The 144,179-nt window shown below is 43.0% G+C and overlaps 2 protein-coding genes across 7 annotated transcripts; one reads left to right on the top strand and one right to left on the bottom strand.

Moving 5' to 3' along the window:
* Positions 1-63,407: 63,407 nt before the first annotated feature.
* EPHX3 (epoxide hydrolase 3) lies at positions 63,408-92,792 on the bottom strand. Of its 2 annotated transcripts, none has more exons than XM_075206975.1 (8): positions 92,590-92,792; positions 73,834-74,090; positions 73,581-73,666; positions 71,120-71,277; positions 70,895-71,023; positions 70,680-70,783; positions 64,740-64,888; positions 63,408-63,731 (listed from the first exon to the last, which is right to left on the bottom strand). In XM_075206975.1, the coding sequence occupies exons 1-8, from the start codon at positions 92,594-92,596 to the stop codon at positions 63,497-63,499; spliced, it is 1,125 nt and encodes a 374-aa protein (XP_075063076.1). In that variant the 5' UTR covers positions 92,597-92,792; the 3' UTR covers positions 63,408-63,496. The 2 variants fall into 2 exon arrangements, with proteins under 2 accessions (XP_075063076.1, XP_075063077.1); XM_075206976.1 differs by lacking the exon at positions 92,590-92,792 and adding an exon at positions 77,999-78,061.
* A 636-nt stretch (positions 92,793-93,428) lies between these two features.
* On the top strand, positions 93,429-131,709 carry BRD4 (bromodomain containing 4). 5 transcript variants are annotated; one of them, XM_075206970.1, is made up of 21 exons: positions 93,429-93,608; positions 108,780-109,104; positions 112,288-112,425; positions 112,777-112,912; positions 113,010-113,090; positions 113,363-113,610; positions 116,394-116,792; positions 117,168-117,296; positions 117,527-117,739; positions 117,895-118,088; positions 118,178-118,500; positions 119,611-119,721; positions 119,985-120,037; positions 120,929-121,223; positions 121,318-121,980; positions 122,094-122,203; positions 122,322-122,481; positions 124,307-124,434; positions 127,811-128,010; positions 128,276-128,468; positions 128,551-131,709. In XM_075206970.1, the coding sequence occupies exons 2-21, from the start codon at positions 108,814-108,816 to the stop codon at positions 128,620-128,622; spliced, it is 4,137 nt and encodes a 1,378-aa protein (XP_075063071.1). In that variant the 5' UTR covers positions 93,429-93,608; positions 108,780-108,813; the 3' UTR covers positions 128,623-131,709. The 5 variants fall into 5 exon arrangements, with proteins under 5 accessions (XP_075063071.1, XP_075063074.1, XP_075063075.1 ...); XM_075206972.1 differs by lacking the exon at positions 93,429-93,608 and adding an exon at positions 93,654-93,952; XM_075206971.1 differs by lacking the exon at positions 93,429-93,608 and adding an exon at positions 106,978-107,073.
* Positions 131,710-144,179: the final 12,470 nt, after the last annotated feature.

Raw genomic sequence — 144,179 nt, 5'->3', positions numbered from 1 at the left:
TGGGAATGTCCCAAGTATATTGCTGTTCAAAATGTTCCAAAACTCAGAGCAAACCTGGTGCCCATTGCTGTCCCCATAGCTTGTAAGTATAATGTAGTGCCAAAAATGCTTAAACACCCAAAGTCAAGAAACCATACGAATCTTTCTACTCAATATTTTAATGAGGTTAAGTAAATGGGTAGTTTCTTTCAGGTGGGTTTTCATCGATGCAATATAGAGCTGCAAAAAGTGATCAATGTAAATAGAAAGAGTACAAAAAGTGTAATTCCCTGGACATTACCCCATCGGACCGGGCACTATCTAGTAATTTCTTTTTAAACCCTTTTAGTGCATTATGCAATGGATGTTTTTTTCAAAATGATTCAATTCAATAAATGATTGTGTTCTGGTTCTATTCTTTTCTATCAGATCTTTATCTAAACCTTCAACCTATTCATATTTTTCTTTTGGTAAAGGTGATTCTCTAGGTTCAGAGAGTATAACTTCAACTGCTCCAATCTCTTCAGTTATCATAACCACTTTTTGTTCTCTATAGTTCATTAGTAGTCTCATTAGCAAAAATCAGCAGGACTCTAGGGTATTGTTACATTCATTTAGAAGCTGTGGGTTGTCAATAATAGATAATGTCTGAAAGATATCTTTGTGCAACAGTCTAAAACTTGCAACTTAGTAATATTGATCAGCAATTAACACTGACTTCCTCATTCAGAACTCTTGGTCCCATAGATAAATAAGAAGTCTTTCATACAATGTAAACAGAAGACTTGGTTGCTCCTTAGACGTATATCCTGGACTTATGAGTTTATTTATTACTGTGTTTGTCCCCATTCCTAAAGCGCTATGGAATTTGCGCTCACGGATGTATCCCCTGGGTTATGGGCATGCGCGAGCTACACCACGCGTTTATCTAACACTCACATACTGTATGAAGTGATTTGTTAAACTGCGTTATTCCGAGTTATCTGGTAAAGGGAATATTTATGGATGTTTTTAATTATTATTAATATTATTATTATTATTATTATTATTATTATTATTTTTATCCTTTATTATATTTGTCCTTTAAAAGAATATTGAAATTATATGACATATATGTGGAGCTCTTCTTTAATATATATTAGGACTGTGGAAGAGAGACGCTACCATTGCAAGTGCGCAGAATTGTTATGTCTGTTTCAGTGTTTGGATAAAGCACCACTTGACCCTAAAATTGTTGACATGTGAAACACAGAGGTAAAATACTTTGCTCAGTTTTAACATGACATTCCACTGCGGCTCTGTTGAAAACTAAATAATGACTTCTATTCTGCTTTACACATCATTATAACAGTGTCCTAAAGGAATGTGAAGAGAATGCAGTCATTTGTGCAGCTGTGAGATTGCTGGCCCTACCCCTGTATAAGAATCCACCAATCCACAAAGTGCGTTTCTACAGAGCAAGTCTGGCTAGCTATCAGTCACTCTGTGCGTGCTCTGTAGGCACCTTCCACTAATATGGCACACGCTGTAGACAAATGAAAGGGACCATGGAAATACTGAATTAAGAATAATAATTGTAGTTATTTTATGTACATGATCAGCAGTGCCAACATGATACCATACTAGTAAAACCCATACATAATTATACCGGCAGTAACCAGACGATTCTTTCAGTGCCCATAAATGATAATACAATCATGTATCATTCTTAATTTACTGTCCTCACAGTGGCTGCCTAGCTAGTGCTTAGTAATGGGCAAATAAGAACTGTACAGGTTCTGTGGTGTCCCAGCTGCGACATTATTCCAGATATTGGTTCTATTATCCAAAATGCTTGGTTTGTCTACATAAGGGATTTATTGATCATTTAGTACCCCGTCATCTAATAGGATAGCAGTTGCTGAGTGCCTTATTACCCCTATGTGCTCCAACGTCATATTACCCAGTCTCTGTAGCTTACCATTATTTAATCAAATCAGATCTTTCTTCTACTCTGCCCCTGTTGATGTACCCACCCCCTGTGCATCTTGTTAATCCATACATGATTCAGATCCCCCGTCCTGTCTCTACACTCTTTCTCCTCTAGTCCTGACTCTGCCAGTCTCATTCTCTATGTCAGCGGTCTCTCCCTCCTTCCTGCTCTCTTGCTGGAGTCAATGTGAAGTGTTCCTAGAGGGGTGACATATGGCTCGTGGGATTTAAAACTTTCTCATCCTCTCAGGAGCTATATCTGTCCGTTCTCTCAGGAACCAAGGGAAAAACAAAAGTCAGTGTACACAACGTGCACGCATACAAACACATGGCGAGCCTATATTATATAAGATATAAAGTTTAAAAGAGAGCAATAAAATATTTTTCCACACACCCTTAAATGACTGGAAAGAACTGAGAGCACGTTCAGCCCTGTACTGTTGAATCTGGATGGGGTACTTTATATCACCCTGTTGGATAGAAATCAATAAACTCTAATTAGGACAAGTTCGAGATCAGGACCTGATTCAAGACTGAACGCAACTTGCATCTCAAAAAAGAGCACGGAACTTGAGCATAGTTCCGGACTTTTTCAAAACCAAGCGGATCTCAAGATACGTTTCAATTTTAATCTGTGTGTAGGTACACTCTGTTCTCTCCCCGTTTTTGTGTGGGTTTCCTCTGAGTGCTCCAGTTTCCTCCCACAAACATACTAGTAGGTTAATTGACTGCTATCAGATTGACCCTAGTCTCTCTCTGTCCGTCTGTGTGTGTGTGTTACAGAATTTAGACCGTAAGCTCCAAAGGGCCAGGGACTGATGTGAGTGAGTTCTCTGTACAGCGCTTCGGAATTAGTGGCGCTATATAAATGGTGGTGATGACAAAATAAATGAACAATTCTAAAGAGTGTACTCATTAATAAAAGTAAGGATTTTAAAAATTATTGTTTTTAATTTTTTTTAACATTAAATACATAAGCATGCTTTAATGCATGCTGTACTTACAAAGTTGTTTTGAATGCAAAGGGCGGTCACACCGAAAATTGATTTGATTTAGATTTCTCTTCTGTTCATTCACTTTACATTTTGTTAATTGATAAAAGCAAACTATTAACACTTCTATTTTTGAAAGCATTCTTACTTTGCAGAATTTTTTCCCACACCTGCCTAAAACTTTTGCACATTACTGTACATCCGAACATAGGTTAGGCCCCAATGTGCGATGGGGCCAAATTAGTTAATGCCAGTGTTTTCTAGGTGTCCTGGGCTAGTAAGTGATATTGAAAGGACCGCTTAATCTAACATTCCATTTGGTTAATAGCAAAACAATTGATTACAAAGCAATCAACAAATAACAATTCACATCTATATTATGTAAGGGCTAGCCCATATCAGCCACTTTCCAGGAACACAATACCATGAACCAAGAGTAAAATCAGCTAGGGATCTATCCCACGCCATGTAGCCTGTCCACACAGAAGTGAGAGAGAGAGTAATGTATAAAGTATGGTATTTGTATCAAGGTACCTTGTGCCATGGATTCACTGCAAGTATTGCCCAATTTGTACAGGTCGTACCTGCCTACTCTCCCAGAACATCCGTGAGACTCCCGATTTCAGAGACTCCTACCGGACTCCCGGGAGAGTAGGTCACCCTCATGGATCCCGCCTCTCCTCCTTGTAAAGAGAACGAGGCGGAACCTTGATGACGCGATTCACGTCATTGGGCCTCGCCGGGTGGTTCCGGATGACATGATTCGTCATCATGGGTAGGCAAGTTTGGCAAAGGTATGCAGGCACAAACAAATGTAAGCAATAGCAATAGTAAGTTAAAATATTTAAAATATTTTTAAATACAAACCCAACGACTCCTTACTGTCAGAAGTTAATGAACAAGGGTGCGACGAGGGGTATTCTAGGAGAAAAATATGGAAATGTTTAAAATAATGCTGGGAGTTAAATGCAGTGGTGGATTATAATTGGGGTAGGTGTTTAGGGAGGTAGTCTGTGAGGATTTCCTGACCTCCCTATTTATACTAAGTGGTGCAATTATGAGCTTGACAATAGAGAAAGGAATCTTGAGATAATTTGAGTATGAGACCTATGGAAATATACTATGGAGTATATGTACTAAACTGCGGGTTTGAAAAAGTGGAGATGTTGCCTATAGCAACCAATCAGATTCTAGGGCCTGATTCATTAAGGATCTTAATTTGAAAACTTCATATTTCAGTCTCCTGGACAAAAACCATGTTACAATGCAAAGGGTGCAAATTAGGATTTTGTTTTGCACATAAGTTAAATACTGACTGTTTTTCATGTATCATCAGTTATCATTTTGTAGAATGTACTAAATAAATGATAATAACTAGAATCTGATTGGTTGCTATAGGCAATATCTCCACTTTTTCAAACCCACAGTTTAGTAAATATACCCCTAGGACTAGATGATGTCTAAGTGTTATAAAACATATACAGGAATCCCACCTGCCAAACCATAATCATCATCATCGATTAATATAGCGCCCCTAATTCCGCAGCGCTGTACAAAGAAATCACTCACATCAGTCACGTCCCCATTGGAGCTTACAGTCTAAATTCCCTAACACACACACACACACACACGGGTTAATTTGATAGTAGTCAATTAATCTACTAGTATGTTTTTGGGTTGTCGGATGAAACCCACGCAAACACAGGGAGAACATACAAACTCCACACAGATAAGGCCATGGTCGGCAATCAAACCCAATGCCAACCACTTTGCCACCGTACTGGGGACAACTGGCCGAGAAGAAATGTGGTTCAAATATTAATATAGCACATTAGAGTAAAAGGAATTAGAAAACGCTCAAACCACGGGAGGGCAAGAAATAAAAAAAGAAGAAAAAAAAAAAAGTAATTCTGGAGCCACAACCTACTGTGTAGCAAATTGTGAAGTTTTCTGACTGAAGATCATTTTGGTGCACATCACATACTTTCATAAATGTACGCATGGTCTGTGTAAAACGTAGACTTTCCCTTGTTGACAGTAAGGGTACAATAATTAGGAAGTCTTACAACAAACCTCCTACTCTTTCCTCTCTTGGCACCAAGAACTTTCTGTTTCGCTGCTAAATGTACTATATTGCGATATATTTTACTGATTTATGACGAACCCAGCTTATAAATAAACCTGGTTTTTTTTATTATTTGCATCTGAAACAATAAGTACATACTTGCGTAATCCATTAGTAAATGTTCCTCATTTGCCCTTTAAAATGTCAAAGCATAAAAAAACTATGGTCCACTGAGAGCCCCTATCAAACAGAGGCAGCCATCTGAGGTGGCAGATTTGCTTGTAGTCTAAAAGGGGGACGGTATCTTTTTGCAGATGATAAAAACATTAGTAACAAGGTTAGTTCTGCAGAAAGGGTAAAACAAATGCCTAGAAAATTCGAGGAATGGGCTTAAGTGCAGAATGTAACATTTTATACCTCCCAATGTAAAATACTGCATGTGGTGCACACAAATCTGATAACAGAATATCAGGAATACTTCAAGGGCTAAACACATACAGGAGAGGAAAGGGCAGAGGGCAGCCTATGTGTAGATATTTCCTGCTGTCAAATACTAGGCTTCTTTATGTTTTGAAGGATAAGGAAATTTTAGGGTATTAGGTGTTAGTTTTCTTGCTGCAAAAACCTAAAATGTTGTGTTTTTTACATAACAATGATGAAGTTGCCACTTTGTGATTGAATCATAACAATACACTAAGTATGAATGAACATGTTTATTCTTTGGCCCTAAAAATAGCTTGTTGGGCATATACTATATATATATGTCATACTTTCCAACACTCCCGGGAGAGTATGGCAATCTTCCGGATCTGCCCACTTCCTAGTGAAGTGAGTAGAATTAGGGCCAAAATGCCGCGATTCTCCGGAATTCGCAGCATTTGTCGACGCCCCCCCCGCTGTAAAATGACGTCACGGTCCAAAATGACGCGATTTCGGAGCCCCGCCTCCCGCATGCCCACCTCTCCCAGGAAGGATATATAAATGCTGAGCCATGTCAATCTCTGCAACTGACCCTGATTATCAGTGATTATAAGCTTCATGATAACTAGACTGATGGAACTTCATTGCATATATTTAGCATAAGTTTCATTCTGGAGAACACAGCATGTTTTTTTCTTTTTTCTTAACATTTTTAACCCATACTGCAAATAAAATATTTGTTTGAAAAATACCTGCGCATTCCAGCACATTTTGTATGCAAGTTGCTTCTGCTTTGTTTGTAAAATAGAGAACTGCTTGTGGCTACAATTCCTTATGGAGAATCCACACAACTGTTTACCCCCTTACACCAGTCTACCCCCTGCTGCCAACCCCTGAGACTGCTGCTGTCAACTATAAGCGCTAAATTTGCCCCATTGCTGCTGTCACTAATTTACAGCCATTATGCCCCCAGTTACTTGACCCATCCTTTCCTGCCACCTTCCAGGTTTGGGGAGGTTAACAGGAGATTTTTGTGAGCAATTGCTTTGCTGGGCAATTCTCATTGCTGTAACCAGCTGTAATCAATTGAAGTTAAGCAATTGTCTCCGAAGCAGTAGATGGCCATCAGATGACTATATGTTTCCTGCTTAGTACATTAATAAATTATGCAATTATGAAATAAATAGGGCATCTTAAACTTGAAAGACTAATGACTAATATGTGAGTTAGTACAGTGACTAATATAAGAAAAATACTGTCTAATATATCATTCTCTATGTCAATAGAACATAGACTCTCTCTGCTACTTTCTGATAGAGTTAACAAAACAAACATCCGCTAAGTTAGTCTCTGTGCTACCAATGACCCCATGCTTATAGATAAGGAGACTTTATGAAATAATATGGTACAAAGAGTATAGTTGTACTGCAGCCCATAGCAACCAATCAAATATCAGCTCTCATTAGCATAATGTGCTATAGGCAAGCAGATTGAATATTTGATTGGCTATTGAGTTACAGTATCATGTTGTTAAATTAATCATTGTACAACCACCTCTTTGCATATATGGTTGTTGATACTTGGGACTGTGTCCTTCATAGCAAAATTTGGGTAGGAGCCCAGTGATGTCCTTCGCCTCTCCCGGGCCACATGCTCTGGTCTAGGGCCCCACAGCGGCCATAGCCCCTGCACCCCCTGTTGTTACACCCCTGCTTGGGATATGCTTACCAACATTTCCAACTGAAAATTTGGTCAAACCTCCCAACATTTGGCCTCCTCTGGATTCAGGACAAGGGGCGTTGGCAAACACGGCGTTCGGGGTTTGCCTAGCACTTCGTAAATGATAGGCTGTCCCCAAGCCCCTTCCTCGCCTCTAAAAACATCTCTGAAGTGCTATGTACACCAGAGGCAGATGCAAGTGGCACCCGATTATCATTGTGAGCGGGGACATACCTCCCAGCTTCCCAGGAGTCTGAACAAAAGAGAATGAAGAAATAAAATCACAGCCAATGTGCGGTTTGATGAAAAAGTGGCAGATATTAAAAACGAATCACTTCTGATTGGTTGTAAGCTGAAATAGAGATCAGGAGCTTGATGCGTGGTGTTATTGGAGTCAAAATATATTGCGGAGCGTACTCTTTTGTGTACCTGTTGTTTGGTTATATTTTGTCTGTTCTTATCTATATTGTTGGCTGTCTGTTTTGATTTTACTTGTCTCTGTGTCATTTGTGTGTGTGTTGTGGGTGTCTGCGTTTTTTGTGTGTTTTCCTGTGTTTATCTGTTTTGTGATATTTGTGATGGTGAGAGGAAGGAGCAGGGCCGGATTAACCAAAGGGCTTTATGGGCCACAGCCCAGGGGCCTTGGGCAGCTGGGGGCCCTAGAAATTTTAAAATGTTTTTTTTTTTAAATGTCGGCTTTTTCTTCATCAGGTTGGGGGCCAGGGGCGGATTAGCCATCCATACACTGCCTCATGTGTTTTCAGTACATTTTTTTTATTATTTGTTTTCCGGCAGCGCGGGGGATGGTGGTGGGTGATAGGCGAATCTCTTGTATTTGGTTTGACCTGAAGGGGCGGATCCGGCAGTGACGCTGTCGTGGCAGCGAATAAGGAGGCTGCCTGTCACATAGAGTGGACTGCAGAGGCTCTCGCGTGACTTCCTTAGCTTCAGCCCAGACGGATGCCTCCTGCATCATGAAGCTGAGCAGCGCCAGCACAGGTAAGTAGTTAACAAACTAATCAAAAAACCGCGTGATAGTGACAGTGACAGTGTGTGTTGATGTTCCCTGGCTTTTTAAAATGTTATGTTATGATATTTAATGGTCACTTTCTATATAGTGAAATAGGAAATCCATGCATAAAATAACACAAGCATAGAAGCTTGGTCGGATTAGATAGATTGCAGGGTATACTGATTTTATTGTTACCCATTAACTATTTTGGTTAAACAGCTCAGACATTTTTGGAACACTGATGGTAAAGAGTAAATAGACTGGTGTGACAGCCATTTGGAGAAGTGACAACCACCACAAGGAGAGAAAAGTCAGAGGAAAAGCACAAGGAGATATATATATATATATATATATATATATATATATATATATATATATATATTGATAGAAAAAACAAGTAGGGCGCCCAATGTGTGATATCAGATAGAAATGGGGACGATGTAATAAACTGCGTACCGTAAGGATTCCAGGATCATGTAGTATGGTAGGAGTTCCTCTTCAGAGGTAATAGCTCCCCCTCGCCCACAGGATGACGACAATGTGGATATATAAAAAGCACATATAGTGTAGTATGGTTGTATAATATAACACCAATTGTGATGAATCCTCCACCACTATCAATAGTGGAAGCCCAAAACCAAATGACTTAGTATTAGGTATACACCTCCAAATGGAAACAAAAAGTCTGTGTACCAGAAATCCTGTTATATAAGCGACATAAGTATGCTCAAAATCAACAGTCCATCATAGTGAAATCGATCAGACAGATGTCATAGGCATACAGACAAAAAACAGAATTGCCATGTCAGAGTAAAAAATAACGATTTAATAAAAAGAGTAGTATAAACTCACATGAAGTACAGAAATGATGCCAGTAGAATGCCAGTAGAATCAATAGCTCAACGCGTTTCGTCCCAACACCGTGGGACTTCCTCAGGAGCAAATGTATAATGACTAAATCAGTCAAAAGAACCGGCTTTTAACCGGACGGACGCGCCATATTGGCGCATGCGCAGAACCAGCGTGTATCGCGCAAGCGCGAGAATAACTTTATTAACAAACACACTAGTGGTCAAAAACGGAGTAAAGAGTTTACTCTATACTTTTAAAATACGAGCTCTATTGGAATCCCATATGGGAAATTAACTTAAAACACAATCATCAACCCACAATCTAGCCATATTAACTCCGAAAACACGGAGTAGTACAAAGAAATTAAAACAATAATATATAAAAATTACATAATGATATACTAACTTCATACATATAAATATAGCAGCATATCCAATTAATAAACAAATTCAATATCCATAGACTACATTACTATTAAAGGATATAGAACAACTGTAATCCCTTCCAATACACAGTAAACTCGAACAATAATATATATGCATTAGTATACAAAGTATACATAAAACAGCAAAAATACATGTAAATCTAATACAGATCATTATGCTGAAATTTGGTAAGGACTTAAAATGATAAAATAATAAAATTCAAGGGGATGATTATTAAAGAAAAGGGGCTATTTCGTACATCTCATTTAAACCAGTGGGTATTAGAGTCCCCAATTGGAAAATCCAAAACATTTCCCGTTGGGAAAGTTTTCGTTGTAAGTCACCTCCTCTTGACTTAAGTGATACTTTCTCCAGGGCCATAAATTTAAGATGTTTCGGATCACTATTATGTTTAGATACAAAATGCCTGGACACCGAATGACTCTGCACACCATTCTTAATATTTCGTATGTGTTCCTGGATCCTAAGTTTTAGTGGGCGTTTTGTTTTGCCCACATACTTTAGGTTACATGAACACTCTAACATATAGATGACTGATGTTGTTAAACAGTCAATTCTTTGTTTCACACTAAATTGTCTACTATTGTCAAAATTAGAAAAAACAGTTTTCGTTGTACTCATGTATCGACAAATATTGCAATGGGTACATTTCACAGAACCTATATTATTCATTAACAAGCCTGAAGGTTTTGATGGAGGGATATCCTTAAAAAGCAGACTGGGAGCAATTAAATCCTTTATATATATATATATATATATATATATATATATATATATATATATATATATACATACATACACAGTATATATATATATATTGCACTTGACCTGTTATCCAGAAATACAAGTGAGCTTTGTGAATATATTCTCTTCCGCAGGCCTTAGAGCCATGAAACACACTGGGATTGTACTTGGTTAGGGTTAGGCAGATTCATTTGAGGTTGAGGTTCATTCATTTGCAGTTTAGTGGTTCCATGGGGGAGCTTTGAGTAGGTAAGAGCATAGGGTTAGGCTAAAAGGAGGTAGGAATAGGTTAGAGTTAGGTTGTGATGAGGTAGGAGAAGGTTAGGTTTAAGATGTGGTGGAAAAATTAGGGTTAGATTGTGAGAAGGTAGACATGCCCAATACCATATTACTGAGGGGGGCCCCAATATCGGACTGGGCATAAAGTGCTTGACAAATGGGGGCCTCACAGTATCCCAAGCCCAGGGGCCTACAATGTCTTAATCCGGCCCTGGGAAGGAGAGGGGAGCAGGTTAGGTCGGAGCAGTCTTAACCCATGGGCAAGTTGGGCAGTTGCCCAGGGGCCCCACGACCATAGGGGCTCCATAGTCTTGCCAACTTTGCCAACTTTTCAGTATATTATTCCAGGAAATTTATTCAGAACCTTCAAGCCATTTTTATTAAAACGATTAAGTGTACTAATCACCTCATTGTCTTATCCGTACATGCCATCTTGCTGTTGCGAACACATATCTTGACCTTGACGAAAGCAACGTACACGTACTAATTGTACATAAGCAAAACAAAACCAACACGCCTAATTTTTTGAAGCTGTAAAGCTATAATAAAGTTCCTGTACTATTTTTAACAGTCCATGTCAGTTGCCCTCCCCTGCTACCTACTAAACAGAAATAATGAAAGTAATGGAACGGGGCACAATGAAGTTTGAAGGCTATGATGCGTTTTTTAACATTTAAACACTGATTTTGTTGGAGGTACCAATACATATAAGCTTAATTTTATTGATAATTGACATTTTTATTTCTGTGAGTGGTTGTGTAGGTAGAGGCCCCAGTGCACTGCCTTGTCCGGCGGCCTATAATGCTGTGTTAGGGCCAGTGGGGAGGAGGAGACATCTAAAGGCGCTGACAGGAGAGGAGAGTGATGAGGTTGTGGAAGAAGCAGGGTCAAGCCCAAAGCTGGGCAAACAGTATACTTCAGATGTGAGGAGAATTGTGTCCTTGTGACAAACATAGTGCCAGTGTATGACAGCGTTCTGGGCAGACAAGCAGCAGGAGTCTGTGGATTCATCTGAGGTGTCATTAACCAGACTTGACACCCATATCCTGAGTCACCTAGAATGACACATAAATGATATATTAAAATTATGAAACCATAAAAATGTACATGAGTTATATATAAAAACAAACATCTATAGCTGCCTAACGAAGAGGGCAAGCTGTGGGAAGTTCCCCTGCTCTCCCGTGAGTCCAGGAGAACTCCCAAAAATTTGTAAGTCTCCCGGACATTCCACGAGAGTAGACAACTATGCAATATATTCTGATTAAAAGTGTGTGAATAATTGTGAGAATACCCAGCAGCCATTCCTCATGGAGGGCTGACTGACACAGGCTATAGGCAGCATGTCAAGAGCCAGGGCCGCCTGCCACAAAAAGTCATTATTTTCCTGTTTGCGCCACAGACCACCTACAGTGGTAATGGTGACAATTAGTGTAGATCTCAGCTGTGTGCCTAGGTGGCCTCCGCCCAATGTGTGTGCAATCTATGGCCCCCAAGACGTTAGGTAATCCTGAGAGCCAACTAACTCATACTTCCCCACTTTCAAAACCTCCACTCCTGAAAATCCCGAAAGGGAGGTCATGTGACAAGTGCATGAGGGGCGTGGCTAGGTCGTCCCTGCCCGCTGCTGTGATTCACAGCCTTGCGTATTGGGGGGGGGGGGGGGGGGGGGGGTTGATGACACAAAATCCTCGTTAGACGACCCAGGAGGATGCACACTCTTCCGGGAACCTCCCGGAGGCAACTATGAACCTACTCATGCCATTCAGCATGCTGGCGGGAGAAGCAGATAGATACATGTGCACAGTGGTTTGGCAAGAGCGCTTCACACTACAGAAAAGTGCTTGGAGAACGATGCCTGTGTGATCACTAACACCTGTGAGCACACAGACTATCATCATCATCATCATCATCATTTATTTATATAGCGCCACTAATTCCGCAGCGCTGTACAGAGAACTCATTCACATCAATCCCTACCCCATTGGGGCTTACAGTCTAAATTCCCTACTATAGACACACTCACACACAGACAGACAGACAGGGAGAGACTAGGGTCAATTTTTGATTGCAGCCAATTAACCTACCAGTATGTTTTTGGAGTGTGGGAGGAAACCGGAGCACCCGGAGGAAACCCACGCAAGCACAGAGAGAACATACAAACTCCACACAGATAATGCCATGGTCGGGAATTGAACTCATGACCCCAGTGCTGTGAGGCAGACGTGCTAACCACTAGGCCACTGTGCTGCCCAGACTATGGGGTAAATGTATCAAGCTGAGAGTTTTCCGGCGGGTTTGAAAAACCAATCAGATTCTAGCTATCATTTATTTAGTACATTCTACAAAATGATAGCTAGAATCTGATTGGTTGCTATAGGCAACATCTCCACTTTTCAAACACGCCGGAAAACTCTTAGCTTGATACATTTACCCCATGTGTCATTATATGTCCCTGTATGCAATGTTCGGAGGTATGCCATGTGTCCAAAATTAAATATAAAATTTGTCACGTTAGACTTAAACTTGTCTTTTCTGGGTGACACAAACCTTAGCAAGAGCTACAAAAACTGGATCTGTCATCCAGTGACACCTCCGGACATGGAGTGATTAATGTTGGACATGTCACTCTTTATTTTGCATGGAGGGCTCTCAGCAGGACAGTAATTTTGGCCGGTGCCTGCATTGTGTGTCTGGCAGGGAAGGAGCAGTGCAGAACTGTGTAGGGGAGAGGTTAGCTGCCTCTGGGACACGGCCAATCCGTTTATCTGTCCATCTGAACTTGGCTTTTACCCTCATACGTTCCACTGTGAGAACATTCCAACCTTGGAGAAATGTTACTAAATGTGACTCTCCCAGTCCCTTGTTTTGTTACCCTCCCTCGCTCTCTGCTGGATTATTTTCCTCTCCCCTTATTTTTTGTCTCAGACCCTCCCAGATTTCTACAAAGCTTCCCTCATTTTCTATTTCGAGATTATCCCCTTTCTAGCCTATATATTTACTCCAACCCAGCCTCCCTCCATCCGCTGCCAAGCCATTAGCAAATTATATGTTACTTTACATCACAAAATAATTTTAGATCTGCCTTTAAGGTGGGAGTACAAATTAATATTTAAATACTGACACCCAGTGGTTATTGACCATACTAACTTCATCCCAGATAGTTAGTGTCAGACATGTTTACACTGACACCTGGTGGACATAAGGCTATTTACAGGGATCAGTGTATACAGAAATTGTAATAAGAAGAATTTACAGTTATTATAAGGGCTAACTTGCACTTTACACCACTATGGATGTAAGTTCAATATATGTGAACAAGCTATCTGGCATAGAAACACATTTGACAGCATGTTTGTATTAATACAAGTAATGCCTGTCATATTGATCTGCTATTATAGCCACAATTTATCATACACAAATGCAATATCTATATCATTATTGGCCAATTGATATCACAGTGTGTGTGATCCACAAACAAGGCAGATATTTAATAATAATCTAAATTACTTGTTGATAAATTGGTTTGCAAGATGATCACCCATTTGTGGGGCCAAATTGCTCACAAAAATCTCCTTGTGTTCTAGAATGGAAGTGGGGACATGTTTTTGCATGGTTTAATAATCGCCTACGATCTTTGAATGTCTGGGAGACTCCCAAATTCTGGTGACACCTCACAAACTCCCAAGACAGCAGGAGATTTTCTCCTGCAAGGGAGCATAGGTGCCTGCCAGATGGTTGTGGATGTGATGTAATGGTGCAAATCGCAAATCGTCTCTTCAAGCTCGGTCAACTTCAAACTTCAGGGGCGTGGTGATGAAGTCATCATAAGCCTGGCCACGCCCACTTAATGTTGCAGATGGCGCCATCAAGTTAAGTCCACCTCTTCTTTTCAAACCCCCTCTTCACATATAGCAGAATATGAAAAGTATGAACCATATTCAAGTATGTTACATATAACTACATTTTCACACCCCTAAAACCTAAATTATAAATAGGTGATAATGTGATAAGAGTACTGTGATTACGTCCCTATGCCTGCAAAAGGTGCTTGATCCACAGCAACCTATACTCAAGGTCAGAGGACCGTTACCCAACAATGTATCCCATATCTATTACATACTTGCCTACTTTCAGGCAGTGCAGTACAGGAGAGGGGTGTGACTAGGCGGTGGGAGGGGGCGGGACTCGGTCAATTGCATCATTTTGGCCCCACCCCCTGCAACGAAAATACCGGTTTGACGCGGGGATGGGTCTAAAATGATGCGATTCACCGCGAATCGTGTTATTTTGGCCAGGGAATTGCGGGATCCGGGAGACTTGCCTGCTCTCCCGGGAGTCCGGGAGACCGACCCGGATTTCGGGAGCCTCCCAGAATGTCCGGGAGACTCCCGAAATCCGGCAAGGCAAGTATGATCTATTATGGTATGTTGCCAGATCGTCTTTAACAAACTGAAATCCCTTCATTTTATGCTGTTGCTTTAAAGAGCACCTGTCACTGACTCACAGTGGAGGCAGCCATTTTTAAGACTGAACCAATATTCATAAGAATGCAGCCCATAAACTCAATAATCCCCAGTGAACTGGAAGGCTGAATGTGGATAGGTTCAGCTGACAAAATGGCCGCCTCTACAGTGTATATAGGTAACAGGTATATTTTGTTAGTTTTATACAGGTCACATTTCACATCACTTTCTGCAAATATTGAATTCCATAATAATTTAACAGCAGGGATATGCTTAGTTTTTATTATTTATTTTCATTAATATCTGACTATTCAAAGGGGTCCCTAAACTGAAAAGAGTTGAAAAGGGTGACATGAGAGGTTCATTTTAAAGCCATCTGCCCGCCCTGTGGGCCATTTAAGACCTAGCTAACTGCGAATCACATTGTGTACAGACCAAAAAACACCGATCCCGATAAGCATCAGATGTTGGCCAGAGAAATGCCGTCACATGACGAATGCTAATTTTCCTCTGTCCCATCCTTGGGCCACCCAATAGCTTGATTTCCTAGATTTATCATACACGCCTGGTGGAACGTCCAGATAACCCTGTGTATGGGCATCTTTAGCTTGTATTATATGACTATACCGAGAAGTTGTCTGAATACACAAATGTCTTCTTACAATCAGGTTATTCTGCCTCACCTAAATCCTGGACTGTCATTGCAACCTGCTCCACTGATCTGGTTATTGTTCCCTGATTGTATTCTGAATCTGCTTCCTATTATCTAATCTAATCCCTGAGCTAACTGACTAATCTCTTCCTGATGACATCTGGAACCTCCCAGGAACCTACTTGGTTTACCATTGTAACCTCATATCTGAAGCATCTCTGCGCCACTGTCTGGCTCAATCACCCTCATGTATAAGATTACTGCCAAGACATGTACTTCACTGACATATTCCAACCAGGCATTTCCTGGGATTACTTCTAATAATTTTGCTTCAGGAAAAACTCCTCCCCCAGACTTAGATTGTGATGTCATTTCCAACGCAGGACAACAGGTCTGTGAAATGTCCAGCAGGAGGCGTCATAATTAGGTGGTGCAAAATAAAGATGAACTGAAATGTCCCGCTCATAACTACATCAGTTGCTTTGGCAAACTCAGGACCCAGAGGGGCACATTTATCCACCACCGCATAAAATGAAAAATAGTTTTCAATCCTTATCGCATTGATAAGAATTGAACTATTTCTCATATTTATGAAAAAAGCAACACAGGAACAGCAGTTCCAAGTTCCTGTGAAGTGGAAAACATACTTACCACTGCCTCTTCACTTCCGTAGAAGTATGCGATCCACGGGGGTCCTCTCCTCACTCCAGTGCGCATGCGCCGACTGAAAACCTTGTGCATGCACACAAACATCTCTGCACTATATAGTTGCAGAGAGCGAGCGGTGAGTGACAGGGAGGGATTATGTGATCCCTCCACACATGCGCTGTCCAGCTCTGCTCATCGGAGCAGAGCTGACAGCACTGAAACTTTTCAATTATGATAATGTATGCCAGTTTTAGCTGGCGTACATTAACATGCTAAAAAATTATATATTTTTTTTTATCAAACTTTGGTAAATAGCGATACTGAGCAGTGCCCATACACTGTTATGGGGACTGCTCAGTAAAACGAAGAGATATGCAAAGCAGCAGATGTCTATGATATCTGCTGCGATGCAGTGATAGTAAATTAGAAATTTGAGGTTATGACGTTTTCGGGGATTGAACACACTTTTTAGTTTCATAAATAGGCCCCAGAGGGTCCAAAAAAATAAGAATTGCGTTATCCTTCTCCTTGTTAACACAGGAAGCATTTTACACAATGTACGGAGAGAGAGAGAAAGAGAAAATGATTTTCACACTATATTAACACAATTATCCCGCTCCATCATTTAATTTAAACTTTTCCATTCTCTCTCTCTCAATGTACTGCTGATTTGACCCTCATTTAAGTCTCAAATGTTTGGAAGGTAAGCGGATAATATTTTCCAGAATATTTGAAATGCAAAAAGCAAAGGCCACGCTCTAACTCTCCACTGCTCCGAGATAGCGCAAAAGGAATTGAAACACGAGTCAATCTAGGTAGTTGCCCATTTGCCTATTTCTTATTTCTTAATGAGTGAAATTGACAGATTAAAGCCATTTTGCCATGTACATCAGGTTTGCAATGTTGATAAATGCTCCTATTTGGACAGCTATGTAGGCTGTTTTAGACATAAGGGTGATGGCTCTGCAATGATCCCCACATACGTGTCAGTCCTGCTCCCTGGTTACTCTACCAGATTCATAAAGTCTCAGGGAAGCCTGAGGCTGAGGAGCCACCTCGGTGAGGCAGGGCCAGAGAAGCCTGAGGCTGAGAAGCCACCGCTGTGAGGCTGGGCCAGGGAAGCCTGAGGCTGAGGAGCCACTGCGGTGAGGCTGGGCCAGGGAAGCCTGAGGCTGAGGAGCCACCACCGTGAGGCTGGGCCCGGAAAGCCTGAGGCTGAGAAGTCACCGCTGTGAGGCTGGGCCAGGAAAGACTGAGGCTGAGGAGCCACCGTTGTGAGGCTGGGCCAGGGAAGCCTGAGTCTGAGGGGCCACCGCGGTGAGGCTGGGCCCGGAAAGCCTGAGGCTGAGAAGCCACCACTGTGAGGCTGGGCCAGGGAAGACTGAGGCTGAGGAGCCACCGTTGTGAGGCTGGGCCAGGGAAGCCTGAGGCTGAGGAGGCACCGCGGTGAGGCAGGGCCAGGGAAGCCTGAGGCTGAGGAGCCACAGTTGTGAGGCAGGGACAGGGAAGCCTGAGGCTGAGGAGGCACCGCGGTGAGGCAGGGCCAGGGAAGCCTGAGGCTGAGGAGCCACCGTTGTGAGGCAGGGACAGGGAAGCCTGAGGCTGAGGAGGCACCGCGGTGAGGCAGGGCCAGGGAAGCCTGAGGCTGAGGAGCCACCGTTGTGAGGCAGGGACAGGGAAGCCTGAGGCTGAGAAGGCACCGCGGTGAGGCAGGGCCAAGGACGGGCTGTGGCCCCTTGAGGGTCAGTGAGGTGGTCAGTTCACAGTCACAGGAAAGGTCTATACTATCAAAGCAGATTTGTTCCTGTGCAAATTGTGTTTGAATGCATGATGCGGTTTATACAGTCGCAGTGCTACTTAGTAGAACACATCAGGATTTGTTTTTACTTTTTGTTTTTAAATTAACTGAATGCTTTGGGTAAGGGAAGAAGATGAGTATAAAATATTTTTCATGTGGATTTAGTGTATTCATCAAAGCAAGTTGTTACGAACCCTTTTTCATCCACATCATTTAAACCAGGCCTTTATTTGGTATAAGAGACATATGTTATCGTCCAAGATCTTCTGTGGCCACCAGTTTTTTGCAAACCTTCATCTCCATTAATTGAGAACAATGAATTTATGCAGTGGAGTCCAACTGGTGTCCTACAACATGTTAGACTGGGTGCACACTACAGGTTTTTCAGCCCATTATCGGGCAAATCACACGATAAACCACCGTTCGGCCTAATATAGGATTAGGGATGTGCACCGGCGACTTTTGAGGTCTCGTGTTTTGTGTTTTGGATCCGGATTTTCGTTATTTTTGAGGTTCGGATTTGTCTCGCAAAACACTTGACGAAAGGTCTCGGTTCGGATTTAAGGTATTGGATTCGGATTTTTTTTGAAAAAAACATAAAAAGTTTAAAAATCAAGTTTTTGGGCTTATTTTCACTCCTAGGCTATTATTAACCTCAATAACATTCAATAACAAGCATTTCCACTAATTTACAGTGTATTCTGAACACCTCACAATATAGTTATTAGTCCAAAACGTTGCAACAAGGTATCTTTCTGGACTGCGTAGAGGAGTGGGTCACCACAATATATATTAAAAACCCTGAACTTTTATGATTCGCACCAATAAATGTACCTGGACTGCGTAGAGGAGTGGGTCACCACAATATATATTAAAAACCCTGAACTTTTATGATTCGCACCAATAAATGTACCTGGACTGCGTAGAGGAGTGGGTCACCACAATATCTTAAAAACCCCGAACTTTTATGAATCGCACCAATAAATGTACCTGGACTGCGTAGAGGAGTGGGTCACCACAATATATTAAAAACCCTGAACTTTTATGATTCGCACCAATAATTGTACCTGGACTGCGTAGAGGAGTGGGTCACCACAATATAAATTAAAAACCCTGAACTTTTATGAATCGCACCAATAATTGTACCTGGACTGCGTAGAGGAGTGGGTCACCACAATATATTAAAAACCCTGAACTTTTATGATTCGCACCAATAAATGTACCTGGACTGCGTAGAGGAGTGGGTCACCACAATATATATTAAAAACCCTGAACTTTTATGATTCGCACCAATAAATGTACCTGGACTGCGTAGAGGAGTGGGTCACCACAATATATTAAAAACCCTGAACTTTTATGATTCGCACCAATAATTGTACCTGGACTGCGTAGAGGAGTGGGCACTGGGCACCACAATAAAATATATAAAAAACCTTCAACAGATCTGCATTACACTACACATACGGCTGCTCCTCCATCCTCTCCATCATATACATGTTGGAGTTTTAGCGTGTGACAACCTCTTGTTTTTGATAATGTCAGTGCATTTTGAATATTTTTCAATTTGCCCCACACCACTGAATGTACTTTATCTATGATACGCAATACGCATCTATCTATCTTGACTGCGTAGTGTGGTGGCCCCGGTACACAATTTGGTACCGAGGCCACAATATAATTAAAAAACCCTCCACGTGTCTGAATTCCACCAAACAAGTATCTGGACTGCATAGTGGGGTGGCCCCGGTACCCAATTTGATACCGGGGCCACAATACCTCCTCCAAACATGGTACAGACAATTCGTCATTGAGATCCCAGACAGACAGGGTCAAAGTGTTATTGTTTGACTTTGTAAACCCAAAAAACTGTCCCTGTTGCACATAGTCGTGCAATGAAGACTGACTTTTTCATTTAAAGGCACGATCTTTCAAGTGTAGTGTTTGTAAGTCTAAGTCATATTATACTTTTGGTAAAATTGGTTTATTTTGTTCCTCTTTATGGTAATTAATTAGTAATAGAATTAAAGTATGAAATAGAATTAAAGTATGAAATAGAATTAAAGTATGAAATAGAATTAAAGTATGAAATAGAATTAAAGTATGAAATAGAGTGGTATAGAGTTGTAGTGTGGTATAGATAGAGTGGTCCACACAATATAATAATAATAAAACCCTCCACGTGTCAGAATTCCACCAAACAAGTATCTGGACTGCATAGTGGGGTGGCCCCGGTACCCAATTTGATACCGGGGCCACAATACCTCCTCCAAACATGGTACAGACAATTCGTCATTGAGATCCCAGACAGACAGGGTCAAAGTGTTATTGTTTGACTTTGTAAACCCAAAAAACTGTCCCTGTTGCACATAGTCGTGCAATGAAGACTGACTTTTTCATTTAAAGGCACGATCTTTCAAGTGTAGTGTTTGTAAGTCTAAGTCATATTATACTTTTGGTAAAATTGGTTTATTTTGTTCCTCTTTATGGTAATTAATTAGTAATAGAATTAAAGTATGAAATAGAATTAAAGTATGAAATAGAATTAAAGTATGAAATAGAATTAAAGTATGAAATAGAATTAAAGTATGAAATAGAGTGGTATAGAGTTGTAGTGTGGTATAGATAGAGTGGTCCACACAATATAATAATAAAACCCTCAACTGGTCTGAATTCCACCAAACAAGTATCTGGACTGCGTAGTGTGGTGGCCCCGGTACACAATTTGGTACCGAGGCCACAATATAATTAAAAAATTGGGCATCAACTGTCACCGTTGTTTAATATCTGATACACCTAAATATGGACTGCACAGTGGAGTGGCCCCGGTAGTAAATTTGGTGCCGGGGCCACAATACCTCCTCCAACTTCCAAGTGTAGTGTTTATAAAGACAGACAGCGTCGAAGTGTTATTAGTTGACTTTCTTAACCCTAAAATTGTCCCTGTTGCAAATATTCATGCAATGGACAGTTACTTTTCTATTGAAAGACTCAAGCTTTCAAGTGTAGTGTTTATAAAATATAAACAACAATACAGTAGTTTTAGAGCACGTCAATACCTCTTGTTTTAAATTATGACACGGCATTTTACTTTTGGTTTAATTTCTTGAATTTTTTTACATTTGGTTTTACTTTTTGAACATGGCAAACGACTGTTGATTGGTCATATAATGCAAAAAAAAAAGTTCCAAGATGGAATTGTCCTTGGGCCCTCACACCCACCCTTATGTTGTTGAAATAGGACATGCACACTTTAACAAACCAATCATTTCAGCGACAGGGCCTACCAAACAACTTTGGCTGAAATGATTGGTTTGTTTGGGCCCCCACACCAAAAAAGCTATTCATCTCTCCCTGTACAGACTAAACAGGCTCTACTGAGGCAAGATGTCGTCCTCATCCTCAACCTCTGATTCCTCTCCCCCTACAGTGTGTACTTCCTCCTCATCACACATTATCAATTCGTCCCCGCTGGACTCCACAACCACAGGTCCCTCTGTAGTATCTGGAGGGCAGTGCTGTACTTCATTGAGGAATTGATTATTCATTTTTATAAACATCATTTTTTCAACGTTATGAGGAAGCAACCTCCTTCGCCGCTCACTGACCAGGTTCCCCGCTGCACTAAAAACTCTTTCCGAGTACACACTGGAGGGGGGACAACTCAGGTAAAATAGAGCCAGTTTGTACAGGGGCTTCCAAACTGCCTTTTTTTCCTGCCAGTAACAATATGGACTGTCTGACATGTCTACTTGGATGGTGTCAGCAAAGTAATCATCCACAATTTTTTCTATTGTGACAGCATCCAATGCAGCGAGAGTAGACATGTCTGCAATGGTTGGCAGGTCCTTCAGTCCGGACCAGATGTTATCAGCATCCCCGCCAGTGCCTCTTTTGGGAAAACTGAGCTTTTTCCTCGCAGCCATAGATGTGGAAGAAAATGAGGGTGGAGCTGTTGGCATGTCACGGTCCTCTTCAGAGGACAATCTCCTGACCAGCAGGTCTTTGCACCGCTGTAGACTTGTGTCCGCCGGAAACAGAGACACAACATACGCTTTAAACCGAGGATCGAGCACGGTGGCCAGAATGTATTCCTCTGACTTTAAAAGAGTGACCACCCTCGGATCCTGGCAAAGCGTACGAAGGGCTACATCCACAAGAGCTACATGCTTGGTGTAATCGCAATGGCTTACCAGCTCCTCCCTCACTTTCTCCAGCTGCTTCTGCAACAGCCTGATCAGGGGAATGACCTGACTCAAGCTGGCAGTGTCGGAACTGACTTCTCGTGTGGCAAGTTCAAATGGCTGCAGAACCTTGCACAACACGGAAATCAGTCTCCACTGCGCTTGACTGAGGCGCATCCCCACTCCTTTGCCTATGTCGTAGGTGGCTGTGTAGGCCTGAATGGCCTTTTGCTGCTCCTCCATCCTCTGCAGCATATAGAGGGTGGAGTTCCAGCGCGTCACAACCTCTTGTTTGAGGTGATGGCAGGGCAGGTTCATGCTTTTTTGATGTGCCTCTAGTCTGCGGTAGGCACTGGCTGAATGCCGAAAGTGTCCAGCAATTTTGCGCGCCACCGCAAGCATCTCCTGCACACCCCTGTCACTCTTGAGGTAATGCTGCACCACCAAATTAATGGTGTGGGCAAAACATGGGACGTGCTGGAAATTGCCCATATTTAATGCCTGCACAATGTTACTGGCATTGTCTGACACCACAAATCCCCATGAGAGTCTAAGTGGGGTAAGCCACTGGGAGATAATTTCCCTCATTTTCTCTAATATGTTGTCAGCGTTGTGCCTCTTATTAAAGCCTGTAATGCACAATGTTGCCTGCCTTTGCATGAGCAGCCATTTTGTAGATGCTGCTACTGATGCAGCTGTTGCTGTTGCTGCGGAAGGGGATGCATCTACCCAGTGGGCTGTCACAGTCATATAGTCCTTCGTTTGCCCAGAACCACTTGTCCACATGTCCGTGGTTAAGTGGACAGTGGGTACAACCGCATTTTTAAGAGCACTGAGGACACTTGATTGTACTTCTCTGTACATTTTTGGTATCGCCTGCCTAGTGAAGTGGAATCTCGAGGGGATTTGGTACCGGGGACACAATACCTCCATCAACCCTCTAAATCCCACTCCACTGATGGCGGACACCGGGCGCACGTCTAACACCAACATTGCAGTTACAGCCGCAGTTATACGCTTTGCAATAGGGTGACTACTATCGTATTTTGTGGTCATGGCAAACGACTGTTGGACGGTCAATTGTTTTGTGAAAGACTTAGCGGTCTTACGACTTCCCCTCTGGGAAGATGACCGACTAACAGCAGCAACAGCAGCAGTGGCAGTAGTAGGCGTACCGCTGCAGGATTCCTCGGATGAATCCCGTATTGAGGAGGACTCAGTCTGGCTGCTGACTTGGGCTGCAGGACTGAATCTGATGGAGATTGTGGAGGAAGTTGACGAGGAGGGTGTTGCTGGTGTGTATCCAACTGGACCACGGGATTTAGGTGTCCCTGTACCGATGAGGGTCCTAGCCCCAGTTCCTGAACTAACCACTGAACTATGAAGGTTATTCAGGTGACGTATAAGGGAGGATGTTCCTAGGTGGGCAAGATCCTTACCCCTGCTTATTTGAGCTTTACATAAGCTACATATAGCCATACATTGGTTGTCTGGATTTGGATAAAAATAACTCCAGACCGAAGAGGTGCATTTTTTGGTCTTCTGACCAGGCATGACGATGGGCTTTTTCATCCCATGGACATCAGCTGTTTCCCCCCCTGGTGCCTCATTTACAATAACCACATCACCATCCTCATCATCAAGTTCCTCCACAGCGCCAGCTACATCATCAATAGCCTCCTCCCGAGCCACCTCTTCCCGTACAGTGATGGGAAGGTCAGGCTTGACAACCACCAACACCCTTGGACTCGCCTTGGGGATTTGTGATAATTTCTCTTTAGAAGGCAGAGTTGTTTGCTGTTTTGTTGCTGACAGCATAACTCTCTTCAATTTTTTGTAGGGGGGGGGAGGAGGAGGAGGGCTAAGATCCGTGGGTGAAGCTGAACCACTAGTCATGAACACGGGCCAGGGCCTAAGCCGTTCCTTGCCACTCCGTGTCGTAAATGGCATATTGGCAACTTTACGTTTCTCCTCAGATGATTTAAAGTTTCTCTTTTTGCTACTTTTTCTTAACTTGGGCTTTTTGGATTTTACATGCCCGGTACTACGAGATTGGGCATCGGGCTTGGAAGACGAAGTTGATGGCATTTCATCGTCTATGTCATGACTAGTGGCAGCAGCTTCAGCATTAGGAGGAAGTGGGTCTTGATCTTTCCCTACTTTATCCTCCAAATTTTTGGTCTCCATTATATGTAGCACAAGATACTGCAGAATGTGTGAACTTGGTAATATTGCAGTACCAATGGACTTATACTGCTGGATTGGTTTTGCAAATTTGGTTATAATTATTATATATTATTTTTTTTTTTTTAAATTTTTATTTTTTTTTACTTTTTTTTAATTTTTAAAAAACTTGGGAATAGTGGGGAAAAAACTATGCCCTTAGAAGCACAGAGCACAGGACACAGCACCACTGGACTGAACAGGACACGGCACAGGACCCAGCAGCACTACGGAACTCAGCAGGACAGAGCACAGGACACAGCACCACTGGACTGATACTGCAGAATGTGTGAACTTGGTAATATTGCAGTACCAATGGACTTATACTGCTGGATTGGTTTTGCACATTTGGTTATAATTATATATATTTTTTTTAATTTCTAATTTTTTATTTTTTTTTACTTTTTTTTTATTTTTTAAAAACTTGGGAATAATGGGGAAATAACTATGCCCTTAGAAGCACAGAGCACAGGACACAGCACCACTGGACTGAACAGGACACAGCACAGGACCCAGCAGCACCACTGACCTCAGAAGGACAGAGCACAGCACACAGCACCACTGGACTGATACTGCAGAACACAGCACAGCACAGCACAGCACAGCACAGCACAGCACAGCACAGCACAGCACAGAACTAAACAGCACAGAACTAAACAGCACAGAACTAAACAGCACAGAACTAAACAGCACAGAACTAAACAGCACAGAACTAAACAGCACAGAGGACCACCTAACACACCCTCCCTCTACCCTGATCAATGCCCGAGTGAAGATGGCGGCGACTAGCGGGGAATTTATAGGATCCGAGTATCGCGAGATCCGACAACGGGATTATGAGTCAGAGCCTCAGTTTCACTTTTGAATTTGGCGCCAATACCCGGATCTGTCTCGGATCCGACTCGGATCCGCAACGTTCGGGTGGGCTCGGATTTCATAAATCCGAGTGCGCTCATCCCTATATAGGATTAGTGTGTACACTGCAGCAATCAATGATTATTGTTCCAAAGCCCATCGTATCGTTTCATTTGATTTTTAAACAGGACTAATAATCTCGTTCAACGATGGAACGATTTCGGTCCAATTCTCAGTGTATGCGCACTCACGACCGGCAGTGTCCATAGATCTCTATGGAGTGTGCAGAGTCACAATAATTTCAGCAGATGGTTATGACAGATGAAGAGCACAGATCTGAATGTAAATCATGTAAAACGTATTTAGTGTGTACACATGAATCGGCTGCTGATTGGGACTTTTTTTTTTTTCAGTCGGTAAAATCGTTAAGGATATTGCATCAGGAAAAATTTTGCATAGTGTGTACCCAGCCTAAGATTCATCCTAAATTGCATATGTCTTTTTAAAACTTAACTTGCATTTTACATCCATCTCTGAATCAGGCCTAGTGAATAAAGGAATATAATGTATGTATAAATGTAATGAATACATAAATATGTACAGCACTACGGAACCTGCTGGCGCTATATAAATAAACGTTGATGATATGTATAACTGTATAAATATAATGAATATATAAATGTGAGATATGTATGCTTACAGTATGTGTGTATAAATGTAATGAATATATAAATGTGAGGTATGTATGCTTACAGTATGTGTGTATAAATGTAATGAATGTATAAATGTAATGTATGTATACAGAAAGTTAATAAATATAATAAATGTATAACTGTATGTATAAATATAATGAATATATAAATGTAATGTAAGGCATGCATAAATATAATGAATGTGTAAATGTAATATGTAAAATTATAATGAATGTATAAATAAATATATGCATAATAGAAATACATTTATTTTATCAGACAACACTTATTATAACAAAAATTGCAGTAACCGAGGGTCTGTCCCTGCAATTCTACAGCCCTAGGCCCGGTTGTATGTGGCCCCACAAATGCAGGTCTATGGGGACCCCTATATTTCTACCACTGAGGGTGAGGGGGATATTAAAACTCTTTATAATATAACTCCACTTTGAATTTGGTCCATAATCATGCGCCCAGGATTTAGGGGCAGTTCTTATTTCTGTGGCCATACAGGGAAATGATTCATTTTTAAATCAGTGTATGACAGTTTGGGCAGATTGGGGCATCGCCTAAAATCATACTTGCCTACTTTCAGTAGGCGACGTCCGAGAGAGGGGTGTGAATAATGGGCGGGAGGGGGCGGGGCGCATCGAATCGCGTCATTTTGGCCCCACCCCCATGAGTAAAATGACGTTTTGCCGCAGGGGGGGGGGCCAAAATGACGTGATTCTTAGGATGCGGGAGAAATGCCAGCTCTTGCGGGAGTCCGGGAGACTGACCCGGATTTCGGTAGTCTCCCGGACTTTCCGGGAGAGTTGGCAAGTATGCCTAAAATATCCGGATTTCCACATTGGGAATAGTGGGAATATTGTGAGGTATGTATAATTTGTGTTCAAACAATAGATTCAGGCACATCTGTAAATTTCCTGAGCATATCTAATATGTTAGCTTCCAGTATTGCCCTGAACCCCTAAAACTATTTTCTACCAATTTGATGTGATGTTCTTCCTTTACTATGGATCTCCTCTCCCACTATTTTGGTGTGTTTGGCAGGAACAACTTACTATTAATACATGTTTTTGCACTTTAGTCACTGGAGATGTACATGTTTAGCAGTCTGCTTAGAACACACATATTTAAAACCAGTAATTCAACCTTAACATTCCTGCAAGGTAATGAATGAGAGTAATGTATTGACTTGTCACTTTTCTGGATTAGTCTGGTATGACAACAAAATGCTTAACGTTCACACACTGATAACTAGCACAAGAGAAGTGTCCCTTTATGTGTCAAATGCGACCCTGCATTTTGTACCAAACTAGAGATGTTCACTGACCCACGTGTTTTGGTTTTGGCAAAACTGCCCTCACGTGTTTTGGATCTTTTTTTTTTCTTATTTCGAAAAATTGCTATAACATGCTAAAAATCAATACATTTTGCTGTTTTTTTGTCCCTACATTATTATTAACCACAATAACACTAATTTCCAGTAATTTCCAGCCATTTTAGAACACTTCACAGGTCACAATATTATTTTCATACACTTTCAGACAAAGACTGCAACGAGCTAGCTCTATGCTAAGCGGCAGAGCAACGACACAAACACGCAACAGTTCATAGCACATCTAGGAAACATTGCCACACAGCAGTGGCAGAAAAGAAAAGTGGTGCAAGATGGAATTGTCCTTGAGACCTCCCATCCACCCATATGTTAAAAAACTTTAACAAACTCACACAGAAACAGGGGCGGGGGAAGGGGGGGAAGGGGGTAGCAGGTACAGTTTAACAAAGCAAGCATTTCAGCGATAAGGAGTGAGACTCTTGTGTCTGAAGTGCTTGGTTTGTTTGGGCCCCCGCAAAACAGGCTAACATTGGGCTTATGGCAGCTAAGCTAACGGTGCTGTCAATAAACTAAGATTGCAGCAAGAGGCTGGTTAGAGCAATGGTACAGACACACAGCAATTTATATCACATGTAGGAAACATTGCCAGTGCCAAACAGCAGTGTTTAGGAAGGAAAAGTGGTGCAAGATGGAATTGTCCTTGGGAACTCCCACCCACCCTTATGTTGGATTGGCATAATATGATTGATGGGCAGCAGACTAGAGAAGGTTATAAAGTCAACAATATAATGACATCAACAGCATTATTAGGACAACAATAGAAATGTAGACATTATTTATTAGGTTGACAATATAAATGTAGACAGTATTATCCCTTACTCTAAACCTGTCCCTATTTCTATCCCTAGACATGTTCCTATCCCTATCCCTGGCCCTATCCCTATACCTATCCCTAACCATATCACTAGCTCTATAATAATTAATAACATTTAATTGTTTATCTAATCATACTGTCCACCATGTGAATTGGCAATCTAATAATACTGCTGACACCGTCTTTGCTGGTTAACTTTGATTATACTCTCTGCTAGCGGGTGCAGGCAAATAGCCTGAGAGTTCCCAGGTATCATGACATGGGGCACTGGGATGCACATACTGGTATCGTGACATGGGGCACTGGGATGCACATACTGGTATCGTGACATGGGGCACTATGATGCACATACGGGGATTGTGAAATAGGGCTTTGGGATACCTTCTGTTGTCCTGTGGGTAGACAAAACCACAGTGTGGCTGGATCACTTATAAATAACTTATGATATAAATTTATTTAAAGTAAATAGCGCAGTGTGCTTATTTTTTATAATTGCACATGCACTTATTTTTATATTGTGTGTATTTTGGTATAGGAAAGGTCTTGTTTGCGGTTTTGTAACTTTTAGGCATATGTGCGGAGGGAGTCTGTTTTGCTGATAGCAAGAAATGCTAACTAAGTCTTTTGATGTGAAGTGCTCTGGCCTGAAGGCCCGGCAGGGAACCACTACCTGTATCCTGGTTAAAGTGAAAGGAAATCTCCAATCAATGTGATTTAGGATATCACAGATTACTGCAAATTTTGTTAAGTATAAATTGCATTTAAATCCATGTTTGGGGAAACACATTGCATCCTGATACTAAAAATAACTCAGACTTCAGGGGGCTGGCATACCCCCTGCTAAGGTGTGTCCAAAACTGTATTGGCACTGATTTGTACTGAAATGTATCATTCTTGTTTCTTCTGACCTCTTGATCACTGGTACCTTAAACCGGTGTGATCTATCCTTATCAGGGCACTTGAGCAAATAAACATCACTTTTTTCAAAGACCTGCTTGACAAATTCTTCCATGATGAAATTCCTATGACCTACATATTAGACCCAACTCAAATCCGTTCCCGGCTGTTTCTGAGGTTGGGATCCAGCTTTCCGCTAGCACCGCTCTGCCCGCTACCCAGCAGCTCTGGCCAGTATAATAGGCCAGGGGGGATCCATCCACAGCAACCCTGATCTATAGGAAGAGGTCAGGGGTACCAGTCCAGGTACACCAGCAAGGGGGTACCCTATCAGCGACAGGTACCCAGAAGGAACGCGGTTCTGTATGCCGTAAAAGAGTCCAGTGGTGGCAGCATTAGAATTAGATCCACCAGGAATCGCGGCGTTTGGCCCCGCCCCTGCTGTAAAATAACGCGTTTGCGTTATTACGTCACAAAATGGGGCCAAAATGATGTGATTTTTGGAACCCGTCCCCATCACGCCCCACGTGTTTTCTTCTTTAAAAAGACAAAAGCTTTTTTTTTTAACATTTTTGTTTCCTTGACTTAAAACCACTATGCACTTGAACATAGGCTTTAGGAGATGACATAGAGGGATTAGTATCCTCATGACTGGTGCCAGCAGCTGCTTGGTGCTCCTGATCTTCTGTGGACTGATGTGAATCCATATCGATGGCACAGAGCAATGTCACTGGAGACTGGAGAGTGACATAAACAATGTGACTGGAGAGTGACAAGAACACTGCTACACCTCTTGTTTCTGTATGACCAATGGCACAGAGCAATGGGACTGGAGTCTTTTAAGAACACTGCCATTCCTGTTATTTCTGTTTCAGCACTGACAATGAGCAATGGCACGTACATTGTAAACTGGCAAGAACACTGCCACCTCTCCTGTTTCTGTGTGAGCTATGGCACAGTACAATGTCACTGAAGAATTTTAAGAACACTGCCACCCCTATTATTTCTGTTTCAGCACTGAACACTGCCACCTCTCCTGTTTCTGTGTGAACTATTTCACAGTACAATGTCACTGGAAACTTTTAAGAACACTGCCACCCCTCCTCTTTCTCTTTCATTAATGATGCTGTCCAACTGCACTGGAGACTGGCAAGAACCCTGCTACTCTTTCTGTGTCTCTCTGTGAAATGGCGCCGGATCTCTGTGGAGGGCAGTACTTATAGAATACAAAACTTGTGAGGTTCGACGACGCAACAATAACGCTTTGCCTGGTTTTCAGTTCAGAGGGCAATCAAAAGTACCGAGCGGCTTGGCTCAGTACTCGGATCACCGTTCGGGTAGGCTCGGTTTAAGGAAAACCAAGCCCGAGCATCTCTAGATACAATCAAGGTCAGCAACAAGTAGACACCAGAGGTACACCCATAACAGAGATATCTTATTTATTATCTCTAACTGGTACAGCCTCCTCCTGTCATCAGAAAATAAAAGGTCACACATTTTACAATTCTCTTACCTATCTTTCTCTCTCTGCTTCTATTAGCTGGTGATATATCACCTAATCCAGGTCCCCCACACTCCTCACACACACATATAACAGAACACTGCCGCAATACAGCAAACCTCAAACACATCACATGTCTCCCCTCTCTTCCAAAGTCCTTTAAATGTTCCCTTTGGAATGTACACTCCATACATGACCTCTTCCTCTCAAACAACCTCGCCCTTATGGTAATAACAGAAATGTGGCTCAAGCAATCAGACATTGCCTCACCTGCAGCCCTTTCACATGGTGGTCTCCATTTCACCCACACTCCAAGACCTGGAGGCAGACAATGAGGTGGGGTTGGACTACTTCTCTCCCCACAATGCACATTCACAGCACTACCAAACTTCCCATCACTTATGTTGACACTTTTTGAAGTGCACGCTATTCGGATTTTTAATCTTTTCTCTATGCATGTTGCAGTGATCTATCACCCCCATGGCTCCCTCACTTCTCATCTTCCCACATCCCCACCATCATCCTGGGTGATTTCAACATCCCCATTGATAATCCACTTTCCAAAGCTGCCTCCTTCCATGTTTTTAAGGCAGGGAGGGCCAGTTATAGCGTCCACTGCCTGTGTGTTCCTGACCTGCTTTGATTCCTGACACTTCCTAAATGATTTTCCGTTGTGACCTTGCCTAAACTTTTGGACTTTGCCTGATTGTCTGTTGCCCTGACCATTTGCATGGATATTGGATCTCGCTTCTCTGTTTGTGACCATGACCTTCACCTGAATATTGGACCTGCTTGTTTGCTGCCAGCCCCGACCTCTGACCTGTACCCTGACCATTCTTCTGGCTATGGACCCGCTTCCATGTCTGACTTCCACCTCCAGTCTTCCAGTTACTCTATCTAGTGCCGCAGCTATCCTGATAAGCCTTTACTACCATAGAGATAAGTCCTGGGGGCATCCGAGTACCGGCGATCGTATACTGTTCAACGGGAAAGGCGGCTGCTAATCTGGTTCTAAAGGCTTATCAATAGCTGTGATCCTAACACTTTTTACCAAATTGAGCCCCTCTAACTGCAGTAGGAGAGGCCTGGTGCCACCACTAAGCTCTTTCACCAGCGCCTTGAACCGCTTCCTTCTGGGTAACTTTCACTGCTAGTGTACCCCTCCCTGGGTACCTGGGCTGGTACTCCTGACCTCTTCCTTTAGATCAGGGTTGCTGTGGATGATTCCCCTTGGCCTATCACACTGGCCAACGTTGCAGGTAGCAGGCAGAGCGTTGGTACTGGATGCAGGGTTCCAACCTCAGAAAAACTGCTTGGTCTAATCTGTAGGTCACAGAAATTGTAGGTAAGTAAGGCATCAAAGCAGGATCTTGAAGCAGTGATGTTTATTAGCGTAAGTGTCCTTATAAGGACAGTTACATACACTTGTTTAAGGTACTAGTGATCTCCAGAAGTACAGATGGAATATTATACTACTTGGTCAAACAGAGCTCCTTTTTATACAGATTCTGATACAAATCCTGGCAGGTGGTAAACCAGCCCCTGATTCAACCAGGCTCTGAAGCATCTGATATCATATCAGATAATTTAACCTCAGGATGTGATATTTCTCTAGACGTGGAGTTAACGCAATTTAACTTACAAAATTCACAGCAATCTGTGATATCCTAAATTACTTGTATCTTGAGACTACATTGTTCAGACAGGTTCCTCTAACAATACGTAACAACAGGTAACGACCACCTGCTGGGTCTTCAGGCTAAAGCAGGTTTTTGTTATGTCTGTGATGAAAAGACTTACTTAGCATTTCTTGCATTCAGCAAACCTGACTTCCTCTAACCTAGCATAATATATTAGAAATCAATGCATTTTCTATACTCAACTGTTACAACTCACCTGTCCCCGTTCCTGAGCCGCGATCCTCACTCTCTTCCGGCAGCGCTGTCACATGATCACCCAGGGCGGGGAATTCAAAGCTGCAACTATAAGAAACCTGCTCTGACGCCTGGGCAGCGTCAGAGCAACTTCTTCCTGTTCTTGACTTGGCGTTTCCAGTGTGACTACTCATGTACCAGACCCAGGCTTGCTCACCACGTTAACTCTCTCTGATCCAGTGTACCAGACCCAGGCTTGCTGACCACGTTAACCTCTCTGCTCCAGTGTACCAGACCCAGGCTTGCTGACCATGTTAACCTCTCTGCTCCAGTGTACCAGACCCAGGCTTGTTGTACCACGCATTTATCTGTATCCAGTGTACCAGACCTCGGCTATCCTGACCACGGAGTGGTTCATATTCATCCTCCAGCTTCAGTGTGATCGTGAGCTATCTCCCGCATCCTTACCTCTAGAGGCAGACCAGTGGACCGCGACCTGAATTCCTCCATAGCGAAGCCCATCCAGCCTTGCGGCGGTTCTTTAGATTCCGCACCACCGGCCGGCCAGCGCTAATCTAGAGTAAGGCAAGTACTCCATATTTATTACCTTCATTACTGCATTGTGACACACGTTACATAACTGTTACAGTTTGCTCTGACCACAAATATGGATACCTCGGGAGACCCTTCTCCTAGGGATTTGCTCCAACACCTGTTAGGAAGAGTAGAAAAGCAGGAAGCTAATCAGGATCAGTTACTTAAATTTTTACAAAGACTGTCAGTCCGAATGGATACCTTGCAGACAACCCTAGCAGCATCAGGAACGGCGTCAGCCCCTATACAGGCTCCTACTGTCGCCCCCTTACCTGCAAGTGCAGCTTCATCTCTGCGTATTCCTAACCCACCTAAGTTTAATGGGTACCCTAAGTTGTGTAGGGGATTTTTAAATCAATGTGCCATACAGTTTGAGCTCCTTCCTGGAAATTTCCCATCTGAAAAAGCTAAAGTAGCTTATATAATATCCCTCTTGTCTGGTCAGGACCTAGTCTGGTGATCCCGCGCTCTCGGAGAGGGATGATACCTTACTACATAATTACCCCAATTTCCTTTTTACCTTCAAGAAGGTTTAAGATGAGCCCGGTCGGGTCGCCAACGCAGCTACTAGTATCCTTCGTCTCCAGCAAGGAAGCCTTTCTGTAGGTCAATATGCTGTACAGTTTAGGACAATGGCCTCAGAACTCCGGTGGAATAACAAAGCCTTAACAGCTGCTTTTTGGCAAGGTCTTACAGACCGAATTAAGGATGAATTGATCTCCCAAGAACTCCCTACTTCTTTGGAAGATTTTGTTTCCTTATGCATTAAAATTGATCTTCGCTTCAAGGAGTGATCTTTAGAGAAGGAACAATCCCGGCATGGTCCCTTTCCTCTTGCTCCTAGTTTCCAGACCCCCGTCCAACCACCGGAGGAACCCAGCTTGGGAGAACCCACCTTTCTGCTGAGGAGAGAGAGAGAAGATTCAGGAACAGATTGTGCTTTTACTGTGGTGAAGGGGGCCATCTTTTGGGTGCCTGTCCCAAACACCCGGGAAAAGACAGAACCTAACGTTTAGTAGGGAGGTTTCGTTAGGTCCCACTTTTCACATCCTCTCTTCTTCTAACAGCAAAGATTGTCTTATTATTCCCTGTGAAATCGTGGTAGGTTCTATGGTCCACCCTGTTTCTGCATTATTAGATTCTGGGGCAGCAAGCAATTTCATTTCTTCAGCCACTATCTCTCAATTAGGCATTCCTACCCAGTCATTAGAGAGGCCCATCTCCCTCACCGCCATTGCTGGAGGCACTATTTCTGGAGGACGCATTCTTTTCAGAACCATACCCTTAACCTTCAGGATTGGAGCATTACATGTTGAGAGCATCTCTTTTTTAGTGATTCCCAAGGCCATTAATTTCTTGATTCTGGGTCTGTCATGGCTTCGTCTTCACTCTCCTGGAATCGACTGGCATTCTGGTGAAATTCTTTCCTGGAGTTCTGCTTGCTACAGTAGTTGTTTGACGAAAGTAACCCCTATTTTTTCCAAAATTAATGCACATTTGGGCAACCCCCTATTACTACCAATTCAATACTGAAGTTTTGCAGATGTCTTCTGTGAACAAGAGGCCACTAAACTTCCACCTCACAGAAATTGGGACTGTGCTATTAATCTTCAACCTGGTAAACCAATTCCCCGCGGACGTATTTTTCCCTTATCTGTTCCAGAGACCAACGCAGTATCTGAATATGTCCAAGAAAATCTCAAGAGAGGATCATCCCCAGCAGGGGCAGGTCTCTTCTTCGTAAAAAAGAAGGATGGGGGCCTTTGCCCTTGTATTGATTACCGTGCCATCAATTCTATCACGGTGAAGAACAGATATCCCCTAACTTTGATCTCTGAGCTCTTTGACCAAATAAAGGGGGCCACCATTTTTTCCAAGCTGGACCTAAGAGTTGCATATAATTTAATTAGAATTAAAGAAGGGGATGAGTGGAAAACAGCTTTTAATACGAGGGATGAACACTTTGAGTACTTGATAATGCCCTTTGGGCTATGTAATGCTCCTGCAGTTTTTCAGAACTTTATAACCGAAATCTTCCAAGACTTTACTCTATCAATTTGTAGTTATCTACCTAGATGACATCCTTATCTTTTGCCCAGATCTTTCATCTCATTGCAGACATGTAAGAGAAGTACTGAGTAGGCTTCAAAGATATCAATTATATTGCAAACTCGAGAAATGTGTGTTTGAACAAAAGAGACTTCCCTTCCTAGAATATATAATATCCGAAACTGGCCTCCAAATGGACCCATCCAAGCTTAAAGCCATCCTGGACTGGCCACAACCATCAGGCCTTAAGATTACTCAGCGATTTCTAGGGTTCTCTAATTATTATCGACAGTTTATTAAGAGTTACTCTTCATTAATAGCTCCCATTACAGCCCTCACTTGTAAGTCCGCCAACCCTAAAATCTGGACTCCCGAAGCAGTCCAAGCATTTAAGGATCTCAAAAATTTATTCTCTACAGCTCCAATTCTTCTTCAACCAGACTGTCAATGGCCCTTTTTTTATAGAGGTGGACGCATCCTCCGTGGGGGTGGGAGCGATACTATCCCAGAAAGATTCAAGTGGTAAATATCATCCTTGTGGGTTCTTTTCTCGTCGGTTTCTCCCCGCAGAAAAGAATTATGGAATAGGCGATAGGGAACTCTTGGCGATCAAACTGGCCCTATCTGAGTGGAGACACTTACTTGAGGGTGCTCAGTCTCTGGTAACGGTATACACAGATCACAAGAATTTACTTTATCTACGGTCTGCACAGTTTAAACCCCCGTCAAGCCAGAAGGGTCATGTTCTTTTCACGCTTCAATATCAATATTACCTTTCGCCCAGGTTCAAAAAATGTCAAAGCAGATGCCCTGTCTCGTTCTTTTGATGCTACTGATACCGAAGCCTCAGAGAGAAACAAACCAATCTTGCATACCAACTGTATATTGGCTTTGTCTCCATTGACTGAGAGAAGTTGTCCTCCGGGGAGAACCTTTGTAACTCCACCCCTTCGTGTCAAATTATTGCATTAGGCTCATTCTTCCCTTTTTGCTGGACATGCTGGGAGGTGGAAGACTTGGGAATTAATCTCCCGAAAGTATTGGTGGCTTACCATAAGTAAGGATGTCAAGTCTTTTGTTTCAGCCTGCTCAAGATGTGCCCAGCATAAAATTCCCAGAGAAAAGTCGACTGGTCCACTTGTGCCATTACCTATTCCTGATATTCCATGGTCTCACATTTCAATGGCCTTTATCACAGATCTTCCAATTTCTAAGGAATGCACCGTCATCTGGGCCGTCACTGACCGGTTTTCTAAAGTACCACATTTTGTTCCTCTGAAGAAACTTCCTTCATCCCCCTACTTAGCGGACCTTTTTATTAAAGAAATATTTCGACTCCACGGATGTCCTACTCACATAGTATCTGATCGTGGGTCACAATTTGTATCTAAATTCTGGAGAACTTTTTGCCAGAAACTAGAAACCAAACTGAATCTTTCATCTGCATATCATCCCCAGACTAATGGGTTGACCGAGAGGACTAATCAGGAATTGGAGAAGTTTCGAAGGTTTTACATATCTTCCAATCAAGATAATTGGGTTGATCTTCTTCCCTGGGCAGAGTTCGCTCATAACTATCATTACCATAAAGCAGCCTCCAATTCCCCCTTCTTTATCTTGTATGGTTGTCATCCCAGGCTTTCAGCCTTCTCTTTTCTTCCTCACTCTGAGGTGCCAGCAGTGGACTCTCTCTTTCGCAGGTTTTCTACTATCTGGGATCTAGTGAAAACCAGCCTGAGGAGATCCGCTATCCATGCTAAGAAGGCGTATGACAAGAAGAAGAGGGTAGCACCTCAATTCACCCCAGGGGATAAGGTGTGGCTAGCCACCCTTAATATCCATTTGAAAGTTCCTAGCAAGAAATTGGCTCCCAGATTTATCGGTCCTTTATAAATATCCGAGGTTATCAATCCAGTGGCTTTTAAATTGAAGCTTCCTTCATCCTTACGTATTCCTAGTGTCTTCCATGTTTCTCTCCTTAAACCGGTAATTACCAATCAATTCTCTACTACAGAAAGACCGCCACCTCCTGTGGTAATTCAAGAACAGTCTGACTTTGAAGTCAAGCAAATTCTGGATTCCCATCATTGTAGAGGAATTCTGCAGTTTCTAATGGACTGGAAAGGGTACGGGCCCGAAGAACGTTCATGGGTTCCTGCTACCGATTTACATGTCCCACGACTCCTGCAAGCTTTCCATAGGAAATTCCCCACCAAGCCGGTATAGGTGTCCGGAATCCACCTTTTTTGGAGGGGGGTACTGTTACAACTCACCTGACCCCGCTCCTGCGCCGCGATCCTCACTCTCTTCCGGGTCTCGGCAGCACTGTCACATGATCCCGCAGGGCGGGGAATTCAAAGCTGCAACTATAAGAAATCTACTCTGACGCCTGGGCAGCGTCAGAGCAACTTCTTTCTGTTCCTGACTTGGCGTTTCCAGTGTGACTACTCGTGTACCAGACCCAGGCTTGCTCACCACGTTAACTCTCTCTGCTCCTGTGTACCAGACCCAGGCTTGCTGACCATGTTAACCTCTCTGCTCCATTGTACCAGACCCAGGCTTGCTGACCATGTTAACCTCTCTGCTCCAGTGTACCAGACCCAGGCTTGCTGACCACGTTAACCTCTCTGCTCCAGTGTACCAGACCCAGGCTTACTGACCACGTTAACCTCTCTGCTCCAGTGTACCAGACCCAGGCTTGCTGACCACGTATATCTCTCCACTCCAGTGTACCAGACCCAGGCTTGTTGTTGTACCACGCATTTATCTGTATCCAGTGTACCAGACCTCGGCTATCCTGACCACGGAGTGGTTCATATTCATCCTCCAGCTTCAGTGTGATCGTGAGCTATCTCCCGCATCCTTACCTCTAGAGGCAGACCAGTGGACCGCGATCTGCGTTCCTCCGCAGCGAAGCCCATCCCGTCTTGCGGCGGTTCTTGGTGAACACCAGGGGGTTCGTTGGACTCCGCACCACCGGCCGGCCAGCGCTAATCTAGAGTAAGGCAAGTACTCCATATTTATTACCCTCATTACTACATTGTGACAAACGTTACATAACTGTTACACCAACTACACACAATATAGAAAAATATCAGCATATTTGCAACAATAAATAGCGGTGCCATGCAACCTTAATTAAAATAAATATCTACAATAAGTTATTCCTATGTGATCCAGCCACACTCCTTCCCCCCTTGTTCATGCGGGAAACCAGTGGGTCATGTCCCCAGGATTTGGTCCCTGATCCCGCAGTCTCTTGGGGTTACAAGCTCTTCCTGCCGAGATAGTCCATGCGCATTACTGTGAGCCTTTCCTTGCTTGTGAATGATGTGAAATTCATAAATTAGAAGTGCCAGGCTCCATTACAAAAGTCTGCTATTTTCCCCTGAAGTGTGTTGTAGACACTTTAAAGGATTATGGTCAGCCACCACTGTAAAATGTCATCCATACTAATAAGGTTAAAGTTTCTTCACTTCAAAAACTGTTGCCAAACATTCATTTTCAATTGTGGCATACTCCACCTCCCGATTCACCAATTTCCTGCTCAAATAGGCCACAGGGTGCTCCTCCCTATCTGCTACTCTTACGGAATTCCCTATAGCGCCTGACCAGACTCTCCCCCCAATCATCAATTTTTCATGAGTTCTCTCAAAACCACCACTTCCCTGTAGCCTATCCAACCCCAGCTGATGAGAACTCCCTCTGTGCAGTACCAGCTACCATCCTATTCCTTTACCTCTTATCGTCTCTTCATTACTCTCTACCTTTTTGCTAGATTGTGAGCTCTCACAAGCAGGGTCTTCTCTACCCTCTGTCTCATGTTTGCACCTTCTCCGTCATTCTCAATTGTCCTTGTTCTGTGTGTGTTTGTTTTTTTTTGCGTAAGTTTTATATACCAGCTGTCCAGTGATGAAGAGTTTTGTGGTGCACTATAAATAAACAATGATGACACTAGTAACAGGTTTTTATAGCACTCAGTTTCTCTCTGGCTTCTGTTGCATCACTGGTTACATAATCATGATGCACATATAACCACAAGGCTTTGCAGGAGCATGCTGCAAATATGCATGTCACTGTTGTGGCAGGATCTCTGCCTCATCTCCCAGCTCATCTGACAAACACACACACATTGAAATATACTATTTACCTCCGTACACTCATTTTCATATATATCAAAAAGTGTATTTACTTGCTTGAATGTCTTGGCACTGGTTATGTATATGTGGATGTGAATATTCATGTTCATGTCTTGCCCAGAAATATTTTGATTCGTTTGTTCATCATGGATGTGGACACATTTTAGCTGCAATTTGGTGCAATTAAAGATATGTCAACAGTTGTATCCAAATCTCTTTATAACTTGACCCTGGAATATTAGACTGTAGGGATTATTTCCAAATTGCATGACTGATGATGGTCACACATTCTGCAACATTGACCTAATATTGTCCCATGTGTGGCCATAAAACATTTGCAGCACCTGATTATAATCCTATAGGAATCAATAGGATCATTATTATGTTTGTTGGTAAATGCATTTGGAAGATGACAGTTATAGTCACGTGTGCGCGGTTATCTTCCGGGATGCCGGAAGAGATCCAACTGGTTTGAATCTTGTCTAATTTTTGTCAACCACACCTGTATAATTATACAAAAAGGAAAAACGCACACACTGGTGCTGGCCCTTGCAAAAAATAATTAGTCAGTTATATACCATCTTACTTATACAAAAGAATTAGCTAGTCGTATACTGATAGCAAACATATGGTGTAAAATATAAGGCAATCAACTTTTTCATTTAGCGAAGACTTTTTAATTCTTAGTCCTAGAGGTATTATTTGATCTGCCATATACCTCTCTAGGGTTACAGTTTCCCACCATATCTTATTTTCCTTCAGTAATAATCTTTCCAATTTTCCCATTGCTCCTTCTAAATCTTCATCTACAAGATTCTTTGAATTAAACTCACTATCAAAAATCTCTTCTAGATATTGTTGTCTTTTTTCTCTAAACGTAAACATGATAGCAGGTTTTAAAATCACAATAGTGGTAAAAAATTATCTAAATAAAATAAAAATAAATACAGTGACCTTTTAAAGCGCTAATACAAACTGCTGGCTTAATATAACACTAAGGGGCATATTCAATTGTCCGTGTTACTTGCAATAGTAACACGGCGTTAAAACTATTACCGTTATTACGGTAATTCTAATCCGGATTTCAGCTCGCAGCTCCCTGAGCTGGCGTTAAAGGTACCGTAATAAAGATAATTACGCGCACTATTACCGGAATGGCGGTAATAGTGCGCACGCTGCGTTACTTTTCCGTGTAACGCGGACAATTGAATATGCCCCTAGGGGAACCACTTTCCCTCTATAGATATGATAGAAATAGAAATAATGTGCGTATTTCAGGCGGAAACAAAAAAGTAGATTTTCACCTTTTTACATAGCTGCTAGTGACACCACAATGTCTGAAATATTACATCAGATCTACACTTGGAGTTAGCGCAATTTTATACTTTTAACAAAATGTATACCAATCTGTGATTTCCTAAAACTTCCTGGTTACATTGTTCAGAGTTTTCCCCTTTAACAAGGCAGGATAACAGGTAATGACTCCATTCTGTGTATTCAAGTGTTGGTCACTCACAGATGAAAAAGATCTAATTAGCCTAATTGAGGTGTCCTCTAGCAAAGTTACAAAAGCTAATCATGACATACTGTCTCAGAAGTTAAAAATCAATTCCTCTAAAATTAATGCATTTCCTATACAAAAATACGACACAACATAATAAAATCAATACATTTGCAACAATATACAGAGGCGCATTGCACCCCTAGTTAAAATAAATATCTACGATAAGTTATTCCTATGTTATTTCTATATGATCCAGTCACAAATCAGTTATTTATAAGTGATCCAGTAACAGGTATTAATTTATATTTATCCTTTACATGTATGTTTTTCTTACCGCTACCCAAGCTCCCTAGTGCTCGAGATTTGGCTATCCTGTTCATCCAGCATATATTCCGTCTCCATGGACTTCCTACTGACATCGTTTCTGATCGTGGTTCCCAATTCATAGCACAATTCTGGAAATCCTTTTGTACCCTTCTTGGAATCAAGATTAGCTTTTCGTCTGCATACCACTCTCAGTCGAATGGGCAAACTGAAAGGGTTAACCAGTCCTTAGAGCAGTTCTTACGATGTTACACTTCAGAATTTCACGACAACTGGTCCTCCTTTTTACCCTGGGTAGAATTTGCCTATAATAATTCATGTCATTCATCTACTCAAACGTCTCCATTCTACTGTAAATTTGGTTTTCATACCAGGTCCAATTCCTTGTATTCCCTCAAATCCGCTGGTATTCCGGAGATTCATTCCACAGCCATTGATCTTAAAGCCATTTGCAAGTACAGTCCTCTTTAAGTCGAGCCTCATGTTTTGCAAAAAAAATTTCGGATCGCCACCGTACCACCTGCTCCCTCAAAGTGGGCCAAAAAGTGTGGCTTTCAACACGCAATATTAGGCTCAGACAGCCTTGCAGGAAACTGGGGCCTAAATTCATCTGTCCTTTCCTCATTATCAAGTAGATTAATTCTGTAGCTTTCAGATGGAAAATTCCTGGTTCAATGAGGATCCCCAACACATTCCATTGCTCTCTACTTAAGCCTGTGCTATACTCTGTCCAATCCCAGCCTTCAAGTTTGCATGTGCAGAATCGGAACAAACCGCAAAAATACATCATTCAGAAGATTCTCGACTCTAAGAGAGTGCAGGGTCAGGTGCACTTCCTAGTACAGTGGAGGAATCGCAGTTTGGAAGAGCGGTCCTGGGTCACGCGAAGACCACTTCATGTTACAAAACATCTGAAAGAGTTCATCAAGAAATTCCCTAGGAAACCTGGGTGTCGGGGTTCCTTAACCCCTCCTCAAGGTGGGGGTACTGTTACGACCCGTGGCGGTACTCACAGCCGCCGCGGCTCGCTTCCTGTGCCTCTTCCTGGCGTCCTGGTGGTCACTTCTGCAAATTCGGGCAGACTGTTGCCAGGGCAAAGGCCAGACGCCAAAAATTATCTTTAGGCGCTCCGGCAGGCTCAATAGCCGGGCGCATGTGCACGAGAAGTCCCAGCCTGTGGGCTAATTAAACAGTGTGGCATTAATTAAGCAGGGGGGTTTGGATGATTTCAGAGCTAGGCTCTGATTGGCTGCCAGTAGTATTTAAGGCAGTGAGGTCTGAAGCCTCACTGCCGGTTATAGCGTTCAGACCCTGTCTTGCTGACCTGCTCCTGTTTGCTTACCCTGTCCTGTGGATACTTGTTGGATTTCCCGTGTATGACCCCTGCTTGGATTTTGGACTCTGCCTGTTTTCTCGTGACCCTGACCCTTTTGGCCTGTACCTTGGACCTTGCTACCTTGCCTGTGACCCCTACCTCTGGCATGTTAATTGACTACCATGCTTGCCTGTGGCCAGGGCCGAACTGGCCATCTGGCACTTCTGGCAAATGCCAGGATGGGCCGGCCCGACTCCTTCCGTCTTCTTGGTGGCTGGTTCCTCCCCAGGAACCAGCCACCTCTGCTGCGAGCTCCTCAGGTCCCTCCCCCGTTATGCTGTGCAGTTACACTGGTGAGTTTCCTGTTTTTTTTTTTTTACTTCTTTACTGAAGGGGGGGGGTGTGTCCCGCGATTTTCGCGGGGGGGGGGGGGGGGGGGAAGGGGGGGGGTAGCGGGGCGCCGCGATTTTCGCAGGGGGGGGTCAAGAGTGTGGAAGAGCCATGGGTGCTGGGAAAGGGGGTGAGAGAGCCAAAGGGGGAAGAGGTGCTGTGTGAGAGCCAGGGGGTGCTGGGAGAAGGGGTGAGAGAGCCAGGGGGTGCTGGGAGAAGAGGTGAGAGAGCCAGGGGGTGCTGAGAGAAGGGGTGAGAGCCAGGGGGTGCTGGGAGAGGGGGTGAGAGAGCCGAAGGGGGTGCTGGGAAAGGGGGTGAGAGAGCCAAAGGGAAGGGGGTGCTGGGAGATGCCAGGGGGTGCTGGGAAAGGGGGTGAGAGAGCCAAAGGGGAAGGGGGTGCTGGGAAAGGGGGTGAGAGAGCCAAAGGGGAAGAGGATGCTGGGAAAGGGGGTGAGAGAGCCAAAGGGGAAGAGGTGCTGTGAGAGGGGTGAGAGAGCCAGGGGGTGCTGGGAGAAGGGGTGAGAGAGCCAGGGGGTGCTGGGAGAGGGGGGTGAGAGCCAGGGGGTGCTGGGAGAGGGGGTGAGAGAGCCAAAGGGGGTGCTAGGAAAGGGGGTGAGAGAGCCAAAGGGGAAGGGGGGTGCTGGGAAAGGGGGTGAGAGAGCCAAAGGTGAAGGGGGTGCTGGGAAAGGGGGTGAGAGAGCCAAAGGGGAAGAGGTGCTGTGAGAGGGGTGAGAGAGCCAGGGGGTGCTGGGAGAGGGGGTGAGAGAGCCAAAGGGAGTGCTGGGAAAGGGGGTGAGAGAGCCAAAGGGGAAGGGGTGCTGGGAAAGGGGGTGAGAGAGCCAGGGGGAAGGGGGTGCTGTGAGAGGGGTGAGAGAGCCAGGGGGTGCTGGGAAAGGGGGTGAGAGCCAGGGGGTGCTGGGAGAGAGGGTGAGAGAGCCGAAGGGGGGTGCTGGGAAAGGGGGGTGAGAGAGCCAAAGGGGAAGGGGGATCTGGGAGAGGGGGTGAGAGAGCTGAATGGGGTGCTGGGAAAGGGGATGAGAGCCGAAGGGGGTGCTGGGAAAGGGGGTGAGAGAGCCAAAGGAGAAGGGGGTGCTGGGAAAGGGGGTGAGAGAACCAATGGGGAAGAGGTGCTGTGAGAGGGGTGAGAGAGCCAGGGGGTGCTGGGAGAAGGGGTGAGAGAGCCAGGGGGTGCTGGTAGAGGGGGTGAGAGCCAGGGGGTGCTGGGAGAGGGGGTGAGAGAGCCGAAGGGGGTGCTGGGAAAGGGGGCGGAGCCAAAAGGGAAGGGGGTGCTGGGAGAGGGGGTGAGAGAGCCATGGGATGCTGGGAGAGGGGGTGAGAGAGCCAAAGGGGAAGGGGGTTCTGGGAGAGGGGGTGAGAGAGCCAAAGGAGAAGGGGGTGCTGGGAAAGGGGGTGAGAGAACCAATGGGGAAGAGGTGCTGTGAGAGGGGTGAGAGAGCCAGGGGGTGCTGGGAGAAGGGGGTGAGAGAGCCAGGGGGTGCTGGTAGAGGGGGTGAGAGCCAGGGGGTGCTGGGAGAGGGGGTGAGAGAGCCGAAGGGGGTGCTGGGAAGGGGGCAGAGCCAAAAGGGAAGGGGGTGCTGGGAGAGGGGGTGAGAGAGCCATGGGATGCTGGGAGAGGGGGTGAGAGAGCCAAAGGGGAAGGGGGTTCTGGGAGAGGGGGTGAGAGAGCCAAAGGGGAAGGGGGCGCTGGGAGAGGGGGTGAGAGAGCCAAAGGGGAATGGGGCGCTGGGAGAGGGGGTGAGAGAGCCAAAGGGGAAGGGGGCGCTGGGAGAGGGGGTGAGAGAGCCAGGGGGAAGGGGGCGCTGGGAGAGAGGGGGAGAGAGCCAGGGTGGTAGGGGGTGCAGGAAGAGGAGTGAAAGAGCCGGGGGGTAGAGGGTGCAGGAAGACGTGTGAGAGAGCCAGGGGAGTAGGTGGTACAGGAAGATGTGTGAGAGCCAGCGGAGAAGGTGGTGCAGGGGGTTAAGTGAGAGGGACAAAGGAGATGGTGCAGGGGCATAGGTAAAAGAAAGTGTAAAGGGAGAGACATCTTAAGAATTCGAATGTCATGGATGCAGCTATCATAAAACACAAGCAGTAATGAAGAATGGAAATGCACAGAGGGGGACAAGTGTTAAAAAAAATAAAAAAAATCAAGCCTTCATACTCCATTCACTTATATTTTCTATACCACCACTCCTAAATTTCTGCTTCGACCACTGCCCTCTGTTCCTGCTCCCGACTGCCTGTGTGAGCTGACAGCTGCTGATCCCTCCTCGCCCAGCGCGCCCCAGTAGGAGAACAGAACACAGGATGCCATAATCAGGTAAGTTCATATATTTTCTCGTGTGCAATGTGTTTTTAACCATCCTTTCCTGAACTGGGGACACTACAGCGTATCCAATAATGTTTAACACTATGTATTGCTCATTATTGCGCTGTAATGTTTTTTGCATATTTATCTGTACAGAGATCTTTAATTAAGAGGAAAAAAACATTGCTTGTCATAAATTTTATCTGTAATTTTGTCAATATATCTATTTTTGTTTGCATTGTAAATGATGTATTAAGCTGCTCTTGGGACTCACACTCAGTATCTGATATGCTGTACCAATTTTTATTTGTGAATGAGTTTTTGTCTGGGCTTTACTAATGATTTGGGGGCACTACTATGGCATAATGTTATTTGGGGTCACTATTGTGGCATAATATGATTTGGAGGCACTGTTGTGACATAATATGATTTGTGGGCACTACTGTATGGTATATGTTTTGGGGGCACTACTATGCCATAATATGATTTGTGCGCACTTATATGATTTGAGGGTAATACTATGTGGCATAATATGACCTTGGGGCACTACGATGTGGCATAATATGAACTGGGCACACTACGGTGTGGCATCATATGAACTTCTGCCAAAGGCAAGTCTTTCATTGTTGAATATGATGGGAGCCCAAAGAAGTTGCTGTATCGGGGCCCAAAATTCCTCTTGTCATATTGCTATATTTAATGTATATTGCAATGCATTTCCTTTTACAAGTACCATTCACTAATAATATGGACTGTAGGACTTTGGGCACTAGCAGTTGGGTCCCAGTATCCTGGAGCACAGGACAGCTCTCCATTAGGTTTGTGGGAGAAAGTCCATTATCAGCCCAGGACTTGAGAACATTTACTGTGATTAGGCTGCTTTGTGTGACAAATGGTAGTTCTATTCTTCAGACTTTAGAGAGCCAAAAGAGTAGGGAGTTACAGACTACATGAAGGACAAGACTGATATCCCCAGAAAAATAGTGTCATCCAATCATGATACCAGATGAGGGTGTCTCTACATGTACCCCACTCCATGGGAATCTGAAGGGTATAAAAGGAGGGTGCTGAGGACAGGTTGGGGCTCTTCATCGGCAGGACCTGCTGGAGGTTACGGCTTCCACAACTGTAAGAGCAAAACAATCTGCAACGTTCCTCCCCAAAAGGGTCTGATCACTGATACACAATGCCAATAGGAACTGTTAGTGAGTCCAATAGGAGACACTTTAGCATCAGTCAACCCACTGACAGATAAAAGTTAGTTCCAGGTATAATCCTGGTGGGCTGGTATGGGGGGGGAAGTAACGGCTCAGGACATATTAGTGGCATGACTTAGTCCTGCGATCCAAGAAGAGATACAGGGAAGCATACTGGGGGTGCTCCTTGACTTTGCAAATATCTCAGGAAATCACTTTACATACATGGTGTGTTGCAATGTACTTTTGTCCACTGTTTGTCTGAGCATGTCACAGGAACTTAATACGGAGTTGAGGACAAGATTGAGCAAGCGTATAGGAGAGTTAAGAGGCAAAGGCTCCAAGCCTTATGTTAGTTGAGAAAAATAAACTACCGGTTAACCAAAATGCGAGAGATATTCCTACAGATGGTGGTGGAATGGGATCGAGAGCACCTCAATGAGGTAGGGGTTGAAGAATTGGAAGAAGAGGAAAAGACCCAGGACCGAATTATGCTGTCAACCACCAAAGGTCTCCCTGGAGTGCCCACTTCCCATGATTTAGTAACATTCCGTGATGGAGCAGCTAGTAGCACTGGGTCCAAACACGAATGAAAGTGAGGTGGCTTTGTTAGGATATTGAGACGGCCTCTTTAACTCTGGTGAGCATGAATCACTGCCAGTGTATATTTTCATTACTTCTTCAGCTGTGGTGAGCACCTGTCTGATTAATTTAGGGTGTGTTTCTCTCCTGACCTGATTTGACCTTTGGGGGAATATTAACTGCGGGTTTGAAAAAGTGGAGATGTTGCCTAGAGCAACCAATCAGATTCTAGCTGTCATTTTGTAGAATGTACTAAATTAATGATAGCTAGATTCTGATTGGTTGCTATAGGCAACATCTCCACTTTTTTAAACCTGCAGTTTAGTAAATCTAGCCCTTGGAGTTAATACAAACCCTCCTGTTCTATGCAATCTTCTGTCAGTGATATAAGTTACTCTGGACTCCTGAACAGCCTGCTCTATGAGATTCTTCAGTTATCACTTTCTGCTTCAACTCTGAATCTATACCTTAAAAACAGCACTACTACTTGGAATCCAGTTTATTTACAATTCTTCTATTAGTACAGCAGCTTGAATATAGAACTGCTTATATGAAAGAAATGTCTGCTGGCTGTTAGGAACCCCTCCAGCCGGCACAACACAACCCGGAATCTACTCTGCCAGTCAGGTGTTCACTGGAGCCCCTGATGGTGGGGACAGACTGGGCCGCAGACTGACAGAGGGTCGTGAAGTGCGTACCAGCTGGGAGAACCCAGGCAAGAGGAGTCAGGTCCACGCAGAGGTCAAGGGCCAGCAGCAGACAACGGTATCGATGAACAAGCTGAGGTCAGGGGTCACAGGCAAATAGCAGAACGGGTAAACAGGCCAAAGATCAGGGTCACAGGAAACACGAGCAAGGTCCAAATCAAAGCCAAGGGTCATACACGGGAGTCAAATAGAGATATCAGGATACAGGACAGGAACTAGCAGGTCAGCAGACTGGAACACAGAAGCTATAACCGGCAATGAGGCAGCAGACCTCATTGCCTTAAATACCAGTGGCCACCAATCAGAGCCTAGCTCTGAATTAGACACAGCCCCTAGCATAATTAATAGGCTGCATTAATTAGCCCACAGGCTAGAACATATGGTGAGCGCTGCGCCCGGCTTCCTCTCATTGCCGGGCAACGGCCGGGTCAGGGCCGGAAGTGACCTCCTGGTCGACATAGCGACGGCCGGGACGCAGGTGAGTGAGTCGCGGCGGCTGGGCACCGCCGCGGCTCGTAACAGTACCCCCCCCTTGAGGAGGGGTCGAGGGACCCCGACATCCAGGTTTTCTTGGGAACCTCCTGAAGAATTCCTTCAATTGTTTAGGGGCATGGATTTGTCTTTGCGGAACCCAAGATCGCTCTTCTAACCCGCGATTCCTCCACTGCACCAGGAAGTGCACCTGTCCTTGCACTTTTTTGGAATCTAAAATCCTTTGAACCACATATCTTAGTGGCTTCCTCGAACTTCCCCAGGCACAGTTGAGGATTGGCTAGGATACAATACCGGCTTCAACAATGAACAATGAAATGTGTTCGGAATTTTTAGTGAGCTAGGAATCTTCAATCTAAAAGCTACCGGATTGATCTGTTTGGTAATCATGAACGGCCCAATAAATTTAGGCCCTAGTTTTTTACAAGGCTGTCTGAGCCTGAGATTTCTAGTTGATAGCCATACTTTCTGGCCCACTTTGAATGGGCAGGTGGTACGGTGGCGATCCGAAATTTTTTTGGCCGACAATGAGGATTTTTTCAAGGAGGACTGAACTTTCCCCCAAATTACTTTCAGATCAGCAGCTGTGGAATGAATCTCCGGAATACCAGCAGATTTGAGAGAGTACAGAGAATTAGACCTGGGATGGAAACCGAAGTTACAGTAGAACGGGGAAGTTTGAGTAGATGAGTGAGATGAGTTATTGTAGGCAAACTCTGCCCAAGGCAGCAAAGATGACCAGTTGTCATGGAATTCTGAGGAATAACATCGGAGGAACTGTTCAAGTGCTTGGTTAACCCTTTCAGTTTGCCCGTTAGACTGAGGGTGGTATGCAGATGACAGACTGATCCGGATTCCGAGGAGGGTGCAGAAGGATTTCCAGAATTGTGCTATGAATTGTGAACCACGATCAGAAACAATATCGGAAGGAAGGCCATGGAGCCGGAAAACATGTTGTATGAAGAGAATGGCCAGATCTCGAGCTGTAGGAAGCCTGGTTAATGGGATGAAATGTGCCATTTTACTGAAACGGTCCACCACAACCCAAATAGTATTATGTCCTGCAGAAGGTGGCAAATCAACAATAAAATCCATGGACAAATGTGTCCAAGGTTTTGCAGGAATGGGCAATGGAAGCAATTGACCCACCGGGCGAGTCCTGGGGACTTTGTTCCTGGCACAAATTTCACACGAGAGGACATGACTTTTGACGTCAGCGGACAAGGATGGCCACCAGACCATACGGGAAAGGATCTCCAGCGTCTTATAAACTCCAGGGTGTCCAGCAGACCTACTATTATGCGCCTCTGCAAGAACCGCCTTCCTTAGATGGACTGGAACAAAAAGACGTTGTTCCGGAGTAGTATCAGGGGCTAATTTCTGGAATCTCTGAAGTGTGATACTCAGATCTTGGGTTAATCCAACATGGATTATGGAAGGAGGAATAATAGGCTCTGGGTTCGAAACTGGAACGTGGTGTGCCTAGAAACTTCTGGACAGAGCATCTGCCCGGACATTTTTGGAACCCGGTCGATAGGTGATCAGGAAATTGAACCGGGTAAAGAACAACGACCAACGGGCCTGTCTGGGATTTAGACGTTTGGCCGATTATATATATTGCAAGTTCTTGTGGTCGGTAATGACAGAGATCTGATGTGGAGCACCCTCCAGCCAATGTCGCCACTCCTCGAAGGCCCATTTGATTGCCAACAGTTCCCTATTCCCGACATCATAGTTGGCTTCTGCTGAAGAGAACTGACGGGAGAAATAGGCACACGGGTGTAGACGATTAGTATGAGGGTCCTTCTGTGATAGTATAGCCCCAGCACCGACGTCAGAGGCGTCGACCTCAAGAACAAATGGTTTAGCTGGATCCGGGTGTCTAAGGACCTGAGCGGAGACAAAGGCCTTTTTCAGGCTTTCGAATGAGGCTACTGCTTGAGGCAACCAATTAGTTGGATCCATCCCTTTACGGGTTAGGGCGACAATGGGAGCCACGATGTCCGCAAAACCTGGAATGAACCTTCTATAATAATTGGAGAAGCCCAGAAACCTCTGCACCGCCTTAAGGTTGTTTGGTTGCACCCAATCTAGAATAGCCTGAACCTTAGTTGGATCCATGGAGAATCCCTCAGAAGAGATTATGTAACCTAAAAAGGATACTTTCTGCACCTCGAACTCACACTTTTCTAGTTTGGCGTAAAGGTGGTTCTCTCGCAGTCTTCGTAGAACTTGTTTAACGTGATTCTGATGTACAGACAGCGATCTGGAATAGATGAGGATATCATCTAAATAGACGACCACGAAACTACCAAGAAAGTCCCGAAGAACCTCATTGATTAAGTCCTGGAATACTGCAGGTGCATTGCTAAGACCGAACGGCATAACCAAGTATTCATAATGGCCAGAGTGCGTATTGAATGCCGTCTTCCACTCGTCTCCCTCCTTGATACGGATGAGGTTATACGCTCCACGAAGATCGATTTTTGAGAAGACAGTAGCACCTCTCAGCTGATCAAATAATACGGAGATGAGCGGAAGGGGATAGGTATTCTTGATTGTAATAAGATTCAATCCCCGGTAATCAATACAGGGTCTTAGTCCTCCGTCCTTTTTGGATACAAAGAAGCATCCTGCTCCTACGGGAGATTTAGAGGGCCTGATGAAGCCCTTCTCCAGATTTTCTTCAATGTATTCCTGCATGGACTTGGTCTCCGGACCAGAGAGAGAGTACAGGCGACCCTTAGGCAACTTGGAACCAGGAATAAGCTCGATGGCACAGTCTAAGTCACGGTGTGGTGGTAAGGTGTCAGCAGCTTTCTTGGAGAACACATCCCAGAACTCATGAAATTGTGAGGGAAGCTGCTCCGGAATAGACTGAATCACCCGCAGGGGCAGTGACAAGCAGGACTGTGTACAGTAAGAGCTCCACTGGACAATTTCTCCTTTTACCCAGTCCATGACAGGGTTATGACGGGAAAGCCATGGGTGACCCAAGATCAAGGGAACTGATGAACAATCGATAAGAAGGAAGGTTATTGACTCTGAATGGAGAGCTCCGATTTTTAATTGTAGTGGCGAGGTCTCCCAGGAAATCTTGCCACCAGGCAACGGACCTCCATCTAAGCCACAGACAGTGGGGGTCACCCTGTAGAAGGGAAATGATAATCCCGACTCTTTGATGCTCTGACCCGGAGGAGCGGGGTCTCAATCGGAAATAGAGCTTGCAGCTCTCCCTGAAATTCCGAAACAGGGACCTATTTCCAGAGAAGCGATCCGGCAAGTTCATCTTAGGTTCACAGACGGAACTTGGAGTGGGTTGTGACACTTTTGCGGCTTCTTCTTGAACAGACAGACGCTCAGCCAATCCCTGGATCATCTGATATAAGGACTCAACATGAGCTGCTAGGGCTTGTGCCGGAGACGGTGAGGCTCCACTTGCATCCATTCCAACCTCGTCTCCGTGAGTGGGCCGGTTATAATGTTAGGAACCCCTCCAGCCGGCACAACACAACCCGGAATCTACTCTGCCAGTCAGGTATTCACTGGAGCCCCTGATGGTGGGGACAGACTGGGCCGCAGACTGACAGAGGGTCGTGAAGTGCGTACCAGCTGGGGAGAACCCAGGCAAGAGGAGTCAGGTCCACGCAGAGGTCAAGGGCCGGCAGCAGACAACGGTATCGATGAACAAGCTGAGGTCAGGGGTCACAGGCAAATAGCAGAACGGGTAAACAGGCCAAAGATCAGGGTCACAGGAAACACGAGCAAGGTCCAAATCAAAGCCAAGGGTCATACACGGGGAGTCAAATAGAGATATCAGGATACAGGACAGGAACTAGCAGGTCAGCAGACTGGAACACAGAAGCTATAACCGGCAATGAGGCAGCAGACCTCATTGCCTTAAATACCAGTGGCCACCAATCAGAGCCTAGCTCTGAATTAGACACAGCCCCCAGCATAATTAATAGGCTGCATTAATTAGCCCACAGGCTAGAACATATGGTGAGCGCTGCGCCCGGCTTCCTCTCATTGCCGGGACGCAGCGCCGAAGCGTCTTCTCGTTGCCTCGGCAACGGCCGGGTCAGGGCCGGAAGTGACCTCCCGGTCGCCATAGCGACGGCCGGGACGCAGGTGAGTGAGTCGCGGCGGCTGGGCACCGCCGCGGCTCGTAACACTGGCTAGGAAGAAAATTTTTCTTCATCACTTTGTCTGCTGATACGGCACTGAGGGGCTCATCTAAGTTGCACTTGGACTTTTGCTGCCTTCATGTGATTAGGAATATTGTATATACTCCATTTTCAATACTGCATCTGTGAGCACTATTTTTCTACTATCAGAACTGTTATTATACTGTTTTAAGTACTGCAGACTGCCAGTGTCTCTGAATATTTTAACCATTACAGCTGTTTGAGACTAACATTCTAGTGACTTTATTCTGTGTTTATTAATCAGTAGCAAGGTGTGTTTCTTCTGTATCTGATCATCGGTAACTCTGGATGTTTTCTACATATTAGAAAACCCCCTTAGATTGTACGCTCCTTCGAGCAGGGTCTTCTCTCCTCCTGTCTTCACCACTTTTAACTCTGCTCGCCAGCTACCTAGCCTTACTCCTTGAGGACCCTCTTCCCCCATCCCCTCTCGCTTCTTCCTCTTCCCCTGGGGGTCTCCCTCTCATCCGTGCCCTCCCACCTAGGTGCCGTTGTTGGCTGACCTTCCCCCGCCCCTCTAGCTGTGCCTTGAGCTCACTGAGTTACTGTGATTATTGTTTACTGTTCTGTGCCGTCTCTCCTCGTATTGTTATTTTGTTTGTCCCTGTACGGCGCCGCGGACATCTAGTGGTGCCTTATAAATAAAAATGAATAATAATAAAAATAATAATACATATTCAAAATAAATTCACAGTTGTTTGAACTTCTCTCCAGCCTTAATCATGCCTTGAATTACCCACCATTATCACTTACCTAAAATAAACAAATAGAGGCTTATGATGGAGAATCTACCTACTACTCCTGGGACTTCTCAAGTATAAGCAGGACAAATTCAGGAATTGCAACCCACTAGTCTAACCAAGTAAAACGCACTAACACCGCAGCAACTATGCAAACCGCTAAGCTTGAACCCAAGATGCACTTGCGAGACAGGTTTTATGGTGACAGAAATATCTTTAGCAACTTTATGAATAGTTGCAAACTATATTATCATACAGGACCTTTGTCTTTTGGCATTCAAATACGTGAGGCTCATAATATCCCTCAATCTTGGGCCTTTTTCTTAACTACTGAGGATCCCAAACTGTAGTTGGTTGATTTCTATTTCTCAGCTCTGGCCTTGCTTTATGATGATCCTGACAATTTGCCAAAATCTTACTTCATTTATTAAAACAAGGGAACCAACATGCTGCGACATATTGTTCAGAGATGGATCTGCTGGATGGAGGGAATGGGGATGGGAACTAATGATGTTGCTAGTCTCCAGGACCTGATCATCCTTGAACAGCTTCTACAGAGGCTAGCCATCAAGACCTGTTGGGTGGCAGAAAAGAGGTCAGATACCCAAGAGCAGGCGGCCAGTCAGGCAGATAGATTAATAAATAAGCAACATTGAAGACCAGTGAGGTACAGCAAATCAGTTGTCCTCCATATCTGTTGGCAGGTAAAGCGTTACGGAATATATTGGCGCTATATAAATAAATGATGATGATGATGATGATAGGTCTGTTCTGTCACAGATGAACTAGAGAAGGGACGAATGTAGTTCTGCTCTAAATTAACCCTGGCCAACCTCCCAATGATCTACCTAGATGTATCATTGAAAGGGTTACTCGTCAAGGGTTAATTATCAGAGGTCTCATGTTCAAAGGCTGGTTTCACCAGACTGGCTATGCTAGCAGCTCCTTGTGGTTGACTTTGTTATCGGGTTTGGCTGCAAGTCCCTGTGGTCACAAACTGACTGGCCAATCTGCGATCCAAATAATTTCTCAATATGACATGTTTAGTCCCTTCAACAATCCCATGTCCAGAAAGCCCTAATTGTGACCCCAATCTAGATGCAAGTGGTATATCTTTCATCTGGTTTCCTGCCATAGTAAGGCGAATCCTCCAGTTTTGAAGCACTTGGGACCTAGGGATCAAGTCAGGGTGTGGGAGTGTGATAGAAGCAGCTTAATCCTTAAGCCCCTGAACAACCTGCTGACCAACCTGTACTGCTTGCAAATTACCCCATATATTTTTTGTGGTAACCCTCCCCACTCCCGCAACAATCTCCACATGGTATACCAATCCTCGGACTATGGATCATCACAGGATAGTACCTCTCTTCTTCTTGGTGGCAATAAGTCACAGTGGATGTATTAGTTCAGACCTCTGAAAAAGGGCCTTTGCTTCGTGGACAATTCTGCTGGAGATGCTCACACTGTTAGCATCAGTAGTAGGTATGGTGGTCTGCAAGGTCAGGTCCTTGATTCCTCATCCTGGGTACAGGAGTCAGTGCTCTTCTTGGTCTTGACAGTGGTCTCGATGCTGTAGTATCGAAGAATGGTGCTTGGTTTGTTCTGCCAGGGAGGACGACTGATTTGCTGTACTTCACTGAAGGAACTCAGTTCCGTACCTACCACATAAATCAAAGAATATTTAGAGTGGGAGTTGGGAGCCATAGCGGTGTGCTGTAACCCTACAGAGTACCACAGACTGATCCTCTTTCCGATCTACTGGTCAACAACAATCAAGATGTAGGGCTAGAACAGGTACAGCTAGAGAGCCAACTGATGGGTCATCAAACTAAGGACATGGGGGAAGTTTTGGGTGTGCAAAGATGCCAATTTACCAACTCTCTTGATCACCCATAATAATGAAACAGGGGAGGCTAAGCCCATTAGGCAATCAGAATATTGGGGAGGCCTAGAAGTTATTAAGATGCTCTAGAAAGAGGTTGAGTAGGTGCTGGCCTTCAGAGTAATTGTACTCTCCAAAAGCCCCTGGGCAGCTAGAGTTGTGCTTGTCCTGAAAAAGAACCGGATTTTATATGGACTATAGGTGACTGAACAAGGTGACAGTGTCTGATGCCTAACCCATTCCATATATTGACAAACGCTTAGATCAGCTATGTGTCTGACCTGGATTTGAGCAAAGGATATTGACAAATTCACTTAACCAAGGAGTGGTCAAGATTTTCTACCCTGTTCGGGCTGTTAAAATTTTCAGTAGTGGCCTTTGGGATGAAAAATGCCCTAGGCTTACTTACTTGGAAGACATAGACATCTTATGTAACCCACCGGGAAAACGTTCACATCAAAGAGGCAGGTCTGACAATCAGACTGGACGCATGCCAGTTAGGCATTGTAGAGATACTATACCCGGGGCAGCTCCTACCAGCATCCCGGCTCTCATGACAACAGCTAGGACGTCACTTCCGGGACTTCCGTCTTGGCTGAAGCCAGGGCTCTTCTAGTCAGCGCTGCGTCCTCTCAACACCGGGCAGCCGGTGTTGAGGGGACGCAGCACATGCGCAATAAATGTTTTTAGCCTGTGGGCTAATTAATAAATTAATCAATTTAATTATGCATCTTCTAATTGCTCATTTAGAACCACGTCTCCTCTCTTCCTATTGATCACCTTGTGCATTTAAGGCTAGGAGGGCTTATAACGTTCAGTTTCCTGTTAGCTTACCTGCTCCTGTTTGTGTTGCTGAAACCTTGGATTGTTTCTCTGTGTATGACCCTATGCTTGTTTCATGGACTTTGATTGCTTGCTTATTGCCCTGACCGCTGCTTCGATAGCCGGACTTCCTTTGATTGCTGCCAGTCCTGACCACTTGCCTTATCTTGACCATGTTACCTGTTTCAGAACCTAGATCTCGGCCTGTCTCCTGACCTCGCTTTGTTTGTCATCACCCACTATTCTGTGCTGCGGCACATTCATAAGCTTGTACTATGCTGAGTGTAAGACCTGGGGGCATCTGAGTACCTGTGAGCATAATGAGCTCTACGGGAAAGGAGGCTGCTATAGGTGAAGACCTCTACATCCGGTTCTACAAGCTCATGATAGTAACAGTTAGCCGTAACACTGAGTTGAGGGGAGGCAAAGTGGAGACTTTCCTGACCTCAACTCACCACTCAATGCATGGATCTTCTTTGGCAAGCTGGGTTTTAGTGGAATTTTCTGTGCCACTATAGTACCATTGATAAGCCTGACAGATTTGACAGCCAAAAAATATGCCAAAACCGTGGTATGGACTCCATAAATCATGAGTTCAGCTGAGTTAATCGTCATTTATATTTCGCCACTAATTCCGCAGTGCTGTACAGAGAACTCACTCACATCAGTCCCTGCCCCATTGGAGCTTACAGTCTAAATTTCCTAACATACACACAGACAGACATCGAGAGAGACAAGGGTCAATTTGTTAGCAGCCAATTTAACCTACTAGTATGTTTTTGCAGTGTGGGAGGAAACCGGAGCACCCCGAGGAAACCCACGCAAACTCTACACAGATAAGGCCATGGTCGGGAATTGAACTCATGACCCCAGTGCTGTGAGGCAGAAGTGCTACCACTTAGCCACTGTTAATTAATAAACAATCAAAGTAATTTATGATTACAGGTAGATTAAACTTGTATATATAATAAGAACGATACTAAGCTTATATCTGTAACAAGACTTGTATTTATCACACTTTTCCTATAGTGAAGACACACACATATGCATATCTTGTTAAACATTGTTGGCCTGATTCATCTCTGCATGTATACATTGATATATCGTCACGCATATATGAGATTATTGTAGCTTTATGTGCGTTTCTTTGTTAAGGACCAGACGTAGACATTCTTTCACATTATCATCATCATTTATTTATATAGCGCCAACATATTCCGTAGCGCTTTACAATTGGGGACAAACATAGTAAACTAATAAACAAACTGGGTAAAACAGACAAAGAGGTGAGAAGGCCCTGCTCGCATTATATTATATAAGACCAATTAGAAATAGACAAATAGGCTGTGCATTGTCAGTTGCTCCATTATAAACGATTATAACAAAAAATTGCTGATTAAAAAGCAATTACAGTTCACATTTTATACTTAGAAAGAGTACTGCCATCTACTGACCAAAGTTACTACTGGTGTAGGAGATGTAAGAAAGAGAATTAAAATATTTCTGTTCAGATTGAAGAAGCTATTTAAGAAGTGAAAGTGTTGTTTGACTGTTCATTTCAGAATAAAAAAATAACAAAATAAAAATAAACATTTGACCCACATGCACTGTGATCACAGCTTTAAAAGATCATTGATACGTAAGAGGACTGCTTTGTCCTTACACACTGACATTTGGCTGGACCAAATATACTATGAGCAGCATTCAGGTCCAGCCAAAGCACGAAATAAATGTAATTGTGTAATGTATAATCAGCTCCCACAGAGGTCAATAATATCTATGACCGAATATGTTCAAGTTATGGTCACCGTGTGTTGAATATGGTTGAATACAAATGCCAAACGGAAACTAGTCAAATGTGCAGTGGAAATGTACCTTTAGGTTAACAAATCAACCATATTTATAAAGCACACACATTGTTAATGTTACGAGAAGCGGCGGTACTCACAGCCGCCGCGGCTTGCTCCAAGCGCCCTCTAGCGTCCCGGCCGTCACCTTGACGACCGGGACGTCATTTCCGGATCCAGCCCGGCCGTTTCCAAGGCAACGGTCGAACGCTAACTACTGTAGCGCCGCGTCCCGGCAACGGAGGACAGCCGGGCTCGTACGCAAGTCTATTAATAGCCTGTTGGCTAACTAAGTCTAATTTATTAATTAAGCAGGGGCTGTGGATGGTTTCAGAGCTAGGCTCTGGATCGGCTGCCAGTTGTCACTCACCGGACCGTGAGTGCTTCTTCCCGGACATTTAGGAACCGTGGCCGTCCTCCATCCTGAGGGTCTGCGCATGCGCAGCCCTTTCCCATCCTTCAGTGTATGTCCCTTTAACTTAATTGGCAGATCAGGCAACACTCCCTATATTAAGCACCTGTGGTCAACACCACGTTGCCTGATCTTGGAGTCTCATTCCCCATGAGTCTCTGAAGGTGTTCCTGTGTTTCCTCGTTTATTCAGCGCTGCTGATTCCTGTGGTTTCCAAACCACTTCTACCTCTGTGGTTTCCAAACCACTTCTACTACTGTGGTTCCCATACCACTTCTACCATCAAGTGTATCATCGTGACTGTTAGCTGATTCCTATCCGCTGCCTCCGTGCACTACAGTCTTCTAAGCCACTTCAACTCTACCTCATATCATCGTGACTGTTAGCTGATTCCTATCCGCTGCCTCCGTGCACTACAGTCTTCTAAGCCACTTCAACTCTATCTCATATCATTGTGACTGTTTGCTGATTCCTATCCGCTGCCTCCGTGCACTACAGCCTCTCTCCACATCCACTCACCTGTTCATCATCAAGACTGTGAGCTGATTCCTATCCGCTGCCTCCGTGCACTACAGTCTTCAACTTGCAACTCGTCTGTTTCCTCATCGTGACTGTTAGCTGATTCCTATCCGCTGCCTCTGTGCACTACAGTCTCCAGCGTACAACTCGTCTGTGTTTCATCATCGTGACTGTTAGCTGATTCCTATCCGCTGCCTCCGTGCACTACAGTCTCCAGCTTGCAACTCGTCTGTGTTTCATCATCGTGACTGTTAGCTGATTCCTATCCGCTGCCTCTGTGCACTGCAGTCTTCATCTCATCTCTCCCGTGTTTCCTCGAGACTGCTGCTATTATTGCCATCCGCTACTCTCCGTGATCAACAGCTCCTGGTCTACTCTGCTCTCCCGTGTTCCATCGCTATTGGCACCTGCTGGTTGCTACTGGTTACCTCCGTGTGTCCGCAGAGTCCTGCTGCTGCTGCCAGCGCTAATCGTCCATCTACTGCTGATCCGCTCTCCACGCCTTCCTGTGTTCCGCTGGTCTCTACCCGCCTGTCAGCATTGGATTCGTGTCTCATCAGCTATCCTTCTGCTAGACCTTCACCATTCTCCTGGGTCCTCCAAGAGTCCAGTTCCACGTTCTACTGATTCCTGTGGATTCGTGTCCCTGTTGGTCTACTTACCTGTGCGCTGCACCTACTAGACCTCTGCTTCATCCATCCAGGGACTTCTCATCCTGCCGGCCTCCTGCCGCTCAGGTATCGCTGCATTCCTGTCTGACTGCCTGCTTCTGAACCACGGTATGCATACTTCTCATTGACTGTGCTGGTGTATTGCATATCTTGCTGGACTGTGTTGGTTCTCCTCTGGAGTCTACTATCCGCTGAGTCTATTGCCATCATTGACTGTACTATCTTGTGCCGGATTACTCCAAGAGACTTTCCATATTTGCAGTGCTGTTCAGTCATTCATATATATATCTATATTGTGCATATTACTGTGGATCGTGTTTAAGGTGCCGTGTTTACCCTGTGTGCAGTCTCTCCCCGTGCACCTCCTCACATATATATTCAGTGGTACAACTTGCTAGCGGCAGACCACTGATCCCTGTATCACCTGTTCCAGTATCCTCTCACATAGCAGTGGTACAACTTGCTATCGCAGACCACTGACTCCCCGGATACCTCCACTTGGATTCCATTCCTTCACACAGACAGCGGTACAACTTGCTATCCGCAGACCGCTGACTCTCATCACCTCCTCGTTTCTGTTGGACATTCCTCCTCACTATAGCAGTGGTACAACTTGCTATCGCAGACCACTGACTACCTTCACGTGTCCTTGTCCATACAGTTCCTCGTGTACTATTACCTCCATATTACCAGTGCTGCTAGTCATAGACTTTCCTGAGCATCTCATCATCTGCTATTTCCTGTTCCGTGATCACCCTGCTACCAGAGTACCCTATTACCACCTACATTGCTCTGGTAAGCCTACCACCTGGTGATCCCTGGGTAAAGACTCCTAGTGCCCGTGACACCAGTAGTATTTAAGGCAGTGAGGTCTGAAGCCTCACTGCCCGTTATAGCTTAGCTGTCCCAGTCTTGCTGACCTGCTCCTGTTTCCTTGACCCTGTCCTGTGGATACTTTGTTGGATCTCCCGTGTATGACCCCCTGCTTGGATTTTGGACTCTGCCTGTTTTCTCGTGACCCTCACCGTTCTGTCCTGTACCTTGGACCCTGCTACCTTCCCGTGATCCCTAACTCTGGCGTGTTAACTGACTACCCTGTTTGCCTGTGACCATTGACCTTGGCTATCGTTTTGACTACACGCTGCTTTCTACCAGTCTCCTGGCCTACTGCTGTGGTCCTGCATTACCAACCCACACTACATCTGGAGCTAAGTCCTGGGGGCATCCGAGTACCGGTGAGCGCATCAAGCTCTAAGGGAAAGGCGGCTGCTAAAGGTGAAACCTCCGTCACCTTGTTCTGTAGGTTGGTGATCAGGCCAGCAGCCTAACAGTTAAACAGTTTTATGTGGCTACAGATTTATGTGGCATCTCACCAGGTCCAACCAGTCAGCTACAGCATGATTTATATACATACATATATGAGTTGCCACCCCTAAGGGACTAACCGCGCATGTTTCAGACCAGTCTCTTGCTTCCTATTCACCTCTAGACCACTTGATGAAGCTGTATGCTCTAATGCAGTCTTTTCTTCATTTAAAAGACCCTTTACTCAGGTCTCTCGGTCAACATTTTAATTTATTTGGTTTTAAAAATCTCCATTACTAAACTGAGTGTCAACACCTAACCTCTTCCCTTGTGTTCACCTCCAGTTATCTTACTTTTACCTAGAATGAGAATGCTATATGACAGACAGGTTGTGAATATAGGACCTTCCTTAGCAACATCAGTAACTATGGAAACGCTCAGTGCAGTCCAGTTTGTTTCCATGGTTATCATTTAATAGATTCATCACATACATGAGCTAAATCCCATTATTTCCTTTGCATAAAATGTCAAAAATACATAGTACAACTTGTAAAACGTATCTCCACTACCAGAGTGCTGTACTTTCCTGTATGTAGTACTGTAATCTCATTCTTACAGCCATCCCGGCTCTCGACCTCCCTCTGTAGCTGCAGCTCATTCCCTTGATTGCGATCTTTCAGCTGCCTTTCTATCAAATTTGTACACAATCCAAAATTCTTCTGTCACTCAACTATCTTCACTCCCTTACAGATTTGTGTTTGGCTTATTTAATACCATGGATTTATTCTGCATAGAAACTATTTCCAACACTGCTCCATCTCCGGAAGTCTCTGGTATCCAGTATGTACCCAATATCATAGTTTCATACAGACAACATGATTATTGTTTATTTGTAAAGCTCTGCAAAATTCCACAGAGTCAGACAGTTGGAGAACCAAATCATACAAAACACAAATCATAGATATGAACAGAATAAGTACATATAAAGTAGATAAAGAAGGAGTATATGTAGACATACAGTAGAGGTCCTTGTTCGTGAGAGCTTACAAACTACAGAGAGGGTAATAGTGAGACAATAGAAGCTAGTGGGACTCAGAGTGAAGATGGGACTCTAGCTGGTAGCACAGAGGGAGCAGTATCAGGTGTAGGTAGGATAAGCTATAATGAACAGGTGGGTTTTAAGAGAGCGCTTGAAAGACTGAAGGTTGGGAAGAGTCCAGCCAGGCAGAGAGCGGAACAACACGGAAGTACTAGAGGCAAGAATGAGAGGAGATAATCAGAGAGACCAGGGGGTAAATGTATCAAGCTGAGAGTTTACCAGCGGGTTTGAAAAGTGAAGATTTTGCCTATAGCAACCAATCAGATTAAAGCTATCATTTTGTAGAATGCACTAAATAAATGATACCTGGGGGGGATTCAATTGTTAGCAAAACGGGTGAAAATCTTGCGCTCGAAAAAATATTACCGTTAATACGGTAATTTGTGCGTAAATACCGTTAATACGGTAATTTACTCACTGGATTTCAGCTCGCAGCTCAGGGAGCTGCGAGCTGAAATTCAGCGAGTAATTACCATATTAACGGTAATATTTTTTGGGCGCGGGATTTTCACCCGTCTCGCTTACAATTGAATACCCCCCATGAATCTGATTGGTTTTTCAAACCCGCCGGAAAACTCTCAGCTTGATATATTTACCCCCAGGTGTAGTTCAGAGGCAGATCTAAAAGGCTGAGCATCGTGTGACAGTGTCAGATATGTATGAGGGGGCGGTGTTGGTGAGAAGGAGTAGCTTGAATTAGATTCTGGAAGTGATGGAGAAAATATAGATCTTTGCAGAGAGGTGCAACAGATGTGGAGCAGCTACAGAGGAAGATCAATCTCATCGTGGCATTGAGCATGGATTGCAGTAGGTAGAGGTGGGTGAGGAGAAGGCCAGATAGCAGGAGTCAAGGCAGAAGAGAATGGGTAAGGGTTTTGGTAACATCCAGACTTAGATAGGGGCATATTCTGGCAATGTTTCTTGGATATCCTCAAGCACCACTTGCTAAGTTTAGTAACCAAATGAGTTTATGGCCCCTGCTGTGCAATATCACCCTCATAATCCAGGTTGATACTTGAACTAAATTGTCAACTACTGTTTCAATATAATTTTCCAATTAACGTACTTAGACTGTAAGCTCTTTGGGGCAGGAACCTCTTCTGAATGTGTTAATCACTACCAGTCAATGCATCTAAATTTATTTCCCTTTATTATATATCACACCTCATAAGGTATTCTTGAAAATGTGATATTGTTTAAGGTAGTGAAAGATCGGACGGTGTGATTTGTTTCTTCTGGTCTGTGGCTTCCACTTGCATAATGGGAAACACTAGACACAATCCATTTAATCCTAGTACCTGCTTTCATCAACAACATTCCAGAGGCCCCCAGGTTTGGGGTGTGGGTTTAAATATTAATTTAAATATATTCTCTTTTTTTCTTGATTGTCCCTTTCCATGCGACTCAGACATAAAAGGGATACTTAATCGTGGCAGTTTAGACTAATGCTCACAGTCGCTTGTTAACAATGAGCATAGTCAAAGCATTGATCCTAGGGACCAGTGATCCCTATTATTAGTAGTGTTCAAGCTCTCATCAGGGCCTGCTGAACACACCATAAGGCAACCAACCATGGGCGGATACACGACCACTGCTGAGCATGAGCACATAGTAATAAATTAGAGAGCTGGAAGTTCATTCGATAGATATGTTATTTACGTATAGTGTTATTTATGAAAAGCAGGATCTCAAGAACTGGCTCCAAAAGATGCAGACAGAGTCCCTGATCTCCTAGTAGTTGTATGTACACATTATAGTCATATAACAAAATCTCTGTGTTCCAGTCCCTGGATTTCCAGTAGCTCTGTATATACATTAAAGAGGGATTCTGGGAGCTCTATGCACCAGTTATAGAGTCAGTAGTTGTTTATAAAGATGATAGCACAATCCCAGAGGACAGGTTTCAGAGTCAGTGCGTGGACCTTGGCAACTCTTGCTTCAAAAAGTCCCTCATGATCCTGTTCACCTCCTCCGGCTGGTCTTGTTGTAGCCAGTGACTGGCTTTATGTATAATTTCAGCTTGGAAGGGAGCATGGACATATTGCTGCATTTCCGGGACCATCGCAGCCTCCAGGAAAGTGTCATCTTCCCCCCATAGCAGCAATGTTGGGACAAGTACATCCTGGGCTTTCACTGGGAAGAACCTGCAGGGGGAAATCTCACTGTAAGACTGGACAGTAGATGCTACTGACTGAAGGTGACAGAAACCAAAAATGCAAATATGAAACTAACACGACATGCACGTGGTTCATATATCATGTGCATGCTTTCTTTTGCGTGCCAATCAGTTTCCATCTTACTTTTCTGAAAAGACCAGTTTCAGATGATATATATATACTGAGTACATAGGTAGCAGGGAACATTTACACACAAAAATTAGAACTTTTCTAAACTTCTTTTGAAGTAGTAATATTTCACATAAAGCTGTGATTGCAGTTAAGGACATTTTTACATGCACCAAACATATTTAATGAAGGACACTGCAGAGAGTCTTATATAGTCTAAAATGAATGATAACAGCTGACAAAACCTTGCACTTACAGAAAGGATACAGACTGCACCAAGTAGACCATTGTATCCTTCCAATACTATTTAGATGTTATAATGATATCTTCATTCGAGGTTGATACACAAATTGTTGAAGGGGTTTGATGTGTGAAAACATCTGTTATTTTATGGCATTTATCCATGACATATGAGATTATATTTACTATCATCTTAGAGCAGTGGCGCGGTTAGACAATCAATATTGTCTATTTTAACAGTATTTATTTCAGTTTCATGTGTATGATTAAAATTGCATCTTTTAATATTTCGCTACTAGAGTTTTTTATTAAAGTATATAATAAAGATTCATTGAACAGAATTTACCATATGATATTAAATATATCCATTTGTGAGTGCTCCATATGATCATTCTCTCCCTTTCTCTCGTATTTTTGATGTACAAAACCTAGCTACAAAACAAGGGCCTGTACAATCTGAAATATCAAGCACCATTAAATTATAGAAGAATTCTGCAAGACAATATATATAATATCTATATATATTCATTCAACATGCATTTATACATAGTGTTGCTTAAATGTAAGTCATGTTAATCTTTGCAGTAAGTAAGTCTATGTTTGTATTAAAATCCTCGCTCTCCTCACCCAAACAGGTTCCTGTAGTAATTGAGAGGGGGTGTTAAGGCTCCTCTCTGGGATGGGTGGTAGATAAAGGCTTCTATCTCTTCCTTGCTCAGCCTCCGCTCTTCATTCTGAATCCCCATAGTGGCATCTACCAGTGGCCTCCGTATGTACTGTAGAAGAGACCCAATTACAGCTTATCAGAAGAACCAGTGTTTGGCATGGGGCTGCTGGGATGGCCACTTAGCACCAGGGAAAAAACACAAGCAATCATTTCCTCATTAACTATACTGCACTGAATGCACAAAATATAAATATATATATAATGCACTAAACTTGCAGAACACAAAAGACAGAAGACATGCATGATTACATTCTAAAATAATTAAAGTCAAAATAAGCACGTTTGGAAATTAAACTTGAAAGTCTTTTCATGCCCATTAAATCAAATTAAATTAAATGTTAAATTTGTTTTCACTCTATTGAGTAGACTTAGCAAACTTTCTAAAAAGGAAATTGTGTTGCCCATAGCAACCAACCAGAAGCTAGCTAACATTTAGTACACTCTACAAAATGACAGCTATGTTCTGAATGGTTGCTATGGGCAACACCTCCACCTTTCCTTTTTCTTTTTTTAGAAGGTTTGATAAATCCACCCATTAAAGGTACTGTAACACATTTTTGTGTTTACATATTTTATCAGGCACAAGTCAGATAGAATTTTCAGCCAGGATATTGGCATGTTTTGTAGCCTGGTGTTTTCTTTTATTAAGTATCTGCCGAGATAATGTTTTCTTTGTTTGTTCTTAGTCACAGGTTGTGTATTAGTTGTTTTTTTTTGCAATTGCACTTCATTTTTGACCATCAATAGGTATGGTAAGTATTGCTGTACACGGAGGCAGGCTGGTGCAATTTTAAGCCCTTTTCTATTAGATACTTAATGGAAAAAAAATGGATCAAAAAAAGCACAGACCAGCATCCATGTTAGCAGGAGTTAGCGTAACTGATTGTTAATGGCGGGGAGTGACGCACATTCAGACCTGCTGGCTGGGAGAGAATAGACTCAGATAGGATCAGCCTTTTAATAAGAAGAAAAATAGATTTGTGGAAGAGGGTCACTGGAGGTTTGAAAGAAAGTAACAGACACAGAAACCTCTAGGGGGTAAATTTATCAAGCTGCGGGTTTGAAAAAGTAGAGATGTTGCCTAGATTCTAGCTGTCATTTTGTTGAACTTACTAAACAAATGATAACTAGAATCTGATTGGTTGCTATCATTTGTTTAGTAAGTTCAACAAAATGACAGCTAGAATCTAGGCAACATCTTCAATTTTTCAAACATGCAGCTTAATAAATTTACCCCCTAGACTCTATACACCAAGACCAAAACATTAAATATGAATATATGTATTTCCAGGTTTCCCACACAAACTGCAATATAATATTTTGGTGCTATATTATTTTTTTTGTAAAGATTGCACGACAATAAGGCTAAATCACCGTTGTTCTAATCTGTCCAGATTTACAGACATGGCTCGGGCCTGCTGTCCTCCGCTGCCTCCATTCACTCCGTGGCCATGTGTCTCTCCCTGCTGCCGCTGCCTGGCCCCATGGATGCCCAGGGATAGCGGATGACTAGTGATCCCCCTCTGCCTCCTCTCCTAGCCTATCTATTGTGGGCTCCATCTGCCCCATTCCTCTCCACCCCAGTATTTACCTGGTCGCTTTCACGGCTTCCTATCTGCCACCTCACCACCATCTGACCCACCTCCCCCACTGGCTAGAGTCCCTTATCTGCTGCTCCCCTCTGGATATTCTCACCCATCCTCCCTGCCACCCTCACTCCTCTGGACCATATTTTACCACTGTGCCTGCTACCCAGGACTCTCCCTCGACCCCTGGACTCGCTCCTGGACTCAAAATTTACCCCTCCCTGCACCCTCTGGAACTTTTCCCATGGACTCACCTGTGTTCCTGCTCTCCACCCTGAAGGCAGCGGCTCCTGTGGACTCTCCTGCTTTGGACTCATCTGCTCTGGACGACTAGTGATCAATCACCACCTGCACCTAGTGTGCCCCGTCCTCTCTGCCTGGTATTGTGTCTTTAGTATTGCCTTTTGTTTTCTCTGCGCTTCCTATTGTTTTTGCCTAGTATTTCACCATGTCCTTTTTCTTTAGCGATATCTAATTGTAATTGTTTTTGCCTGCAACTTTTTCTCCTTATTTTATTACTGTTATTCATTTTATTACTGTTACTTTTATTCATTGTATTACCAGCGTGCTGCACGACCGCTTGTCTATTGTTGTCCTCACCACTGCCTCTCCAACCCTCCTGCTTCTTCTACCTTTTTCTCTCCCCCTCCACCACCCACTGTCTCCAGTCTCTCACCATGCCTCCGCACTCCTGTCCTATTCCCATCCTCTCACCTAGCCTCCCTCCCCGTCCCTACCTGAATGCTCCCCCTCGCTCCATCAACCCTGCCAATCTCCTCCACATCACTCCTCTTCCCTCCCTCCCGTTCTCCTGTGCCCTCTGGAACTCTAGATCTATCCGCAACAAACTGCCGGCCATCCACAACCTCTTTATCTCCAACTCTTTTAACCTCCTTGCCATCACCGAAACCTGGCTCTCCTCAGCTGACACTGCTTCCCCCGCCGCTCTCTCCCATGGTGGCCTTTCATTCACCCACTCCACCAGACCGGATGACCGTCCAGGTGGGGGAGTGGGTATCCTCCTTTCCCCTAACTGCACCTTTCGGGTCATTCCCTCTGAACCTTCCCTCTCTTTCTCCTCCTTTGAAGTCCATTCCATCCGCCTCTTCTCCCCCATTCACCTCCGTGTCTCAGTCATATACCGCCCCCCTGGCCCCACTTCCCTCTTTCTCGACAACTTTGCTGCTTGGTTTCCCCACTACCTCTCTTCTGACCTCCCCTCCATCATACTTGGAGACTTTAACATCCCTATTGATCTCCCCTCTGACCCTGCCTCCATTAAACTTCTCGCCCTTTCTTCCTCCCTTGGCCTCATGCAGTGGACCTCTTCCCCCACCCACTGCCTTGGTCACTTCCTTGACCTTGTTTTCTCTCATCTATGTGATCTCTCTGACTTCTCCAACTCTCCCTTCCCACTCTCTGACCACCATCTACTCTCCTTCAATCTGTCCTCTTCCCCTGCTTCCCCCCTCCCTAAAATTACCCTCACTAGGCGTAATCTTTCTGCTGTTGACCCTTCTTCCTTTTCCTCCTCTCTTGAAACTCTGCTATCCCCTCTTCCCTCCCTGGTCTGCCCTGATAACGCCACCTCTCTTTACAACCACTCTCTCACCACTGCCTTGGACGCTGTTGCCCCTGCCACTTCTGTCCGCCGCCGCCGATTAATTCCCCAACCCTGGCACTCTAATTCCACCCGCTTCCTCCAGAAGTGCACTCGTGCTGCTGAACGCCTTTGGAGGAAATCTCGCTCCCTGGCTGACTTCCTCCACTTCAAGTTTATCCTCTCCTCCTACTGCTCCGCCCTCTCCCTCTCTAAACAATCTTTCTTTAAGTCCCTCATTTCTTCTCAGTCCTCTAATCCCCGCCGCCTCTTTGCCACATTCACCTCTCTCCTCACCCCTCCCCCTCCTCCTATCCCACTCTCCCTCTCTGCTACAGATTTTGCATCCTTTTTATCCTCAAAAATTGAGACTATCCGACTCGATATATCCTCATCCCCTTCCTCTCCGGCCCCTCTCTTTGCTCCTCCCTCTCCCCTTATCCCACCCTGGGACTCCTTCTGCCCTACTACGGGCGATGAAGTCCACTCCCTCATTCTTTCTTCTCCCCCGTCTACCTGTCACCTGGATCCCATCCCCTCTCACCTTCTTCGCTCCTTCTCCCCCACTGTCTGCGCTTACTTAGCTCACCTCTTCAACCTGTCTCTCTCCACTGGTACTGTCCCCTCCTCCTTCAAACATGCCCTCATCTCTCCTATTCTAAAAAAAACTAATCTCGATCCCACCACACTCGCGAACTACCGCCCCATTTCTCTTCTCCCCTACGCCTCTAAACTTCTCGAGCGTATTGTTTGCAACCGCCTCACCTGTCACCTCTCTGACAATTCCCTCCTTGACCCTCTCCAATCTGGCTTCCGCCCCATCCACTCTGCTGAAACTGCCCTGTCCAATGTAACAAATGATCTCCTCTCTGCTAAATCCAGGGGTCACTTCTCCCTGCTCATCCTCCTGGACCTATCCGCAGCCTTTGACACCGTGGACCACCCCCTCCTCTTGCAGACACTACACTCTCCCGGTCTCTCTGGCTCTGTCCTTACATGGTTCACCTCCTATCTCGCCAACCGCTCTTTCTCTGTATCTATGTCCGGTTCATCCCCCCCCCCTCTGCCCTCCCTGTAGGAGTCCCTCAGGGCTCTGTTCTTGGCCCTCTACTCTTCTCACTCTATACTTCCTCTCTTGGTGCTCTCATCACCTCATTCGGCCTTCAGTATCACCTATACGCCGATGATATTCAACTTTACATCTCTTCTCCTGATCTTTCCCCTCCCCTCCTCTCTCGTGTATCTGACTGCCTCTCTGCCATCTCCTCTTGGATGTCCTCTCGCTTTCTCAAAATTAACATTGAAAAAACAGAACTTATTGTTTTCCCTCCGTCTAAGTCCTTATCCCATCTGGATCTCTCCATCACTATTAACAACTCCACCATTTCCTCCGTTCCCCAAATACGCTGCCTGGGCATCACCCTCGACTCCTCCCTCTCTTTTACCCCCCACATTCAATCTCTTGCGCAATCCTGTCGCTTTCAACTTCGTAACATTGCCCGCATCCGGCCCTTTCTATCTAATGAAGCAACCAAAACTATTATCCACGCGCTCATCATTTCCCGGCTGGACTATTGCAATCTTCTCCTCATCGACCTCCTCCGCTCTCGCCTTGCCCCCCTTCGTTCTATACTTAATGCGGCGGCGAGGCTTATCTTCCTTTCTCGCCGCTCCTCTTCTGCCTCCACTCTCTGCCTTGCCCTTCACTGGCTCCCCTTCCCCTATCGAATTCTTTTCAAACTTCTTACCCTCACCTACAAGGCCCTCTCCCAGTCTACTGCCCCTTATATCTCCAATCTCCTCTCCATCCACACTCCCGCCCGTTCCCTGCGCTCGGCCAATGACCGTCGCCTCTCCTCCACTCTAATAACCTCATCCCACTCCAGAATTCAAGACTTCTCCCGAGCTGCCCCCTTGCACTGGAATGACCTCCCTCGCTCCATCCGTCTATCCCCTAACTTGTGCTCCTTCAAACGGGCACTCAAAACTCATCTCTTCCTCAAGGCTTACCAGCCCTCCACTTAACCCTCTTTCCATGCTCGCTCTCATCTCCTGGATCCTCCTTTGAAAAGGGTGCGCTTGCTCCCCTCCTCTGACTCCCTCTGTGCCGACTGTCTGTTGCCCTCCCTTTAGGATGTAAGCTCTAATGAGCAGGGCCCTTTTCCCTCCTGTCTCTCTACCTTCTCTTCTGCTCCAACCTCAATATTCTTGATTTTCCTGGAGCATCTGAAGTCTCGGTATTACTCGTTTATTGTTCTGTACGGTTATTCCCTGTACTGTCCATTGTTTGTACTGTGTTCGGCGCTGCGGAAACCTTGTGGCGCCTTATAAATAAATAATAATAATAATAACATCAGACTGGAAATGTTGTCGATTGAGACTGGTGGAAAATGTGGTCAGACAAGGGCCATTATCTCACCACGTGTGCACAGTCACAATGACTGCACTGTAATCTGGCCATTCATCCTAAGAGCTGAGTAGCCAAAACTGTCTGAATTAGCCACATACGTGTCAGGACAATCTGGACATAAATTTGTCTGTGAAGAAGAGCAGCCAGCTTGGTAAGTGTGTGCACCGGTACAGTATACCTGCAGCCATGTTCTAGCAGTCACTTACTGTGCCACCATATCTTCCACCTTACAGTCAGTGCTCACCTCAAAGTCACCCATAGACAAGAGGATCTCGGGTAGAATAGGCAACTGGAAGAGGAAGACATAGCGGGAGGAGAAGAGCTGAGACGGATGAGACAGCACGTAGTCTGTGAAAAGAGACATTACAGAAGAACATCGCTACCAGATACTGAGAACAATTACATGAGCTTTTCTAAAGGTTTTTAAATGAAAAAGTACTATTTCCCATAATGTCTCACCATGGAAGGCTGATGGGTGAGGTGCATTCATAACAATAAGTCGGGAGACCATGTCACTGTGACGAACGGCAAATGTCCACGCCAAGGTGCCCCCCCAATCATGTCCGACTAGAACGCAGGTTGTGTAATCTGGGTGGAAGAGAAAATAAACCACTTACCATGAAACACAGAAGAACCAGCGCACATGTCTAAATCACATATGTGTACGATAAACAAAGCCCTCACCCAGTCCTGTAATCAGATCCTTTACATCCTGCAGCAACGTCTCCATTCTGTAATCACACAGTTTAGAAGGGGCATCAGAGCTTCCGAATCCTCTTAGATCAACGGCGACAGTCCTGTACCCCTGGGAGAATTCGTCCAGCTGGTACCTCCAGGAGTACCTGTCAATAACAAGAGGGGATATTTGCAACACTAAACGAAAAATAATACGAAGGGGGGGGCCAAATCCAAGGCGAAAGAGCCGGCCGGTATGGACTGTAAAGGAGGAGCGGACTAATAGTGTTTGTGGATGTCACCAGGTCTGGGGCTTCAGACATAATGCCCACATCCACGAGGACCTGCTGGACCCAGGCCACTAGCTAAGATGAAAGTGGGGGGGGGAGGGGGAAATAATGGTACCATAGGAAGCACAGGAGCTGTTTAAGTAATGCAATACAGTACAGTTAGGCATTTATAGCATCTCGCTACCAGATGGATTAATCAGCAGTCATGTGACTGGAGGTGTCTTGGGCTGTGGCAACATGGAGCCGCTGTTTTCTTCTGCTGTTCTCTTCCTACACTCTACCTTAAGTGGCAGCATGGTGGCTCAGTGGTTAGTACTTCTGCCTTACAGCACTGGGGTCATGAGTTCGATTCCCGACCATGCCCTTATCTGTGAGGAGTTTGCATGTTCTCCCCGTGTTTGCGTGGGTTTCCTCTGGGTGCTCCGGTTTCCTCCAACACTCCAAAAACATACTGTTAGGTTAATTGGCTGCTATTAAATTGCCCTTGGTCTATCTCAGTATGTGTGTGTATGTTAGGGGATTAGACTGTAAGCTCCAACGGGGCAGGGACTAATGTGAATGAGTTCTCTGTACAGCGCTGAAGAATTAGTGGCGCTAAATAAATAGATGATGATTATGAAGAAGTGATACACTCCCTATATGTCTTAGTACAATGCCATCTATGCACAGTATCACTACCCAGTGGAGACAGACAGTGAGATTTGCCTGTTCCCACTGAGTAGTGTCACTAGGCGTGTAGAAAGATTGTTATATTAATATGCATAAATGCCACAGCTTTGTCCTAGATGCAGGTAGTGGACAAAAAAAGTCAAACACAGGATAAACGAGGAACACCAAGCACATTAATAGCAGGCTTCCACACAGGCTCATGTGTTAACTAAGAAAAGAACATCCCAGCTGGAGACTTCAGTAAGGGATGATGGTTGGGATGTGTTTGGCAAAAGTTCAATTACCAAGACAATTCAACGTAATAATATTTTATGAGCAGCTGACATCAGCATGGAAATCCAATTGAAAAACATCATTAGCAAATGACAAAAGTGCATATTTCAAGACCGTGGTTTCATTGTGTTAGTTGAAAGTACAAGGTAAAACAGGGAAACAACTGAGATCAATTGTCTGCACATCTCAAACTGTGGTACAAGCGGTCAGCTTCATAAAAAAAGGTTCAGAGAACTCCACAGAGTCAGAAGTCTTGTTGGATATTGCATTACTAGCAAGACTACTACTGCTGCAGACTAGCAAATGCGACTGCAAAATGTTTTCCATTCTAAGTATTAGGACAAGACCTGATTTCTTGAACCGCTGAAAATTCAAGCCCTTCTGCAGAGGAAAAAAGGCTCAGCCTATTCCTGCTTCTGTAAATTGCCCTCGCCATCCCTTTATGCCATTATAGGAATCCTGTCCTGCAAAATAAACCTTTGTTTCTGAACTACAGGCACGAGTGCGCCTAAACTGCACTTAGCAAGAAACAACCTCCAACCTCTCCCCATCAGCCAGTGCAAACGTTATCACCCCAGTAATCACCTCCATCCTGGCACTCAAGTCAACACGCTTCCCTGTAAAAGTGGTGGCAACTGAGAGGAATAATGCATTGGTTTTGTCATTTTAAAGTTATAAAATGACCCACTATTTTTCCCCAGATAATATGATGGTGGGGCAGGGAGGCGAAAAGATTATGATTTGTGCAACAGAATAAAACCACATTGAGAAGCTATTAAAAAAGTCATGCATTGCAAAGGTGAAGGCTTAAATGTTTCCCTTCACCACTCTCCAAATTCCTCAGGCTTTACTGACTGTTGTATCAGGTTTTATTCTATTGTTACTTTCAGGTGAAAAGGTGTCCAGGGGCCACCAAATTAGTTCCCCATGAGACCTCTCCGTGCATCTGGCTCAGTAGTATAAAAAATATGTAAGCTATATGTGTAGGGAAGGGAGGGTTTATAAAACAAACTATATTTTTGGATGAGTTAATATGTTTCATTAAACCATGAATAGCCAAATTATCTCACTAACAATGGTGACAAAATATCATGAGAGCAGGGTGGGGGGGGTAATGAAATACCTGACATACTGACAGCAGTCAATAAAGCATTTATCTGAGGTCCGCTATCTGTACTTTATCTCAGCTGTGATTCATGATGCAGTCACTGAACGCAACGCCACTGGGGTCACATTACCAGTTCTCTGGGAAGCCGTGCAGGAGAAGCATTAATGGATCCCCTTTCTCTCCAGAAGCCACGTAATGGAAGCGTATTCCAGAATTCTGTTCAACCAAAGAGTAGATTATCACTGAGTGGCACTAACTCTCACCCCTTGCGCCTCCCATCTTCGCCGCAAAGCTTTGCGTCACCCACCTATAGTGAAAAATATTGCATGTTATATTGTCCATGCAGAAAGTCCCCTCTATCGACATGACAGGATGGGTCTCACCTTGATCCTGATGTATCCATGCTGGCCATGTTTGCTGCTCATTAAACAAGAGGGGGCAGTCTTGCGTGGCTTCCAATGAAACGCCCTTAGTGGACCCCTGGCTATGAGCCTCAGAGCATCAGGCAGGTAGGACACTGCTGCCAAAAGAGATGCAATATAAACTAGGATCCAGAAAAGGACACCGGACACCCGCAGAGCGGCCCGGGTCACCATCAAGAGGAGGCGGGACACATAAAACTGCATGGTTCCTCCGCGGCCTGTAGAGAAAGGAGTCAAACATAAAATACATCTATTGTTATTGTAATGAAACTACACTCATGGAATAGTGATGGATTATAATTTTAAGATGGCAACATACTATGACACCATACTGCCGCCCCAGCAATATCCCAGGTATATGAACCCGGGATATTGCCGGGGACAGAGGCTCCCACAGAGAGAAATTCCCGGCTAGACCCTGTTCATACTGAACACGGGTCTGCCCGGGTCTCCATGGCAACGTCACAAGAGGAGCTCTGATTGGCTCCTCTTGTGATGTGTTTTCTTTTTTGTTTTCAACTTTATAATTGTGTATGGTGAGACCCAGGTTGAAAAACCCGGGTCTCACCATTCATAGTGCAGGCGACCCAGATCTGATGACGGGTTTGGGGTCTGGGCTTGCCCCAGCAAAAACCCAGGTTTTTGCCGCAGTATGAAGGCCAATGTGTTCAGTAAAGACTAAATAGTGAGGGTGCTGATCAGTGGGAAAGATTAAAATCATGTTAATGTTGCTCATGTTACGCATCAAACACCAAAGAGACATCATCATCCACATTCCTGATAGGCAGTTATTCACCACTAAACATGTGGGGCCTGAGTCATTAAGGAGAGCAAAGCATAAAAAAAGGAGTAAATTTGCACCTGGGCAAAACCATGTTACATTGGAGGGGGAGGTAAATTTAAAATGTGGGGGCAGATTTATAGTTTATGTAGGGCCTGTCCTAGATCAACTTTAAATTTCAGTGTACTAATAAAGCTATCAAGTATTTGTGTGCTAGATGAAAAAACAACCAGTATTTAACTTATGTGCAAAATAATAAACTAATTTGCACCCCTTGCATTGTAACATGGTTTGTCCCAGAGAACATTTACTTTTTTTGCCTTAATGGGTCAAGCCCGTGATGTATATTTTACAACAAGCACAGAGAGGTTGGTAACTGAATCCAAAGAAATTGATGACAGAACCAGGAGATAAGGTTTAGGAGACAATGAAGGAAAAGGCAAAAAGCTCTAACACCAATCCTTAAGGTTCACCAACAGCCAGATCTCTAACAAAACCAAAAAAACTGACACTAGGGCCTCATATGGAACTAAACCACTTACGCTGTATGAATGGGGGGCATAATTTAAAATGTGCAGACAGATTTAGAGTTGGGAGGGGACGTGTTCTAGGTCAGCTCCAAACTGTAGTGTAAAAATAAGGCTGCCCAGTAGTTGTGTGCTACATACTAAACCAGGCAGGATTTTCACTGCATGCAAAGAAATAAAGTCAAATGAATTTGCAACACAACAAGATTTGTCCAGGTGCAAATTTTGCTACTTTTAGCTGGAGTTGCTCCTACCTCTAAAGGAGACCCTTGGGGCTCATATAATACCATAGCGCAGGTCTGGCCAACTTGTGGCTCTCCAGGTGTGGTGAAGCTACAAGTCCCAACAATCCTTGCCAGCTATCGGCTGGCTATCTACTGGCAAAGCATGCTGGGGCTTGTAGTTTCACCACACTTGAAGAGCCACATATTGGCCAGGCCTTCCATAGTGCTATGTGCACACATACGTTGTAACCCACAGCAACCAGAGGTTTGCTTTTATTTCTCCAAACAGCACAAGAAAGAAGACAGCTGCATCCTGTCTGGTTGCTGGCACAGAACTCGGTTCTCAAATAAATGAGAGTATGTCAAACGCCATCAAAATGTCCATTAGAATTAATATGGAATAATATACTTAGGTCAAAATTTCTGACAGCAATTGCTGTTTAGACTCGTGTGGAAAAACCATACGGAAAAGAATGAATCAGCTCTCTTGTGGTTAGGCACTCAAGTAGTCTACAGTTAATCAAGAAACAGTTCGATAAACTGGTCATAAGGACCGGTTGTGCCACTCAGAGCACACTGGGGGCTTGTTAGTGCATTCAAAGATACGATGATAGCGGTCATCTTCTGACTGCAATTACAGGGTTACAGATTATTCGATTGGCTAATTAATGAGCCCCTTTTGGGGGCCACACAAGTAATATCACAGTGTGTGTAACGCCTTTATACTTTAGAATCAATGGGATAGTGGTGTCCTTCAAGAATGAAGAAAGATTCCAGAAGAAAGAGATACCCTAAAAATATTATTAAACATGGGTGACAATAGTCGGAGACAAATTTCAGTGAGGGAACGGGGATCAGGTTTTGTGTTGTAGATCCAGGTAATTATAATAGAATCCTCTTCTATAACGAGATCAAATGATAAGAATGAGGAGAGCTGTAAAGTAATAAAATTTATCTGTGATTGTTGATCAGTTAGTACAACTATAGTGACGTTTTAATAATCTAGTAAAAAACTTAGAAGTCACATAGGACGTGCCATCTTCCTGACAGTACTATACTACATATAAATACATATATATATACATATAAAAGAACCAAACTAAAGTCTATGTAACATCATATGCACTACGATTGTGTGTGCTACATCTATCTCCAAATAGATCAAATATCTCTGTGAGGGAATGGGGTGGGTGGGGGAGTGGAGAGCAAGGAATCACCGCCTATGTGCACATAGCATACCAGTTCCTGTCCTTGTCCCTACCCATACCAACATTACAAATTTTAATACTCGACATGTTTCTTAAATTTGGTTACAAAAGGAATACACACCCTTTTACGAGGAGTCTTCTCACTCCTTAATCTGTATCTGCGCACACATTATTATTTAAATTAACCAACATTTCTTAAATACCTATAACGGAGGCCGTGTCTAACGTCATTACTTAGGCCCCATATCACCTCTTGTCATCAGTGAGCTAATATCCAAATACTCTAAGAGAGGCTCCATATGGCAACAAACCCTGAATGAATATCCCTCTCCTCCAAAAACTGACTTTATCCGGTCGTGGGAACTAGACTTGAATTGTAATTTTAGCCCAGAGGTTTGGTCTAACCTATGTGGACATTTTCACAATGTTCCTCTATAAATTACTGACCAGGAGCTATCTCACGGCAGTCCGACTGCATAAGATCTATCCCAACACTTTCCCTAATCGCTGTAGAGAATGTGGCTCTCGGGGAAGATCTTCTGTCCCTTAGAAATTCCACTTTGGGCAGCTGTCCTCAAAATATTGTCCAAATTGACTCATTAGTGCTCGAAAGCAGAGTCGAACCTACCTTTACTACATGTATACTGTCCAAGGTTGGAACAAGGTACATAGTAGGCCATCTAATACTATTGCTTAAATGATTGATTGCACAGACATGGAATTCCACAATATTGCAAGATAAAAAGAAACAATATGTCAACCTTCCCTCATCACAAACTTACAGAAGAAAAGCCTAGTAGCATGTTAAATGTGACTGTACACCTGTACCATGCTTTGTATGCGTATATTTGTATCCTAACCTAACCTCAGACTTCCTCATCCCTATTCTCATGTTTTACTATGTCAAATATTATTATTAATAATAATAATGGCATTTACCCTGCGGATCCACGCTTGTGTCAATAAAATGTTATACGTCAGTGAATATTTATAAAATGCCCTGTTTTTAGAGGTTGGTGGCCTTTGAACATTGTAAAGCATTAGAACATATGTGGAATGCAAATTATTTCCTGCTACATGTTACCATAGAAAAAGCTATAGAGCTTATATAACATCACTAAATCCGTTGAGCAATGTATTAACATAGGTTGATAAAGTGACTGTGTATGCCACAGCAGGAATAGGAACATATGATATCATACAGGCAACGATTGCAATCTAATATATAACAAGAGCCTTCCATCAGGAATAATAATATCATTTTTTGATATGATTTATACTGAAGTGTGGGTACATAATGCTTTACTACTGACACACAGTTCATACATAAGTAACATTACACATTCTACAAGCGCAATGCGGAATCTAAGAACAGGACAAGTTCACCTGCTGATATCGTCTCCTTCAGCCGACCACTGCACAGAGGACATTTCTAAACCCCGCCCTTCACTGTTTTTCCTGCAGCCCATTGGTTACTCGCATAATCAATCTAGCGCCCAAGACATTTTATTGGTTTAACTCCTGTCCCCCAGCGAGGTAGGTTAAACCTTTGTGGTTTGGCTGAGAAACAAAAGTTCACTCTAAGTGGGCGTGTTTAAGAGACTCGCCCTTCACTGATTGGCTGGACTGTTAAACACGCCAGGACTCAGTACAGTGGTAGATAACGCTTCTCAGTTTGATTGACAACTTAGCAGTCCTATAAAAATCAAACTCTAAAGGCGTTTCTGCAAGATTCTAAGGAAGCATCCGAGCTTGCTGTACTGGTCGTCTCCAAGGCCCTTGTTACCATGGCGACAAACCATGTCTACGTGAGTTGAGGGGGTTTAAAAGGAGATTCCTTTGTGTAATTTCAGATACATTGTATTGTGCAGATATTCAACATACTAAAACCCATTTTGCAGGTAATCATTTCTGACCTCCTATAATAAATGTAAAAGGGATAACTTGTCAGAGTTGAAAATTATATACTATTCTTTTAGATTATTATTAATATTTATATAGTGCCAGAGTACTCTGCTGTGCTTTTCATCTGAGAGCAATATACCCTGGAAATTGCCAGATGTGTGCCGCACCCATTATCCGCTTCTATGTTATGCGCCTGCCTCCCAACTTTCCGCATACCTACCAACTGTCCCTATTGTGATGGCAGTACAGAGACCTCAAATCGGGACTGTACTGCTTAATTCTGGACAATTGGGAGGTATGGAACACATACAGTAATAAACAAGATATTGTATTGGTTGACAAAAGATTAAGTCATACTTGCCCACTCTTCCAGAATGTCTGGGAGTGTCCCGAATTACGGGTAGGTCTCCTGGACTCCCAGAAGAGCAGGCCATTTTCCCACATCCTGCCCACTTCCTAATGAAGTGGGCAGCATGGGGGCCTCCATGACGCGATTTATCTAGAATCGTGTCCTTTTGCCCCACACACACATGGCAGAATGACATGATTGCAGCATTGCTTAACAGGGGAGCGGGCAAAATTATGCCATTAGCGGCATCTTGCTCCCGTCGTCAATTGTACTTCACATCCCCTCCTGGACCTCCAGGAGGGGAAGCACAAAAGGTAGGTAAGTATGAGTTTAGTGTCACATAATTTATATTGGTCCAGCCAGCTCACAACGGGTAAAAGGTGATTAGTGGGACTATATCAGTGTTGGCTAACCTGTCACACTCCAGGTGTTGTGAAACTACAAGTCCCAGCATACCCTTTCAGCAATAAGCTGCTATATATTAGCAAAGCATGCTGAGACTTGTAGTTTCACAACACCTGGCGTGTAACAGGTTAGCCAACACTGGACTATATACTTTGAAACAAGGGAAGTAATGTATTTTGGTGCAGTCAAATTAGTGTCCTTAGGAACAAAAGTATTTTATATTGGAATCCATAAAAGATAGATAGTCAATGTGAGGAGTGACAGAGTGGAACATTAGTCTAGCTGCTGCGCACACAATAGATTGTAGGGGTGAAAGTCTGGTTAGGAGAAGACCAGTAGGAAGGTATGGAAGACGGTGATTACATGAATTACAGTTTTTGCAGTGTCTTCTGTGAGATATGTACATTGTCTGGAATTGTTACTTAGATGTATGTAACAGGATTTGCATACAGATTGTATACAAGAAACAATGCCTTCTCAGTTTTTTGGGCCCAAATAAATTATGATCACTTCTCAGTGATTGAAGTAGCAATTTGAGAAAGCTTTTAATTAACATACCTATAGAAATTGTCAAATCCTATAATCCTCTGAACCTCTTCAGTATTTCTATGAGCTATAATCTACTATAGCCTAAACCTCGCTAGGATCCATTTGTCGACCTTGAGGTGGGATGATATAGCCGAGGAACTGAAACTGAGTTTGTGGCCAAAAAGAGTGGAAACTGTGTTGAAATAGCTATTTGGGAAAACCTAGATTATTGTATATTGTGGTTGAATCCTAATCTAATATATGCATTACCAATATCTCTAGAAACCTGTAAACTCTACAGTTGATATGAACATAACTATGTGCTCCTAGAAAAGAACAGGAAGAAATTAGGTGGGCACGCTCATAAAGACTTTGCCCGGTCAAATCTAGACCTGATTGGTTGACACTTTACAGTCTACACACTCTGCCTGCTTGGCTACCCTGCTAACATCCACCAGGATTGGTGTAAATTTCTGGTTTCATATGTATATAAGGAGCACACGTGGCTCCATTGCGCTCTCTCTCCTCTCTCAACCTGTTGGGTTGATCAGAGAGCCGTTTCTGCTGCTTTGCTTGTGGAAGTCTAAGTGGACCTTCTTATTTTGTGTACCTGCAAAAGGCAAGAGGACATTGGGCCTGGTCCCTACTTGGCTGGCAGAGGAGTGAATACCATGGCTCAGTGATTGGGTTAGCCCCTTTAGGATAGGGTTGTAGAGTAGGCTCTATGTGCAGTGCACCCCTTGACTTTTGTTAGTGATATTTCTTATTATTCCTTTGTGTTTGTAGATATATCTATTTTCGATATTTCTAATTTTTTTGCCTGTGATTCCGAACTTGTAGCGGTACTGGGTACCCTCAATCAGGTCATAAGGCTGACTTCAGGCTGTCCAGCTAGCGATAAGTGGGCAAAAGAGCTAAACATAAGTCTAATCTTCTAAATTAATGTATAATTGATAATTACAAAGACATTCCAGGACAGTTCAGGCCTAGAATACAGTTTCCTGTTGAACTACACCCTTATTTCAAGTAGAGCCATTCTCAGCAGGTAACCCAGGAAAGACCTGGGCAGAAAATTCATCCCCTAGACAGCCTGTTCAGTTAGAATAATTGTCTGGGTGGGTATGGATGTCATATGGCCTCAACCCAAAGCTAGCACCCTTCTGTACCCAGAAAATGCTCTAGCATGAGAAGGAGGTGAGGGCTATAATGACCACTGCTGAGGAGACTGGCTGGTACTCGGAGATGGTACTGGCTGGGGATCCCGGGTTACCGTCGGACTGTGGTTGGGAAGAAATCGGTCAGCTGCTGTTGGCTCTCTGGATTGTTGGAGAAGCCTGTAGATTTTTGCACTAGGTTTGTGTCTATTCAAAGCGTACTGTGACGGAGGACCTTGACAGCCTCCCTAAAAGGCCTGCCCGAGAGGGGGGAGAATCCATTGGTTGGAAAACAATTTTTTTTTTTCAGTTTAAGGTGGAATTAGGTTTGAAAGATTTCTGGTGCAAATTAGGTGACTACCTGGACACATGACTGTAAAAGCACTGACCATAACCATTTGTTATATTAAATAACTTGCATCCTTCTACTAATTTATTAGGTAGCTAGGTATCTCACTACTCAAATCTCTATACAGCTAGATCTTAGTTGCCAAGTAATTTGCAGGGACACTTTGCTGGTAAGTAGCTGTATGCCATGTGCAGCACTGTCTAGGTAGTCTGTGTTAGTGAACATTTGTACACTAGGTCTAACTCAGTTCTCTTCATCTCGGTGTCTGGTGAATAGATGACACATGCAGGTTTAGCAACAAGTTAGTTGGTGAGTATGCAGTCACAAGTGTACTAGCGCTGTACAGACACATCTCTCTTGATGATCTGGCACAGCTTTATTACATTGCCTGTATCTCTCAGCATAGTTCTTTGAAGTACACATAAAGACAGTGGCTCACATAGATGGTCACAAATGCTTACCCTCTATGCATCAGGACTGTCACTAGCTCCTTCTCTCACCTTTACACTGACGGAATCTATAACTATCCCTTACTGTCACTCAGCATTGGGTCTCCATCTTTGTTAGCTGTCACACGTGTGGGCAGACTTGACCCATGCTCCTGTCCAGCTTTGGCATCCCAGCCTCTGGCCAATTCCAAGACAGGTCAGGTTTATTACACCTGGTACCGGACGCGTTTCATTCAGCAACATTACGCTGTGGTGCCCAAATGATAGACTCTATCACTAGTTATCACAGCTTAAGGTAGTGAAATGTGATGTTGCCACTTGCCACACTTACACTGCATTTTATTAATGGGGCAAATTCATCTACCTAGAGCTGGGAGCTCTAGGGAGCTGCCTGGTTCACCTCATACCTTGCTAATCGCTCCTTCTCCGTATCCACGTCTGGTTCTTCCTCCACCCCGTCCCCTCTCCCTGTTGGAGTCCCTCAGGGCTCTGTTCTTGGCCCTTTACTCTTTTCGCTCTATACTTCCTCCCTTGGGGCTCTCATCTCCTCTTTCGGTCTTCAGTATCACCTATATGCTGATGATATTTAACTCTACATCTCTTCTCCTGATCTTTCCTCCTCCCTCTTCTCTTGTGTAACTGACTGCCTCTCAGCCATCTCATCCTGGATGTCCTCTCGCTTTCTTAAAATTAACATCTCCAAAACCGAACTCATTCTTTCCCCCACCCAGGCTCCCTTCCCACCATGACCTCTCTATCGTTGTTAACAACTCCACTATCTCCTCTGTCACCCAACTCCGCTGCCTAGGTGTCACTCTCGACTTCTCTCTCTCTTTTGCCCCCCACATTCAATCCCTTGCCCAAGCCTGTCGCTTCCAACTCCGTAACATTGCCCGCATCCGTCCCTTCCTCTCTCAAGATGCCACCAAAACTATCATCCATGCGCTCATCATCTCCCGTCTCGACTACTGCAACCTCCTCCTTACTGGCCTGCTCCCGCCTTGCCCCCCTCCGCTCTATACTCAATGCGGCTGCGAGACTCATCTTCCTCTCACGCCGCTCCTCCTCTGCCTCCCCTCTCTGTCTTTCCTTACACTGGCTCCCCTTCCCCTACAGAATCCTTTTCAAACTCCTCACCACCACTTACAAGGCTCTCTATCAGTCTACTGCCCCTTACATCTCTAACCTCCTCTCCATTCACACTCCCGCTCTTTCCCTGCACTCAGCCAATGATCACCTCTTCCCACTCTAGAATCCAAGACTTCTCCCGTGCTGCCCCCCTTCACTGGAATGACCTCCCTCGCTCCATTCGTCTCTCACCCAATTTGTGCTCCTTCAAGCAGGCTCTTAAAACTCACCTGTTCCTTAAGGCCTACCAACCATCCACTTAACCTCTCACCTCTTCTGGTTCTCCCCTGCCCCCTTTCTCTCTCCCCGTTGCTTCACTGGCTCCCTTATGTACTTGATTCTGTTTACCCTCCCTCAGGATGTAAGCTCGTATGAGCAGGGCCCATCTTCCCTCCTGTCTCCACACCTGTTCTTCTACTCCGTCTCTACTGTATCTGCCTGCCTGGAGTTTCTGGAGTACTGGTACTTTGTGTTTATTGTTCTGTACTGTCTTACCCTGTATAGTCTACTGTTTGTACCATGTACGGCGCTGCGTAAACCTTGTGGCGCCTTACAAATAAACGATAATAATAATAATAATTCCTAAGCAGCTCCATATATTGAAGGATATGTTAGGCATATGCAAAGAGGATCCAGTATAATAAAGAAACTTGTATATGATTGGTAAGGTCACTAAAACCCTTGAACTTTGGGAGTGTCTTGACAGATCTCTACTATATAGTGAACATTTGAGTGTTGATATACAGGATTTTTAAACTAGAGGAATAGTATTGATTGTTATTGCTATATTGATTGCAATTATTTGGGACATTTAAATAAATTTGTTTTTATCTATTAATAAGCCAATCCTTTCTTACATTTGTCCAGCAATATTTTACCTTTAGAGAATGCCACGTTGTGTGTATCATTTATTGTTGATCTCGTATTTTCCTCTGGTGTGTGTGTGTGTGTGTGTGTGTGTTCAATGCCATTAGGATTGGCATAGATCCATTAAGAGAACAACTACTTGAATTGGACACATTGAGTCTGAATCATGAATGGACACAACTTACGTTTTAAAAAAGATCACGGAAGTTGTGCGTAGTTCCGACTGTATGGAGATCCAAGCGTATCTCATGATACATTTCGATTTGAATCTGGGTGTAAGTACTCTCTACATAAACATTACTAGCCGTATGTAGATTTATGCAACAGACTGCAGTATACGTTCGTACATGTGTATGTACAATAAAAGTCACATCAGAAAGCATAAAAAAACTATTATAACTTGTAAAATAAATGAACAACAGTATAATCATTAATAATAATAAAACTATGGAATTTAAAATCCATGTGCAAAAATTCCAGCTAGTGTTTGTAATCTATATGTAATTACCACCACAGCCTGAAAGTAAATCATACTAATCTTTTGATGCTGGAGAGGTAATATTGGCTATCACTGCTAATCCAATAAACCCAGCCAAAAAAAGTACATGAGGTGAAAAGGAATATTTAATTTTCTACTTTTAAATAAAAAGTGGAACATTCAAGGTCGAGAGAGCCTTATTAAAGTGCTAAATGTTGGTACATCTGACACTAAAATAGTATCACATTTAAATAAAGTCAGTCACTGTGACTGCAGGGTCACATAAAATACAGAACATTGAGCTAAAAACTTTTTCTTTTGAAATGAGGTTTCACTTGGATTTGATTTGTGTTTTTAAATTATTATTATTATTAATAATTTTTATTTATAAGGCGCCACAAGGTGTCCGTAGCGCCGTACAGGGACAAACGAATTACAATACAATGGGAGACAGAATAGTACAGTAAACAGTAAGCACAGTAACTCAGTAAGCTCAATGCACAGCTAGAGAGGGCGGGGAAGGGGGAGGGAGGATCCGCAAACGGCGGGGCCCAATAAGGAGGGCGCGGAAGACAGGAAGACCCCCAGAGGGGGGAGGAGGGAGCGAGAGGGGACGGGGGTGGAGGACCCTCGAGGAGGAGGGCTAAGTAGCTGAAGAGCAGAGTTAGAAGTGGTGGAAACAGGAGGAGAGATGGCCCTGCTCAGGGGAGCGTACAATCTAAGGGGAAGTGTGGACAGACAGGGAGACGCAGGGGAGAGAGGGAGAGTAGTGAGACAGAGGCAGAAGATAAGGTAGGAAGTTAAGCGGGAGACTGAAAGGCTTTAAGAAAAAGGTGGGTTTTTAGGGCCCGTTTGAAACTGACAGATTAGGGCAAGTTCTGATGAAGGGAGGGAGTGAGCTTGTTCCAGTGGAGGGGGGCAGCGCGGATTAAATGCAAATTAACGCCAGTAGGTGCCTGGGCTTAAGGGATATGTGCGTACATATAAAAAGGCATATTTTCTATGATTTGTGTATGATATCTATGTATTGCCCAGTTGGCTAGATAAGGGTGTTCAATGACCTAAAAAAACAACCCAAAAACAGTGCTTTGTTTTTATTACAATATTTACTTTTAATGATTCTTTAAAATGTTTTCATCCTTTTTTTAATGTGGGTTTTTTCCAGGTAAACTGGATGTGAAACGGAATTGAAAATGCACATTATGGGCCTGAGTCATTAAGGCAAAAAAGGAGTAAATGTTCTCTAGGACAAACCATGTTACAATGCAAGGGGTGCAAATTAGTTTATTATTTTGCACATAAGTTAAATACTGGCTGTTTTTTCATCTAGCAAACAAATACTTAATAGCTATATTACTACACTGAAATATAAAGTTGATCTAGGACATGCCCTATCCCGACTATAAATCTGTCCCCACATTTTAAATTTACCTCCCCCTCCAATGCAACATGGTTTTGCCCAGGTGCAAATGTTACTCCTTTTTTATGCTTTGCTCTCCTTAATGACTCGGGCCCTATGTGTTTTAGATCAGTTCCCAAAGACTCAATGGGGTCAAAAGAACTGGACAAAACCGCCATAAACAGTTCTTGTGCACTGTTACTGCTTTAATCATAGGGTAATATTATCTGTGTTTTGTGTGTGCAAGAACCTTAAGTGTGTAAAGTAAAACTGACATAAACCCAGTAAGTAACTAGATAGATATTATTATTATTACTACTGTTCTTGATTTGTAATGCTCCATTGTGCCAGGCAGTGGGGAAAACAGGGACATACAAGGTATATAAAATAACTGCAAAAATGAAAACAAAAGTTAAGGAGGGCACTGCTCATGAGAGTTTGCAATCTAATGGGAATAGGGCACAGCTGAGACAAGAGGAGCGAGTGTGGCCTTAGAAAGTTGTGGGGGTGTACCAATGTGGGTAGTATAGGTGCAGTAGGGTAAACTCTAATAAATACATGGTTTTTCAGAGGGTGTCCAAAGATTTGAAGGCTGTGGTAGAGTCTGGGCAGACGTGGTAGGGAATTCCATAAGTGGGGAGCAGTACTGGAGAAATTTTGTAGGCGGAAGTGAGAGGTGTTTCCCAGAGATGAGGTGCAGGTCAATAACAGATCTAACAGGATGTGAGGAAGAGTATTTTGAGACAAGAATTAAGCTGTATGAAGGGGTGGTGTTGAGGGATTTGTTAGGAGCTGGATGTGGAGGACATGTGGAACCAGTGTAGTGACCTACAGAGTGGTGCGGCGGATGTGGAGTTGCAAAAGAGGAAGATCAATCTGGGCATGGCATTTACAACAAATTGAAGCATGGATAGATGGGTGATGAGAATGCCAGATAGGAGGAGGTTGTAGTAGTCAAGGCAGGAGATGATGAGACTGGATAAGAGTTTTGGTTGCAACGTTGGCATATTCAAGCAATATTTTAAAGGTGGAAGAAGGAATGGAAGAGAGACTAAATGTGAGGAATAAAACAGGGAAGGAATCAAATGTGATGCCGACTCAGTGGGTCCGGGAGACTGAGGAAATTGACAGTGGGGCAAATTTAAGTTGATGTGTCTGTGGGAGTAGGGAAAATGGTCAGTTCTGTTTTGGACATGTTGAGCTTTAGGTAGTATTGAGTAGAGATGAGCGGGCTCAGATTCCGCTAATCCGAGCCCACCTGAACAGTGCGGATCCGAACGGGATCCAAGCACTGTTCGGATATTTCCGGCGGGCAAAAAATTGAAAACGAGGCTCTGTCGTCCAAGTCTCTCGTCGAATCTCGCGAGGGGTGGGAGGGAGGGCCCAGAACAATTCCATCTTGTACCTCTTTTTTTGGCATTATGTGCTCAAGCTACCTCGGTGCAACCTTTTGGCCTAAAAACAATATTGTGAGGTGTTCAGAATAGACTGGAAATTAGTGGAAATGATTGTTATTGAATGTTATTGAGGTTAATAATAGAGTAGGAGTGAAAAAAAACCCACAAAACTGGTTTTTAGCACTTTTTATGTTTTTTTCAAAATAAATCCGAATCCAAAACCTTAAATCTGAACCAAAACCTTTCGTCAGATGTTTTGCAAAACCATTCCGAACCCAAAACCTCAAGCAAATCCGAATCCAAAACACGAGACACCAAAAGTGGCCGGTGCACATCCCTAGTATTGAGACATCCATGTGGCTAAAGCAGAGAGATAGTTGAGTATTATCCAAGCTCTATGGGGTAAGCCATACAACTTGTTAACACCTCTATATGAAAAAAAAAAAAATCACATTGCTGTTATTTTGTATAGGGTTACCTCTGCAGACCCTAGCCTCAATATCTTTCACACACATGTTTACTAGTTGGGTGTGCGTGTATGGAGGGGAGGTGTATTCCAAAAACTGAGTGTCACATGGAGTCACAATGGGGCTTTTGCTTATCTTCCCAAACTTGTGCTTTTCAACTTCCCTATGTTAATGTCTTGTGGCATGATTATTCATTCATTATGCATGCATAGTGCGTTAACTAGTGCTATGTTTTACTGGCCATGTCTAAATTGACACAATGCAAAGTTCGCTTAAATTATTTTTTGTTTCTGTGGTGTCGGAGAGCATTTACTAGGCTTTGACACATTAAATGCATTTGGATCATTATAGTTTCTAACACCCCTGCACGAGCCCTTAGCTTTATTTCAATGAACAGATATCATTAACTACCACAAGGTGTCAGCTGTTACTTGAATTTTATCTGGCGGTTATTTCCCTATTTATACCTTTAAAATCTATTTACTAATAATGCAGGCTTTAAAGGCTAATTCCACCTTGATAAAACACAATACCCTGCTCTCTTCCCCTAAAAATTGGGTAACGTCCTTACTCTGGTGAAATTAGGCTCCCACAAATGAAGGCATGATGCTCAGAATAGAGTGCTGCATTGACTCCTTCTCTTTCCACATCATTACGCTGCTTAATTAAGTTTCACAGTTCTAGAACCAGTAGCTAGCGCACTGGTATTTTAACAGTGTCATCATGTCGGCAGTCTCAAGTGGCGTCATGATGTGGCAGGAGGTCATGGGGGAGTCAACCCACCTCTCCAATGCCCCCATCTCTGCAGATTGAGCCCTCTGCTTTCACCCAGAAGCACTGCGTAAGAGAGGTGGGCCATTACAGCTTAAAAATATTTATCAAATGGTGGAATTAGTCGTTATATATCATACCCAAAACTAAAACTAAAATCTGATTATTTTTTTTAATTCAGAATTTTGCTTTGTCAACAATCAATTATGTTTTCAGCAGCAGAGGCTTCTTAAACATGTACACAATTGAAAACACCTTTTATTGTTATTAAACAAATTCTAGGATAGAACTGAAAATTACAGATATTTCTGTAACAGTATGGAGTGATCTCTGGCGATAAAGTAGTGCAGTTTATATAGTTACAAAATAGAAAACCACACGTTTAGATACAAGGAGGGTCAAGAGACCTATGTTATTTCCTGATAACTAAGTTCTAAACTAAAGTAAAATTATAAACTGAAACACAAAAGATTCTAGAACAGAACAAAAGTACAAGTGTCCTTATTAATAGTAACAATTACACATGGAAACTTTTCTAAACTGTCACAGATTTTGAAATATTTTACATTTTTATTATATATATATATATATATATATATATATATATATATATATATATATATATATATATATATATATATATTATTGACCTTTATAAGACACACAAATATTTTATAGCACTGTACATTGACAAAATCATGATACAAATAAATAGCATATAATAACATGAACCAGAAGGTAACGATGGCCCTGTCCAAGTGAGCTTACAGTCTAAGAGGTGTGGGAAACAACTGATGCATTAGATAGAGGAATAACAATTGTAACTGGTGGAGAAAGCGTGTGTGTGACTACTGTAACCAGTGGATGGAGGAGACATGAAAGATGAACCAGTCACTGTAGAAATGTCAAACCAGTCAGCTGACAACCATGACTGCCCTTCACCGTTTTTTCAACTGAAATACCTTCCTGTTTAGTTCTGGAAAAGGATTTTGGCCTTGTGCTGCATGAGAACTACTGTATGTCATTGCTCCCCTTCCCTTACAGAATCCTTTTTAAACTTCTTACCCTCACCTACAAGGCTCTCTCCCACTCTACTGCCCCTTATATCTCCAATCTCCTTTCCATCAACACTCCCGCCTGGTCCCTGCGATCGGCCAATGACTGTCGCCTGTCCTCCACTCTGATGACCTCATCCCACTCCAGAATTCAAGACTTCTCCCGAGCTGCCCCCTGCACTGGAATGACCTCCCACGCTCCATCCGTTTGTCCCCTAACTTGTGCTCCTTCAAACGGGCACTCAAAACTCATCTCTTCTTCAAAGTCTACCAGCCTTCCACTTAACCCTCTCTCCATGCTCGCTCTCTTGACCTCGCTCCTCCTCAGAAGAGGGGGGCGCTTGCTCCCCTCCCCTGACTTCCTTTGTGCCAGCCGTCTGTTTGCCCTCCATTTAGGATGTATGCTCGTATGAGCAGGGCCCTCCTGTCTCTCTACCTTCTCTTCTGCTCCAAATTCAATATATTTTCCTTGTCTGGAGCCTCTGCAGTCTTGGTACTACTCGTTTATTGTTCTGTACTGTTATTCCCTGTACTGTCCATTGTTTGTACTGTGTACGGCGCTACGGAAACCTTGTGGCACCTTATAAATAAATGATAATACTTTAGTTGTCCGCCAGTTCGGATTAGTTGTCAACCTGGTATTTATGTATTTTACATCTTATATTTTTATGAATTAACTGCATTCTTTTAAATGCCATATACATGCATTTTAATAATAAATGCAGCTGGCAGATTAGTGTAAGGGTGTTCAGCAATACCCAGTGACGGTGACTTTCACAACTTTTCACAATAGAAAGTTACCGACCCTGGATTTGTAAATGGAAGACTTGAGATAGTGGAAGTACCAGATTTCCTCTTAAGACATACTCTATTGATTGTGTCCTATATAAACAGGTATATAACAGGAACATGATTATAAGCCTTTTAAATTATGGTGTTCCCAATGTGCTTATGTCTTTACAGATTGTGTCCACTCATTGACAAACAGTTTGTAATAGCTTTTATGTATTTATTTTAAGGATACTTCACAATTAATGTTTGTTACAGAATAAATTTGACTTGTAAATAACAAGCCAGGCATTGGAGAACACATTTGTCACTGCTTTCTGAAGCATTCCCTCACTCACCCATTGGGTAAGTAAATTATCATATACTGCTGCCCATGTAATAATATAGAATTGCGCCATGTGAATGCTGGCACTTATAGTTCCACAAGTGTGCAGTATAAATGGTGCACCCGTCATGAAATAAAAGCGGCCAGGACCATCTCTCCTAAAGACAGCCCACATCATGTTTCCCCCTTCTGTATATATATCCCCCTTCTATATGATGTTAGGTATATTGTGATATTGTGTATGGACATTGTAAAATGTTTGTAAAAGAGCTGTAGCCAACCTGGGGAGTCCAATTTCACGAAGACTGGACCAAGTGCAGCCTTCTCCACAGATGTGCTAAACATTGTCTTTTGCAGCCACAGGTACCAGTGTTATGAATTTGGAGGGCTGGCCAGACTGCACCAGAAGTGCTAGTCAGCCCAGAGTGTGGAATCCTGCAGAAAGCATGTGACGAAATAATCCCAGGAGGATGCCATCACTAGCTACATCCACAGTGATGTAGTTTGTTGAGATCCATTGTAGGAAACAGTTATACATTTCTTCATGGAGACGTTGCTTGTCTGAGAGTCCAAGAGTGAGATAGGGAGTGCCTAGGTCCCAATCTGGCACCTGGGAGATATGAGCCGCCAATTGGTGAGCATCCACCCCCTGGGACCAGAGATTGGGTGGACGTAGAATCAGTAGTGATGGGTGGCTCCCCAATATTTTCTCTTCTTTGGTTGACCCATCCCAGAAACCCATATCTTCATGCATGCATACTGTTATCTGCCTTGCCTTGGCCATTTGATTCCACTGTAACAGAATGGCAAACTTATTTCCTTCTCACTACCCTAGTATTTCCCAACCCAGCTCTCCCATCCGGCCTTTTGCGTCACATGTCCTCTGTGTGGTCTAGGGCGGGAGTGCTACTTCTAAACAATATTGTTAGGACAGGCATTTTCCCCAATTCTCTGACCTGAGGGGGTAGTTCTAGCAGTATCTGCAGGTTAGACACTGCTTACACTCTATTAAGGCCCGCCTACTGCGCAGACTGGCCTCCGTAGTTGAAAACCTCTGCCTCTCTGGCCACTTCGCCATGGTCCCTCCTCTTCACACTATATAATGCTTTCCTCCCTACCTCGAATGGTGAAAAGAACCCTTGCAAATTGAAGTGGGAGGATGATTTTGGTGAATCCCCTGATCCGCAGGAGTGGACTAACATATAGGAGAGAGTTGCAAAGTCTTCTATTACCATCAGCATCAAAGAGAATGCCTATAAATTGCTCTATAAGTGGTATTATGTTCCACCTAAGCTTCATGGCATTCCGCCCTCAGACGTCTGCAGGAGAAATTGTGGGCAATCAGGGTTTTTATTGCATGTTGGGTGAAGCTGCCCTAAAATTCCGCTATTCTTTAAGAAAGTTATTTCACTAGCCACCACTATAAGTTTGAAGACCCTAAACATATTTTGCTTCCCTTACCTATCCCAGATTTCCCTGAGCACGCCTATAGGTTGCTCAGGCACCTAGTGAGTGCAGAAACATGCCAGATAGCAGCCTCGTGGAAGACTCCTCCTACTGTCGTCTCGGTCTGTAGACATGTAAGGTACATGTATCAAATGGAGCATATAACAAGCATCCTGAGAAGCTCCTCTGCCCTCCCTCTCCCTATATGATTGGTAAAACTTGTACTGCCAGCTTTTGTTTGTATTTGTGTTTTGTATTTCAGTTACGGACTGATGTCTGTCTGGTCGCATGTTTGTTTCTTTTACCATTATATTATTTTTTAGAGGTGACCTTATCCCCAATAACACTATCCACACTAATGCACCCCTACAACTGTCCCAATCTTCATTCTGAGCCACTCCTCTTGTTTTAGCTGTGCCCTCTTCCACTTAGAATGTAAGCTCTCTAATGAGCAGGGTCCTCCATACCCTTTGTTTTCATCTCTGTGTTTATTTTGTCTACCTTGTGTGTCCGTTTTATGTATGTACTGTTTTCCCTATTGTATGGTGCTGCAGAGAACTGTGGCGCCTTACAAATCGACGATAATAATATTACCAGACTGTAACTTTCACTTGTAATGTTTTCAATGCCTTAAGTAAATGGTATTAAAATAAGAATAAAACAAGATAATCATACTGTGCAATCTTTTACAAACACAGAGAAGGAATAATACATACCACACATACAAAGCTATCCCCGGAAGTGGGTGAAACAACATAGGTGCCTGGTCTTCAGAGACACAAATGGATGACAGGGCAGTCAGAGGCAAGTATTATTATTTTAATATGTAATGCCTGTGTCCAGTAAATTATATTTTGGTGAAGAAACTCATTAAGTGGTCTCTCATCTCTTCAAACGATTCTACATACAAACTAGACCACTACTAATTTTTCGTTAGCCCTGACCCTGATACTTGTTCATATATATATATATATATATGTTTATGAATATCTTTCTATGTATCCCAAGCCATACAGTGTTCGTAATTTATAAATAAAATATAGCAATACTGCATAAACTCAACTTAATTACAGGACAGTCAATGTGGATGTGTAATTTGTGCTTGTCCAGATTACCATGGCTTGATCTGATAACAGTTTGCCCGAGGTAGTTCTTTTTCCCCCTGTTGAAGGTGTGTAATAATGACATTTTACTTTTCCTATAATTAACTAATGCACCTAGATAGGCAGGATAAGTGGTTATATCCTAGGCTATAGCCTATAGTCTCTTCACTTGTATCTGCTAGACAAAACAATGCATGCATGGGGATTGCAATGAGTTGATTTCACATGGGCGTCCTGCTTTCATGTTGCAGTGATGTGGGAGCTCTAGCTACATGCACTCTGTGGGAAAATGTAACCTATAGAACCAGCACAGGCCAAGGGGCAGGAGGGGCGTGGCTTTCTCACCCTCTCACAGCAGAGGAGATAACAGGGAGGGGCGTGGAAGCAGGACCTCCTGAGCATGCGCTGAAGGACCGAAGTAAGATTGGGCGGGTCCAGATTGGCGTGAGACTATGCGTGTTACGTCACGGTGCGTAGCGGCGGCGCTGTGTGAGGAAGGAGCCGAGGGAGTGCGCTCTCGGTGCGACTCCATTAATCCCTGCCCGTTATCCCGGTTCTGTGGTTGTCCGTGTTATCGACCGGATATTTCGTACTGTCCATACGTATCTCCGCCTCCCGGGGAGGCCTCGAAGGTGAGCGCAGGGCCGAAAACCTGAGCTATCCACGGATGCGGGATACGCCGGGCCCGCATTGCGTAACCAAGGGAGTTTGGTGGGAGGGAGGAGTTACGTAATTTTTGTGGAGGCTCCTACGGTGTTTGCGTACATTCAGCTGGGTCATTCTTCGAGTGAAATCTGCGAAATTGGGGTCCAGGTAGAACTGTCGTAGTGCTGGGAAAGCCCCGCATGTACGCAGTTTACGTAGCTCTCGTGAATGTTAATGGTACGACCTCGGTTACGTGTTGGGAGAGGGCCCGGGTGCCCCGTACAGCCGTTGGGAGGCACGTTTAGGCACTGCAGGGATCTGTGGAGTAGAGGTAGGTTGTATGTTGGCGGGAGCTGCACTGTTTACGTGAGTATAAATTGGATTACCTGTTTACGCTGTTTGCGTGGTGGGGTGGGCGGGGCCTGTGAGGTGTTCACACGGAATGGGCGGAGATGCTTACGAGATTTACGTAAACTTGTGCAGGAAACAGCTGGGGACTGGCTGCGCTGGAAGCGTAACATACCCCGGAAATTCTTTGTTTACGCAGAATGCGTAAATATGAGCTATTGGTGAATACATAGCAAAGGATACTACCATTATCTTATTGCCTTTACTGTTGTACAGCTCATAACTGTAATATATGTATAATTTACTTGTAATGTTTATTTGTTCAAAGCCTTGACTATTATCTCTCTGTATGTATTGCCCAATAATGTTTTATTAAAGTTTGTTCCCAATTGTAAAGTGTTAAGGAATTTGCTGCGCTATATAAATGTTGATGATGACTATACCCTTTTTGTTGGTCTGCTATGTTTTGAAGTTACATTACTGATTGTTATGTATATTAAAACTGTTCATATTTAATTAAACATCATCTGGTTATTTGTAAACATTGGAGTGTAGTTCTGTGTTGTTTTTCAGCCGTGTGGTTGGAATTGCTGTGTGTGTGTGTGTGTGTGTGTATATATATATATATATATATATATATATATATATATGTGTGTGTGTATATATATTTTCGCTTTCAAATCACTGTTGGTATAGAGTTTCTGGCAGTTTTATATCACTTTTTAATTAACATTAATGTAAACTGTTATGTTTGTGGCACTGCAAATGTTAAAAGCCATTTATCTATTGTATATTTGCTTGTATCTGCTCTGTAGGTTTGTGTGTTAATGATAAGGAAATGTACATGTTCATAAAATACACAAGGGTTGTCAACAAAATAAACATTCCTGTACCACATAGTTTGTGTTTATATGTTTCCTGTTGGTCTAAAGCAATTTTTCCATTGTTTTGTTCGTTAACGTGGTGATTTTGGTGGAATGTGGAAAAGCGCTACGGAATTTGGTGGTGCTCTATAAATAAATATTGATGATATTAAGTGTACCTATAGCCTATACCTATGGAGGCAGCCATTTTATCGGCTAAACCAATGTTCATTAGAATGCAGCCTATCTACTTTCACTAGGAGCTTGTTACATCACTAAGGCTGAATAATGGTTCAGCCCACAAAATGGCTGCATCCATTACTGTTTGAGCAACATGTACACTACTTAGTGCCAACCATGTTGTACAGCGCTGTACAACGAATATGCAGTCATTCACGTCAGTTCTCTGAAGATTTGTCTTCTATTGGTTTAAACAAAATCTCATCAGACGCTCAATTAGCAGCATATAGGTCTATTGAGTAGTTATTAAAATCTCTGCAATAAATGACTTCTGTCATAACAGTGTTTTAGGTGCATCCTTTTCCTGTAACCTTTGTCCAGGTGATTAGTACAGATTTGTCTGATAACTGTGTGGACTTTTTCACCTTTAGCAACTGGTTTATCATTGTCTATCCACTTGGACTGAATATTTTGGCCTTAGTTCATATTGCTGTTCTCTTAAAAAGATTATTTTTTGTAAGGAAATAAAGCTAAGAGCAGTGCATTACCTATCAGTGATTAATTTAAATCGAAGCAAATGTAATGTTTACACAGGTAAAATGACCTAGTCATTGTCCAGAATTATTAAATAATTTAAAGGATTGTACAATTGCAATGAGTATTGTAGTTTTTCTTATGTTGGAAGATATATCAATATGAAATAGGACAGCACATGTATATACTCTTCAAATGTCTGTGTTGTATCCTGCCTTTTTCCTTAACTAACACATCTAATCTTTATTTCTCCACTGGGATATTTCCATCATTTATTAAAGTATGTGGTATTTACTCTTATTCAGAGGGGGAAATAAAACATTCTGACTCTAATTGTGTCTCTGCACTATCCCATCTCTCAGCTCCCATGCTCCTACAAGCTTCTTGTGAGGCTTGACTACAATACTCTAACACAGTGGGGCATATTCAATTACGATTCCGGTTCGCCGGAACGGGCCGCAAACTTAATCCACTGTACCGCAATAACGTGGATTTTCATTCGCAGCCCCATAGGATTGCGTACGAAAATCTGCTTTATTGCGGTACCGTAATACTGGCAATAGTGCGCGTTACCGCGGACCGGAATCCTAATTAAATATGCCCCAGTGTTTCTCAAATCCAGTCCTCAGGACCCTCTAGCAGTACATGTTTTCCATATCTCCTTGCTGGAGCACAGGTGTATTCATTACTGATTGACACAGTGTAGCAGGTGGTATAATTATTTCACTGGTCACCTGGCAATCTTGCACTGTCAGTGGGTCCTGAGGACTGTATTTGAGAAACACTGCTCGAACACAACCCATTGGACTGGCTTGTTCCCAACAGTCCATAGAGAATGCACTGACTAAGGTGGTCTGCAAAGTAACCACTGCTATATCAAAATGCCATTGCTTCCAATTCTTCTGTGTGGCCTGCGGTATGTCTTCCTGCAATTTCATCTTGGCTGTCCTCTCACCATTTCTAAACCTGAGCTATAAATCTTCCCATCAGTCAACAGAAGCTACTTCCCTGATATCTTTCCTTTGAAAACAGGATAGGGGTTATTCTCATATCACCCAGTCATGTATAGTTGTCATTCTTGAAGCAGAACTGGTTTTTGTTCTCCAAATCTTGTAACATTTATCTCAATTCACACATCACATCACAAATCACTGCAAAAACTTTCATGCAGTTATAATCTTTCTCTTTGATAATTGCAACTCCATTCTTACTTGTCTACCCCTATTCAGAATCTCACCACTTTCCATATTCAGTGGCTACACTAATTCTTCTCTCAAAATGCGATGTTGCTGTGCTCTGACAGTCTCTACATTGGTTACCTCTACTTTACTTATCAAATATGAAATAATTATTTTAACATAAAGCCTTCTCAAGTCTACTGCTCTGCCAAAGATATGAGCCTCTCCTCCTCACTCCTTACACGCTCCCATTCCCAGAGGCTGCTCTCGTTCTGTGGATTCCCTCCCTCGTATAACAGGATTTTCTCGTAGCCTCCAAACCTTCCAGTGTTCTTTGTAAACTCTTCAGTAGGCAAGTTTTTCATGTTCCAGAACCATCTACATAACCTTGTGTTCTCTATGAATAACACTCTTAAATCTTACATTTATTCTCTTTCTATAATTATTCGATTGATAACCAAAGCAGTCTTGCTGTGTGACTAGAGCATTTTACTAAGCACCTTTCCCATTGCATTCTGGTTGGACCAATATGCAGACTCTGGCATTTAACATCATATCAAATTCCTGTTTCCCTATGGATTGTATATCTTATCTTTGTCTGTTAATACCCAGTCTTGTTATATTAATGGGCAGCACAGTGGCTAAGTGGTTAGCATTTCTGCCTCACAGCGCTGGGGTCATGAGGTCAATTCCCGACCATGGCCTTATCTGTGTGGAGTTTGTATGTTCTCCCCGTGTTTGTGTGGGTTTCCTCCGGGTGCTCCGGTTTCCTCCCACACTCCAAAAACGTACAAGTAAGTTAATTGGCTGCTATCAAAAATTTACCCTAGTCTCTCTCCCTCTCTCTGTGTGTATGTATGTTAGGGAATTTAGACTGTAAGCCCCAATGGGGCAGGTACTGATGTGAGTGAGTTCTCTGTACAGCGCTGTGGAATCAGTGGTGCTATATAAATGATGATGATGATGATTAATGTATTTACTCCCAGCTGTAAAGCACTGTGGAGTGTATACACATTCCATAGCGCTTTATATGTATCGCCTGTATTGGTACTGGTTGTTCCAAATTGTAGAAGGGTAAGTGGGCCCTGCTTACAATCTATCAGATATAAATAAATATTCATAGTGATATCCCCTTTTGTATCAGATTTATGGAATATCTCCCCAGATCTTCTCTTTAGAGTCTGCATTTTCATCCATCCTACATGTCTTTTTGTGGTGTTTGTAGCGGTACTTTAGTAGCTTGTATCTAATAGACTTTGGGGAGTTCAGTTGGCCGTGAGTTGCCACCAGACATAGCCTTGATTCTTGGCCAATATGGTAACTAATCTCTGCTCATTTTCTCCTCGTGCCTCCATAGGATGCAAGGGAAAATGAGCATAGATTTTAGTGTAAACTCTGATGCGAGGTGTCTCCACCGACTGTTCTAGAGACACATCGCGGCACCTTTTGCATTCCCCCCTTTTGAGTGTCACTCTTTCCCCATTTTTAAATGTTGGAAGGTCTGTATACATTGTTAATGTACAGTATTTGTTGTGTTTCCTTCTTTCGTCCTAATAAGTGTCATTGTTTCAATCTGCTAGGCACTTCACTTATGCTCAGGGTAGTAAGCTTGCAAGCAGGGTTCTCTTACCTCTCTGTCTGTATGTATTACCCAGTATTGTCTTATCAATGTTTGTTCCCAATTGTAAAGCGCTACGGAATTTGCTGGCGCTATATAAATAAATGATGATGAAGATAGCCCCACACTCTTCTCACTGCCTGCTGTGTATCTCTGGATGCTTTGTTTTCTCCTCCTCCTTGCTGTGCTCTTATATAGTAGAAATACTATGGTTTCATGTCAGGATAGAATTATACAAATACTGTACATTAACAATGTATACAGACCTTCCAACAGAATCATTACATTTTTGTTTTGTATTAATCAAGCTATTTAAGATCTAACTGATGGAAAGGGATTGCAGTGCTGAAAAAATATTTAACATACCACCATTGTGGACAACAATTATTAATACAATATTGTCCCTCCCTCTGTCATAAATGCCTTGGGCTTGTTATTATTATTGACTTATTTAAGTTGGCTATTGGTGTAAGCAGAAGTTTCTATGACATAAATCCCGTATGATTCTTCAGAGCCAATATACTGAAAGCTTACAGCTTGATGATGTCAGTCTGTTTCATAGGAGCACAGTAAATGTACACCTATTTAGTTATGTGATGTGCTTTCAGCCTACACTTAGTGTGTGTGTGTGTGTATATGTGTGTATATGTGTGTTTTGGGGGGGGGGGGGGGGGCATTACTAGATCAGATCAATATCTGTTCTTTAGAAACTAGTGACTGACACATGACTCAGCCCCATGCCTCAATGTAGTCATTGGCTGCAGTCTCCTGAATCATTTTTGGTTACAAAATTACTATCTATACTCTGCAAGTGATGATGTGTAAATACAAATAACACCGACACAATGCTAGGTTAGCATATTTAAAATGAAAGCTAACATTTACTTACAAATCCCAATTCATGGCAGTAGACACCACAAAGCCAATTTAACGTGGTTTACATTTTTTTACTATGTTTCACTATGAAGTGGAAGTAAACCTAAATAGAGCATTTTGGTACGTTGCAGAGGAGCATGAACAGCATGGTCTTTTCCTGTACAGCTCACGCACGTGTTGAGAAACGATTGTAGTTAAAACCATAGACAGAATCTTGTATGTTGTCACTTTAGCAGTGCACATCTCCCTGTACTGTGTTCTCAATGAGCCTCCCCATAGGACTTCCTTGTAGTTTACTGAGTACACTTGTGAATGCTTCAGGCAACATTGAAAATGACCTGTAGAGAATGCTTGTCAGGAAAGGAAATAAAATTTGTTGACATTATTATACTGTTGTTAACATAACATGCTCAATGTTTATAATGAACTTCTGTAAATATGAGGCCTTGGTGTCACTAAGTTACACTCAGCACACTGCTATGTCTTAGGTCTGCCTCCTAAGTCTGTATACTATGTGTAACTTTACATCATAATTATAAAAAAAGGAAACATTTGTGCGCTCATTGCTTGCAGCACAGCACTGCGTCCATTCAGTAAGAATTGTGGCCATAGCATTGATGTAAGTCTGTGTAGTATACCCATTTTTCCCATTTATGTATGAATAGATCATAAAGCTTTAAAGGGGTTTTCCGCTTCCACTTCCTTCCCAATAATAGTAATTTGTTGGAGGTCCTTCCATTTCACTGAATTTAGCTGGGTCTGGACACTTCTGTGGCCAGCCTCTCTGTCAATCACCTGCTCTGCTCTCCCAATAACAGGTGCCTCTAATTACAGTCCCTTACAATGAGAGAGCCGAGCATTGCCCAAGTGAGCGATAGATTGTCTGTCATGGTAGGAACTATAGTTGACATATGACTGATATTGGCCTGTATCTGTGGTGGTCATCCACGCAAACTGGCTCTGATATGTTTTCCTCATTGGGCTCATATGCTGGATCTCATCCAGTTTTTGCATCCCTGTAGCTATACACAGCATACCTCGTATTCTTTGGATAGAACATTGGAATTAGCCTGTGTGTGGCTACATTAATGTTTCTGTAGACTGACAACTCAAACCCTATACTGTAAATGGCTGTGTACTATGCTGTAATATTCTCATAAAAAGGTCATCCTCAAGTTTATTTTTTACAGAGCCTTTGTTCCTATAAATAAGTTAATAAACCAGATACTTAAAATATTAACTGATACCTAACTGTAGTTCTATTTGATCATTGAATGGTTGTCTGCACTAGCTTTGTGTATTGTGTAATCCTTCATGCTTATGAATTTCTGCCACATTGAGCAGCATTATTTTAAAACTGCAGTTTCTATATAGATTTGTTTTCTAATTTGTAAGAAAGGCACCCACCAAGAGCGCTAGATCAGCACTATAAAGCAGAGGCTTTTAACCTGTGTATCACATCTCATTGATAGTCTTTGAAGAGTTAGGTTTATTAGTTGGCAATAATCATTATTTATTATATTTTAAAGAATTGCAGCCTGGAGGGTAGTTTGATATACCTGCACCCCTGTCTCTTGGCAATGTGAAGAATTCCAGAATGTTTAAGGATCGTTGATCCTTATTTAAAGACAATGAATGACTTCCAATATATAGCAATCTGACAGTGTCCCCATGAAGTATAGATCGCACCACCACAGCATTAATAAAATGCTTTATAAAATAAAAATATTGCTTTAAAAGCCTTGCTGTTATACACAATTGTATATCCCTAAAACTAATGAGCATTGGCAGAACACCAAGGGTAGTAGATTGTAGATTTACTAAAACCTCTTAGTGGAGGTTTTGCCCATAAGAACCTGTCTGATTCTAGCTATCATTTGATAAAATCTGATTGCTATGGGCAACACCTCCATTTTTTTTTTAAAGAAGTTTTAGTAAATCTACCCCCAACTGTCTCTCTTTGAGAGCCAATGTCAACACTACAGCTTATCTTTAATTAGGGACATTTTTCTTCACATAAGTCTACCTTTCTGATATTGCCAGGGAGTGTATTTGCTACTGTTCACACCCTGCCTCAGTGCTGCTTATTTTCTTCAAGCTCTGATGTGAGAGATTGTCATCGGGGTGTAAATGTATTTGGGTAGAGATCTCTGCAGTGCTACAGATTAGATGGCATGGAGTATGTCCGAAATATCCCCTCCCTTTATCCACCTGTTAGAGTTCTTCTCTTACATTATTTTACGAAAGAACCATATGAAAATTAGTCAACTGTTTGTCTTCGCTGGATGTGGTCAAACTGGGCACAGACTGTCATTTGGCGATCGTATTGAATGACTGATTTACGTGAGTATTGTATGCATTAGACTGTGTTCAGGGATCCCTTGACTACATTAGTGATCAGTCTGTTTTTATTTGGCATACATAACAAGTAGGTGCTTCTTGCACACATTATATATTATTTCTGGGTTCTGTCTCCCCTGACATCTATGGCTGATAGTGCTATACATTGCTGTGGTAGCACACCACTGTGTGGCCTATACAATATATAGCACATTACAATTTGCTCTAGGTGGCAGGGGTGCACATGATGGTATTAGGCCAGACCTTGGTTTTCAAAATGAGCTAGTAGACAAGTACTTTATTCTGGTCCAGAGGTTTTTTGTTTGTGTTTTTAATGACTAAATGATTGTTATTAGCAGATTTGTGTGTAAGAGATCTTAATATACCGAAGTCAATTTTATGATGTCTTTGAGGTGGTGGGGGGTGTTTAAGGCTGTATTTTCATTAAATAATTTTTTGTTTTGTTTTTTAAATTGTTGTTATATAGGTAAACTGTTTGACATTTATGGGTAGATTCAGTTGGCGGCAATGTGCCGTGGGACATCACCATGATGCCTGGCTGGACACATTGCTGCCCATTACGGTAAGATATCTATGCTCCTCTAACGAGGGAAAAATGAGCGTAGATTCCAGCCTGTGCACTGTTTCGGAGACACATCACGCTGCATTGAATCTCCCTCTTGCTGTGTGTTAAGCACTACAGAATTTTCTGACCAATATTTTATCTACAACGATTGTACTAGTGACCTGGGGGTGGGGGGGGGGGGGGATCCAGATCAGCCTGCAGGTTCATGCTTGCACACTATATGTGTATTAAAAGATTCTAATTATTTATTTAGTACATTCTATAGAATGACAGCTAGAATCTGATTGGTTGCTATAGGCAACATCTATACTTTTTCAAACTCGCAGTTTAGTAAATATACTCCTAGGACTCTGTAAACTCAGTGTAGATCCTGATCGTGAGTGCATGGACACTGCAGAATTGGAAGGTTATCGTACCATAGCTGAATGAGCTTTATAGTTCTGCTAAACAATCAAATGATGATCGGTGCTTTGGAACAACTGTCGTTCATCATCTAAGTATGCACACTGCGATATTGGGCTGCACGGTCGTTTATCGGGTTATTGGCCCCAATAACTGGCTGAAAACAATGTAGTGTGTACACATCCTTACAATGTTTGTCTTCTTATTGGCTTACATTTTCCATGCAATGGTCATCCAATCAAAAGCAATGTGTTGTCTGGTATGGTTTATTCTGCATATGTCATGCAAGCAGGGTAGTCCTATGAAATGTCTTGTTCTTTATTTTGTGGGTGTAAGTAAAGTTGTTCTAAAGCCTGTAGACTTCCCCTAACCTATGCATGCAGTGACTTTCATTGTGAAGCCTGTATATATGTTTAAAGTGCATGATTGTAGACTGAATGTTGTAAAATCAATTATTGAGCTTCTTATAGAACTAACAGACCACAGAAAAGTGTTGAAGGGTGAACTTCCTGTATTGGTGTTCTGGATTCTGCAAGTTTCTGTCTGTGGTACTGACTGTGTGTGGTTGGTTTTGAACCCTTCTGTTGATTACTCTTTCAGAATAGACCACGAATATTTCTCAGACTCGGATAACATAGTTTTTGTCAGAGATTAATTAAATAGCTTGTGTGCATTGCCATCCTGAAATTGAAATATGTTGTACTAATGGATTCATGGGTTCCCTACTAGATGTGATGCCTGGTAGTGTGCTAGTTGACGTGTTTTGACGAATTTATTTTGCATATTACAGATTATACATAATTGGCACACTGTTTCTCATTTATGTTTTGAAATTTGTACTGGCCTTTGTTTGTGGTCACCTCATGTACTTGTTCCTATGGTGTGTTGGTTTTGTATTATTTGTGCACTTTATGAATGTTATGTATAATGTGCTGATCAGTTGATTTCTGTTTAGGATGTAACAATGTCATATTCAAGAGTGAAATATTCTTCCGGTCATGTGCATTTAAACACTTTCAATTTTAAGTTACCATTTCAAATTGAAACCAAGCTTAAAACTGGTTTATCACCTAGTAGCACTCCTAAATATGCTCTGTTATAAGCTGTCCTTATAATGTAAATTGTTTTCTCTAGTAGGCTTACAGGAGGTGAACCTCAGTACAGTGATAAGCTTATATACATAGAACTAACATTGTAGATTTAGGGGGGGAATTGAATTCCTCCCCTAAATCTAAAAACTGGGTTTTTTGCGTTTTGTTTTTTTTTTGCGTTTGGTTTTTGTCGAGTTAAAAAAAAAAAAAAAAATCCCTTGCTGGTTTTGACCAACTGGTGTGACTGTTTTCAGGTTAAAAAAAAAAATTGCCATTCAATTTGAAATCTTGTAATGCTGCCCCCGCGTGCTAACTATTGGTCAAAGCGAGTTTTTTATGGGAGTGGAGGGGAGTGTTTAACGCGGCCATCTTCAATATAAAAAAATAACGCTGCCACCAGTAAACTGTCGTTTGGTGACTGCATAGCATCTGGCTTTGTGAGTTTTCTGCATTGCATTGAATTGTCATACATTAGCATTACACTACACAATATTATTTTAATAAATGCATACTGCATTTTTGTTTAAAACTAATTTAATACAAAACACTAGATAATACACATTAATACATGCATACCCACTTTTACAAACACATAACACCCCACTTCCATACGTACCTATAGATAGCTATTCCTATTTTATCTCCATCTTTAATTTTTAGGTGTATTTTGTGCTGGAGTCTGTGTATATTGTTTTTTTAAAACTGTTGTATTTATAAAAAAAAAACATTAGTACATACATACCCACAAAATCAGTGTATTTGTTGTTTTTATTGTATGTTTCTTAACTTAGTGCAAAATCATTTTTTAGGTTTGTAGTGGCACGAGGTTCCAGGTCCTCTATTACAATCTCATACAGATTGTAAATTGCTGAGTAGGATAGGCAATAGTTTTCTCACCTCCTCCTCGGGCAAGCGCCTGTTGCAGTACAGACGTGGCCTTGGGGGTTCTAGTCTTGCCTCAATTGATAATGCTGCCATTACCTGTGCACCATTCTCTTCCAGAAGATCTCTCTCTTCTACACTCACATTCACACCACATTCATCAACATTCTATCCAGCCACTCCCACATTTGCATTGCATCCAAAGCAGTCTCCTCCATACATGCAGCATACATGTACATCCACACTGTGTCCACGAATGGCTCCATTGAAAAAGACACTAAACCACTAAAGAGAGAATAATTAAACTAAACAATTAACGATTGCTTTACACAAGAAAATGTAGGAGTCAGTCCTGTTTGTGCAGGGAAAGAATGGACCTGTGAGAAAGATTAGTTTACTAGGATATTACTTTGGTTGAAGTGACTAATTTATATGTATTTTTAGCTTATTAAATGGCAAACACAAAATCAAACGATACGATATGTGATCTTGGAAATACTCGATAAACCAGCAGAAATCGCTTCAAGTAAAATGCAGAATAATGTTTGTCCAAAAAAAATTCTCAGCCAACAGCTCTTTCTCCAAAATGCTCTCCTTCACCACTGCCAACATCGGTGATTAGAAAATGAAAACAAGTGTCTGTTCTATTTAAAATAAAGGACTGCACCATTAAGCTACTTTTCAAAGGGGGAATAAGTAACTTTTTTTTTTTTGTTTACATTTTTTTTAAACTATATTCCTACTTTTCCTTTTTAAAAAAAAAAAAATAAGAAACTACTTATTTGTGTTTTATACCTTTTTTTTAGTACATTTTTTTATATTTTAAAACACTTTTTTTTTTTTTTTTTTTTTTTTAATTTTTAGCACACCCCAAAGAGGTGCAAGATAAAACTGCAGATTGGACAGTTTACCGTGCCACGTTAAATAACAATTGAATAGCTTTTAACATGGCTGCCTCCCGCCCACCCTATACTTTCAATAGATCGTCTACTTGTCCGCAATAGGACCGTTTGAGAAAAAAGGCGCGTTAAAAATTAAATTGACTATCGTGTAAAGTTAACACGTTCCAAAATGATTGAAAACTGCATTAAAATCAATTGTCGCAGTGTTAAAAAAAAAAACTGCAGTCAATTGAATATCCCCATTTAGTGGTCAATGTAAGTTCCCAGAGCTAGTCTGAAATGAAGAATGCTGTAAATTCACGAAGTCAAGAAATATGCTGAAGTTCCCTGAGAACAAGTGATTGTATAAGTGGACTAAAGAGCACAGCTGGAAGCCAGACAAATGTAATACACAGTGATGTAACTGGCCACTTTGCTGGTTGTAAACAGAATTGGAGACAAAAGGAAAATTATTCCCTGTCAACTTGTGATCAGGGGCCTGGGAAAATCTGATCATGTGACCAGATATACATGTTTATTGGTCAGGTCAGTAGATAACTGTACACAGACAACAGGTGACATGTGTATCTGATTTATGGGCACATGCTAAAATTATTTGGTCTATTTTGTTTGCCAGTCTATTTGGGGTGAGGCTTGTGGCTGTTTCTAGCAAATTTGTTGAATCGTTTTTTTGTGGCCAAAATATTACTTGCACTCCCTGGTAGAATAGCTTTCAAGCATCTTTTCACACAAAATTTCTGTCACAAATACATATTTTGATGGAACTATAGAGGAAAAAAGGGCCCTCCCTCCTCTTGTCAACTTGTCTGTTCCCACCTCATCCACCCTGTACCTCTTTGTATCTTTTTTTGTTCTTTAACACATTTTGTACCTCGACTATTATCTATCTGTACAGTTTTATGGTTTATGCTTTTTTGAATGTCCAGTATGTTGCCTGTTGATCCAGTGTCTTTCTAGTGTGTGCCACTGCGGATTTTCATAACTTAAGTATTTGTAGTGGGTTTGAAAGCTTAGAAACAAGTTATAAATACGAAGAGGCTCTGCTTTGTATGTCTCAAATTATATGCATTTTTAAATAACACTTGTATGTGTATTACAAACAAAATACGTTGGAATGCATTCATTGATTTGATTTCATTGATTCATTTGATCAGTGGTATAAGAGCTATGTAACACTGTAGCAATTATAGCTGTTTACCTGGGTTTGTGAAACAATGTTACAAGATGTAACTGTATTCATGTGCTATTCGGTGTTGCGCCATTTGCGTAGCTACTCTCTTTGCGTATATGCGGCTCCCACAGTTACATGTGATTGCATCACCACGCTCCTGCTGCGCATGACGTCACATCCGCGACTAGGCGTACGTGTTCGAGAATTGAACATTTTACGCCGCCAGCGTGACGCAGCTTCTATCCCGTTCGTCTAGCTGAATGGCATTTTCTTGTTCCGTCACGTCGTTTTCGTAGGTACGCAATTGTCGCAGCAGTTGCAGCGGAAGTCTTGCGTTATTTCCGTAGCGTACGCGTCGTGAATATAGCACTTACGCCTGCTGTTAAATCGGTGGTTGGCGGCTTTGCGCAGTTTCCGTAACGCCGGTTCTCCTTGGCGGGCCCTGGGTCGGACGGTGAGACGGCCGCTTGTGACGCTCCGGGTGTGTATATGGCTTTTATCACGATAGTGTGTCGCGCTGTGTGTGTGATAGCCCTCCACTGGCTGTGTGCAGCGGGAGACACCGGGGAGGTGGAGTCCGGGGCCTGCAGAGCTGCCCCGAGCCGGCGCCATTTTCTGGGAGAGGAGGCCCGGGGGTGGCTCTGTGTGTATACTGATATCTGTAGCGATATATGGGGCCTATCAGTGTTTGTACTGGGAGTGTTGTGTTGTCCCCTCCTTCATTGTTTGATAGTCATGTACACACATCATAGTGTATACATAATACAGTACATGTGGAGGAATGATATTATCATTACATGGCACTCATTATTCATTCCATGATTGGTGTAGCAGGATCCTCTTTGCTATTGGATGCTTTAATGTATTCATAAGCCTTGTATGATATGGGAGAGTCTCCTATGCTTGATATGCTTTGTCTGTCTGCTTTACTAGTGAAGGTTATGTGTCTGGTAACAGTGTAATGTGTTCACCTTCTGATAAGGGTGTGCAAGCATGTGTGTGCTCCTGAAATTCTCCCATTACACAGCTTTTGTTTGGTCTCTCCCAAGGTACTTTGTCATCCGCTAGTAAAACCTATAGATCTGTCTTGCAGGGAGGGTTGCAGCGGAGCCCTGGGCCATCTGTTTACTGGAATTGCTGTATCACTAATGATGTCAGAAAAAGTGCATGGGAGAGAGCCTGCAGATCGTGTTTTGTTTTTTAAAAAAAATGTGTCTGATTTTTGCGAAAAATAGCATATTGGCATATTGTAGGTTAACCGTAACACATATACAGAGGTAGAACTATTATAATGTTGACAAAAACTGCCCGATAATATCAGAATGCTGTGGTCGGAAACTAAAACAAATGTGAAATCCCATTTGTATATGTAACAGATATCGGTAGATATCCTTATATTGTGCCTGTCTTATACAGCACCTCGAAGAGCAAACAAATGTTATAAGTTACTGCGCTAGCTGAAATTTTTTATTTTCCAACTCAATCTATAATATATAGAAGTTGGACTGTCTATTGGATTGCATTGTAGAGATGATTGGTAGTTTGTGAGTGCTGCCTGAAGTATTTCATTTGAGCAGCTGGGACTGTTTTTTTTTTTTTTTTGGATAGGGCAAATGTTTTTTTTTTTTTTTTTAAATGATTGAATAAAATGTACCCTTTAGTAGCCACCATGCATTGATTGCACTAATTATACTAGACTGCATATTTTCCTTTGTTTTATGCTGTAATTTGTAGTATATACTTTTATCACTTTTGTGCATATTAAGGACCGTTGCATTGTGAGTTCTACTTTTGAAAGGAGTCACAATTTGTGCATAAGTCATTGTAATAGAATGGTCTCTGGGGAGATCTGCTATCTGGAAGGGCTAGCAAAATATGTAGTGCCCAAGGTCTTTGAAATCCTCATGATATTTATTATACAAAAGTCTATTGATGGCATTGGCTGGTGAGCCCTGTTAGTAAGAACTTTAACAACACAGACGTTGAAATTTAGGATTGTTTTTGATCCATTTTCGGACTGCGTCCTAAAGCTGTGTCACTTATTCTGTAGCATTACAGGAATTTAGGTAAATTTTGAAGCTCTTGATGCTGGGAACTTTGGGGGATGTGTACACAATGGCCTATTAGATTTAGTTAGCAATGTTTTGGGGTTTTTCTCTCAATCCATTGTTTTGCTGTTCTCCACAGGTGGACTGGCCCTGCATGCGATGGGAGCTCTATCATGTCAGCCGAGACTGGGCTTGGTACACGTCTGAGGGCCACATCTGGAATGGGCGACGGAGTTGAAGGGGCTCCGATGTCTGGAGCCCCGCAGCCTGCACCTCCTCAACATCAGCTGCCGGTTCCCCAGTTGGCTAACCCCCCTCCTCCAGATACTATTAGGCCAACACAATCCAAGCGGCAGACCAACCAATTACAGTACCTTCTGAAATCCGTGCTGAAGACACTATGGAAGCACCACTTTGCGTGGCCGTTTCAGCAGCCTGTGGACGTAATCAAACTTAACCTGCCCGTGAGTACAAGCACTTGTTTATATGGAGTCTTCCATGGGGATTGCCAATGTGTACATTTGTTTGTTGAAAAGTGGCATCTTTACAAAATCATTAAAGATCTTGATCATGTTATCTGTATTATCAACAGTGTTGCTGTAAGTACATACGTTTTACATTTTTGCAGTATTGTGTACTTGCATAACATCATCTTCTATACATTTAGCAGGGTTTTTGGCTACCATTCCATGTAATAGTGCATACATACAATGGGGTATTGGATGCAATGTGTTATAAAGATGGACATTTGACCCTTGGTCTCGGGCTTCACAAAACAGGTTGTGTATAAGGGTGCGATCACACAGGTTATTCCTGCTATGCTTGATCTGAGAGCAGAGGGAGTGTTTAGTTTAATTTTGGCCACACAAGGTTGCTTTGGGCTTCACGATGACTTGTTAGTGTGGGAGATAGAGGTTGTCTTCTGACTGATTTTTGCTATGATTGATAGTCATTATCTGGCATTTTGAGGCCACACATTGCTGTGATATTTGCTTTTGTGTATGGTTGGCTAAAGACCACTTGCAGCAAACTCGATTTATTTATTATTTTATGTTTTTATATTTTAAATAACCATTGTACTCAGGTTGTCCTTGCATGGTTTTTAAGTAGTTTGACATATATATCTGATAAGTCATATGTGCACCAAGGCTACTTGTGAGTTAGATGTTGAACAAACAAGTGGGATGATTCATGTCAGTTTAATACTATGAGTAACACTTTCTCATACATTCTTAAACTATGCTTATGCAGTGGACGCAGCTGCAGTGTTATATGAAGACATCTCCTGTGGCTATGGGCTGTTGCAGGGCAAGTTCTTCCCTCTTTATGCAATTTGTGCACTTAAAGGTGTTTTATCATTTTACCGGTTTAGATTGACAGACTGGAATTAAAAAATCTTTAAGACATACGCCTCCAAAATTCGGTTTAACCTCTCTCCTTTATTGAAAGGAAAGAGGCTTGTTATTGGGCTACTTAAAATAAAAAGGTGATTCAGTAAGGACACATTCTTGTAATGGTCCTAGAAGTTTTATTTATTAGGTTATTACTTTTTAATGAGAAGTACAGTTGTTTGTTTTTGGGCACTGGGGCCATGGGTTCGATTCCCAACCATGGCCTTATCTGTGTGGAGTTTGTATGATCTCCCAGAGTTTGTGTGGGTTTCCTCCTGGTACTTTGGTTTCCTACCACAGTCCAAAAGCTTACAGGTAGGTTAGACTGTTAATGTGGTAGGGAATGTAGGCTGTAAGCTCCACTGAGGCAGTGATCAATGTGAATGACTAAATATTTTCTGTTAAAGTCTGCGTAATGTGTAGGTGCTAAATTTATTTTGAATATTTTTTATTCTTTAGTTAACCTTTAGTTGTAATGTAGACATTTTAGTATCTTGACAGAATTTAAAGGGACATTCTGTCGAAATATTTTATGTTTTGAGAAGGGCTACTTTCTTTAGCTTTCCTCAGTCAGTAAAACAAGCTTGTACAAAAAAGCATGAGATATTATCAGCGCTATACTGATCTGCTTCCTAGTATGTGCACACTGAAAGGTGGTTCTCCCTCTCCTCATAAAACATAAATGGTGTACATACATTAGGCGCCAATCTTAAAGCACATCAGAGTAAGAGGCAGTTTCCTTCTCTATGGTAAACACCGATAGTACAATTCATTTCTCACTAAAACTCAAAAGAAATCAACATAGTGTAATATATTCTTTCCAATTTAGTATAGATAGATTAGGAGGAGTCCATATAAACACCATTCTCATCTATCAGCACATGGGGCCTGATTCATTAAGGATCTTAAATGAAGAGGATCCTTATTTCGGTCTCCTGGACAAAACCATGTTACAATGGAAGGGGTGCAAATGTGTGTTCTGTTTTGCACAAGGGTTAAACACGAACTGTTTTTTTTCATGTAACACACAAAAACTTGATAGCTTATTTGTACACTGAAATTTAAAGATATGTGTGTGTTACATGAAAAAACAGTCAGTACAGTGCCATCTTTTCCATTGGGCACGATGGGCAGGTGCCCGGGGGCCCCATAGGCAGGGCTCTTGATTAGAATAAATAATCCTGCAAAAGAAAAAAACCTGCAAAAAAAACCTTCAAGGGTCTCTGAGCAAATACATCTATCTATCTCTACCTCTATATATCTATATCGCTATACATCTATATCTATCTAATAAATAAAATATGTATGTGTATGTATGTGTGTGTGTATATGTGTGTATATGTGTGTGTGTATATATATATGTGTGTGTATATATATATATATATATATATATACATACATATATACACGCACGCCCGCCCTGGTGCACTGCTTTGCCCGGGGGCCCATAATGTTGTTAAGATGGCCCTGAGTCAGTACTTAACTTGTGTGCAAAACAGAACACACATTTGCACCCCTTCCATTGTAACATGGTTTTGTCCAGGAGACTGAAATAAGGATCCTCTTCATTTAAGATCCTTAATGAATCAGGCCCATGGTGTTTATATGGACTCCTAATCCATCTATACAAAATTGGAAAGAATATATTACTATGTTGATTTCTTTTGAGTTTTAGTGAGAAATGAATTGTACTATCGGTGTTTACCATAGAGAAGGAAACTGCCTCTTACTCTGATGTGCTTTAAGATTGGCGCCTAATGTATGTACACCATTTATGTTTTATATAAAACAAGCATGTACCTCCTTAAAAATTGTACAATGCTATGCAAACTTCTAATGCATTCAAAATCGGCAGCAATAAGACTATCTACATTTATATTGGATGGCGATTTGGTACAATACACAGGATTGTTCTGTCGCTTTGTAGATGCTTGTACATGAGCAGATGGCCTGCGTGACCAGCTATGTATCGTATATAACCTCACATGTTCTGCACACATCGAGCAACTGACCATTTCCTGGGTGTTGTGGGATGCAGTTGGAGCAGCCGGATGATAATTGGTCTAAAACTATGTAGTTAACCATTGCTGTATGGACTATTTCAAGAGGGGTTACACCTTCTCACGACTTTTTTTTATATGTATGCAGTCTCTTACAATATATCTTAACACCATACAAACCTCAAGTTGTCTTTGGTTAGATGTGTCTGGTACAAGGTACTGCATATACCTTATGTTTGTCTTTTGTCTTTTATAGGATTATTATAAAATAATTAAAATCCCAATGGACATGGGCACCATTAAGAAGCGTCTAGAGAACCATTATTACTGTAATGCCCAGGAATGTATCCAGGATTTCAACACGATGTTTACAAACTGCTACATCTATAACAAGGTGAGTGGCGGGGTCCCTGCGTCGTCCTTTGGCTGCTGGGCACATTCTGGTGGCCACATATGCTGCTTGTTCCAGACGAGCTGATGATGCCCTTAACTTTGCTGAAGACTGGGGAAGGCAGTTACAGGGAGGTTTTACCAGTTTTCACGAATTCATACCAAGCCCTGTAGTAAATGTAATAAGAACACCCAAGTGTGTACTTTATATGGAAAGATAGCAAAGATAAAGAATTTGCTTTGCGATCATAGCCATCACAATCACATAAAAATTTTGAAAAACAAAAGTTGAGAATATTAGACCTGTTTCTATATTGTCATTACACTGACTTGCTGTACGTAACTTTGCTCCTAGCGTGGGGATGATATAGTTCTAATGGCTGAAGCCCTGGAGAAGCTTTTCCTACAGAAGATTTCGGAGATGCCCCAGGAGGAGACTGAGCTGTCAATTGTTCAGAGCAAAGGACGAGGCCGAGGGAGACGGGAACCAGGTGACTAGGATAGAAAGGGAGATGATTAGATGGAAGGCATTGCACTGTCAGGAGTTTGAGAACGTACAGATGTGTAAGTGTCTCCTGTGTCTTCCAGATGTTGCAGTCATCCCTATGAGAACTCGGGTGCCATCCATAAACCAAGGAGACAAGACCCCCTCAAAGCCTCCAGTCACAGGTAACTTAATCTGGGTAGGAATCTGTCCCTTTTAAGCGAATATAGTAAAGTGTATTAAAACGTTGTCCTGTCTGCCACATGCTACTGCTGTACTCAACATTTTGTGTAAATACTCTGTATACCGTCAATCAACAGCTGTGATGTTACTTGCTGCAGTGGAATTGTTCAGCTATGAACATAGGTGCTATTGCTACACTTCATCAAATCATTTACTCTGTACAATTAAATATAGATTGCATCTGCACTTCCTTAACCACTTGGTTTTTCCTCAGCTGTCTCCAAGCCTGCAACCTCTACTGCTCCTGTTGTGACCCGGGCACCTACCCCTCCACAGACCCGTACCCCACCTGCCCGTCCCCCTACCATCACACAAGCTCCTCTTAAGTTTTCACCTACTGTCACTCAGGACCTGGTAGTGCCCACAACAATACCCGCTGCTGCTGCTGCTCCTCCTCCGCCTGTACACAGTCATACATCTATCATCCCGTCTACCAACCAGGCCGGGAAGGTGGGAAGAACGGTGAGTTCAATTACGTCAATTGTCAAGATGACTCGTTAGAATTTCGGTGTTTAGTAGTGTGAAATGAATTTCCTTAGGTCTATGATTTCATGATTTTGCTTAATTAATAGAATACAATATTGATGAAAACGAACATAAATATGATTTGGAGTCTGCTAATTTGCTGGTGTAAGATGTCCTATAATGCTAGATGTGTGTGTGTTTTTTTCTTTCTTTTTGCACCTTTTTTCTGTTAAATTATTGCTTAGTTGGTAGTTTGAGTTCTGAAAAGCTGCTGTGCTATCATTTTGTGACTGTAAATATATGCAGTCATGTGAATAAGAATGTACACCCTCTCTTGAAGTCTATTTTTACATATTGGGACACAACAATCAATTTGGTAAATAACCCACAACAGATTTTATTTTGTCATTATTTATTCTACAACTTGAAGAAGCCATGTGTGAAAAAGTAAGTAGACTGGCTGGGTCCCCCTCTTATTCCCTCCCTGCACTGTAAATGTGTATGTGTGTGAGTGTGTATCAGAGGGGATCTTAAGGGTGAGGGCACAAGTCCTCTGGTCCCAAGTAAGGTGGGGGGGGGGGGGGTTTGATGGGACTATGGGGCTACCAGCCGCTTTGGCAGGTTTCTAGTGGAAGCAGTGTCAGGCAATTGAGAGAGCCAGCTGCAGGGCCAGACATGTTCTAAATGAACCTAGAAGGCATGTTTGCATTCTGGGACATCCAAGAGGCAAAGTGCCGCAATGGAGCTCAGATCTATGGTTGCCAGTGATTCTGCGCTATGCCCCTGGGATCTGACACTAAACCGCCTCAAGCTGAATCCGATTTGTAGTCTGAGCTAGATCCCAGGGACAGCCCCTAGCAGTTGGGATGGGTGGAAATTCTAAACATATGATCCTCCAGCCCAGACTCTGTGACCAATACAGACTGATCCCCATGCACTGATAAGAGAATCAGCCTAGATTGTTTAGAGAGGCATACTTTACCCTAGCCCTGGTGTTTAAATTGTATAAAACAATGGCTAGTAGCCCAGTTAAAACTGTTTAACATCACTATCTTCAAGTGGTGTAAATGGATAGCTCTTGTGAGTAAATAAATAGCATTAGTTCTGCTATGTTCCTGTAATGAACAGATTAAATCGCACACTTTAATCCATTCCCGACTGCTCTGCTCTGAAAGAGGTGCTGCAGGAGTTACAGAAGCAAGTGGTTCCAGGTGCATGTTATGGAGCAATATTCTCCTACCGTCGGTGCTCAGTTAACCCTCACAAAGAGCAAGTAGCTGATTACACAGCGGCACCAGACGTCTAGTTACTGGAAATTGGCAAAACCCCCATAAAGCATGGTATACAATGGAATGGCAGAGTAAGCCCATCCTATCATACACTTAGTGCTTTCTATTGAGGTAATTTGAGCCAGGTGCTGCTAATTAAGTGCACTTCATTATTTAATCATCGTGAAGCACCTCTATATAAAAGTAGAAGCCCTGGCAGTTATTACTGGAGCATTCAGTCTGTGCTGACACCATGTCAAGGGGCAAGGACGTCTGCAAGGATCTCAGAGATGCAATTGTTGCTACTTCTCAGTCTGGAAAGAATAAGGTCATTTCCAAACAATGTGAAGGCCATCTTTCTATAGTATATACAAATGGAGAGCATTGAAGACAGTTGTCATTCTTTCCAGGATTTGGGCATCCCAGTAAATTCACCTAAAGATCACACCATATAATGCTTTCAGTTTGATTATCATCCAAAAAAGAATGAACAAGGGAAATACCTCATACCAACGATCAGTCATGATGATGGTGGTGGAGGAGATGACTTTGGGGTTGCTTTGTAGCTACAGGACCTGGATGCCACTCAATCATTGAATCCACTAAGAGCCCCTCTTTATTGCTGTGCATTTTAGAAAATGCTATCTTTCTGACAACTGAAGGGTGACTGAAATTGGACCATGCAACAAGACCGTAATCCTACCTGCAAATCTACAACTGAAAGGCTGAGAGAAAATAATGAAGGTTTTAGAATGCACAAAGTCCTCAACCCCTTTGAGATGCTGTTGCAGGACTTCTTAAAAGAATGGTGCATAAACCAATTGCTTTTAAACATCAATGAACTGAAGGAGTTGAAAATAGTCTGCAAACATACCTCAAATATGTTAGACTAATTAAACTAACAGAAAACAATTTTGTCAAGTTATTTCTGCTGAATCACAGGATGTTATTTTTTTCACACATGGCTTCATGTTGGCTTATCTTTTTGTTGAATAAACAATGACAAACTAAAATCTGTTATGGGTTATTTGTCACGTGATTAGATCAAATTGTAGGACTTGGTGAGGACGCAATGATTCTGTCCTGATATGTAAAAGCACAGTTTAGAAAGGTGTACTCATTTCCCACATCACTGTATGTGTAGTATTATCATATATGGACTTGTAAGTTCCGTACTTATGACTTAGAAAAGATTGGTTCTGTATAGATTGCAACTTTCCTACCGGCATCGTGTTTTGATGTGACATGCTCTCTCTAATGGATCCATCTTGTTAAGAAATGAAATACATTTTCTTACCAACTGACACCTACAATTTCCCTGTTCTACAGCAGTAGGTTGTTGTGTGAGATGCATGGCTTTATATTGAATAGAAATCCGTTATCATTTATTGTATGTGCATAGCCCTTGTTTACTTAGGAAGACGGCATTTGTAGTCAAGCTGTTCTTTGTGACTGTGTAATGATTGGGCCTCATTCTGCTGCTGACACTGTTTCTCTACTTATCAACCACAGAAAGGGGTAAAAAGGAAAGCAGATACTACGACCCCCACTGCCCATGATCCGCTACATGAATCCTCCCCACTTCCTAGTGACTCTAAGCCTCCTAGGGCTGGACCACGAAGGGAGGGTGGTCGTCCGCCCCGACCAGCAAAGAAGACTGAGGTGCCTGACTCCCAGCTTCCTGCACCTCCTGTACTACACACCCCGACGCCACCTCCATCTGCCCCAGCAAGTAGCAGCAACAAGATCCCTGAGCAGCTGCGCTGTTGTGCTGGAATTGTCCGTGAAATGCTTTCAAAGAAACACACGGGCTACGCCTGGCCATTTTATAAACCCGTGGATGTCGAGGCGCTGGGATTGCACGACTACTGCGAGATTATCAAGCATCCCATGGATCTGAGCACCATCAAGGTGTGAAAAAATTCTGTGTAAATTAATCCATCATATCATTGCTAGGTGTTTATTCCTGTCCACACTTTTAGACTGGGGCTGTGTCTTGGTGTGAACGTTTAGTGGCCCTTTCCTTCGTTTTTTTGTTTTGTTTTGTTTTTGTTTGTTTTTTTTACTTCTATTTATGCAAACTGGAGATTCTCTAGTATTCATTTTTATATACCAAGCCACACATATAAGAGCAGCCCTCTACAGAATGATTGTATACATTATTAACCACTCTGTATAACATTTAAGAACACTGACCCTCCACCCCCCTCCCCGAGTCCACCTGTGTAGACCTGGCTGTGCTGCTGACCAGTTTTGATCGGCTGCCCTTTGTTCTATTGTCCCCAGACGAAGCTGGAGAATATAGAGTACCGGGACCCCCAGGACTTTGCCTCTGATGTGCGGCTCATGTTTTCTAACTGTTACAAGTACAACCCTCCAGACCACGAGGTGGTGGCCATGGCCCGCAAACTGCAGGTAACAAGCCGAGGGATCAGTGCACCTTTCACTTTGTGAAAAGCAGTATTTTAGGTTATGTATGAAAGAAGGAATGTGCGGGGGAAACAAATATCTTGCAGGGAACTTGGTGGGGTTAGGATAATAATTGGTAGGGCAGAAAATGTATGTCTGCATTCCTCAAAACACCTCCCTGTTAATGGCAAGAGGAATGGGGTGGATAAGTGATGAGTTTGTTATCTGCCTCACAGGATGTGTTTGAAATGCGGTTTGCCAAGATGCCAGATGAACCAGAGGAAGCCCCAGCCCCAGCACCCTCACCCACCCCTGGTCCTCCTGCCCCATCCATCAAAGGCCCCCCTCATACTTCCAGTGATAGTAGCAGCGACAGCTCTTCTGATAGCGAGAGCACTTCAGACAGTGAAGAGGAGAGAGCACAGAGATTAGCGGAGCTTCAGGAACAGGTGAGCAGGTGTCATGGTAATAAAGGAATCTACACCGTTTGATAATACAAACTCTGTCATGGAACAAAGAAATTAAAGGGTTAAATGTATGTGCAAGTTGCTAATGGATGCAAGTAATGGTCCTAGGTTTAACTGGCCATCTTTGTTTCCCGCAGTTAAAAGCTGTACATGAGCAGTTAGCGGCCCTGTCTCAGCCCCAGCCAAACAAACCAAAGAAAAAAGAACGTGAGAAGCGGAAAGAAAAGCACAAAAGAAAAGAGGAGGTAGAGGAGCCGCGAAAGAACAGAGTCCGAGAACCTCCAGCTAAGAAACCCAAGAAAAGTGTTCAAGGACCGGTGGGAACACCGAGGTGTGTTGGTATCCATAGCCATATAATTGTCTGCCTATTTATTTTATCTAGCTGTATTTATTCATCTGTGTCTGCTCTCATCTTGACAGCATAAAGAAAGAGTCTACCCCACCAGTAGCACGCCCACCGCGACCTGCACCTCCCCCTGCGCCCTGTGAGTCTTCAGAAGAAGAGCCACAGCGATGTCGTCCTATGTCTTACGAGGAAAAGCGTCAGCTAAGCTTGGACATAAATAAACTTCCGGGGGAGAAGCTAGGTCGAGTAGTACACATCATCCAGTCTCGGGAGCCGTCTCTAAAGAACTCAAATCCAGATGAGATTGAAATAGACTTTGAGACCCTCAAACCGTCCACACTTCGAGAGCTTGAGAGATATGTCACCTCTTGCCTGAGGAAGAAGCGAAAACCACAAGGTGGGGTGGCCTTCTAGTAAAAGGAAAGGCAGTAGAGAACGGGGAGTGATTGCTGTAGGCAAAGATTTAAATGTAATGTCGGAGGGTGTCTTCTCTTATGCTTAGTGCGGGCTTCATAGTATTTTTATCTAGGAGGTGTATTGAAAGAGTACAGACTTTGCCCCTCCCACATACTTATAGTTGGTGGCCATACTGTAGTGTTCAGAGTTTCTCAATCTATTGGTTGGTCTTCCAATTTTGTTTAGGGACTGCTACTGTGATCTACTTTTTACAAAGTAATTATGTACTGTTTTAGTTTGTTTCCTTAATTATGTGAATAGTGGAATCACTCACGCCGCTCCTTCTCCGCCTCCCCTCTCTGTCTTGCCTTACACTGGCTCCCCTTCCCCTACAGAATCCTTTTCAAACTCCTTTCCACCACTTACGAGGCTCTCTCCCAGTCTAATGCCCCTTATATCTCTAACCTCCTCTCTATTCACACTCCCGCCCGCTCCCTGCGCTCGGCCAATGATCGCCGCCTCCCCTCCACTCTAGAATCCAAGACTTCCCCCCGCACTGCCCCCCTTCACTGCAGCGACCTCCCTCGCTCCATCTGTGTCTCAACCAATCTGTGCTCCTTCAAACGGCTACTTAAAACTCACCTTTTCCTTAAGGCCTACCAACCATCCACTTAACCTCTCATCTCTTCTGCTTGTTCTCCCCTGGCCCCTCTTTTCTGTCCCCCTTGCTTCACTGGCTCCCTTCTGTGCCTGGTTTTGTTTACCCTCCCTTAGGATGTAAGCTTGTATGAGCAGGGCCCCTCTTCTCTCCTGTCTCCATACCTGTTCTTCCGCTCCGTCTCTACTGTATTTGCCTGCCCAGAGTTTCTGAAGTATTGGTACGGTTTTATCCTGTATAGTATACTGTTCGTACCGTGTACGGTGCTGCGGAAACTTTGTGGCGCCTTACAAATTGATGATGATGATAATAATTATGTTAACGTCTGAATTTTGAATTGAGAACATAACGGCAAACTAATTTCAGTATTCTATTGAAGGTTGACAACAAGGTCTGATTTTTATTATTTGTTGTCTCCACCTATTTTTCTTCACCCACTGTTTTTGTCTCCAGATAAAGTTGAAGCTCCCACGTCTGGCTCCGGCAAAGTAAAAGGCTTCTCGACTTCTGAATCTGAAAGTTCTAGCGAGTCCAGCACATCAGACAGTGAAGAGTCCGACCCAGGTTAGACAATATGTCATTGGTGGCTAAAACCTATTGAGCATGGAACAAAGCATTTTCATTTTGCAAATTAAAAATCATTAGGACTGGTGAGACTTGGATTATACTAGAACATGAACCTTCTCTTTGAGACAAACTGTAGCTGGAATGATTAAATCCTACCATGTCTGCAAGATGAGTGTCTGGCATTAGGAATCTGCGTATGTTTGAGTATTAAACACATCTCCGCTGAGACATGTAACTAACCTCCTTTTATATTTTTACAGAAACAGCCCCGAAACAGAAAAAAAAGAGTCACTCAGGGAGAGAGTCTAGAAAGGTAACTGTTATGTCATAGAAACAGATCTCCATACAACCCTATAGCTGTGCTGGGGTGGAGGAACGATTGCAGAACAGGGATTTCCTTGTGTGTGTTGAAAGTATACAAAGAATAGCCTTGTACACTTGCATTACACATAGTTATGAAAATTGGTGAAAAGGTAAGGTTCTGTAACCTATAGCAACCATTTCAACCATTTTTGTAAACTACTAGAAAAATGTCCATGTGGATTGGTTGCTGTGGGCTATAGCAGCGATTTCCTGTGCACCAGCTTGTCATTAATGTTCCCCTTTACTCTGGGAATCTCTACGTGTAAGACATTACCACTTGACTTTCATTTTGCTTCTGGCAGATTTATGTGGCTGCCAATGCAATAAAGTGTCCCCTGAAAACATTTGGTTTCTGAACTAGTCCCCTATCTCTGCAGTGGTCATGTGCTGCCAGAGAAATGGGGAGGGAGATTCCACTATTCTATAAAAATTTCAAAGCATCTTGTTATGTCGTGCCGTGTGTGACACTGTTTCCATGACACATTCCTGTGGCTGTCAGAGTAATCGTGACTATTTAGATGGATTACAACCCTGTAATTTGCCATTATCTAAGCAACACCTGAAATGATGTGTTACAGCTAATTTGTGACTTAAACTGCCATTGAAAGCAGATAGGCTGCAGGTTTTCAGGATATAGAGATTTTACAAGTGAACCAATCGTTCTCTTGGAGGAAAAGCTGTAAACAGTGATTTTACTGGTGAAATATGCCCTTTAGGCTTCTGTGTAATGTGGAAATCAGGGCGGTTTGATGGCAAGATTAATTTATTTTTTTTTCTTCAGTTTAATAAACACAAATATAACTTCAGTTCACTAACTGTTTTTCACTTTACCTTTCCACAGAATCACCATCAACCCCACCCTCCACAGCAGTCTCTTGTCCCACCTCCAAATATCCTCAAGCCGCCCTCTCCCACCCCTCCACACTCGTATCCTCCGACTCCCATCCTGGAGACGTCCCACCCATCTCTTCATCACCCTCTGCATCCCGCTAGTGTTTTTGAAGCAGTTACGGCTCACTATGGGCAGGCAGGTCTGCACCTACCGCCACCTGATCTTCCATCCCACCTCGCAGGTGGTCTGCCAGAACGTTGTTCTCCGCCTCATCTCAACCAACATGCCCTTGTTAGTCCTCCAGGTAAGAAGCATTTAATTTTGTGATATAAGATGTATAGGAATGAAGAAGTTAATAGCACTAATGTCTCTAATATAATTGTTTTTTTTTTTCACAGCTCTACACAACACCATGCCCCAGCAACCATCGCGCCCATCAAATCGTGCAGCCGCCCTTCCTCCTAAACCTGTTCGGCCACCATCTTCCTCACCACCTCCCCCACAAACACATCACCAACCTCCCCCTCATTCCCAGCATCACCATTCGCAGCCCCCTCATGCCCTGCTAGAAGATGATGGTCCACCTTCTCCTAGTAGTGGTCTCCCTCCATCCCCTATTCAGCTTGGCCCTGCACAGATGGCCCATTACCTGCAGCAGCTCCAGAAATCACAGCAGCCTCCTGCGCAGTCTCCTCTCCAGCCACTCCTCACATCTGTCAAAGTGCAGAACCAACCACCACTGACTGGTCCGTCGCAGGCCATACGGCACCTCCAGAACCTGCCTTACCCTTCTCCTTCCTCTGTTAGCACTGTTGCCCCTCCTCCTCCCCCACCTCCTCCATCATCCCATGTGCACCAGTTGCAGACACCCCCTCCAGCCTCCCATCAGCAGCCAGCAGTGCAGGTACCACCCCCGCCCCAGCAGCAACACCCAACTCTGCAAAGCACGTTGACTGCTCCACACCAACAACATGTGCAGCACCAGCAGGCTAAGCCACAGCAGGTGATCCAACACCACCATCCTTCTCCACGGCAACAGAAACCAGAGCCGTACCCTGGAGGTGAGGATAGTACCTGTTATTTTAAGGACAGGGTGAAATAAATGTTGGGATGATGAAGAATAAAGAAAAATAATTTGCATTTTTTTGATTTCTCCCTTTCGGTTGGTTTCCAGTTCATATGCGGGAGGCTCCATCTCCTCTCCTCCTCCACTCGCCTCAGGTTCCTCCATTTGCAGGCCTGGCACACCCACCCTCACCGCAGGCTGGGCTGTCCAAAAAGCAGGTACAGATTTTACTTTGTATTTCCCTTTTTTCAGTCGTCTTGTGCTTTCTAGCATTCTCATACCCTTTGTTCACCATTTGCATTTTAAACACAGCCTGTTTTTATCTCTGCCCGATAGGAGATGAGAGGGTCGTCGGTGTTGCAGCCTCAGCCGCTGATTGTGAAGGAAGAAAAGCGCCACTCGCCCTCTCTGCGCCCAGAACGCTTCTCCCCGGGCATGAGGAGTGAAGCCCACAAGCTTCCCGAGTCCCTAAAGAGTTCCAGCCATATACCGCCACGTGAGTTGTGTGATCTTCAGTTTCTGAGGAAATTTCTCTACATAGAAAATATAACTTGCCAATGCAAAGCTTATTCTGGAATTCATTTGTGTGATGCTGTCTGCAGGTGGATCTATGTACTACTAGCTACATACAGTCATGGCCAAAAGTTTTGAGAATGACACAAGTATTGGTTTTCACAAAGTTTGCTGCTTCCGTGTTTTTAGTGTCAGATGTTGCTATGGTATACTGAAGTAAAATTACAATCATTTCTAAGGTGTAAAAGGCTTTTATTGACCATTTTACATTAAGTTTATGCAAAGAGTCAATATTTGCAGTGTTGATTCTTCTTTTTGAAGACCTCTGTAATTTGCCCTGGCATTCTGTCAATCAACTTCTGGGCCAAATACTGACAGGTGACCCGCCCATTCTTGCCTAATCAATGCTTTGAGTTTGTCAAAAATTGTGGTTTTTGATTGTCCACCCACCTCTTGATAAAGGACCACACATTCTCAATGGGATTAAGGTCTGGGGAGGTTCCTGGCCATGGACCCAAATTTGGATGCTTTGATCCCAGAGCCACTTAGTTATCACTTTTGCCTTATGGCAAGGTGCTCCATCATGCTGGAAAAGGCATTTTGTCACCAAACTGTTCTTTGATGGTTAGGAGAAGTTGCTCTTGGAGGATGTTTTGGTACCATTCTTTATTCCTGGCTGTATTCATAGGCAAAATTGTAAGTGAGCCCACTCCCTTGGCTGAATGGTCTCAGGATTCTTTACTGTTGGAATGACACAGGACTGATGGTAGTGCTCACCTTTCCTTTTCCAAATGCCCCAAACAATCTGAAAGAGGATTCATCAGAGAAAATTACTCTACCCTAGTCATCAGCAGTACAATCCCTGTACCTTTTGCAGAATATCAGTCTGTCTCTGATGTTTTTCCTGGAGAGAAGTGGCTTCTTTGCTGGCCTTCATGACACCAGGCCATCCTCCAAAAGTCTTTGCCTCACTGTGCGTGCAGGTGCCCTCACACCTGCCTGCTGCCATTCCTGAGCAAGCTCTGCACTGGTGGTGCCCCAATCCCGACTCTGAATCAACTTCAGGAGGCGGTCCTGGCACTTGCTGGATGTTTTTGGGTGCCCTGAAGCCGCCTTCACAAGTATTGAACCTCTCTCTTTGCACCTAAATCAACCATTTATCCGATCATCAAGAACTTCAATCTTACTAGTAGCAATATCCTTGCCCTTTTTGGGCAAAGCACTGATGACTGCACGTGTTTCCTTACAGGTTACTATGGTTAACAGAGGAAGAGCAATGATTTCAAGCACCACCCTCCTTTTAAAGCTTCCAGTCTGTTCTAACTCAATGAGCATGACCGTGATCTACAGCCTTGTCCTAGTCAACACTCTCATCTGTGTTAACAAGAGAATCACTGACCTGATGTCAGCGGGTCCTTTTGTGGCAGGGCTAAAATGCAGTGGAAATGTTTTTTTTTTTGATAAAGTTCATTGTCATGGCAAAGAGGGACTTTGAAATTAATTGCAATTCATCTGATCACTCTTCATGACATTCTGGAATATATTCAAAATTCCATCATAAAGCCTGAGGCAGCAGACTTTGTGAAAAATAATATTTTTGTCAGTCTCACAACTTTTGGCCATGACTGAAGATAATTTGTAGTTAAATATTTTCCATAATTTGCAATAGCATTATCTACATGTTGTTAGAGAAGGTTCTCCAGAACATCATATTTCAAGGAGCAGCTTGTTTAAAGTCATGTTATCCACAAGTCTATTCTCCCGAGTAACTCCCTTTTAATCATTGATTTTGTATCCCTCATCCCCAGGGCCAGACATGAAACCCATTGACGGAGGTCGCCCCGTGAGGCCTCCTGACCAGAACATCGCATCTCATTTGGTACCTGAGAAAGAGAAGCAAAAGCAGGAGCCGAAGACTCCTGTGGCCCCCAAAAAGGTAGCGGTTGCATGTAATGTGTTTCTTGTTCTGATCTCTTAATTAAAGCAAAATATAAAGATTTTTGATCTAGTGAAGGAACATGACCACAGGCGGACCACTAATGATCCTCATTGAAATGACTGCCTAGTGGTAAGGGGGACATGTAAAAACTGCAGTGCAAACTGTAGGGTTAAGAAAATGACAGTTGAAAATACAGGAGCAGTGAAGTTAAAATGTATTGAAATATATATAGAGGTGCAGTATTACACTCGTAGTAAGGATAATAACATTGGGTTCCAATACTTAACAGATGAAGGTTCCTGGTTCTAGGCAGTGAGTTGGATATGCAGTTAAGTCATTTTGGCAACTTTCACAGTAAATTTCTGCTTTCTCAGGAGTATCAATCTCGCTCCTGTGTTTTCATCTGTTTTGAGACTACTTCTGTCCACCCCTGCTTGGACAGCAGGCATCCACAGTTGTAGAAGCAGTCAATACATTTCTCTGCATTGTCCTGGGCAGAGAGGTTTGAATGGCGGCTGTATTCTTCACAGCAGTCCTGTGACCTCTGCTGTAGGGAGATCATTTACTTTTTTACCTAAACGCAGTACAGTACGTTCCTAAATAGAGGGCAGCCAAATGCCCAGTTTGTGAAACCAAGATGGTGACTGCTAGGAACAGATGCTTCCACAAAGGCCTTCCTCTGAATCACAGCCCGACAATCCAGGGGGCACCCCATGTTAAATATTGCTTGGAGAGTGCAGGACCACCTTGGTACTGTACAGTTAACACGTATGGGTGAGAATAGCTGGAGTGCTGGGATAACAGCAGTTGCTGTCTGTTTGTCCTACATGCTTTCGCTAAACTTGATTCAACCTGTCCAGCTCTCCCAGGGGACAGTTTAATGCTCTTGATCTCAAACTAAAGTGCAAGTGAGCATACCTCTTTGAAGGGCAGCAGGGTAGTAGAGTTATATTTTTTTCCTTTTCCCCTTCCATGCTGCGATCATGTTTGATTCTCCATGCCTGAGACTAGGGCCACTAGACTCCCAACTTTCGAGGTTGTCGAAAGTTGCGAGTCTATTGTCTGTACAATCAGGAGTCTTCTATGCTTCATGTGCACTTCCAGGGGCCGAAACTCACCAGATTAAGTCAGTGTGAATGGGTACTTTCTCTTGTGCATTCTGTGCACATATTTCCAGGCTATCTTTCCTGGTGGGAGGACCTGAGCTTAGGTCCTGATTATGTCAGGCGCATCCATTCCTGGAACCTGTGTCTTTATCTGCCAATTAGGCTTCTGATTATTGTTTCAAACTATTTGGTGATACTTTTCTTTGATTGAAAGGGGAGACCAGACTAGAGAGGGAAACAAGTATGTACATGTTGGTAGTCCTTCTGGAGTGCGTCTCTGTGACTGATGTTTTTCTTTCAGGACAGTACTTTAAGCCCTGAACATGGTCATCCCCTAATCTCCCTTAGAAAGCTCCCGGTTTTCCACCAAAGCCAGATCTTCAATAAGTTTGTGTTGGGAGAATAAGGAATTTGAAGCCAAACACTTTCACGCCTCGCTCTATTCTTCCACCCCTGCCTCCAAATAGCTTTGAAGTCGGGGCAATCCTCTCCAGCTGTGAACACTTTCGTTTTATGTCAATCTAGGAAAACCACAATGTCTCTTCCAGGTGTTGCGTCCTTCGGGCAAGAGATTAGACTGTATTCAAAATTTTTCCAGCTAATTCAGTGCTTAGACTTTCCTTTACAGCCATTTGGGTAGCTGAAGTGACTTTGACTTGGCCAGAGCAACTTTGGATGGGTTTAAATATGCGAAACCCTGAGCTAATGCAGCTCACCTTTAATATATGGATTGCATCTTCCAATATGGAGGACGCAGCCCTTGGTTCTGCAGGTTAGCGACCCGATCCACCACCAATTTAATAGTGGAGTGCTGAGTCCTGTAGCTCAAATATTGCTTGGTGGACAGTACTTGAAAAAGTCCTCAGTCTATACGCTGCCTTTTTCAGGATACACACTTTAAACAGGAACTGGAGAAGATAATCAAGGATGCTGCATGTCAGTGGTTCTAACTAATTTCCTCCATAAGCTCCTTTCACTTCTCAGGTGCCAAATAGGTCATGTTACCAGTTGTTGAGGCAGACTTCTGACAGCAGAAAGCCCAAGTAACTAACTAGTAGGGCCAGAGGGGTGAAAGTGGTAGATGCTCGCTTCCTTTTTGGTGGCTCCTGGTCACAGTCCATATCTGACCCCTTGATACTTGACGTCACGATTTGAAATACTACTGTTGCAGAGTCTACTTGGCCCCGTAGTGAGGAGATGCCTGTAGCTGCTACACATGAACTGCATTAGTTCCACTGTTGTACCCATATTTATCTCTGAGTCTGCACAGTGAAGGCCAAAATGAAGCTTCACTGTGCATGCGAATGTCCCCATGCATGCTTAGAAGAGCAAAGTAAAGGTCGTAGGAGGATGGCCCTTAAAATGTTTTGCTTTGTGGCCCAGCAATGTAGTGTTTCATTTCTGCTTAGTCATTAATCTAAGATATTCTATTTCCTCTTCAGAGCTTCCTCAGAACAGTTTCTTGCACACACAATTTCTTTTTAACCTAGTGGACTGGAATGCTTTTAATTTGAACAATCCAGGGCTGCTGGATGCTGTATCTGTCCTATCACAGAACACCAAAGGAGTGGGGGTTTTTACTCAATATTTTTTATTTTGGTGCCCAAACCAGATGGTTCCTTCCAGGCCATTTTTGATCTGAAGGCCCTCCGCAAATTCCTTTTTAAAGGAGCAATTCAATATGTAGTTGTTTCAGTTGGTGTATCAGGCCTGTTTAGAAGGAGTACTTTATAGTACCTCTGGTTACCATGCTGTAGTATAATGAGAATCATGAAAGATTGCTTTACACCCACCCCCCCGCCCCCCATGATTGCCTGATGATTGTCAGGCAATCATCTGACATAAAGTAAAGTGTGAAATTGTCTACCTCCTGAAATGGTTTTGTCCGAGTTTTCCCTTTTGAGACTGAATGATTTGAAGATTACACTGTGCTAAGCAGAGGGTTGGTGATTTGGTAGTATATGTAAATAGTGTCAATTGTTTTTTTTATATGAGCTAAAAAGGTGCGCATGCGAAGATGCGTGCGGAATAGAAACAGGTGGCGTGACAAGCTTGTTTCCCAATATGTTTGTATGGGCATTTTAAATTCAACATCTGCTCCATTAATTAACTGATTGAATTCGGCAAGCTTTATATAGTTATCATTTATTAAAGGTCATGGTGAAGACCACATCATTTTACTGTAAAGTTGGTTTTGTTAATTAAACAATGCCAAGAATGTTTACTCCTCACCTTGTGTGACTGATGATTTTTTCCTCCCTAACCAGGACCTAAAAATTAAGAACATGGGCTCTTGGGCCAGTTTGGTGCAGAAGCCACCGGTCACCCCAACTGCGCCTGGCAAGTCATCCAGTGATAGCTTTGAGCTTTTCAGACGTGCGGCTCGAGAGAAAGAGGAGCGGGAGCGAGCGCTCAAGTTGCAGGCCGAGCAAGCAGAAAGGATGCGCAGAGAGCAGGAGAGAATGAGGTAAGCCTTTGTCATATGATCAAGTTGTGTGTACTGTGATGAATAGTAGAAATATATGTGAAGAAATAATGGATGGGACAACGGGAATACCTGTGTGATTCAACTGATTATAATGGGATCAGTTATACTTGGACCTTTTGTCAGCATTCAAGATGTTGAATGCACTAAGAGGAGGTGCAGAGTTATTTTGTACGCTTATGCCAGACACAGTTGAATATTACCCACTATATCCGTTGATATTCCTTGATTGCTTTGCACACATTAGATCTCGAGAAGATGACGATGCTCAGGAGCAGGCACGGAAAGCGCACGAAGAAGCTCGCAGAAGACAGGAGCAACAGCAGCATGTGCAGATTGCTCTTCCCACAGCTCCTCCCCCTGCACAGAGCTCTCAGCCTATCATGCATCAGAGAGAGATGGAAAGGAAGAGAGAAGAAGAGCGGAGGCGGCGACAGGCGGTAGGTTGCATTTTGTCTATGTGCAAGGAGTATAACAGACTACTTACTGTGTCGGTGCTAATAAGTGTTTATTTTTTCACAGATGACCCCCTCCATAGACATGAATTTTCAGAGTGACCTGATGGAGATATTTGAGCAGAACTTGTTCTCTTGAGACTTCAATCTTCTCACCGTCACCTTCTCCACCACTTTATTCTCCACAGCCCAATCCCATGATCTCCACGTGTTTTTCTTTTAAATGTCACTGAGGGGCAAAGGGACACCACCCCATAAGAGACACTGACGTTTATGCCCTTCGTGTATTTTTATTCTGGCCCTTGTACACTGAAACATGGAGCCCCCGGAAGTGATGATTGAGAGTGAGGAGATGTACGTCCTAAGTTTGGATTATTGTGCAGTAAATCCTCCTTTTTTCACCCCCCTCATGTAGAGCGACTTGGAAGAACACAGACTCTCTGGGGGCGTCAGGGGTTGACCCAAAGTCTCTGTAACCCTCTTTTCTGTGAGAAGTGGGGTGGAGCACTCTGCAATGAATGAGGTTCACACACAAGGCAGGCGTTTGGGTACAATGCAACGTGTGCTTGATTGTGTTAGGGCTAAGAGGGCTGCAGAACATTGCTCATTGTGTGCGCAAACAAATCGCTACTGCGAGTAGAGATTACCGGTGTATATAATCCAGTTGCTCTGCAGACAACTTGCAGCTCTCGGGGGCCCATATAGCCTTGTTTATGTATCACTTCATTCATACACCATTCTGCCATTGCACATTAAGTTTGATTGGTTCTGAGGATGAGATACAAAGCAATGTATGTCTGTAATGTAAAACATGCATGTTTCATGCTATAGAATGTATATGTAAGTGCAGAGCATTGTCTAAGTTACATTGTTGATGTATTATGGCTTAAATCCAAAATGCAAAAATAATATATTATCCAATACAAGACACTTGCTAGTCGCTAGTTTAGACATGAGTTGGATTTCATGTATAACTTGTGCCATCCTGTTGTTGAAATTCCCTTTAAACATCTAATGCTCTGCACATATCTATGCATTTTATATATACGCATTATGCATGCACCACGTTCTGTGCCTGATCTTACTCACATGTTGGCTGCATTTCATAGACATTGAAAACCGCTGTTTTAGTACCATCTATTTTTGTACACACATTTCTATGTGCCTGCAATGATTGTACGACCCTCTCTCCCCCAACACCTCTACCCCTTGTCCTTTTTATGTTGTGTTTGTGTGTATGTGTGTCCTTGTACACCCAAATTGCTCTTGAAACTCAGGTATTAACCCCTTCTATATGGATATAGAATCTGCTCAGTATACAAATAATCGTGCATACTCCAATAACCCTATACATGCAGACCACATTTACATACTGCACTTCTCCTCATTGCTTTGTATATTGCTTTATGTGTATACACGCTGATGAGCTGTATACGAAAACATACATGTAGGTGCATGGATGAATTGTATCTTTATGACTTTGTTATGCCCCTGTGTTCTACATAGTTTTGCAGTGCTCTGCCAGGCTGGCCATTTTGTTGCATGGCTCCCTTCAACTGCTGCCAGCACATTGTCTCTCACCTCCATAGTCTATGTTCAGTTGCCCAGCAGGTCTGCTGGCATCACTGTTTGCATCCTATACCTAGAGGGCAGTGCTCTGTATACACACTGGTCTGTATCCTATACCTAGAGGGCAGTGCTCTGTATACACACTGGTCTGTATCCTCGACCTATAGGGCAGTGCTCTATGTATACACACTGGTCTGTATCCTATACCTAGAGGGCAGTGCTCTGTGTATACACACTGGTCTGTATCCTCGACCTATAGGGCAGTGCTCTGTGTATACACACTGGTCTGTATCCTCGACCTATAGGGCAGTGCTCTGTGTATACACACTGGTCTGTATCCTCGACCTTTAGGGCAGTGCTCTGTATACACACTGGTCTGCATCCTATACCTAGAGGGCAGTGCTCTGTGTATACACACTGGTCTGTATCCTATACCTAGAGGGCAGTGCTCTGTGTATACACACTGGTCTGTATCCTATACCTAGAGGGCAGTGCTCTGTGTATACACACTGGTCTGTATCCTATACCTAGAGGGCAGTGCTCTGTGTATATACACACTGGTCTGCATCCTATACCTAGAGGGCAGTGCTCTGTATACACACTGGTCTGTATCCTCGACCTAGAGGGCAGTGCTCTGTGTATACACACTGGTCTGTATCCTCGACCTATAGGGCAGTGCTCTGTGTATACACACTGGTCTGTATCCTCGACCTTTAGGGCAGTGTTCTGTATACACACTGGTCTGCATCCTATACCTAGAGGGCAGTGCTCTGTGTATACACACTGGTCTGCATCCTATACCTAGAGGGCAGTGCTCTGTGTATACACACTGTTCTGCTCTGCTCAGCAGGCTTCATGTGGTGGCCTTGGTTCTGACAGGATAGATGTCCATGCTTTAACTCTGCGTGGTAAACCTGTAAATGGCTACACTTGTGTACACCTCAACCAGAGATGGAGATAAATCAGTGTTAGTGGCCTTTGAGGACTATAGATGACCAACACTGACTTGACATCATTCACACAAGCAGATGGATATACACTGTAGCATCATACTTGTACAGATAGTTCCCTGCAAATGTTCATATGACTCGTATGCCATGCTGTGAAAACGTGGGATTCCAGTGCTCTGCTGCTGCAGATAAATTTGTGCAATGAGCTGCTCGCACACAATACAATACTCTGCAGAATCCCTATGCCCTCACTCTGTAGGCACTGCAGTAATGCCGAGCAGCTGTACCAGCCGTGTGTGTAGTGCGGGCCCTGTGTGTGTGTGAGCGTGTGTGTATGTATTGGGGAGGGAGGGGGATCTATAATTGTTCTGATCTTGGGGTTAATACCCTGTTAATTTGATACAAACTCACCTTTCCTCCAACTATCCTTCCCTTCTCCTGTCTCTGTAATTTTACTGTTTTTCTTTTTTTTTTGTTTCTTTTTTTATTTTATATAAATATATATAATTTGAACTGTTAAAAAAAACAACAAAAAAAACCTAAAATCCTTTGTGCCATAAGCTCTGTTTCCTTTATCCTCCACCTCCCTCCCTTGTTTCCCTTTTTTAGATAGTGGCCTGTCCCCAGCCCCTCTCATTTCCCTGAGCAACAGGCACAGAAGTCTGTGTTGTAACTGATTTCATGCAATAAAGTCTTTTTTTATTATATTTTCATTTCATTTTACTTTTGCTGCATATACAAAAACAAATATATTTATGTTGGTTTTTTTGACCCCTTTGCCTTTGTTGCCCACTTTTAACTCCCACCCCATTGTTCCCCATAATATCCTGCAGGGGGTTGCTCTCCTCAGTTGTAGGGTGTTTGTGATGATGCTCTGCAGAATTGGTGAAGGGTGTGGGGATTGACACTTTGGCAATGTCAGGGGCTATGTAAGATGTGGGGGTTCTACTTGTTCAGTATTTGCAAAGTGAAGAAGGGGTTATGTGATGCTCTGCAGGGATGGATAAATCTGACTGATATTTATACGGTCAATACTGGAAGATGTTTAATACAACCTATGCTTAGAGCAATTCATGAATCTAGCAGAACACTACACTAGGTTGACGTTGATTTGTTATGCTATGAATACTTAGTACATTTCAGAAAACAAGAATCTCCATTCATCTGCCAATTACTCGATAATACCTGGGATATTTCTACTGCTAGAGTTGATGGGCTCTGTAGAATCACAGCCCAATTCCTCCATGATGATGTCTATTAAACAGTGTTCTGGCACAAGTTTCCAAACATCAGCTGGATACGTTTTCCTAATTGCCTTACTGCCCTCTTGTGGCTGCATCCTAATATTTCACCAGTCATGTGATACTTTTTGATTTTAGGTCTACTTAAAACTTCCTCTACCAAGTGTTTGATTCTTATTCATTTTTCTCTGAAACCAATTTTTTCTGACACAGTAAATGCAAAACCTTCAACAGTCCTCTATCCAATAACAAAGGATGTTAAGCATCATATGTATTAAAAGTAATTCATGTTCGGTAGAGCTCTTGCTGAATAAAAAAAGGGTAACCCCATGTCTGAAAGAGACTTCCTTCAAAATGTATTGCTAAAGAGACTATCGAGCAAGTATTCTGCTATTTTACATGGGACTCTGTTGGAATATGGATGATTAATTTGACCTCTCTCCTGGAAGCTGTTTAATGGCTCCCATTCCTGTTAATACATGTGTATATTCAGAAAACATAATGGTATTTGCAGAATAATGTGTGTCCTTATGTATTTTCTCCAGTTTTTTCAGTAAAAGTAATCTACTTTAAATGGTATATTTTCAATTGTTGCAAAAATACCAGTTATACCCTTATTAAATCTAAAACTGAGAGGTATGTAATAAGCTCAGTATTGTGATTCAGTGTGGCAGAATGTTATAATAGGCTCATAAGAGAATGATCTCACAAGTTATAATAGCGTTCCGCCATAGGCTTAGCCATAGGTCTACCATCATTTTAGAGATTTCTGTTGTATTGACGTTGGGTCCCCTGTTATCTAGGTAAGGACAGTGTTTGTTTTCAGTTATTAACCAATAGAAATGTGTGACCTTATTTGCTTTGTCCAGTTATTGGTCATTGCTCCGAGGCCCAAAAAACACGTAAAAGCTTTTACTGTAGCTACTGCCTTTGGTTAATTCATTGCTACTTTTTTTATTATTGACTTTAGTCATTTTTAAAGCATTTTTAATTTGCCTGGAACTTAGTTATTATTGTTACTTGAATATGCATTTGTTTTAAATTGCTAAACTTTTTTGTGAGAATAGAAATTCTACATATGACAAATCTTTTTTTAAGTATATAATTCCAGGTGAATTGTGTATTAAGTTATTTTTACATTTCTTTATGCAAAGCTGTAACAATGTAGATTTTTTTTTTTTTTTTTTTTGTCTTAACTGCTAATTCTTTGCAGGGATGCTCATTGGGTTGCTTATACATTTATTTAGCAAAATCTACATAAGATAAAATATATTTCAAACTAAGGATATGTTAATTTCATTAATGGAACTATTTTATCAAGCCATTTTTTGTGGGGGGTTGTTTTTTTTCCCCCTCCATTAGTTCATTGGGGAGGGGGCATTGTATCTGGATAGTTTAATACATATTTTAGAGCCTTCTTAAAGGGAGATTTATCTATTCATTTTTTTAAAATGATGAAACTTTTTAATTAACACATCACCTGACCTTATTTTGCTAGCCTTGATTTTACAATTGTTTTGGTTGATGGAACAGGGTTGAATCTTGGCAAGTGTCCGAATGCAGGTATTTTGTTCATAGCTTTGAGAATGTTAATCTAGGCTGTGCCCTACTTTATACATGCCCTCATTTATTTGTGAACATAGGGCAAAATGCTTCCTGCTTAAAAAATACCCATTAGTTTTCCTGTGATGCTGAAATCATTCCTGGAGTGTAAATGCATAAAAAAAATGTACATTTTGCAATTGCTAATTGGGCAATTCTGTACCATAACTGCATGTAACATTTATAGTCACAATCCTAATTTGCTAGACTCGTACCTCCCCTCTGACGTCGTTTTGACAAGACGCCATTTGCCAGGTTGGAGATAGGGTGGCATTTTTGTATTAGATTTTAGGATTTTTAAGTTACGAAAAACTTGACAGTGTTAAAATCGCCTCATCCTATGAATTATTGCACATCTGATGCATCAATGGTGACCTTATGTGCTTTTCCAACCTGTCTTGTGCAGTTTTAAGTGAACAAATTGAACGCAACTTCTGTGGATTAAAAGCTTTATGAAGCTGGCAAGATAACTAACCTGAGAGGTGCAGCGTACACTTCAGATCACCTGATCCATCACATTTATTCAACTTTTAGGGTGATGCCATATATCTGTATCCCTGGCTATGAAAATAGTCTTAAAATTTATCATGCGGTGCCTAGATATGTTTTTGTTTGTTTTTTTATTTTATTCTCGTGACAAAAATGACCCTGCAGAGCATCACAAATTGAACTAGATACAAAATACCAAATTTATATCAAACCACATGTATCACGGCTTGTATTACAATGTTCTTATAATTAAAGACTGTCTGTGAATTTAAGAAATAAATAGAATTTTTACTCTAAAAGCTGTGTAGATTTTGCTTGCAATAAACTATTTTTCTGGTATTCCATTTCAGATACAAAATAACTATTTACGAATTCCTGATACAAGGGTACAGGGTTATGGTTTTTTAGTTACAAGAATTTTGGTATTTTGCAACACGATATATGTAGTATTTGTTTGTCCATTGGCTTTTCAATGTGTGGGTTGGGGGTGCAGAGTAGCAAGTTGGTGGTTGAGAGCCTAAGGGAGAGTCCAGTAACTATCTCTGAGGGTTTCTATCTTGTTCCAGTAAAGAGCGATGCTGGGACAGGACCACCAAACATGCTCACAGCTACCTACTCGGCTAAATTCTCTTCAGAACAATTCAAAAGGGCTTGGCTACATTTTATGGAGATGTTCAGTGACCAGATACCATCTCTTGAGAACTTTTTAAGAGTTCAATTATTGTAGCCAGAAAAGAAAACGGAGGTTCTAGTGAGACTCCTGTCCCAGGTTTCCTCAAGGGACATCCCTAAGTCTACTTCCCTATCCGACACGAGTACCTGGTAATGATTGTTGTGGTGAGCGGACTGGGTGATAGAGGAGAGAGATGACGCCTTTGTATGTGCATGTGCTTTCGAACTGGGAGATCCGCTTTGAAGCGGCGGCTTTAAAAGGAATGAACGAAAAGTCGTATTTGAAGAATTTGGCAAAAATATATTGGATATATGGGAATACGGTGTATATTCACCGATGTGGGATCTCTGTATGCCCTATGAATAATAGGCCTCAAACACTTTACTCTGGAGAAAGAGTGTGTCCCCATATTTGGGCAAGAAGTGAAGGGTAGCTAGACAGGTGGCGACTGCTGTTCATACAGTTCCAGACATTGAGTGTAAGTTTCACGGGTGGGACCATTATAGCCGAGCTTGGTCTAAACCGGTTTAAAGTATCTTGACCCCAAGATATATATGAACAGTTGTATAAATCTGAGTCAAGACTCCAGTGAATGTTAAATTTAAGGGGTTTCTTGAGGTGATCGGTTAGGTACAAGTTGAATTTATAACCTGACACTGAAAAATGTCCTTGAAAAGGTAAGAGGGTAATGCTTATGGTTTAGTAAGGAATAGAAGGATGTAATCTACGGAAAGGTCTCCTATTCAGATTTATTGATAACCATAAATGTGGCACTTGTTTGATTCTGCAGGCCATGAGTTCAAAGACCAAGGCAAATACCAGGGAGAGAGAGCATCCCAGTCTAGTGTCATTAGCCAGGTTGAAAGGGCTAGAGGTCAGGCCATTGGTGAGAACTGTAATGGAGGGATTGCTCTGTTCAAAAAAACAAATTGAGAGCTCTTTGATGTTAGCTTGTGAAGATGAATGATTTTGTGGGATGTCCAGAAATGGGTCTAGTACAGTATTAGTCTCCACTGGCCAAGCACCTCCTCCTATGCACTTTGTGTAGGGTAGACAAGAAGGTATTGGAAAAAGTTAATTGTCCAGTGTTGAGTGCATATATATTAGCCCGAATGAACTCTACAGAACCTGTTTTGCATGATGATGTGTCTAGCGTCTTCGTCTTAAGAGCAAGTAGTTGCATATCAATATGGCAACACTGTTTATGCTTTAATGGGCTAGATTTGTAGAAGGCTATAGGGAGGGGCTTAGGTGCTAGTGAGGGGTGAAGGCGAAGTTTTGTTGTGAGTACTTGCATAGGTACGGGTATCGTGAAATGAATGGAGTGCTAAAGTGAAGTCCCCCCCCCTCCCCTCCCCAACTGGAGGTAGAGAGAAAAAGAAAAGGAGGGTACATTGGAGAGAACGTCAAGAGACGTGGAAGTGGGGTGCTTGGATGGGGGATTATGTAATAGGGTCAGTGCTCAATGAAGGTGTGAGCAGTGGTACTGTGAGGTTCGGGAAGGTGCTGAGGTTGGAGGTAAGTGCACCTCAGGTAAGTTTGGGGTGGATGGGGATTGGCTTAGGCGATGGAATGCTGGTGTGTGGTTTGTAAGACAAAGTCCTGCATTCCTGGGCCAGCTTTGGGAGTGGGTATTGATCTCTCGTTGCCTAGTGGGGTGGTTGTATTTTTGTATATGTGAAATGTGTGGTGCAAAACATAGAGTAGATTTGATGTAGTATGCCTATAGGTGATTTTGTGTGCTGCCCTATGTTTTCAGAGTATATACTATTTCTTACATGTTCAGAGAAGAAAAATCAACTGTACAAAATATAACACTAAATAACAAGTGTTCAACATCAATATAGGAGGTGGAGTGTGGCGGCCGCACGGTCAATGGTAGGCAGAGGCAGCGGCCGCTGGGTGGGCTTGCACAATATTATTCTACAACACACTTCTTTACACTTGTTATTTATTGAAGTCTTACAATCTGGAGGGTGAAAAACCCTGTCTGTTGTGCCAGAAATATTAAGGCAAGCTGGGGTCACGAGCAGCAGATGAAACCAACAGATGCAATCAATGTGTAGCATTGGTCTCCAGTGCATGTGTGAGGACCAGATTCCTATAGGTTTATGAGCAGGCATTTTCCTTTTCTAGGATTTTTGTTGAAAACGGAATTTCTTCCCAGGTCGACAATAAGCTTAAAGGGGAATCCCCACCTATAGTGAATCCATTTGACATAGAGCTTTTGTAAGATATCTCAGATTGTGTCTTTTGCCAATTGTTACCAGAGAATAGTCTAGTCTTGGTAAAATTTGTAATTTTGTTGTTTTTCTAGAAAGCCTATGACCAGCAAAATACCAGGGAGGCGCAGGGGTTGGTGACGTTTGGGTGGTCATTACGTGCAGAGATAAGTGTTAATAGCTAAGCCTTCAGGAGACTTGGCACCTCATCAATATGCTACTTCTGCAAAGTTAGAGCTACACCGATCAGCCGCAACATTAAAACCATGTGCCTAATATTGTGTAAGTCCCCCTGTGTTGCCAAAACAGCTCTGACCCATTGAGGAATTTCCTTCACAAGACCTCTGAAGGTGTCCTGTGCTATCTAGCACCAAGAGGCTAGCAGCTGGTCCTATAAGTTGTGAGGTGGGGTCACCGTGGCTCGGACTTGTTTTTACAACACATGTCCCAGATGCTCGATTGGCTTGAGATCAGGAGAATTTGGAGGCCATCTCAACACCATGACCTCTGTTCAGGAATCGTTTGAGGAACAGCAATTTTTGCTGTGTGGCAGGGCGCATTATCCTGCTGAAAGAGGCCACTACTATCAGGGAATACTGTTGCCATGAAGGGAGTGTACTTGGTCTGCGCCAATGTTTAGGTAGGTGGTAATTCTCAAAGTAACATCCCCATGAATGCCAGGACCCAAGGTTTCCCAGTAGAACATTGCCCAGAGCATCACACTGCCTCTGCCGGCTAGCCTTCTTTCCATAGTTCATCCTTGTGCAATCTGTTCCCCAGGTAAACGATGCACAGGCACCCAGACGTCCGCATGATGTAAACGAAAGCGTGATTCATCAGACTAGGTCACCTTCTGTTGCTCCATGGTCATCTCTTTCTGGCCGTTGCGTGACCATTGTATGTGGTGGACAAGGTTTAGCATGGGCACTCTGACTGGTCTGCAGCCCAGTTGTCTGTCCATCACAGTTTGGTGCTTTAAAGAGAGCGATTGATCTGCGCTCCAGTAATTACTCAGTTCTGATGTGAATACTTGAGCGCTCCCACTAAAAGCTGTAGAGATATCTAGGCTCTATAGGTAAGTAATGAAGGCGATATCTCAAGCACTGCATATACTTAGAGGAGGTAGGCCTCTGATGAAACTGGCCCCAAAGAGGTGGAGAAACTAATCTCCTTTGAATCCAGCCAAACTTGAGCAGGTTTCTGTCTAAAATGTTTGGCTCATTATCTCCACATTTGTTTGGAAAAAGTGTCCTTTTTGAAGTTCCAGCCTCTACTACATCTTGGGAAATATCATCTGGATCTTAAGGTGCAGTTAATACATACTGTATAACGTGAAAGACTTTCCTGATGGCTTCTATGGTTGCTTAAAAGAATTGATTTGGAGTTCTACTGTGAGCCCCTGCAGGGGGTTGTTGCCTATAAAGGATTGAATTGAGTATCATCTGCATGTTTGTTAAATATCTGTGGAAGTTAAAAAAACAAGCCACACAATATATTCTGATCTTGTTTTTGTTTTTTTAAGAGGCATAATTGGGACCTTAATAGTATTTATGTTTGGACTACACAAGGGGATTATGGTTTCCTATAAGGATCAATATTTATAAAAGACATTGGTCAGAAATTAACATTGTAAGATGATATTTAGGTATACAGGCTGATAACTGTCACCTTCCCCTATTGATCAGCAATAGGATCAATATCAGGAATCAGCTCTTTGGAGCAATACACATGTGTAACCAGACACCAGATTTTTTGGGAGAACTGAAGTCCCAAGAGCAGTGACCTAGAAGCCATAGACCAGAGGTGCTCAAACTCCAGAGCTACCAAAAATTCATGTTTTCAGGATCTTCTTAATCATGCTCTGGTGAGTTAATCTATTTTTCTGGGTTATTAATTATACCACTTTTTTTTTCTACAGACAAATGATGAAAACATGACCTAATAGATAAAAACTATGACAGCGTTGAAACTGATTGAGATCAAACTCAATCCCCTGTTCTCCAACTCCGCTGCCTAGGTGTCATCCTCGATTCCTCTCTCTCCTTTGCCCCTCACATTCACTCTCTCGCCAAATCCTGCCGTTTCCAGCTTCGCAACATTGCCCGCATTCGGCCCTTCCTCTCGTCCACTCTCTGATTATCTCCCGCTTGGACTACTGCAACCTTCTCCTTATCGGCCTCCCCCTCTCTCATCTCGCGCCACTTAGATCTGTACTTAAAGCCGCTGCTAGGTTTATTTTCCTCTCTCGCCGTTCCACCTCTGTCTCCCCACTCTACCAAGCCCTTCACTGGCTCCCCTTCCCCTACAGAATCCTTTTCAAGCTCCTCACTCTGACTTACAAGGCCCTCGCCAACTCCACTGCTCCCTACATCTCCAACTTTATCTCTATTCACACTCCCTCCCACTGCGATCGACGCCTCTCTTCCCCTCTGATTACCTCCTCTCACGCTCGTATCCAAGACTTCTCCCGTGCCGCTCCCCTCCATTGGAACAAGCTCCCCCCCTCCATCAGAACTTCCCCTAACTGTCCTCTTTCAAGCGAACATTAAAAACCCACCTTTTCCTAAAAGCCTTCCAGTCTCATGCCTAAACTCCCACCGGTCGGCTACCTCTCTCTCATCCCTTCTTCCCTTCTCCCCCTTCCTCGACTCTGTCTCTCCCGTCTCTCCATCTCATCCATGTGTCTGTCTGTCTTCCCCTCCCTTTAGATTGTATGCTCCTTTGAGCAGGGCTCTCCCACCTCCTGTTTCCATCACTTTTAACTGCGCTCTCCAGCTACTCAGCTCACCTCCTCTCGGACCCTCTGCCTCCTCTCGCGTCTCTCTGCTCCTCTCAGTGACTCTTAGCCTGTCATCCGTGCCCACCCTCTTGGGCCATAGTTACCTGCCTGTTCTCACTTTTCCCCTCCCTCCCCTCTCTTTCTTGCTATGCCTGAGCCCTCAGAATTATAGTGCTTAATGTTAATTGTATTGTGCTGTTTCACCTTGTACTGTGCCATTGTTTGTCCTTGTACGGCGCTACGCATACTTTTATGGCGCCCTATAAATAAAAATTAATAATAATAAAAAAAATAATAATCAAACCTGATGCAAAAAGGATAATAAATAATATTTAATTCACATACCAAACAAATACAATGAACATATAAATAATAAAATAAAAACTCTATTCCCTGGTGGGGGTTTGTGCCTCCAGCTGGAATGTCCAAAGGCAAATGCTGCAAAAAATGGACAATGAAATGAAACAAAGCCTATGGCTATGAATAAAATGGTCAATGGGTGGACCAGGTGATATATTTGGCAGACTTACAGTTCCATGATGAAAGTAAAATACTATTGGTATGTCTTCTCACATGACGAATACACAGCTGTGCCTGCTTGTTATCAAATTGAGGACTATATAAGGATCCTACAAGCAGGGCAGTTGCATTACTACCAGCGGTATCAGACACAAATTTATATATATTTTTGTCCTCTGAAGAAATTGCCTGGATGGCAAAGAAACACATCAGGAATTGTTGGTGTGCGTTATCTATTACACTGCAATTGATTTAGCCGAAGACTATGGTAACTACATGTCCTAAATCGGGAGTCTGGACGAGGCGGACCTAGGTCCGCAAGGTCTTTTAGGCTTACGCTACATGCTTAATGCTGGTTCCCATAACATCTTGGATTGTGGTGGTTTGTGTCATTGGATGGGCTGTTTATCTTCTATACGCTTCTCAGCTTGCAGCTGCTATTGACATATCGATTATGTGGAGTTAACCAGTACTGCTGGATATTTTAACACACTTCACCTCTGTTCTGATTCTGTTCAAAAAACAAATTCATTATAATTATAGCCACGGAGCCAGAAATGTGACAAAAACATTAAACTGTTTATTACAGCGAAAACAGAGAAAGTATAATCTCACAGTTGGCCATATACTTTCCAGTGGTAGTGAACTGGAGAAAAATCAAGATCACTCCCAACGTGTTTAAAAAGTGTAGCAGCAAATGCTCTTCTGGTAAGGAAGAGTGAAGACGTAGTATTGGGACATTATTCAACTGTCTATACACCACATGCGGTATCTGCTCTGTTAAATTCAGATCAAACCAGACATGTCTCTTCAGCAAAGTTCACAAAGTGGGAACTAGTACTGATGGCAGTTGCAAACATCACCATCAAACGGTGCAGTACTTTAAATCCAGCTACATATGTGCCTCGAGATGCACAAAGGGAGGAAGGAGAAGAGACTCTGGCTGAAGGTGAATTTTGCAGGTATACTTATACACATGATTGTATGGAATATCTGAACCAGACTTTTACTGTGAGACCTGACATACATGACACACCCTTAGAAAATGTAGATTTTATGTTTTACACAGATGGGAGTTGTCATAGACAGACACAGGAGAACTATGTACCGGCTATGCTGTTGATGATGAGAATGTTATAGTAGCTGAACCCTTTGGCCCTCCTCACTCAGCCCAAGTAGCCAAACTCATGGCACTAAGGAGAGCATGTGAGTTGGCAGAGGGTAAGTCGGCTAATATATACAATCACTCAAGGTACGCTTTCGGGGTAGTGTATTATTTCGGGGCCATTTGGTGGCTTAGAAACTTTGACAGCGGCAGGCACACCAGTAGCGCATTCGCATCCCATAAAAGGACTCTTGACAGCGATACAGTTGCTTAAGGCAATAGCCGTCATCAAATACAAAGCCCACATATACGAAGACCCAGTATCAGTGGGCGATAGCAAGGCAGATGAAGCTGCCAAGTGTGCAGCAGGGTTATCTGTAAATGTATCAACTGACAAAATGATGGTTTTCCAGACAAAAAACAAACAGAAATTAATTAAAATGCAAGATTTGTGTTCCCTACAGGAAAAGGCGGTCTAGAAGGCGAAGGGATGTGGTCAAGAGTTCTATAGACTCTGGAGAGATGAACTAGGTAGGCCCGTGGCTCCTAGAGCATATTACCCAGGCCTGGCTGAGGAAGCACATGGTCTGACTCATCTGGGTTAAGACGGTATGTGTAAGCTGGTTAGAGCATACTGGTGTGCACCAGGCTTTTCTTCTCAAGCCGGTAAGAAGGCAATGTCTTGTCTTACTTGTTTGAGGAAAAATGTCGGGAAGACAATACCAACGAAGCCATCCCATATTCCTCCGACAGATGGACATTTTCAGGTAATACAAATTGACTTCATCCAATTACCACCTTCCAGGAATCTCAAATATGTAGTAGTTTGTACTGATGTGTTTTCTAATTGGGTAGAGGCATTTCCAGCTGCCACTAATACTGCTGTTTTTACTGCTAAGGAAATTGTTCAGTAATTTGTATGGCGGTATGGTATCCCTAGAATTATAGAAAGTGATAGGGGGTACTCATTTTACTGGTATCTTTCAAAACATGTGTAAACATATGGGAATTGATAGCAGACTTCATACTCCTTACCGACCACAAGCCAGTGGTAAGGTGGAAAGGGTAAACGGTACCATTAAGAACAAACTGAGTAAGATAATGGCTGAAACTGGATTGGCGTGGCCAGAAGCTTTGCCACTAGTCCGCGATAGCATCAGAACCACTCCCAGACCTCCTCTTAATCTGTTCCCATTTGAGATACTTTTTAGCAGACAACCTCATTTGATCATAGGTCCACAGGACGATTTAAAATGCAATAATGAAGTGACTGTAATATCTCATAAAGATGAGCAAACAGCTAAAACAACAGAAACTGAATATACTGTCACCTGGTATGCCAGAAACAAATTGTCATGATGCTGTACCTGGGGAATATGTTTTGATCCGCAATTTCTTACTCTCAGGTTGTTTAACACTTGGCACGGGCCTTCCCAATGGTCTGTTAATGACCAGTATCACAGCTCTGAAGGTAGCAGAAAGAGACACTTGGGTCCATTCTACTCACTGCAGGAAAGTCAACAACCCGGAGAAGGTACAAGACAAAGCCGAGACTGACAACACAGATCTGCCACTTGTGAATCTGTTCCGGGAGACCTAAAGACTGCAGCTACTGACACCTGAGCCAAGTACCTTGTAAGGACTAATTATCCCACAATGGAGTGGTGGTTTTTATACTTTTCTTTTTCCAGGATTTTTGTAATTTCTATTCTTTTTAGGTCATTCTATTTTTGTAATGGAATACAGATAACGGAGAGAGAGCCCGGTAGTGATACTGATGAAGTGGAGTTGGAGGAAATGTGGTTAGGACAATCAGTACAGCCTGTTGCCAACTCAGTTCTGGGGTAATGAAAAGATCTGCTAGCTCTGGAACTTTGAGACAGTGTGAGGGGCTATTGTCTGAGGAATATTGTATCTGTTAAGTACTGTGACTCCCTAGTTTAAGAGAAATGCATCCAGCGATGCCAACCCAATAGTAATTTGGATTTGGGCGGGCATCCCCTAGATAATTATCACTCCCTAGTGGATAAGGTCTTAAACCAAACCGAGTGCTGGGTGTGCTCTCATGTGCCTCAGGGACAACATAATGTAGGACTAGTACCATTCCCATTAAACATTTCTGAGGTCCTCAAATTACGGGGAGGGAGGTCCATAGATGGAGATATAATATCATTAGGTCCCCTAGTCTAAAGCTTCGCCAATACTAGTTAGATCGGTCGTTGTTATGCCTGAAGTTTTTACATATAAAAAGACTGGAGAATTGGGAAGCTGACCTATCTGATCAGGCAATAGCTCGCCACACTGGTATTGATGGGAGACTCTCAAGATCACCACTAACCAGGATAAGTGATGGACATCATAGGCAAGGGCATATGAACAAACATAGGAGAGTATTTGTTGGGAAAGCTTCTCTAGGTTATTGTCAAAATGCTATCTGTGCTGAAACTTGTCTTGAACAGATGGAGACAACAGGCATGGGCAGTTTTGGCAAAACTTTATGTAATATTATTAATGATCGTACTGTACCTGAAGTCCTCCCAGTATTAT

This window comes from Mixophyes fleayi, chromosome 4 (assembly GCF_038048845.1).
Source record: "Mixophyes fleayi isolate aMixFle1 chromosome 4, aMixFle1.hap1, whole genome shotgun sequence".
Classification (NCBI taxonomy): Eukaryota; Metazoa; Chordata; class Amphibia; order Anura; family Limnodynastidae; genus Mixophyes; species Mixophyes fleayi.
Note: the sequence above shows the minus strand (reverse complement) of the source record. Positions and strands in the feature narration are given on the sequence as shown.

What these genes read in the sequence shown, in the direction of transcription:
- EPHX3 (XM_075206975.1), bottom strand. An exon ending in CACGGCTTCCCAGAGAACTG is followed by an intron (nt 71,278 to 73,580) that starts GTAATGTGACCC and finishes TGTTATTGACAG; the next exon opens with GTACTCCTGGAGGTACCAGC. An exon ending in GGATCTGATTACAGGACTGG is followed by an intron (nt 71,024 to 71,119) that starts GTGAGGGCTTTG and finishes TCTTCCACCCAG; the next exon opens with ATTACACAACCTGCGTTCTA.
- BRD4 (XM_075206970.1), top strand. Translation starts at nt 108,814, where the DNA reads ATGTCAGCCGAGACTGGGCTTGGTACACGTCTGAGGGCCACATCTGGA. An exon ending in CCGAGGGAGACGGGAACCAG is followed by an intron (nt 112,913 to 113,009) that starts GTGACTAGGATA and finishes TGTGTCTTCCAG; the next exon opens with ATGTTGCAGTCATCCCTATG. An exon ending in CTCAAAGCCTCCAGTCACAG is followed by an intron (nt 113,091 to 113,362) that starts GTAACTTAATCT and finishes GTTTTTCCTCAG; the next exon opens with CTGTCTCCAAGCCTGCAACC.